This window comes from Nuphar pumila, chromosome 3, assembly GCF_984573655.1.
Source record: "Nuphar pumila chromosome 3, dmNupPumi1.hap1.1, whole genome shotgun sequence".
Classification (NCBI taxonomy): domain Eukaryota; kingdom Viridiplantae; phylum Streptophyta; class Magnoliopsida; order Nymphaeales; family Nymphaeaceae; genus Nuphar; species Nuphar pumila.
Window position 1 is genome coordinate 20,481,590 of NC_143251.1, and position 144,179 is coordinate 20,625,768.

The window sequence follows — 144,179 nt, forward strand, 5'->3', positions numbered from 1 at the left end:
CTGGGCGCTCCCCAACCGGAAAATGAGCATATTTATTGTTTTCCGGCGAGATTACACTCCCTTTTGCACTACTTTTTACTGTTCGCTCTTGACAGATGAGAGAATGGTGCTTCTGCATCTTTGAGACTTGATTTTGCTTCAATAGTTTTGGCAACTGTTTCATTTTATTTTTTTAACTTGAGACAGTGATTTCTTACTCGGCTTTTCGACTTAGAATACTCATTTTTTATGCTAGTGGTTCTGTTTTATTAGCAGTTTCTTTCTGTCTGGATTTCTTTGTTTCTCATAAGACAGCTTTCTGCGTGTTTGTCTAGAGAACAAAGTTTGCTTGCTTTTTTTAGGTATAGAGAAAAGCATCCTAGTTGATATTTTTTTTCTCTCGACTTTCCGAGTGTTTCTTCTTCTAATGTTTGTTAATGTGCTCCAGTCTCTGGGTACATGTAATTATTTTTAGATTGAGAAGACGGGTTGAATTCAAAACTAGACCCATAATGGGGAGAAGACTGGATCATTTTCTTGAATATTCCGTCTTCTTTTGAATCGCGTCTCTGAACCGACTGTATACCAAAAAGCCCTTACCTTGGCCCTTTGCTCTGTTTCAGTACTTATATTGCTCGGTGACTTAAACGATTATTTCCACATTACTGATTCACTAGTTAGATGAGTAAACGAAGCCCTCTTCTTCTTTCCCACCGGTCCAGCGATACCCACATCTATAAATGGTTCAGTCATGTTTTGTCGGGTTAGTTTTCAATCATTTCCCCGCTTCAATAAATTACCACCACCTGCAAATAGGCAAAAACTCAGTTTTCATACCCTCTCTCTCTCTCTCTCACGCACACACACACTACGAAAACGACCAAGCTAAACTTTCCTTTCTTTCTTCTCTTCATTTCCTCCGCTTCAAAAATAGTAGAAACAAAAATCCTCGTTTCAGATGTTCCCCTTGAATCTTCTCTATTTCCCAAATACAGAACAATAATCCATACCCACTCCTCGATTTCCCAAATTTACATGAAATTTTACAAAGAAAAAAATAAAGAACCATTGTTTTCACCACCAAACTAATCAAACCCCACTTCAAAATTCCTAATCTTCACCAAAAAAAGAACAAAAAACCCGTACTTTTTCTGTATATTTTTTTTGTTAGGCATTCTGGCACATATTCACCTTCCCCATTGGCTGTTGGTTTTCAGACGGAAGGGTATCGGCCTGAAGCTGGTGACGCAGCTCGAGTCGTGGTTCCGCGACAACGGCGCCGAGTACGCCTACATGGCCACGGACCGCGCCAACGAGGCGTCCCTCGGCCTCTTCATCCGCCGCCTCGACTACGCGAAGTTCCGCACCCCGGCGGTGCTGGTCCAGCCCGTCCACGCCCACCGCGCCCGCCTCCCTCGCGGCGCCCGAGTCCTCCGCCTCTCCCCCTCCGAGGCCGCCTCCTTCTACCGCTCCCGCCTCTCCACCGTCGAGTTCTTCCCCCACGACATCGACGCCATCCTCTCCAACCGCCTCACCCTCGGCACCTTCCTCGCCGTCCCTTTTTCCTCTGCCGCCGTCGACTTCACCTCCTTCTCCGTCGCCCCGCCGCCGTCCTGGGCGGCGCTCTCCGTCTGGAACTCCGGCGACGTCTTCAAGCTGCAGGTTAAGGGCCTCCCACGCGCCAAGCTCGCCGTCGCGCGGGCCAGCCGGGTCCTGGATCGGGTTCTACCCTGGCTTCGGATTCCCTCGCTTCCGGAGATCGACCGGCCGTTCGGCTGCCTCTTCCTGTACGGTCTGGCCGGAGAGGGGCCCGAGGCAGCGGGGCTGACCAGGGGGCTTTGCGGGTGGGCTCACAACCTGGGAAGGGATTGTGGGGCCGGGGTGGTGATCGCCGAACTTGGGTGCTGCGAGCCGCTGAGGGAGGGGGTCCCACACTGGGCTCGGCTGTCTTTCGAGGACCTTTGGTGCATCAAGAGGCTGGATGGTGGGGAGGGCTACTCTGACGGGGAAGTCGGCGACTGGACCAAGTCCCTCCCGGAGAGCTCCATCTTTGTGGACCCCAGGGAGGTTTGATGGTTTTTTTTATGGTGGTGTTTGTGGTGGTGGGTCCGAGAAGGGGGGGGGGGGGGTTGGTTTTAGGGTTTGGGTCCGGTGGTGCGGGTGCTGGTGCTCTTTTTGACTTTTTCTTTTTATTTTCGAGGGTTTTGTATGATGGAGAAAAGTGGTAAAGTGCATATGTTGATATATAGATATATATATATATATATATACACGTGTAGTTTTATAATTTTGTAAGGTTTAAAGAATGAATGAAAGGGTCTAAAACAAGGTTTCACACATTTGATGCTACATTCGGCGTGTTTGTTTCTCATCATTGGTTTGTGCAAATGATTGTGGGAAGTCCAGCATGGTTCTACGTGCTGCCGCTGCTGAATGGAAATAGGTCGGATCTAAGATTTAAGTTTTTATAATTTTTGGCTGTTTCATATCCAAGTCTTATTCAAATCTTCATGTATTTAAATATTTTGGATCCCAACTGTTTGCCTCTCTAGCTTCAGCTGAAATCTAGATATGAGAGAAAGAGAGAGTGTGTGGCTACTCTTAGCTTGGACAAAGTAGTATTGAGTCTATTGACAATGACCAAGTCTTGCCAAATTTTTTCCATCCAAATCAACCTCTTGCTTTTGGCCGTCGGTTTTGAAAATGATTTTAATTCGACCAAGAATTGGATTGATTGATTGATGCATGAAACACTTACTCGTCCATATGTGCACATGTGACTTCAGTTGATTCTACTCTGCCACAAGCTCCGTATTCTTACATATATATTCCCATTTAAAGAGCGTTCCTAAATTACATTTCTTAAGTCTTGGCGGCACATTTCCCATCAAAACTAGAAATCCTTGCCTTTTTGGTGGCAGTATAACAATCACGGATACTGAAGAAAAAGAGCCAACTTACTTCCCTACTAGCTTCTTGATCTGCCTGCTGGCTAGTAGTAGTAGTATAAAATCAGAAAGTGCAAGAAATGCTAGATTTGGGCTCCGGGATTTTCTAAATAAAATAAACCATCTGATCCTTTTCAGTTTTCACACCTGACTAATCCCCAAACAGGTGATTTTGTTATTGGCTTTGCAGTGACCAAGAAAAAGGCTGGTCCGACTCAAGCAACCGGCAGAAGACCCCCACTTGGTCACCTTTCACATCTAACAGGAACCAAAGTATGTGATTTGACAAGTGAGCTTCTCCCAAGTTGGTTAATTTTTTCCACCTGGTGGTGGTGGTGGTGGTGGTAGGGTCCCTCTGATCGCTCCTGTCCACAAGAGTCGCGTAGTGGTAGAACCACTTTTGGACACGTTTATTGGTCAAAATTATTTTATTCTCTTGATCAGATCATTATTTAAGACAAAACCATGGAAGTCACCTGTCTACTATCTAACCTTTATTAACGTTTGGAATCAGGATAAGGATCAGGATTGTTCGAGATGTGATCTCCTTTTTACCTAGGGATGACAATGTCCCAGGACCGGAGCGGGGGACAAGGTCTCCACCCCCACCCCGTCTCAAAATCCGAACCTCAATCCCTGCACGGGGATGGATTTTAACTTCCGCCCCTGCCTCCATCTCCGTTTTATGTCCTTCATCCTCGGTTCAAACGGGGGTGAGGCGGGGCGAGGCCCCATTTTCCCTTGGTCTAGTGTCATCCCTTGGAAGGATTGGGAATGGGGCAGGGCATGTGAAAGCATAAGTCCATCCCCGCCTTCATTTTCACACATGGATGGATTTTAACCTCCATCCCCGCCTCCATTCCCGTTTCATGCCCCAGTCCAAACGGAGCAAGGCGGGGCTCCACCTTTCCCCGGTCCACTGCCATCCCTATTTTTATCCCATATTTTTGAGATATACACAACTCAAATGTTTGTATGAGTTATAATCGGAAGTTTAGAGTTTCTGCGGAGAAATGGTCACAGATCAAGAATTTGGTCATGGCTGTCATGAAAAAAGAGAGCTTGGATGAAAATTCAACACTTCGTTTCGTTTTACTAGGAAGTAAGATTAGTCTCATCTTTATTTACTATTTTTGCAGTCTTATATGGCTAAGTACTGTGTCAATTTTGGTGGCTCTTCAAAATTCTATGCATAGTTTTAAAATTCAGTGACTCGTCATTGATTGGGGGCGTGGTTGTGTTCAGGTCTGAAGACTTATATAAGTGTTCTACCTTTTAAGAGGGAGGGAGTGGCAGTACATTGGGTCCTGCCTGTTTAATAGGAGGGGCAGCCACTACATTGCCCACACACACACACACACCGTTTGATAGAACACTTATATAAGTGTTCTGCTCAGATCATTGGATCTACTGAATACTGACTTGGCAACCCATTAACTCTTCATGATAACTTTATAATTTATAAAGATATATAAATATATTTATATAATATCTATATTTTTAATATATTATATATAATTTACATTATATGATATTTTATTAGTATATTATATATAAACTCAGTGAATTCAACCTATGACTTGGTCGAGTCATGCCAAAACTCGGCTGGCCTGCCATTATCATGTAAAACATGGCCAAGTTGATTAACATTTCAATTGGGATGAGGAAAATGCCATTTAGGATATCTTTTCTGGAGGACACGACATGACACAACACAAACACATGGGACACACCATGGGGTATATGAATATTATTTTATAAATATTTGATGCATTTTAATAATATCTAAAGTACCTTCTTATAAATTAAATAATACAAAACCAGTGCCATGTCCTAGTTTTCAAAAGAATTAGGTATCCATGTCTCGCGCGTCTTTGTATTAAGTCTATGTCCATGTGACAGTGTTTGCATCTTGGTGTATCATGAGATACTTTATGCATCCGGTCGTATCATGAACTCAGCAGTCCCTTGAAAATACTAAAATCAGGATCTTGGTCAATATTAGACAATCTTAGCAACTCTTTTCCACCCCCATAAAGACGGTTGGAAAAAGCTTTTTGAATTTTTAAACTTGAAACCATGTAGAAACATCACTAGGGAGAAAAGAAAAGCGTCAAACACTTTGTTTCATGCTGGATTATTTTTTTGGGAATCCAGTTTAATTATGTGCACCCAACTAATGATTCCAATGGGAAGCTTGAACAAGATGATGTGGATAGACAACTTGGTTGGCCACTTGTCCAGTGCAAAATGCTTATTGCTTTTCATTTTTTTTCTCACTGATGTAATATTTTTCTCTCGGTTGGTCGACTGCATGTTTTCTTTTATTGAATTAATTTCGAGAGCACCTTGTCTTTGTTTTCTCTTGAGTACGTGCACATAATATGGTTGTTTGTATACAACAAATTAAGGGGTGAGTCAAGCTATTACAAAATATTGATGGTTTCCTGTGACTTTTGAAATGTTTTTAACATTTTAGAGAGAGAGAGAGAGAGAGAGAGAGAGAGAGAGAGAGAGAGAGAGAGAGAGCAGAGATGTTGGTGTTTTTTTTCCCAAATAAATCGAGGACAAACCCACCATGAGCCAAGAGGTGTCATGTTGATCGTGGATGTGTTTAGGCATCCTCAATGTAAAACTCTATGAGTACTCCCCTAGCTGCTCACCCAAATCGGTTTCACTCATCTCCTATGTCTTCCCTATCTTCCTACCCTTTCTTTGAATTTCATTAACGAGATGAGATCTACATTATTCATTTAGTGAAAATAGACATTTAAATTTCCAAAATCCCACTTGTGTGCAGGGATTTTTAGTAATTAAAAAAATCAATGGTCGACAAAACACAAAATTTTGTGATTTGAAAAATCATATATTTTTTGTTCAAAAAATATGATCCAAATGTCTATTCTTACCAACTCGACCATGCTGAATCATCTATAAAGTCAAATTTGATCAAAACAACTTGCATCATAAGATTTAAGAGAGGCATAAAGATAGGGGGTGACATAGGGGATGAATGAAACAGAACTGCTGCTCACCGGGATAGTTTTACATTGGCTCAATGATGTTGATTGTGAATAAAGTAGGCAGTAAAAAATTCAAGGTTATATAATGACCATTTTTTGTTACACAAGTGATATGGTTGACTGAACATATATAGAATCCTTCTTGCTGCATGGGTCACTGCCCCGAGTCTTTCAGGCGTACCCTCTTAGTAGACATCTTCCACCTGATTAGGATCCCATGGGAATCCAAGAATGTGAACTCATTACGATCTCTGTTTCCAGCTTATTCTTCTTCTTCTTTTCAAGCTTTTATTGGTTGAGTCCTCCTCATTTGTTCTCGAACATAATTTTTTTTTAAAGTCAAGCTGGGGTTAGGCAGACGCCACCAGTTATTATTCAACATATATACCACTGGGTTTTGAACCTGCAACATCCCACCACGACAGCTCCTACCAACCACGCGGAGTCCCCGTCAATAAATCCAGCCATTTTTCATTGTTTTTAAAGCACAATACCACAGTTTCATGAAAAATGGCCGCCTTGACATCAGAGTTGGATTGAAAAAAGAAGTTGCAATGCTTTATGCTGCCACCTGTAAAGTAGTATTAGCTTCTTACCAAATTCACCTTTTTTATATGAGAATATCGCTGGGAGATCTTCTTTCCGTTAATGGAAAAAATGTATGCACAAACCAAAAACTGTATATAAATTCACCTTAATTTTGTTAATTTTTCGACTACCCCTGACATTATATCGCATCAAAATCCAGCCTTTGCTCTCTTCCCGATCCTTTTCCTAGCAATTAGCATGAAAAATAGCAGGAGTTGCAGGCTGATAAGTAGCTGTTCGAAACCACCGATCATGAGAAGAAAATGCAATTTCAGTAAAAATTTGATCTGACGTATTTCAGATTCAAGTCAGTTCATAGTTCAGATTCATACGGTTCAGTGAGGGGGTAAAAAAAGTTATTGAATGGTCTGTTCTCCAATGAGTCTTACAGAAGAAGGCATTCATTTGAATCTGAATTGCATACTCTCTCTCTCTCTCTCTCTCTCTCTCTCTCTCTCTCTCTCTCTCTCTCTCTCTATATATATATATATATATATATATATATATATATATATATATATATATATATATATATATATAAAGTGGAGAAAACATGCTAAATAAGCTTTGAGGGTTTTTCATTTTATTTTTAAATTCTGACAATACAAATGTGATCAACATATTCAATTGTATACGGATCAGCTCTTGGAGCATTCAAAGTTTTGATAAGGTTCGGGAAATCAATAGTCCAAAGTCTTCATAATTTTTTTGAGGCTCCAAACAGGGGCGGAGACACGTTTCGGGTAAAACCCAAGGGGTAATGAGTCAGGGTGGACCATGCCCACCCTGACCGTAGGTAGGCAGTGCCCGCCCTAAACTGGACTGCAGGTGGATAGTGCCCTGGGTCAGGGTGGGTACCACTCATGCCAAACCCCCAAGCCGAGTGGCAAGTACATACCTACCTCTCTGTCTCTCTCTGATTTTGGTTAGACAAATAGTTTTTTTGTTTTGTTTTCAGTTAGCATAAATTTATGATTTTTTAGAAATTAAGGTATTGATTTGGACTTTTCCAAATGACATGAATGTTTAATTAAGGTTTAAGTTTGTTTGTGTTCTTTTTCTTTGGATTTATCTGAAAATAGCATGGATGTTTTGATTTTAAGGGTTTTATTTGCTTTTTTTAGCATAATGTATGATAGAGTTTTTATTTTTTTTATTTAATTTAGTTTTTAATAGCATAAATGTTTAATTATAATTTTAACTTTTTGTATGTTTTTTAATTAGCATTAGGTATATACTAAGTGCCTGATTTTAGTTAGAATATTAGTATGTTTTTCTAATGAATGTAAATCCATGGTTTTTTAGAGATTAGGGTAGTTTGTATTTTTTCAAATGGTGCAAATGTTTAAATATAATTTTTAGATTTTTTAGGTTTTTTTTATATATCATTAAGCGAGATTCCATTAATGAATGCTTGAATTTGCTTATTACATACCAAACCCTTAAATATTTGATTTTTGTTCAAATTTAAGTTTTTTATGTGGTTTCTTAAATGCCATAAATATTTGATTAGGCATTTTTGTGTCTTTTTTCAATAAACATTAAACAAGATTCCATGAATGTGTGTTTGATTTTGGTTAGAATTGTAGAGGCTTTATATTTTTTTTCAATTAACATATCTATATCTATGAATCATGTTGTTACAATTTGTGGTTTTGATTTTTTTTACTGTGCATTTGTGCATACTCTAGTTTAGATTCTTGGCTTCTCTCCCAGCTCAAAATATTATTTTTTTGTTAAAAACACATAGCTAGGGCATTGATTCTTAGTAAATCGACCTTGTCGAACACATCTATGGGGTCGAACGAAACACCAAAAAATAAAAAAAATCCATTTAGCATGTTTCCCTCACTCTCTACACACATAGAGGTGAGTGATGCAAACATGCTAAATGAAATATGTTAAACGAAATGTGTTAAATAGGTCTTTTGGCTTTCTTGGTGTTTTTTTGTGTGATTTTGATCCCATATGTGTGTTTGGTATAATCAATTTGCTAGACATTGTTCCCGGATCATGTGTTTTTATGAAAAAAAAAGATATTTGAACTTTTGAAATTCTACAAACACTTTCAACAGTTGATTTTCTTAAAACTTATAAAAACCCACTCATGTGCGACTTGAATGCTCTAAGAGTTGATCCCTAAAAAATCAAACATGTACACCTATATGGTCATAATTTAAAAATTAATCAAAAAATCTCAAAATGCTTATTTAATATATTTTATTTAACACATTTCATTTAGCATGATTATACAGGGTAATACATCCGTGATAAATGAAACATGCTAATTGGGTTTTCTAGTTTTTTGTTTTGTTTTGTTTTTTTAATTCTAGCCATACAAGTGTGATCTATGTACTTGATTTTATAGGGATCAACAATTGAATCATTTGATTTTGACACAAGTGGGTTTTTATAATGTTTAAAACATCAATGATCTAAAATCTTTATAATTTTTTTTAGACTTCAAATACTATTTTCATAAAAAACATGATCCAAGTGTAAATTTGGAGTAAATCGACCATGCTCAACATATTTATGAGATTACAACCGTAAAAGAATACCCAAAAACCCGTATAGCATGTTTCATTTAGCACCGATGTATTGTTCTCTCTCTCTCTCTCTCTCTCTATATATATATATATGTATATATATATATATATATATATATATATATATATATATATATATATATATATATATTAGTAAGGATAAGGTGCTCTAGAAGTACCTACTCCCACCTAATAGAAACTTTAGATTTTCAAATTTCTTAAACTTTTTTTGTTGATCAGACCTTTTATATATATATAAGCATTATTTAGTAAAAATCAATTGCTCATGATGTATAAAAATTTCATGTTTTATATAAAAAAACATTATCCAAAGCATAATTCATAATAAATAAACTATGTTTAATACACCCATAAGGTTTAAATGAGAAGATACAACTTACAACCATGATTTATAGTATGTGGGAGTAGGATGGTAGTCGACCCGGAGAAAATGGGGCCCCACCCTACCTCGCCTTGTTTAGATAGGGGATAGAGGACATGAAACAGGGATGGAGGCAGGGCTAAATTTACGTGTTCCCTGACCCGCCCTGCCCTATCCCCGATCTCCATTAGTAAAATAATTAAATTACTCTTTGACGGTTCAACCTCCTTCTTTAGGGATGGCAGTGAACCGGGGTGAAACAGGTGCCCGTTTGGCCTTTCTCCGTTTATACCAAAGATGAAGGCGGGGATAGAGGTTAAAATCAAAACCCATGTGAGGACGAAGGCAGAGATGGAGGGCAGAATTTTGAGACAAGGCCGGGGTGGAGACCATGTCCCTCACATTCACCCTGATCCAATGCCATCCCTATGTAAGAGTAGGTACTTCCGAAGAGATCCGTCCGTGCCAAACCCATTTGGTGCTAAACCGCGTGCTAAATGGTTTTTTAGCTTCTCGGTGCTTTTTATGCTGTTTAGGCCCTTTAAATGTGTTGGGCATGGTCGATTTACTAAGAATCCACACCTGGTTGCCTCAAAAATTTAAAAAGATTTTGGACCCTTACTTTTTTGAACTTTATAAAAAACTCACCCATGTGTTGTCATCAAACGCTTCTAAGAGCTTATCCCTATAAAATCAAGTACATATATCACATCTGTACGGTAAGAATTTAATTGATTTATTATCTTAAATATTTTGAAAGATACAAACTTTGGTGGTATGTTTGGATCACTCGGCCTTCAGTTTTTTTTAAAAAAAATTTGCATTGTTATTTTTTAACAAATATTGTACCATTATTTAATAGCTTAAGCTGGTCTTTGTCAAATATGCAGAAGCCTCAAAAGAGTTTTTTCAACAAAATGTTGATCCCACGGGAAGGCCTAGCAATTTATCTTTGGCTTTTGAGAAAATTTGGCCCAACTGATTTGCCAATAGATTTTTCCCTTTTAACTTTTATTTGTTTTTCATTGAATTGCAAATATGTACTTATATTTATAAATGGGCTTACATCATGCATTTATTCAAAGCATATTCGAGTTGTTCCGGACCGCCATGTTTTTCACCTTTTGCTTTGATGTATACACCTCTTTGGCACTCTAGAGTGCCCCACAAGGCCTTACGGCCTAAGAACCCCGTGTATTCGGACCCTCTCTTCCCCTCTTGATGTACTTTGCTTTCAAGTATCTATAAAGAAGCTTTTTGCATCTCTCTCTCTCTTTGTGCTTGTGCATATGTGTACTCTTGCTTCCGCTCGTGCGCGTGTGTTGTACATTGCTTGTGTGCTTAAAAGTCCTGCCTTCGGTGTGTGTGATTGCCCGAAGCTATGTCACAGGGGCCTTCGCTTCCCAGCTCGTGACAAGTTGGTACCAGAGCCTTGTCGACATTGGGAGTGACAATGGCGCCAAAGAAGATTGTCATGACTCCTTCAAGCAGCATGGTTCCTGCTGAAGAGGACTTCATGGCCGATGATCGGTTGTCAGCCATCTCGCGTGATGTGGCGGAGCTGACTGGGTCAGTAACCAACATGGAGAAGTTGGTTAATGGAACTTGTGTCGCTTTTAGAGATCTTAATGCAGAGATCAAGACAACAGTAGAGGGAGTGGAAGACTCGGTGGAAAGTCTTGCCACTAAACTTAACTACTTGGTGAAGGACTTTTCCACCAGATTTGATGATTTGTTGGGTCGGTTCAACATCATGGCTGCTGAATTGGATGTTGTTCGACGAAAGAATGAACAGTTAGAGCGGCAGTTGAGAACTACCCCGGTTGGCGGTGTTGCGACATATATGGATAGACCACGTTACAGGCTACCTGAGCCCGCAAAGTATAAAGGCACGCGGGACTCAAAGGATCTCAAGAATTTTATCTACGAGATGGACCAATTTCTAGAAGCTGCGAGGATAGAAGAGGACGCAGAAAGGTTGCGCACCGCAACAATGTACTTTGCGGATGAAGCGACCCTTTGGTGGAGACGTCGCTTAGGTGATGTTCGACGGGGATTGGTTGCTATAGTCTCATGGGAAGACCTCCAGAAGGAAATGCGAGACTACTTTCTACCTAAAAATCAAGAGAAAATGGCCCGAAAAAGATTATTGGCATTGAAACAGACAGGGTCAGTACATGACTATGTCAAGGCATTCTCTTCGATAATGTTGGAAGTGGAGAGAATGGATGATGAGGATCGGTTGTTTTACTTTAGCAACGGGTTGCAAGGATGGGCAAACCAAGAACTTATCCGGCATGACCCCACAACACTAGCTGAGGCGCTTGCGGTTGCAAAGAAACTTGCCGAGCTGGATAGGAATGACCCTGCATTTCAAGGCAGACAGCAAGGAAATGATCGCAACAACCGAAGGGACAATCGAAGAAACGACCAAGGACAAAATGTTGGTCGGGGAAACCAACAGAATCATGGCCGTCAAGATAGCCAAAATAATAATCAGAATTGGAATAACTTTCAGGGTGGTAATTATCATCGTCGTGACTGCCGCATCTGCCATGGGGATCATTGGCATGATACATGTCCCAATAGAAACCGCAGTCAAGGGAATGGAGATAACCGTGCACCCCGAGTTGCGAATGCTGTTCAGGGTGAGGAAGAGGATCAACTTGCAGAGGCGCCAACAATTGGCGCAATGCAGATGATGAATGCAGTAAAGGTCACAACCAGTGTGGAACCGACGGTATGCAAAGAACTGATGTATTTAGAAATTTTGCTCAACGGAAGACTTACCAAGGCATTGGTAGACACGGGTGCCACACACAATTTCATCTCGCGTGAAGAAGCAGAACGGTTGGGATTACAGTGGGAACAAAAAGAGAGTCGCATGAAAGCGGTTAATTCAGAGGCTAAAGCCATCTATGGCGTTGCTCGGGATGTACCAGTGCGGATCCACAACTGGTCAGGAAGGATCGCGTTATCAGTCGCACCCATGGATGATTTTAAAGTCATCCTCAGGATGGAATTCTTGAGAAGCAACAGGGCAGTGCCGATGCCCCACCTCAACGTTGTCAGCTTTGAGAGTGAGAGTCAGCCCTGCATGGTTACTGCGATGACAGGAAAGCCTTGTGAGCGTTTGGTGTCTGCGCTCCAGTTGAAGAGAGGCATAAAAAGTGGTGACAAAACTTTTCTTGTCACAATCCATGCTACAGATGAGGTAGAAAAAGTCGTGAATGTCCCAGAGGCCTTAGCGCCAGTATTAAAGGAGTTTGGTGATGTTATGCCCGCTGAGATGCCGAAGAAGCTACCTCCGAGGCGTGAGGTAGATCATCAGATTGAATTAATACCGGGTGCACGACCACCCGCAATGGCTCCTTATCGCATGGCGATTCCTAAGCTGCAGGAATTACGCAGACAATTGGATAGTATGCTCGAAGCAGGAATCATCCAACCATCCAAAGCTCCTTTTGGAGCGCCCGTGCTCTTTCAAGCAAAGCACGATGGGTCGAAGCGGTTGTGCGTCAACTATAGGGCACTGAACAAAATGGCGGTGAAGAACAAGTACCCGCTTCCTTTGATCGCAGACTTGTTTGATCAACTTGGGAAGGCGAAGGTCTTCTCTAAGTTGGATTTGAGATCGGACTACTGGCAAGTGAGAGTTGCAGAAAGGGATGAGGCAAAGACTACTTGTGTAACGTGATATGGAGCGTTCGAATTCCTTGTCATGCCCTTTGGCTTGACGAACGTGCATGCTACATTTTCGACCCTAATGAATAAGATCTTCTACCCGCACCTCAACAAGTTTGTCGTCGTCTATTTGGATGACATAGTGGTGTATAGCGACTCGATGGAGCAGTATGTTCAGCACCTTCAGATTGTGTTTCAGACTTTAAAGGACCACGAATTGTATGTCAAGCCAAAGAAGTGCCTATTCGGCCAAAAGAAAGTTCATTTTCTGGGGCATATTGTGGGAGGTGGCACTCTCAAAATGGACCACAAGAAGATTGAAGCTATTCAAGCATGGGAGCTGCCCTCTAAGGTTTCTGAGTTGCGCTCTTTCTTGGGGCTTGCAAATTATTACCGACGCTTCATCAAGGGATACTCGCAGATTGCGGCTGCGTTCACAGATCTGTTGAAGAAAGACAGGCCATGGCTATGGTGTGATGCATGCCAGAAGGCTTTTGATGGGTTAAAACATGCCTTGACAGAGGAGCCAGTGTTGAAGTTGTCTGACTGTCGGCAACCCTTTGAAGTGCAGACCGATGCGTCTGACTTTGCTATTGGTGGGGTGTTGCTCCAAGAAGAACATCCCATCGCATTTGAAAGCAGGAAGTTGAACGACGCTGAACGTCGATACACGGTGCACGAGCACGAGATATTGGCGGTCGTGCATTGTCTCCGCACATGGAGACACTATCTCTTGGGTTCACAATTCGTTGTGCGCACTGACAATGTTGCGACAAGCTACTTCCAAACTCAGAAGAAGCTGAGTTTAAGACAAGCACGTTGGCAGGATTTCTTGGCAGAATTCGATATGGTCCTTGAGTATAAACCAGGCAGGACCAATGTTGTGGCCGATGCCTTGAGTCGAAAGGCGGAACTTGCAGCTTTGCTCACCTGGGATGACAGTGTGAGCCAACCGACGAGCGATCTTCTTGAACAAGTGCGTGAAGCTTCAAAAAGTGACCCAATAGCTCAACAATTGATCACATTGGTGAAGGAAGGAAAGACGCAGAGATTCTGGCTAGAGGATGGTTTGCTCCGCGCCGTGGGTGATCGTCTATATATTCCGCGACAGGATACCTTGAGGAGGCGCTTGATGCACGAGTGCCATGATACTACTTGGGCGGGTCACCCAGGACAACAAAGGACCTTGGCATTGTTGGAACGTGCATTCTACTGGCCGCAGATGCGCGGTGACGTAGATGCCTATGTGCGGACTTGCTTGATTTGCCAACAAGACAAGCCCATCAATCAGAGACTCGGTGGACTACTGGAGCCCCTACCTGTGCCTAGTCGCCCGTGTGAGTGCATAACCATGGACTTCATTGTAAGCTTGCCGAAAGCACAAGGTTGCATTTCGATTTATGTGGTTGTGGATAGGTTCTCGAAGTATGCTATCTTCGTGCCTGCCCCTGCCACCTGCTCAGTCGCGGATACTGCAAAGTTATTCGTGCGGAACGTAATTAAGCATTGGGGAATTCCAGAGAGCATCGTCAATGATCGTGATGCATGCTTCACTGACAAGTTTTGGCGAGAAGTGTTTCTCTTAATGGGGATGAACTTGCATTTCAGCACAAGTTTCCACCCCCAAACCGACGGACAGACAGAGAGAATAAATGGCATGCTGGAGGAATACCTGTGGCACTTTGTCAGTACTAACCAAAGGGATTGGGTTGATTTACTTGATGCGGCTCAATTCTGCTACAACCTTCAAAAGAGTGAGTCATCCGGCCATAGTCCATTTGAAGTCGCAACTAGACAACAGTCGCAGACTCCGCACTCCCTTGCTGCGCGAGGACGTGGAAAAGCACCTTATGTATACCAGTTTGTCAGGAACTCGCAAGATCAGACAGAGTTGGCGAAGGCATAACTAAACAAGGCAACCAAGCGCATGAAGAAATGGGCAGATGAGAAGCGTCGCCCAGCAGAATTTCGAGTTGGAGACAAAGTGTTGGCCAAGCTCTTTCCTGACCGCACAACTATCTTTCAGGGCCACCACCGAGGCCTTATTCACAAGTATGATGGCCCCTTCACCATTATCAAACGTGTGGGAAACTTGGCGTACCGGCTGGACTTGCCAACAAACTTTCAAGTGCACCCGGTATTCCATATATGTAACCTGAAGCCATTCTACGAAGATGAAGGAGATCCTCAATGGAGCAGGCCTCAACGTGCTCCGATCCCGCAGCGAGCTCCTTCAGCAGTTAGTGTACCAGGCAGAGATCCAGATATCATCATCAACCATTCCAACAACTATCTAGGGGAAGTCAAAAAGTACTTAGTGCAGTGGAAATGATTGCCAGAATGTGAAGCCACTTGGGAGAAAGCCAACAACATGTTTCAGCATCGACAACTTGTAGAAGGTTACCATGAACAATTGGCGTCGAGGACGGCGCCAACTTAGGCAGGGGAGCGTGTTCCGGACCGCCATGTTTTTCACCTTTTGCTCTGATGTATACACCCCTTTGGCACTCTAGAGTGCCCCACAAGGCCTTACGGCCTAAGAACCTCGTGTATTCGGACCTTCTCTTTCCCTCTTGATGTACTTTGCTTTCAAGTATCTATAAAGAAGCTTTTTGCATCTCTCTCTCTTTGTGCTTGTGCATACGCGTACTCTTACTTCCGCTCGTGCGCGTGTGTTGTGCATTGCTTGTGCGCTTAAAAGGCATGCCTTCGGTGTGTGTGATTGCCCGAAGCTACGTCACAGGGACCTTCGCTTCCCAGCCCGTGACACGAGTAAGGGACTGAAAATTCTCCGAAGGTTCAAGACTTTCAGTCTACAAAATCACGTATAAATGGAGTGTCAAAACACCATAAATTTATTCTGCAACCATGCTTGTACAATTACTGCTTCTCATACACATTGCATTAGAGTTTAATTGCCAACTTTTCTTATTTACTCAAGTGGTACAACATTTTTTTGAGCTGCAGAGTTTTCCGAGTCCTTCACCCTCCCTTTCATATCAACCTCAAATGACCACCTTATTATTTGATGCTGAGACCTCAACAGAACTGATAAATCTCTTGTGGTGTGCTGGTCCATCCTCTCCAACAAGTCTGCAGTTCAAAAATTAGTAATAGTCAATAGGATCTCTCGTGTCCAGAAGGTGAAACAAGCTTGGCAAAATTTATATGGGCAGCAATAAGTACATGGGCGTATGTCAATATATAAAATGCAATCACAACAGGCTTCCAATTTTCACAAGTAATGATCCCTGTCTGTTTTAATTTCAAAACAAGGATTTCCCTTGTGTACAGTTAAATCGAGGAGACAATCTGTTTCCAAGCATAGATGGAATAAGAAGTGATAAAAGAATGACAATATAAGCAATTGTTAGGCTTCTTAAAACTTCATATATGGCAATATATAACTGAGATATGTGGTGTTAAGATGAATATGCACAATGACAAAGAATAGGACTAGATGAATATATGAAGACATGTTTACTAGTATTGCTAATAAATTAAAAATTAAATATTGTCACCTTAGATGTAAAGCCAAGTGTTAGGTTTTAAAGCACGTACAAGCAATCTTAAGATCAACAACAAACAAGAAAGTTCAAGCACACAAGCTTGTATTGCTTCAACTCAGAAAGATAATTAAAGTTAAAACATATTACATGTGTATTCCAATAAGGTTTGTTTGACCTAAATAAAGGATAAATGGTGTAAGTCCCTAACATAGAAACAATATTTACAGTAACAGTTGCATAGCATCTCTCTTTTTTCTCTTGTTCCAATTCTAAGATCCGACTTAATTACAAAACTCAATTGTAAGTAAACTCCAAAACTAAGCTCCAGAAAACTATGAGGACATGAACGAAAGAACAACCTAATATTCCAAGTCAAAATTATAAACTATGTCAAGCTCTTGCAAAAATCCTGTAGTTACAGGGATTTCTTAGTTTAGATACTCACTAAATGATAGTCCTAATACATAGAACTTGAGCGCAAAATTACTAGGATAAAAAAACAGTACAATCCTGGAATTTAAAAACCTCAAATTCTTAGGAGTACATGATAAAAAATTGTCTTCTAAAATGTCACTTCCATCAAACAAGAAATACATTCTCAACAGGGTTTCGGACTCGCAGGTGTTTGACTATTTTTTCCTGCAATGTTAGAGCTATTGAGCTAAGCTGAAGCTTATTTATAAAAAAAATATATTCTTTTGAAGTTGGAAACATTAGAATTCTGCTCAAAACAAATATGTGACTATTTGGTAGCATCAGGCGATGAGCAAGAGAGCGAAAGAACGAGAGAAATGGGGTCGAGTTGCTTCAGGCGATGAGCAAGATAGGGAAAGAGCGAGACAAATGGGGGTCTAGAGAGGGAAAGAGCGAGAGAGATGGGGGTCGAGCTGCGTCGGGCTTGGTGGCGACTGGGGTTCCGGTGCTGCGAGAGAGAGAGAGAATGAAAGAGAGACTTAGCTGAGGGTTTGGGGAGCCGTGTTCTGAAGAGAGAGAGAGAGAGAGAGAGAGAGAGAGAGCAGAGGGTTTGGCGAGCAGGTGGGGAGGCGAGATGGGTTTCGGGGAACTGTGATCTAGAGAGAGAGACCGGGGTGATCCGGGACGACGATCGTGGGAGGGGATCCAACGGTGCTTGGCTCAGGGGAGGTTCAGGCCGCCGATGATGATGGTCCGACGCTGAGGGGGCTCCGGCATGGTGGGAGGGAAGGAGAGGGAGAGAGAGGGGGGAGCATGCGGGAATGGGGGACAAAGGGTAAAAAGTAGGTTTAAGTAAGGTTATTGCTGGCCATTGGATCTGAATGAGATCCAACGGCCAAAAGGGTTAGGTCGTGGTCATTCTCAAAATGATCATGCTCCTGCCACTTAATCGGGGTCTCTCTCCCTATATATATATATACCACCTACTGCGTGCCTATCGAGCGTTGGAAAGATTTTGTGAGAATCTACTTTTAAATCTAACACCAAGTTAGATTTTCATAAGATTAAAAAATCAACGATTTATAATATAAAAAATATTCAATACTTAAAAATATTATTTTTCCTCTAAAAAACATGATTCAAGTGTAATTTTTTAGTCAATCGATTATATGCTAGGGTCAGAATTTTTGAAAACAATTTGAAAACCCTTATCCAAGCTCGATAGTTACTAATAAGCACAAAAAGTATTAGACACCTATATATATAAAGGTATAAGACCTTTAGCGACGATAAAAGTCGTTGCTAAAGGTTGCATACCTTTTATCGCCACTAAAGGTGCTATTTGATGTTGAGTGTTTATCGTGTTCGCGATAGACGCTCAAAGCGAGTTCATTCTGATCATGTTCAAAAGTCAAAAGTGAACATGCACCTGCACATTTTTGTATAATGTTATAATATTCCAAAGACTTTTAGATTCTCAGTGCAAGTTTGCATCAAATAACACCTTTAGCAGCCATAAAAAGTCATTTCTAAAGGTTCATACTTTTAGTGTCTACTTTTTGTTGTTAAAGGTATTATGCAAAAATCATGATGCTAGCCCGAGTTCGTTTTAGTCATATTCAAGAGTATTTATACATCTACGCACTACTCTCTCTCTCTCTATAGAGAGAGAGAGTAATGAGTCTGTGCTAAATCGTGTGCTAAATGAGTTTTTTTAGCTTCTTTGATGGTTTTTATGCGGTTTCAACCCAATAAGTGTGTTGGGCATGATTGATTTATTAGGAATCCACACCTGGATCATGTGTTTTCAATGAAAAAAAAATGATGTTTAGAGCTTTAAAAGTTTATAAAGATTTTGGATGGTTGATCTTGAACTTTATAAAAACCCACTGATGTGTTGAAATCAAACGCTTCAAGAGCTGAAAATAAAATCAATTACATAGATCACATCTATACGGTTAAAATTTAAAAATAAAATCAATTACATAGATCACATCTATACGGTTAAAATTTAAAAATAAAATGAAAAAAACCCTGAAAACCTGTTTAACATCAAATGGGTTTACCACCAACCCATTTCTCTCTCTCTCTCTCTCTCTCTATATATATATATATATATATATATATATATATATATATATATATATATATATATATATATATACAGCCCTTCACAACGTTATACCGTTTGTGGAAGACATCTTTTTCGTAAAAAAAGGTTTGTTTGATATTAATAAATGGGACATGTCAGAACAGGGTTTTGTCTCACTTGATAAAAGGCGTTTAAGAACGCTCTACGTGGGACTTTGTCATCTAGTGGGTACAGGTGGGAGTTGAGGTGGAGTTTTCCGTACTGGCGATTATTGATTGTGATTAATTCGCCTTTGAGAGAGCTTTATTCAGCAGTGGGGGCCCGACGTTTCAGATATTGGTATCGTACGACCTATTTATTGTCCAACCCCATTATTAAAAGCTAAAGTCTCTCTTTTTTATATATATATATATATATCACTTCAGAAAATAACCAGAGCAAACTTGCACAGAAGCCTGAGATTCTGCACATAGCACCTTTAGCAACACTTTTAGCTGTGATAAAACCGAAAGCAGAAACACTATCACTGAGCGTCCATCGCCCTCAACGAAAGTTCGAAAGATTATGCACCAACACACTACTCATATTATATATATATATATATATATATATATATATATATATATATATATATATATATATATATATATATATATATATATATATATATATATGTGATTTTGTATGCTTGAATATTTACTAAACTTTTGAGCCATTGGTTTTCAAGCCTTAAAACACCTTTCTTATACATCCTAATTGGATGATCTAAGAGTCTGTTTTTAAAATTTAAAATAAAAATAAAAAACTGTAAAAATCTCAGTGCATACTAGTTTACATGTTTTGATGGTTTACATGTTTCAGTTACCTTATACACATGTATATATATAAGTTAACATTTGCTCATGTTGACATTACCTATAAATGAGTTTTTCTTCTTTTTTTTTTCATGAAACTGAACCTTTCAGATGTGATCCACATGTTTTAGGTTAGTGGAGGTCAGCTCTTAGATCGTCCAATTATGATGTTGCATTTTCTTGCAAGGCATTTTAATTTTTATGTTGATGGGAAAGGATGTCATTTCATGTGAAAATGGCTCCATTTTCCATGGGGCAAATGGGCCCTAAATGAAGATTAACTATGGTTTTCAAAAGATAGAGCAAAACCAACTTATTAGGAATATTTGTCTAAGAAATGAGTGCTAGTTTTTTTTTTTAAGTCAAGTTGGGGTTAGGCAGACCCCTACAAGTTATATAACCATACCATTTGGTTTTGAACCTACAACGTCCCAACACAAGGTGATATGCACTAGCTGCTCCTACCTGACAAGCAGAGCTCCATATCAGTAACGAGTGATACTTCATTATACCTGGTGTGTGACATGAGTAGGCATAAATTGTTGGCTTAAAATGGATCAAGAAAGAGCCACTTACCTGATGCGGTTATGGACGATTCCAATGACACTTCGGTGGAGGTGGGTGATTGACATTCTCCTTAACCAATCAACACCTTTAATGAGTTGAGACTAGAATGTTGAGAGGTGAGCAGGACCCTTGAACCCTAGAAACAGTGAGAGGCTGATAACACGTAGGTAGTACCTATCACGCTACTATGGGCCTCCTATTTATAAGGAAATCTAGAGGGAGGTTCATAATGAGAGATCCATAATGGGCATACATGAACAATTATAAGGCCTCATAACTATTTTGTAAACCCCCTAAACCCAAGAGTCTCTCCCATGCATGTCCCTTGATGTGCCCATGTCAATATGGGTCATATCCAGGTTGTCGATCCGATCAAAAATTCAATATTCTCACTTGACCCATTGACACATGAAAAAATACTTCATCGAGGTTCATTACTGTTATCTTGATTCAATTTTTATGTTGGTTCACATATTATCCTGTAACACAAGAATGAATCATACGAGTCGTGAAAATGAATACCTCTATATGATATGTCATATTTTCATGTACTACAATATTATTCATTTTAAGTGTTTAGCATGTTAAGAATATCTTTATGAATAGGTTGGTCTCTAACTCATTCTATTGATCTTTTTTAATATTGTTATTTTGTTATTCTCTCTTCAAAATGAGTGACACTTTACACAAAATCAACAATGCACAAAAATCATAGAAAATTAATTTAGTTTCATAATGTATTGTCATACATAAGAAGGAATCAAATAGACCCATTCTCATTGCATGTTGAGAATATAACTTTGGTGCTAGTCCTTTAGTAAGAAGATCTGCAGTCATTTTCTTTATACCAATTGTGTTAATATACATTAAATGGTTCTCATTCATTTATTTAACAATAAAGTAATTTAACTCTATATGTCGACATGAGGTGAAGCTCTTGTTTTTATTCAAGAAAGATACAACAACTTTATTATCACAAAAGATCTTCATTGGCCTTTCAATAGAGTCCACAACACCAAGACCCATAATAAAGTTTCTGATCCATATGGCCTGAGACAAAGTCTTGTATCGAGCAATAAATTCCGCCTCTATGGTGTGAGCTACAATTGTAGACTATTTTCGTTTCTCTATGAGATGACAACACCTACCAATAGAAAGACATATCCAATAGTAGACTTTCTACTATCGAGACATCCTTCTAAGTCTGCATCAGAGTATCTAACGACCTCCAGGTGGTCAACCTTTTTGTAGGTCAACATATAATCTTTCGTTCTTAGTAAATAGCGCATGACCTTTTTCGCAACCTTCCAGTATGCAATGTTTGGATTGGACTGATATCTACCAAGCATCCAAATAGCAAAAGCGATGTTTGGTTATGTCCAAGTCTTCTCATATTGCAAACTCTCAACCGTCGAAGCATACAAGATGCTTGCCTTCTGAGCTTTTTTATTATCATCATGAGGATAGTCATTTAGGCTTAATTTATTTCCTTTTACTATGGGTGTCAAACCAAGAGAGCAATTCTTTATCTCTTATCTTTTAAGAACTTTAAGAATATAAGATTTATGAGAGAGGCCAAGTACACCCTTAGTTCTATTACGACATATCTTAATTCCAATGACATAAGTGGCCTCACCCATGTCATTTATATCGAAATGAGAAGAAAGAAATTCTTTTGTTTCATGTAGCATAACCAAATCATTAGTCATAAGAAGAATATCTTCAACATACCAAACTAAAATTAAGAATTTACTTCCATTAGCCTTAAGGTATATACACTGATCAATAATATTTTTAGTGAATCCAAAATTTAAAATCACTTAATTGAACTTTTTATACCACTAGATGAGGGCTTATTTAAGTCTATAAATTGATTTTTTTAATTTGCAAACTAAATTGTTTGAGTCATCTATACCGAAACTAGAAAGTTGTTGCACATATACCTCATCTTTCATATCACCATTTAGGAAGGTTGTTTCCATATCTATTTGATGTAGCTCTAAATCAAAATGAGCTACGAGGGTCATGATTATTCTCAATAATTCTTTAGTTGAGATATGAAAAAAGGTTTTATTATAATCAATGCCCTCCATTTGAGTGAATCCTTTTGCAACAAGCCCAACCTTGTACCTCTCCACTCACCCTTTTTTAATATATGCATTGTAGTCCTAAAAGCTTCACCCTATAAGGTCAAGGAAAGGTTTGAGTGATTTAACTTCGCTCAAACCATTTTTTTAAGCGTACATTTTTTTTTTGCTACATAATTTTGGTATGCACTACCAGGCATGGTGTATTGAGACAAAATGTCTTCCTCCTTTAGAAACTGAGCTAATGACCCTTTTTTTGTCTCATCTCAGTAAAATGACCATAATATTCACTACCTCTATCAAATCTAACCACTTTTATAACTTCTACCGCTATCAAAACTTTCTTGAAGTCCTTAAAAACTTGAAAGACCTAAGATTTCTCAAATAACAAGTAAAGATACATATATTGTAAGTAATCCTCTATAAAGGTGATAAAATATTTTTCACCCGTATAACACAAGAAAAATGACCCGCAAACATTCATATGCACAATCTCTAGTTTTTTATTACTGCATTTGGCATCTTTCTAATATGTGTTGGACTGCTTAACATTTATGCAGTCAATACATGGTTCTTTATTCGTGAAGTTAAGGGATCCAAAAATCCCTTCTTTCACAAGTCTTTGAATTCTCTCTGTTGAAATGTGTTCTAACCTTCAATGCCAAAGTAAATAGGATTGATCGTCCTTTAAACTACGTTTATTGTTAATCATTGTATTCTCAATGGAGTGAGATACCTAGATATGTAGTTTGGCTCTCAAATGATACAAATCATCACATACATATGTAGAACCAACAAAAATAGACTTTTTAAAATAATAAGATTTGAATTTTTAAAATTAAATATAAAACCAAACTTATCAGGTTTTGAAATAGAAATAAAGTTTCGACTATTAGGATGAAATATAAAATGTATCAACCAAATCCAAAATGAATTCAGACTCCAACACAACTATGCAGTTCTTAACGTTCTTCACATGCGAAGACATCTTGTTTTTTGAGAAGCTTCTTTCATGCTCTATTGGTTCTCTTTTATTGAAAAATACTTGCAAAAGTTGGCAATATGCATCGTAGCATCAAAATCAATCCACCAACTATGCAATGAAACATATATTAAATTGCACTCATGAAAAACAAATGACATGTTACATTTCTTCTCGAGTCATTTCTTATGGTTCAAGCTATTCACTTTCTTATATTCTTTCTTCTTAGAAAAGAAGCACATTATAGAAAAATCTCTGGACTGAGATTTGACATTCGCCTAAGACTTATAACTCTTTTTAGAATTTTTTTTTTTTTGCTTTTCTTCTTAAAAGAATCCTAAACTTATAAAATTTTCATGAATTATCTAGTAAATAAAGAAAAAAATTTACTATTGCTCCTAACCGAGCAGGAATCTGAAATATCAATTTGAGCGAAATTAAAACTTTCAAGGATTTTAAAAGTTGCAATTTAAAATCTATTTAGATTTGGACTTTTGGATCTCGATCCTATAAAGATTTGAACTCCATTATTTAAGTTAAGTGAATCTTGTATCTGAATCTGGATCTCAAGATGATCCAAAATCTATTAGAGAAAATAATTGGGTTTGGTATTTGGATCTGGATTTCAAGAGGAATCAAAATTTACTTTGGATTTGGATAGGGTATGGGTTTGATCCAAATATAATTGGTTCTAATTTAAATTCAGGATTGAATCAAAAATATAAAATTGGGTTTTAATTAAATATTTTAAAATTTAGTGTTAGATAATATATTTATTTAATATATATATATATATATCACTTAAGAGTTAACAAACTATCTTAATGGTTTTTTCTAAAATTAATCTAAGCTATGTAATAAATAAACTAAACTAAATGGTAAAATAATAAATAATAAAAAAGAGACGAGAGTGAGTCGGCCCTCACTAGTGGGCTCCACCTTAAAATTAATAAGGACCGACATATGATGAGAGGAAGAAGAAAGGGTGGGTCTACCCTCCATCTTCTCTAAAGGAGTTAAAATATCAAACAAGAAATTAATAAAGCAAATGTAATAAAGAAAATAATGAAAAGTGGCATTAAAAAGTCAATTTAATGACATGGGAAGAATAAGACACCCCAAACCTCACCCTTTTCACATTTAATGAGGCTCTATAGAGAGAGCTTCACACACGATAGGCCTCTCCCTCTCCTCTTTAAGTGATGAAAAGAAATGAAAATAATAATAATAATATAAGGTATATTTTAATGTATTGAATGTAATAATTGTATTTTAAAGTCAGTTGAATGACTTGAAAGGTGAAGAGACCCCGACATGATGAGCTCTTTCCCTCCCATCTCATTTAATGGAGGGAGTCCCATACGTTTAAGGTCTTTCTCTCTCTCTCTCTCAACCCTCTCATTTGCCTCTCATATTCTATCCCTCTTCTCTCACATATCTCCTCTCTATTTCAAACCCCTCCTTTCATAACGTAAGAGTGAGGAAAATTTTAGTTGGTTGGAACTCAGAGTGGTTCGAAACATTACACGCGATGATCATCCGATCTTTTCAACACACGAGTTAAGGATCTTCTTCCAAGAATGCGTAGGTAACGGGCCATCATGTAGGATTATGTCGGACCGTCCTCAGTTATGCTGGTCAATCGGCTTCTTGGTTGAGATGGACGACATATAAAGGATGATCGCAGCCCACCATGTGTACATGTGATTAGAACCCTGTAAATGAAATATATATACATATATATAGCCTTTATTAGTTTCACAAAAAAAAATTCTAAGCTATTCGTTTCGTGTTAATTGTGTGCTCATCTATGATCACCCTTCACCTAGGCATGCAAGGTTGCTTAGGAAGTGCCAAGGCATGCTTTTAGCTGCATAGCAATTGGGTTATATGTTTAGATTGTAAAAATGAGTAGGGACACAACGTCTTTCCTTTCCAGTTTGTTTTATACATATCTATAAGTCATAAGTATGGACATTTTAGTTGTTCTTGTTTTGCTTTGTTGTAACCCTAATAAAGGGGTATTCCTAGTGCATTCTCTATTTTGAGTTTAGTGAAGGAATAGCAAGACCTGATAGAAAACTCTTCACACCTTCCCTTCTTACTTTCTATGACTTGGCACAATTCTGAAATACCGTTTTCAAAAAAGAAAATATAAATATCGGCTGATCGGATGGGTTCACCAGCGCCGAGACGGCTGCCCATTTCATGTGTAAATTAGTGCCTGCTGCATCCCAGTAGCAGATCATGCACCAAATAAAAGAAAGTGTAATATTGACTGACTGACTGGGTTGCTGACCCAATCAGTTTGCAGCCAATCCTAGTCGAGCTCGAACAGAACAAGGGGACCAGCAGGGTACGCCATGGTTGTGACTGCAGCAGGCTGCAGTCCAAAAAAAAAAATTTATGTAGGCAGGCTGGGTCTATCAACCCCAGCCGACAAAAAATGGGAGGGCAACATGGTGTTGCTGCACTGCTGGACACAGCAGTGTCAGGCTGCTGCGTTGAGTGGTGGCAGCAGGTGTTGCACCTTCAGCAGTGCAGCAGGTTGAGTCTGCTTAGCCCTGACACAAAGAAAAAAATATATATATATATAATATATATATATTACGAATTAAGGGAAAGAAAAAAATATATAATATACATTTGTATAGGACTCAAAGAGAGAGAGAGAGAGATAAAGAAAAAAAAAGATCTTTTGGGTTGTATGTCAATGGAAACTGCTTGAATAAGCATAAGTTCAATAAGTATAGATCTTGAATGTTTGTATTGGACGATAATCCAAAGAAAATTATAAATCGAATAAGCTTGCTTGCCATTTTATGCGAAAATGTGCATGCGGGTGTAACTTCACAATCATGGCTTAATTAATGCTTTATGCTTAAATGAAAGCATTACTTACATGAAAGGTTTGTAAAATACATATTTTGATAAAATTGTGATGCTTGAATTGTTTGCAAATGCTTCATGGTTTAAAGGACATGAACGGGTTTCATTCGTGAACCTTGTCCTATAGAATGTATGATTTATAGATGTGTTGTATTGCAACAAATGTTTGTAGGGCCATGCCCAGAACCAAAGATGAGCATAAGGTTCTACAAAACCTTTGGGGTGCCACACGAGCACTCGCGATAATTTGTGTGTGCCTTGCCCAAAATTGGGTGGACGGTTGAACAAAACTAATGGGGTACGAAGCATACGCCCAAGTTATTTAATTAAATAACTATATATACACAAACCTAAGTAAATGCCTGGCTGATTTAAATGTATTGGGGCATTCTTCGTTGATAAATACACCAAAAGCTCACTTGATGGGTGATCTGAATGTATAAAAAATAAATATAATATTCCCGATTACACCCTTGGTATGTTCTACATTCTGTCATTTAATGTTGATGAGTTTGTGTACCTTAAAGCGATACTCGGGTTCTCAAAATCCTATTATGAGCGACAATAGCTCGATGGTCCTCTACCCATATAATTAGGAAACCCAGACTACTCAATCTTTGTCTTAAAGCATAAGGTAACACTTAGTTCTAAAGCTTTTAATAATGCAGAAATTCTTCTGATGTTAGATGTCATTGGAAACCCAGATGGATGTCTTGATTAAGGCCATACATGATCTCATTGGAGTAGTTCATAGTTCATTAGCAGGCTACTACCATCTGAGATCTGCAGTTGATAGTCTGAGAAAGTGTCAATCCGAGAGTTGTAGATGAATTGAGAACCCATCCGGAACTCAATTGTTGGTGGTGTCGTCACGGTTTGGAGGGACAGACTTACCCTCATAATATAGAGGGTTGTCTCACCACCCTATTTGGGACTACCAAATAAGGAAGAAGGTGGATAGGAAGCGTACTATTGTGACAACCCTCGCCAATGATGTTTCAAGTCACTCGGTGGGATGTACTCTTTACGATACTATGGTGATAAATAGTTGCATAAATATTTACACTTATTGCAGAAAACCTTGACTAATATGGCAAATGAGTCATTGTGCGAATAACAACAAAAATGATAATGTGAACACAAACACGAACCCTACTAATGACTAACAAGCACAAAGAGGCTTCGTCATAGATGCTCTTAACAACTTGGTGTAGACAATAAACACTCACATCTAGAATCAAGGTGCATAGGTCATAATGGTCCAAGTAGACCCCAACCATGGTCAGGTAACTTACGAGAAGTTCCTAAAATTGGACACACGTATATATTCAGCGAAAACTGATCCCGAGGTAGTCGAGAGTTGGGTCGAGGAGATCATGTGAGCCTTCCACGTATTGCATGTACCTGAAGTCCAAAAAACTAATTTTGACACTTATTGGTTGAAAGGAGAGGCACAAAAGTGGTGGAATATTGTCCTAACAGTTTGCTTTATTGGAGCAGGACCAATCCCTTGGGTTGAGTTGATGGTGATTTTTTTAGACACTTATTCTCTTTAACATGCGCAAGAGTGGAAGCAACAAATGTTTTTGGAGCTCACTGAGGGCAACATAAGTTTTGCGGAATATACCTCAAAGTTCAGAAGCTTGGAACGCTATTGCCTAAATTTATTCACCGACAATAAGGCTAGGGCAACTAAGTTCGTAAGAGGGCTTAAGGATACCGTAGCAACACCAAAAGCAACAACAACATCAGAACACCCAAAATAAGGTTCAAGGGTGAGTTTATGCCACTACCGCAGAACAGTTGAAGAAAGGTGACTTGGTGCAAGGTATAATTTTTGTTGTTGGTCATGCTGCACTTGCTTCTTTGATTGCGGAGCTACATACTCCTTTATATTATTCAACTTTACAAAACAACTTAGGGTATACAAAAAACCATTAAATCATGCTTTGTATGTATATAACCTTATAGGTGTCAATTCAGTGTGTATAATATATGTACCCAATATAAAATGTTGAGTTAGATGGGCATAATCTACCCCATTATTCATGTTGTGATCTTGGGTATGGACTGGTTGTATAAACACTATGCATGTGTAATGTGTCATAAAGAAAAGGTCTCGTTGACTCGACCTGAATGCCCAAAAATAGAATTTAGACTCTCAAGACCTGTTATTGAGATTCGAGTCATCTCCACATTGAAGACCCAAAAATATATATCGAAAGGATGTGTTGTTTTTCTAGTTAGTGTAACATTAGCGGACTCAAAATCAGTACCAATTGAATAGTTGAAAGTTGTTCCAGAATTTTTGGAGGTATTTTTAAAAGAATTGCTTGGACTTCTTCCATCATGGGATATGGAGTTTGTGATCAAATTAGTACCAGAAACAACTCCTATCTCCAAAGCTCCCTATCAGATGGCACTGGCAAAACTCAAGGAGTTGAATAAGCAAGTACAAGAATTGATAAATAAGGGTTTTATATGACCCAATGTGTAACACCTCAATTTTTATAACCCAAAAAATAGTGGATTTTTTTTAAATACTTTTAACTATTTAACAAATAACAACAGAAAAATACATCAGGTCAAAAATTTGGCATGCTACTTCACATAATCATTTGCAGTCATATAATTGTAGAGTTAAAATAGATTTCAAATTAAATATGACAATAAAATTTAAATAGCCACACATGTCCAGAATTAATTACATTCAACCTTAACTCAAAATATAAAATTTATCAGAGTCCAAAACATCCATAAGACAAAGAAAGGTAGGCTCGGTCCCCGTCACAACCTCCCGTCTTCGCTAATAAGTACCTACTCACTTCCTAAAAAAATTTAAAATCAGAAGGGTCAGACACAACTTGTCTCAGTAGGATAGATTATACTAAACTTGTAAAACAGAAATACAAAACAAGAAATTCATCTAATTTTTCATAGTAAATTAAATCTAAGTGACTAATCATGCATTTTAATTTAAGCAACAAGTACAGAAACTAGTAAATTTAAATAAATATATATTATTCATTTTTAACTCAAATCAAATATAATGCATGAACAGATAAAATGTATGAATTTACTATATGCAGAAATCATTGAATGCGTGTTCAAATTTTTGTCTTTAATTACATGATCTTTCTTAAATGATGCATGCAATGCCTAACTAATGCACATACATCTTATGTTTCACTTCTTAGCCCTGTGGATACAACACAGGCATAAACCTGATGCAGGGTTGTGGCTCAGACAGTGTTTTACGTACAGGGGTGACTTTAGCCTGGCTAAGCACCTTTCACCAGTTCTGGGTGCAGGACGACAAGAGAGAGAGAGACTCCTAATACCACCATCTTGATGCATCAGAATTTCATTCATGAGTTTCTTACCCTCTACACCGCAGTCTATTGCAGAGGTTTTCCCTGTCTTTATAGGTGAGGAGGAGTAACCTTCTGTACTCAAACAGAGTTTCACGAAGTCGAATGTACCACTTGCTCTCTCTTTGCAAACTCTCATTTTAATGTCGCATGTTTTAACTTGATTACTTTAATGACTTACATGCAATATTATGAATGAATCTGTTATAAGGAGTCGATCACTTCTCAAGCAATGGATGCATTTATAAAGCACAATATTTAAAAAATATTTTATTTATTCATGTTTCCAAACAGGAACATGTGCATTTGCATAAATGCAAAATTTCATTCATTACTTGGTATACATCTATTTATACATGAGAACCTCATCATCATCAATATAATCATGAGAGTTTGATACAAATCTCAGCATGGATTTCATGAACATAAACACTTTACACAGGTTTGGACTCTTCGGTCCTTTGTATGTGTATAGCCCCCTTTCGGGCAAACGTATTTATTATCCTTTTTTTTATCATGCAAACATGTCTTATCATAGGCACTTCACACCCTGCATAAAATATGATATTTACTTGCATGCACATTCTAAAATAACTTAATTTATAAAATATGCAAAGTACACAAATATTGGAGTTCGGCCCTTAGACCGATTTCGATTTGCAAAATCCTCAATTCTGACCAACTGTTATAGAATTAACAAAAAAATTTACATTCAGTGAACAAAGCTAAAATTTTCATAGATCATAGAAAATTTTGTCAACTTCCCGTAGGTGCAAATCGTTCATAAAAAATCCTTTGTATGAGGGAGTTACAAATGTTTTACTACATACATGTCAGACTATATTTCAATTGTTGCCGAACCGTGCTCAGACTATGAACAGAGCTAAAAATTTCACAGAAGATAAGAAATTTTGTTAGCTTTCCAAAGCAACAAACTGCACATTAAAAATTTTTCGGACGAGAGAGTTCTGAGTGTTTTACTGGCCGAATGTCTGGCCAAAAAAACTGTAATTTTGGGTCTATGCATTCGGGTGGGCCTAAACTGGGTTACCCGAATTCGTACACCCATAAATTTTTTGATATAATATAATTAAAAACCATAATAAAACTACACATCTAGGTCTAATCTAATATCCCTAAGACAAATCATATTTTTTCTCAGCCTTTTGGCTAGAAAAAATGACATGTCTCTCACATCCATTATTTCCTAGGAAATTAATTTAGAAAAATACATAATTAAATGAATAAATCATAGAATTTACATGCAAATAAAATTCAGAAAAATCTACAAAAATCATACAATACCCATATGCATATATTCTACTAACTACAATAAAAAAATTACATGATCTATATCACGAAATCCATGATTTCTCTGAATTACCAAAATCTTTTTTGAAAAACCTGATTTAACTAAAATTGCGATATCTCCAAATTTTGACCATATAAATTCACCAAATTTTTATAGAATGTCTATAACAATCCACTCTACTAATATAAATCAATACTTTCAAGAAAATCATAGCATAATTTGTGTATTTTTAAAATTTACAGATTTCTTTTTTGAGAAACCTGATTTTGAGCAAAAACATGTTTTTAAAAGCGTTTTTTTTCTCAAAAACCCCTTATTTTTTAATCTTTCAATAGCCCTAAGCCAAACCCATGTATAGGAGGGTTTGTTTAGGATCTATTATTATAAAAAATTAGTGGAATTAGTGTTACGAATTTTGTTTCGCAAGAAAAGTATAAATCTACCTACTTTTTTGTCAAGAATTCTAGTCCTACGAAATTCGGTTGAACTCTTTGCACAAACCAAGCGATCCACATATCTCACAACCTTGGATGTAGCCTCCTTATGCCTTCTTCAACCATGTAAAGGTCTTTGTTGTATATCCAAGGGTGAAAACACCAATAGACTTGGTGTAGGAAAAGGAGAGAGAAGAAAAAGAAGGGATTTGGGAGAGAGAAAAGAGAAGAAGCTCTAAACCATAAAGAGGCAAATATGGGGAGGGTCAGCCCCTCCTAAATATTTATAGCACTTGAGTTGGGGTCAAGGGCTGAAGCAAATTCCATCCCTTGATCTCAATCAAGGGTAACTTACCAAATCTAAAAAAAATTACTCTTTTTTTTTCTAAGCTCTCTCTCTCTCTCCCCCCCCCCCCCTTTTTTTAATCTAAGCATGGTACATGATATATTTTTGTACATACTTAATTACTTAATATACTATATATAATATAACTATATTAAAAGAGAGAGAGAGGGTTGGTCGACCCCCTTGATAGACCTCCCTTTCCATTTCCAAAATCCATATGTTTCCTTTCTTTTCTTTCCTTTTTTCCATTCTTTTTTTTTGTATTACATTTGATTTAGATAACTTAGTTTAGTATCTATGTTAGGTATTATATTATATACAATATATATACTATGTAATATGGTCTACATGGGCTGGTCAACCCATGTAGTCCAACTCTTTCCAAATTTTAAAATGCCAACTTGCTTGTTGACTATTCCATCCTTTTTTATTTATTAACTTCTCATATTTTTTTGTTACTTTCCTAATCTCTCAAGAGATGTCCCACCCTTACTGGACCCTTCTAGTTTTTTTCCAAAATGGTGCCCCCTTATAGGGCTCTTTTTAAAAAAATTGGAAAGTTTTGACTTTTTCAACCTTTATTTTTTTTTTTTTGAAACTTTGATTTTAACTTAGATTTCAAGTTTGTTTTTGTTTTAAAACAATTTAAACTTTAAATTTGGATGCCACATAGGTTGGGAGGGCCCACCTATGTACTCCTACCATTTTATAAATTCTAGTAAATTTTTGAAATCCATTTCACGAAATTCAAGCTAAATTTATTTTAAATTAAATAAAAATGCTTTAGAAATTAATTCGGAATCTATATGAAATGCTAATAAATGAAATTTAATTAAATCATGCATAAATAAATTTTATTAATATATTTTCAAAGTATTAAACATTTTAAATCATTAATTTTTTTTAGTTAATTCCATTAAGGCTAACTCTAAATTTTACAAAAAATATGATTCAAAATTTCAAATTCACCCTAAATTATACTTAAATTCTAAATGTCATTTAAGCCTAAATTAACTTTGAATTTAATTAAATTCAAATTCAAATATTTACAAATTCAAATATAAATGTTTGTTTATGTAAATTGTTTATATTACTTATGGGTTAATTTGAATTCTTCAGAAATAATTCTAAAAAATTTGAACCTCAATGTGGTTGATGAGACCCAGGGGCCTGTAGGGGTTCCTTTTACATATTAATAATAGTTTTTAAACCCTGTAAACTCTATAGTATTATCACTATATAGTTTTTCTTCTAAAAATATCATTTTCTCAATAATGCACTTTGAAAATGATTCCTACCCGAGTCAGCAGAACCTATTGTCGTAGTGATTATTTGATTTCATTTTGGTTTCATACATTAGGTTTCAAACTTGAATTAACATTCGATTAAGTCTCAAATCTAATTATAATTGAAATTCAAATTTAAATCTGATCCAAATTCAAATTTTTGAATCAGGATTCAGATTTATAAAACTTCAAAAATTGAAATCGAAATTCAATAAGATTTCAAATTAAAATAGATACTTAGTTCGAATCCTGGATAATATTAAAACTCAGATTAGATCCAACAAAAAACAAAATCCTGATTCAGAATAAATTCTCAACTTGAACTTTATTCTGAATCTCAAATAATATTTGAATTATAATTAAATTTATAGCATATTTTTTAATAATATTTTAGCCTTAATTTACTATTATTTCCCATAAAGTATCAAAAAAATTTATGGGTTTTACACAATAACCTTGGGGTGTGTCTATTTTGTTCGTAAAAAGAAGAATGGATCAGTGAGACTATGTATCAACTATAGGATGTTGAATCAGGTCGCCATCAAGAGCAAGTACCCATTGCCCTATATTGAAGTCTTGTTTGATAAATTATAGAAGGCAAAAGTGTTCTTAATGATCGATCTTATGTTAGGTTATTATCAACTCTGAGTTAAAGATAAAGATGTCCGTAAGACGACCTTTAGAATAAGATATGAACATTATAAGTTTGTGGTAATGTCATTCGAACTTACGAATACTCTAGCAGCATTCATGGATTTAATGAATTGTGTGTTTTGTCCATACTTGGATTTATTCATGATAGTATTTATTAATGATAGCTTAATATACTCTGAAGATAGGGAACAACATCGAGATCATCTATGGGTCATGTTGGAAACACTTCAAAAATACCAACTATATGTGAAGCTTTTTTAATGTGAATTTTAACTTAAACAAGTGATGTTCTTGAGTCATGTGATCTTGAAAGACAGAGTATTAGTAGACCCAGATAAGGTAAATATTAGATACAAACCTTGAAAATCTTAAAATTAGCAAATAAATTTTCCTTTAAAACCCTAATAGAATATCTTCAATCATGATATACGTAGAAGCTGTATTAAACTGGGAGAAGCCTAAGAACGTTAGTGATATAAGGAGCTTCTTGGGATTGGCAGGCTACTACAAATGTTTCATCCAGGACTCTAATGGGTAGGAAGTGAGCCGATTTGGTAACTCTAACAATGATCACCCAAATTGCATCATGCTGTCTTCGAGTCTTAGGTAAACCTATCACAATATTCATATTGATGTCTTCCCACTTTCATTATGAAATCTTTATTTGTTGCATTATACCTGCAGGTCTTTAATGCTCAATCTTGACCTGCTGACAGGTCAAATACTTTGAGACATATTTTGTTATCTCTCGCTTCATTCCCTTCCACTAATACTTCTGATGTGAATCCTTATACATCTTAGTACTATCTTAATGTATGGTGTACTTGGATCTATGAGCTTCATCCAATAGCAATTTTCTTAATTTAGGGTCATTCAGTACCCAAATCTGGTCTTTCATCCATAAGCTACCATCCTCCTTCAACCTTAAAGATGCATTCTTTTATTGCATGAGCACCTTCAGTCTTTCATACTAAGGGTCTATCTTTTGTGCATTAGCAATCTTAGTAGTGAATTCAGTTTAAATAGTCAGACTGGATATCCGAAACACACCTGAGTCATCAGAAAAAGGCTTTCAATCTATAAACTCTTCCAACATTTTTCATCCTTATCCTACTAAACTAGACAAGGTACTTCCTCTTGCTTTTCGGCAAAGTGCATTAGCTACGATGTTGGCCTTCCTAGAATGATAAGAGATGGTGAACTTGTAATCCTTTACAAACTTCAACCACCATAATTGTCTCATGTTCAACTCCTTTTGAGAGAATAGGTATTTCAGACTCTTGTGATATGTAAATACTCTGAACTGCTTTCCATATAAGTAGTGTCTTCATATTTTGAGTGTAAACATGATGGCAACTAATTTTAGATCATGGATGGGGTAGTTTCTCTCATGAGTCTTTAACTGTTTTAATGCATAAGCTATGACCTTTCTGTGTTGCATCAGGACACATCTTAATTCAGTCCCAAAGGCATCTGTATAAATCATAAAACCTTAATGTCCCGATGACAAAGTTAATATTGGGGCTGAGGTGAATCTCTGTTTTAGGATTTGAAAACTCTCCTCACACTGATCATTCCATTCAAACTTGGTTCTCTTTCTAAGTAACTTAGTCATAGGCAAGGCTATAGTACAACTACATGAGGTATCAGTCTCGATTATATCAGACCAAGATCCTCGTTTCACTTCTTTTTTAGAAAAACTACAAAAATCTTTGAGAACAAAGTTAAAGTTCAATACTGCTTTTATCCCCAAACGGATGGACAAACAGTCAAAAAAAACCATTCAAACACTCAAGGATATGTTGTGAGCTTGCGCTCTCGACTGGAAGGGTGATCGGGATACACATGTAGAATTGGTGAAGTTTGCCCATAATAACAGCTATCATGCGAGTATTTATCATGTGAGTATTGGGATGGCACCTTATAAAGCCCTATATGGATGACCACGTTGATCCTCAGTTTATTGGGATGAGGTTGGTAAGAGGACATTGGAGTCACCAATGGTGTTGCAACATTACATGTAGTAGGTAAAAATGATCCAGAATAGTCTGTGTGCCGCCCAGAGTTGACATAAGAGCTATGCGGACAAGCAACGTAGGGAATTCACTTTTGAAGTAAGAGATTCCATATTTGTTAGGGTAACTCCTACCAAAAGTATTTTTTTATTTGGAAAGAAAGGGAAGCTGAGTCGCAGATATGTCAGACCATTTTTTTATATTAGAACATATTGGTGAGACGACGTACAGAGTAGCACTACCTCCTCATTATTTGCAAATTCATAATGTCTTTCATTTATCTATGCTGTGAAATTATGTACTTGATCCATCCCACATAATCCAATATAAAGATGTAGATATGCATGAAGATCTGACCGTGAAAAAATGACCAGTGAAAATCATAGATGGAAAGGAGCAAGTCTTGAGGGTCGAGACTATACCTCTGGTCAAGGTATGATGTCAACATTATGGCATCGAAGAATGCACATGGAAACCCGAAGCAGGTATGCAGAAAAAATACCTCCACTTATTTGAGTCAAATTGTACCAAATTTTGGGGACGAAATTTCTTTAAGGGAGAAGGATGTAAAACCAGTAAAATTTTCATGAATTGTCTAGTAGATAAAAGAAGATTTTATTGTTGTTCATAATTGAATAGGAATCTGAAATATCAATTTTAGCGAAATTATAGGTTTCAAGGAATTTAAAACTTGAAATTTAAGTTCGCAATTTAAAATCCATTTAGATTTGGAGTTTTGGATATGGATCTCAAAAAGATCCGAACTCTATTATCTCAGTTAAGAGGATCCAGTATCTGAATCTAGATCTCAAGAAGATCCAAAATCCATTAGAAAAAATAATTGGGTTTGGTATTTGGATTTGGATCTCAAGAGAATCTAAAATCTACTCTAGATTTGGATAAGGTATGGGTTTGATCCAAATAGAATTGGATCCAATAAAAAATATAAAATTTGGTTTTAATTAAATATTTTAAGATTTAATGTTAGATAGTATATTTATTTAATATATATATCACTTAAGAGTTAACAAACTATTTTAATGATTTTTCCTAAAATTAATTTAAGGTATGTAATAGATAAACTAAGCTAAATGGTAAACTAATAAAGAAAGAAAACGAGACAAGATTGGGTTGCCCCTCACTAGTGGGCCCCACCTTAAAATTAATAAGGACCCATGTTTTTGGAGAATAATGATGAGAGAAAGAGGAAAGAGTGGGTGGACCCTCCCTCTTTTCTAAAGGAGTTAAAATAATAAACAAAAAAATAAATAAAGCAAATGTAATAAATAAAATAATGAAAAGGGGCATTAAAAATTAATTTGATGACTTATGAAAAGAAAAAGAGACCCCATATGTGATGGGTCTCTCCCTCTCCCTTTTCACATTTAATGAGGGTCTATAAAAAAAGCATCACGCACGATGAGCGTTTTCGCTCATGCCAACATCTTGGCCATCCGATTTGCGTTTTAAAAGGCTCAAAAGTCAACAAAACCACGTGGCATTCATCCAAAATGCAAACAGACGGCCACGATGTCGACATGAGCAAAAATGCTCATGTTCAGCATGACCTGATCTACTTCCCACACATGATAGGCCTCTCCCTCTCCTCTAAAGTATTTAAAAAAAAATGAAAAAAATAAGAGGTATTGAATGTAATAATTAGGTCTTAAAGTCACTTGAATAACTTGAAAGGTGACGAAAACCACATGTGATGGGCTCTTCCCTCCAATCTCATTTAATGGACTCCTTATGGATAGGGAAGTCCCATACCATTGAGGTCTTGCTCTCTCTCTCAACCCTTTTACTTCTCTCGCATCTCTCTCTCTATCTCAAACCCATCCTCTCATACTGTATAGCTGAGAAAAATTTTAGTTGGTTGGAACTCAGATGAGTGGTTCGGAACCATACACGCGATGAGCATCCAATCTTTTCAACACGAGGTAGGGATCTTCTTTGAAGAATGCGTAGGTAACGGGCCAGCATATAGGATCATGTTGGATTGTCCTCATTTATGCTGGTCAATCAGAATGTGTAGGTAACGGGCAGACCCAACCTGACACAATGAAAAGAATATATATATATATATATATATATATATATATATATATATATATATATATATATATATGCGAATATGAATTAAGTGAAAGAAAAAAATTTAATATAATATACATTCTTATAGGATTCAAAGAGATAAACATAAAGAAAAAAAAGGATCTTTTGGGTTGTATCTAAATGGAAACTACTTGAATAAGCATAATTTCTTTAAATATAGATCATGAATGTTTGTACTAGACAATAATCCAAAGAAAATTATAAATCGAATAAGGTTGCTCGACATTTCATGCGAAAATGTGCGTGTGGGTGTAATTTTGCAAACATGACTTAATTACAGCTTTCTGCTCAAATGAAGGCATTATTTACATGAAAGGTTTGTGAAATACATATTTTGGTAAATTGTGATGTTTGAATTGTCTGCAAATGCTTCTTGGTTTAAAGGACAGGAACGGGTTTCATTCACAGACCTTGTCCTATAGAATATATGATTTACAGATGTGTTGTATCGTCATTTCATGCAAAAATGTGCGTGTGGGTGTAATTTCGCAAACATGGCTTAATGATTGCTTTATGCTCAAATGAAAACATTATTTACATGAAAGGTTTGTGAGATACATACTTTGGTAAATTGTGATGTTTGAATTGTTTGCAAGTGCTTCTTGGTTTAAAGGACAGGAACAGGTTTCATTCACAGACCTTGTCCTATCGAATATATGATTTACAGATGTGTTGTATTGCATCAAATGTTTGTAGGGTCATGCTAAGAACCAAAGATGAGCATAAGGTTTCACAAAACATTTGGGGTGCCACATGAGCACTCACAATAATTTGTGTATTGCCCAAAATTAGGTAGATGGTTGAACAAGACCAACGGGGTACGAAGCATACACCCAAGTTATTAAATTAAATAACTACATACGCACAAACCTAAGTAAATGTTTGGCTAGTTTAAACATACTGAAGCATTCTTTCGATACTTGCTGGTAAATACACCACAGACTCACTGGATGGGTGATCGAAATGTACTAAAAACAAATGTAATATTCTCGATTACACTCTTGGTATAGTCTGCATTTTGTCATTTCATGTTGATAAGATTGTATACCTTAAAGTAGTATTCAGGTTCTTGAAACCCTGGTTTGCCCAAGAGATGCAGATAAAAAAAAATAAATGAATCAAATTAAAAAGAAAAGAAATAGATACCCATCCAACATAGAGCTACCTGAGTAGATGGTACAAACTTTGTTGGGTTATTGTTGTTGAATCATACAATGTTTGTTATTATGCTACGAATGGCAATAGCTCGATGATCATCCGTCCATAGAGTTAGGGGACACATACTACTCAATCTTTGTCCTAGGTGAGTAGGTCTTGTAACTTCCACAGAAGTTGGATGCATCCTGTTTATCTCGACTTTTAGGGGTTTTCTCTCGATCATTATATTGTCCATTTAGAAATCTGATTCAAATAGTCATTCAGGATATTACAACACTCATGCATAATAAACCCTTGGATGGTGTCATATGTTTCGACGTATTTAAACTGCGCGTACCTGCAAGGGGTTAATCAAGGAAAACATAAATTTTATTTGTAGAGTTTTATATTTTTATAATTAATTATTTATGCATGTGTTTAGTTATGTTGATTTACTGTTATTGGTTCAAATATCCTTTGAGGCATGTTTTGTATTCAACTTCAAGTATTGGTAACTACTCAATGAATAATCTTATGATATTACTTAAATGCATGCTTTATTATTACTTCTGACATGTTCTAAGGTTAACTATACTTGTATTGAATAAATGAGATGTTAAATTTCAACATGCACTTGTATGCCTGACACTTTACTTGTGTACCTTGAAAAAAAAATATCTATTGAGACTTGGAAGTCTGGCCCCCAATATTAACAATTTTACAGATCAAGATGAATGATCAATTGGAGTTGTTACGGGAAGCTTTACTGGAGTTGAGAAAATCATATCTTTCTTTGTTGATCTTGGATTTTGTCTTGCTTGTTCCAAACATTTTCACTTAGTCTTATTTCGAGAGATGCAATAACTCTTTAAATTCCAGTTGAATAATATTTATATCAGTGCTTTTGTCAAATGCAAGCTTATCTGTATTTACCCAAGATTTTTTCAACTTCACTTTAAATATTTTCATTATGTATAAAAAAAATAACAAAATTGCCTGAAAAAATGGATAACTTTTGGGGCGTTATACCTTCCCTTATGAGAAGCCATTTGTGCAGAATGCCCCTTCTCACCCTTCAATCTTTCTTCCTCTTCAACAAACTTGGTCAAGAAGACATTTTGAAGGGTCTGTATTCTATAGGCAAAGAGGTCAAAATAAGATGGTCTAAGAAGGAATTAGAAACGGAGAGCTTCATGTAATTCAGTTGAGATGCAATTTTTTTCATTTACACAATGTGTTATCGGATGTTGTTATCTCCAGAATATTTCATAGATACTAATTTGCACATGAGAGTACTCGTCCTAGCTTTATTAAAACTGATGAATTGAGCCTTAATGGCTCTGAGAAATTCTTTTATTTTTCTGCAGTGAGGGATGGTACCTCGAATATTCTTAGCCACTCGGGATTGAAAAAGTAATAAGCTAAGCCTGTGCAAGCGCTCTTACTTCTCAAAGGCAGCCTTTTGATCGATTGTACTTTACTCTGTAAGAGTGGGAGGTTCCTCAATTCTTAACGCTATATCTAGGTCCATGTATCTCAAAGTGAATAACATTATTTTTTCTTCAATCCAAAAAATTAGATTTATATAAAATGAGTTTTTGGGCTCGGATCAAGCCCCGCGGGGTCAGGTGCAGACCCAATCCACCTTCAAACCCTGAGTTTTTTAACCCGAATCAGGTCCTCCTTGAGACAGGCTCATACCTGATCCACCTGGGTCCAGGTCTGGATGGGGTCCCTCGGTTTGGGATTCAGAACTAATCCACCTGGAACCCACTTACTGGATCTGAGTTCGGATCGGGTCCCTTTAGGGTGGGCTCAGACTCGGTCGACCCGAAAACCCTAAAATGGGCCCGGGTCCTAGACTGGGTCTACGAGGACGGTGTCTAACATGATCCACCTAGAAACCATGTAATGGGTTCCGGGTCCAGGACCGAGTCACACTGATGCGGCCCGGATTTGAATCCACTCAGAACCCAATACGTGGTTCAGGTCTGGATTGGGTCCACTATCCACTGAATCGGGATTCACTATAGCTATAGTGCTACATTTTTTAAATGTATTTACACCCCCACCCCTCACAATCTTTTGTCGTCGACAGCTACCACCGGCAGTAGGCCTCAACTGGCGACAACGACAGTCGGTCGACGGCAGCCAGCTGTGGTCGGCCTCAGCCGTCCACTGATGGCTGCAGTGATGGGAATAGGAACTCGTAGAAGAGGGGAGAGTGTTCTTCCTCTGCCACCTGTAGCTACCACTGGTGACCAGAGTAAACCCAGCCACCCTGCGGCTGCAACCTCCTCAGCTGATGGTGGCGGGGGGCCCTATTGCTCGGATGATAAACAGATCTTGACAACCCTGGTCGTCGTTGGTGATCCGGGTCTTGGTGCTCTTGCTTGCCAGCGGCGACCACCACTTCCAGCCTCGACAGAACCTATATAGTGTCAGCCTTAGGTCTGCAAGCAGTGGTTTATCAGTCAAACCCTCTCCCTTGTTGTCAACTACCAAAACCAAATGGTATTCTGGCAAAGAAGAAAAAATCGGACAAGTACTGCATGATCGCTGGCACACTCACAACCCAAAAATGTGCAACAGATGCGTGGTGCAGGCCCATAACCCAATGTTGGCTTAAAATGGATCGAGGAAGAGCCAGTTACCGGATTCAACCCTGGACGATCCAAATGGCACTTCGGTGGAGGTGGGTGGTCGGCATTCTCCTCCGCCAATCGACGCTCTCAATGAGCCCAAGCTAGATGTCGAGAGGTGAGTAGGACCCTTCAACCTAAAAAATAGTTAAAGACTGATAACACGTAGGTAGTACCCATGACACTACTACGAGTCTCCTATTTATAGGAAGATCCTGAGGTACAATTATATATGGGCATACATGGACAGTCAGATGAAAAATCCAACATAAATTCCTTCAAAATACCAAATAACTTTGGTCGCTGAAGGAAAAGGGTCAGTTAGGAATCCCCCACCATTTTCTCTATCAAATGTGGCTGTGTAACCCCATTCATCTTCGGGCAAAAGAACCAAGTTGCATATTTCAATAACAAAGTCTCGAGGCTTGGCGGGTACTCTCTCTACATCAAGAACTCTACATGGACTACTAAGATAATGTCCCTGGTGTAAAGTGAAAGCAGATAGTACTTCAATGGTAGGAAATATGATCTTCGTAAGTGTTTAATTGTTAAGTTCACATTCTTAATGTGACTGGGGAGACATTGTTACAAAACTGAGTTTTGACTAAATGCTGCAAAACCAGGTTTTCTCAAACCTGGGTTTGATGTCATCCAAACATCCTGGCAGTTTTCCTGCCAGTGACTGGGAAATGGTCTTACAGAAATACCAGCCACCTTCCTGCCAAAAAATGTCTGGATGGTGGCTGATAAACGAGGGAACGGTGCTGTCCCACATTAGCTGTAATGGGTGGTCGGAAAATGGTCATACAATTTCTTTCCAGCAATACCAGCCACTGTCCGGATGGTGGCCGATAAGAGTCCGAATGACATCGTCCCAGCCATTTTTGGGTGGTGGGTTACGGGAAAATATCCAAAACTTCACATTTTTTTTTGTTTTCTCAACCATTTGTCGGCCATCTAGTCAAAAAAATGGCTGGAAAGTACCATCCATATGTCTGGTAGTACTTTCCAGTTCCAGTCAGTGGGTTGCTGGCAAAAGGCTGGAAAAAAGGAAAACTCGAAAAACTATTTTTTGGGGATTTTTGTCATTCAAACACTATAAAATCAGAGCATGTTTGATGGCTTGTCCAGGTTTGGACAAAATGAACAAAAAAGATGGACCAGAACATTGGTTATGTTTGTTCTAATAACAACTGTTCCAAGTCCAACGTTTGTTTGGATCGTACTCAAATGCTATGTTTCAAATATCTTTTGTTTGATGATGATGTGCGGACAACTTGGAGAGTCATGGATAATGGGTCGAATTACTTACTCGATCCGTTTACCATTTTACATGTTTTAACGAGTTTATTATGTTTTTTTGCTCGAATATGGATCCAATTATGAAATTACATCTAAAATCATGAATTTTTGCCCTAAATATGGATTTGAAATCGGATGTTTGCCCCAGATATGGATCTCGAATGAGATTTTTGCCCTGAATATGGATTTTTGTTCTGAATATGGATCTCAAATTAGATTTTTGCCTCAAATATGGATCTCGAATTGGATTTTTGCCCCAAATATGGATCTCGGATTTTATATTTGCCCCGAATATAGATCTCTAATTGGATTTTGCCCCGAATATGAATTTTTGACCCGAATATGGATATGAATTTAGTTTTTGCCCCAAATATGGTTTTTCAAAAACTATTTTACATTGTGCTCATTTATCAAAAAAAAAGGTGAAGAAGATTTTTATAAGGTCAACATTTTTGGATTATCTCAAAGTCTTAAAAAAGGTAAAGAAGATTGAAAGAATCTTTCAATTCATAGCATTTGTGGAGGCACCTGCAAGGTTGTTGTTAGTTGTTTTATCCTTTGTCGCAATGGGTTGACTAAAATTATCTTAAAACTCTTCATGGGATATATCTTTTATGCATATGCATTTGTCTTTATATTTTGCAGTTCAATGCATGATCTAAAAATAGAAATAGTGTGTGATCTTTGCCATCATATTCACGGAGAATTAAACATGTTGCAGTTTAGATCAACTTGGCATTGGCAATTTAAATCATTTAATGAAAGAGTATTAATAAAGATGTATGACTTCATGAAAAGGTTCAATTGGTACCTTGAGACAAGATATGTCCACATAATACAAATCATCCGTATAAGTATAATTATTGCTCACATAAGTCTATAGAGCATTCCAAAATCATTTGGTACATACTATCACAAAAGTGGCTGCACTCTTACAAGATTGGCTTAGCACTAACCTTATGGATATATGCAGAGAAGGGATTGGAGACTGAAATGCTTCATCCACCATGTCGTGTGTATACATCTGTGTCTGTGTGTTGTCTTAGAACATAACACAAGATTATCTATGCATCCAGAAGTGAAATGTTCACCATAACTTTGTTAATCCATTCCTAAACTTGGAAATTTTAGAAGAATATCATGTAGCAATGCTTCCACACATATATTAAGACATAAAGCATCAGAATGTTTAAGCAGCTTATTTCTGATTATGCCAAAGGAAACCTCTCTCTCATGCAATGATTGCATTGAGAGATATACCATGCTTCTCTGCTTCATCAACTTGTTCATTCATTATAAATAGATTTTAAAGAGTCTAGCTCTTCACCAGCTATCCCAAAGTCAAAAAGGTAAGTAAACAAGCAGATCAACAAACCATTCCACCAATTGCTTTGTGCTTGGCAGAATGTGTTATACCAACCTGGTGAAAATTGGATTTCTGAAAAGAGATTTCAAGCCTAGAGTCACGTTCTTAAGATCGCTATCTTTAGAACTTCAATCGCCCCACTCCGGAAATTACGAAGATGCGAAAAAGGGTTTTGTTACGACTGAGTTTCCAGGATACAACTAGGCTTGAACCTCAAGAGAGTCACTGCTTCGCAAGAACAGATGACCTCTCCCACACATGAACTCTGCAAGCCAAACCGAGAAGAAAGAAAGGAGAAAACTGAAGAGTCAGAGATTCTGATCTTCAAAAGACGAAAATAGAAGAATTTATAGACTTTTATAGAGGCCAAAACGTTTTGCGATAAATGAGATTAATGGCCATAAATTTGATGCCACATTGCGCCTCAAGCGCCATCAAAACGCCACATTGCGCCTCAAGCGCCCTTGCGCATGCACGCGCGCGCGCGAACGGCGCGTCCGTTGCTGCACAATGCGCAGCAACGTCCGCAAGTCACCCATGGACACAAGGCTTACCAAAGTAAAGAATAGAGAACAAAGTCTGTATTTAAACCACTAGAAAAACTGATTTCTCTTAGATATGGGACTAAACTTTTTAAAACACTTTTGGTGAAAAGAAATCATCAATTTTAAAACTTTCCTAACAGAATGTAGGTGAAACAATAACAATGTAGGCTTCAATTGAGTGGATCACAAATGGCATGTAATCTACATTTTTAATATATTGCGTGTGTGTGCCTAGTGTTTTTAACAGAACTAGCAAATTACCCTGTCCTCTCCTTTTTGAGAAGCAAAGATGCAAATACATATGCAAGACACAGGCTTGAATGAATTACATCACTTATGGCAGTGAACTGTTCAATCCTAAGCTTCAAATGCATTCTGAATGACATGTGTCTTGACTGCATTTGTGTGCATGACTCCACACATTCTCTTGCTATGCTAAATTAGGAGACATGAACTGCTTAAATACTTCTAGTCATCTTTTATTCACTCACTAAGGGACAGCCCAAGGGGATTCAAGCCTGAGACTTGTTCTAATATGGAGTAATTTTACCATCAAACTATTTCATATTCCATTATAAGCATCATTCAGTTGTAACCAAGTATTGATTATCAACGAGAAAGAATCATGCACAAATACATATATGTGCACACACACAAACTACATGACCGTAATTATGAATTCTGATTTATTGTTGTCAACAAATAAGTTCCTCTACCAATCTCAAACTGCACAGATTTACCTGAATTATGGTTAGACACATGATTTGTTAAGAAATTCATGCCAGATAAATATAAAGTTTCAGTAATACATGAGTATAGCAACATGGAAACCGCTACAACTACAGAGCTATGCTCCTATTGGAAAAACAATGTCTATAGATTGTTATGCATCATCCTGATGAAAAAACAATGCTTACAGGGTAGATGAAGTGACATGCTTTCTAAATAAGTTTGATGGAACCGAAAAATTCTCATGCAGAGTTGAAGAAAATCCAAACATGCAAGATCTTTTTGCTCTTAATAACAAAGTTGTGAATGAAAGGTTCATACAACACAATGCAAAACATGAGAACTGAGAAGCATTAAACTTGCAACACTACTGATGTATTTATGCCATCTCATCCAACAACAAAAGAGTTTAACATTATTAAAGAGAATAAAAATAGAAAGTAACAACTCACAAATATTATGCATAATTTTTCAATTTGTCAAGGAAAGCTATTTAATAAAGAAAGGCAATATGTAACTTGCATGTGCTTATGCACATTGTTCAGCCATAGCCAAAGAATGCTAAGCCACAAAATAAATGTATGTGAAGATTATAGATTTTCAGCAACTTTGCCAATTGGACCTGGTAGGCTTTCAGCCTTGCTGTCCCCAAAACAGGTCATAGTAAAGGGATAGTCTTATAGATGACTGGGTGTGCGTGCACATGCATAAACACACACAACAAACACAAAACATGTATGAGTTATGAATTCCAAATGCATGCATCTGGTGCAGTTAGCTTCATGAGTCCATTCAACTAAGCGAAGTTGTCAGCCTCATAGCTAATAGGGCAAGTACTAGAAGTCTAGAGCCCATGTTGGAGAAGTTGGTTTGATCTAATTCAAAGATACCAATGGTTCAGAGCTCATCTCAACTTTGAAAATGATATGTAGTATTAACTTAGGTTGGAGTTGATTACAAGACAACAACAATATGCCACGAAATAAGAATTATTAATAGTAAAAAAAAAAACCTCAAAGGTGTAAAACTTATTACCATGCACTTAGTTGACAGCATAATCAGTTTGTTGATCAAAATACATAACAGAAAGCAACACAGAGATGCAGTTTGTTGCAGCAGTCAACAAATATCACAATGTCAACTTTAAAATCAACAGGATATGACTATCTCCAACCTCACTTGATCAAACATAACTCTATGCTTCCAAATCATTGCGATGAGCTAGATTGAGCATCTCTGCAATTTCAGAAATGAACTGTATTTACCACTACATAACAAGATCATGAGAAGTCTAGGTTAGCTGCAGCCACCAACATCTACATTAGCACCTCATTTGCTTTTGTCTTTTCATTTTTTTTTTCATTCTCAGAAGTTTTGATTCAACTCCCCATTAATGTCTGCTCTTACAATTCTCTTACTAACTAATGTACAATCCTCAGTCTTCTATATCTGCTCAAAATACCAATATGGAGGTGTATGTTAAGGAATTTTAATAAATTCTCTTTAGAATCTTCCTGAAAGCACTAAACCAAGGATTCCATAAACATTAGGATGTTCTCATAATCATGCTCATATTCGACATACTTTTGTGGCTTAAACAGTCAGGAAAGTTTAGCTGTCTGCCTACTCTTATGAACCTTTTCTCTGGTCAATTTTCCAAGATCTTTTCACATTCTGGATACAGATTGATAAAGAAATTATAGAATTTGTGCCTACTAGGCTTCAGCAAATCCTTCAATACCACCTCAACACCAAGCCCACCTTGTGACCTCAGCCATTGAATGACCCTATATCTGGGAATAATCTGGAACTTCAATCAGGGCACTGATCGGGAATCCGATTTCATCAGTAAGAAAATCGATCTTCCTCTCCACATCTACTAAATCATAAACGAGAATTCTAGGCTCTCTCCACAACAATTTGAATGCATCTCTATGATTCAACCCGTGTCGGCAAAGGCAACATACATTTCAAATTCTTCAACAGATTCACACATCTACCCAATTCTCCCCCAGCTTCAATCCAAAAAATTCGTGGGTCGTTGACAGTCGCCTTCTTAATCTCAAGAAAACCAAACCTCTGGGAGATCGTTGACAATGCGATCAAATTTTCACTTCTAAATCCAATTCCCTTCAAATAATTGATCCTCGACGCAATCTGCCATGTACCCAATTTTGAACAATTTCTGGAAATCCATCAAAAACCTCGTTATGGCTTTGTCTCCAATGCCGGCATCCCTTGTAATCCCCACTCCCGGTTCCAATTCCAACCGCCGATCTAAGAAAACCAAATGCCCCTCCACCGGTCGTCGCCCCTTCGCCAGCTGCCGCCTAGAGAAAGCTCGTCCCTTGGCCTGGCCGCCACCCCTTTGCCAGCCGTCGCTGAGAGAGAGAGAGAGCACCGCCCCTCTGGCCGCTACACAAGAGAGGGAGAGACAACTCTGAGAGAGAGAGTGTCGGGCGTGCGAGAGATGGTCCGGCATGCCCGCTACACAAAAGAAACTCTTGCTGGAGGAGCGGCTTCCTCTGAAGACGCTCTTGCTAGAGGAGCGGGTGGTGCCGGAGGCCAAAGAGCTCGCGGGCGCACCTGTCGAGAAATTTTCGTTCTCTTCATCCATGTTACTTTTGTAACAGGGGGAAGGTGGAACGAAAAAACCACGTATATAAGGATGCTGTGGATGCACGGAACGCCGTCCGCCGCATCCAACATTTGTTAAAAATCGCCATTCTCAACAAGATTTTAGTCCAAATCATGCTGGGAACGGCGCATCAAACATACCCTCAGGTTTCGTTAAACTTGGGTTTACCAAAACCAGAGTTTGGTAACCCAGTTTTTGAAAGAAATGTAGGAATATGGGGGGAAAGATGTTCTGATTCTACCAACGGGGGCTCCAATTGTTTGGTAGGAGCTGTCAGTGCAAGTTCAAATCCCATTGGTACATTGTATAACTGGTGGGGTCTGCCTAACCCCAGTTTGCATGTCAAAAAAAAAAAAAGATGTTCTGATTCTGATTCTCGATTACCATGCCTTCTGGTTTGTCTGTTGCTCGGCCAAAGTGTCAGCCAAACGGTGCCTATGTGAGGGAGAATTCCAAAGTTTATTATGCTTACTATGGACAGATGAACGGTTTTAATATCAATTGCAGAGTCGTTACCTCCAATGCTGCCCCCAGTCCAGTCCATCATCTCAACCCTGAACAGCTCTCCTGTTATAACATCTGCAACAGGGGGTATGCTTGGGTGCCACCGGCTGTGGAATTGCAACTTCTGAACCCGTGGCTTCTTCTTAGGGTCTATGGGCACTACCAACGTTGGAATATTAGGAGCCATAATCATCCAATGAAGGGTTTGGCGTTCTGTAGTGTTTTTTTTGTAGTGTAATTGAGAGTCGCTCACTGGAAAGGGTTGTGAACATTTCAGGATTTGGTTCTTCATCTTAGTAGCCCTTGTAGAAAGTTGCAATATCTTCACTTGGGAGTAAACAATAACCTTGAATTAGAAAACTTACAGATCTGATCTCAAAGAGAAATATTGCAACTTTCTGAGACTCTTTTCTTCTAGATCTTCACAATCAATCCCTAATCCACCAAAAAAACTCCATAGATGATCATATTCTGCTGTGGAACACATGAGAGGATATGGTGGGAACCCTGACGCCTAGGTCTTGATACTTCCTGTATTTGAGGATCTATGAACCTTTTGACTTGTAGAACCGACAGCTTTGTCGTCTATACCGCAATGTACGTGCATCAAACGTGGTACAGACAGCTGTAGCTGAGCCCCAGTGATGCCTTACGCTTTCTTTATTTGTTTTATTTCATATGCAATCTGGGGATATGGCACATTATTCTTATTATTCTTATCCATATTGTTGTTATATGCCATATGTTTTTGTTCATGATAAATAGCTGGAATTTGGTTTCTAGTTTTGCATATTTTAAAGATTGTTCGTATTTGCATTGCAATGTCATTGTCAACTCTCTCTCTCTATCTCTCTATCTCTCTGCCAGGCACATGGGAAGATAGAGGAATTATTGCATCTCAAAGCTGCATACTTCCAATAATCACTTGAAATGTCATGAAAGCATTCAGATGCTGTAGCATATTTTTGACGTTTACAAGAAATTCATTGCATAAACCACAAATATCCTGGAAACTCAATAAAACGCAATGGGATAGTGAGCAAACTTTACGTCTTCTGCTGAAATCGTTGCCTCCGATGCGTTCCCCACTGAAACGACTATCTCGAACCGGAAAACCTCTCCCTCCCCAACATTCACAACAGCAGGTATATGAATACTGCCTTTCTTGCTTCCATGGCTGCCTCTTAACATTCACGGATATGACCACTCTGGGAGCATGGGGTGCCATCGGCATCGAACCTATGTCACAGGGACACTTCAATTTATTCACATGTCGTGTCCCGCTATATATTATCCTTAATTGAAAACTGCAGAAAAATCACCTATCTTGTGTCCTTCAAGTGCGAGGTCAACCATAGAATATATGGGTAAATATTCAGTATTAAGAAAGTTATGGATCTATTGAGTAGAAATGCTGGACATTTTATTTTATTTTTAGCTTTTTTAATAGATCGGACATTCGGACCCTACAGATGCATTCCAACCATCTTTATCATGGCTTTCGAGAAAGGCATTATAGGCAGCTGGTGTACCACTTTGTAGCTCTTTTATGGGTTGGTTGGTTGGTTCTCAACGACGTGGTTAACACTGACTTTAGACTTAAGAGGCAGGGTTTTCATCTTGCTAGTCGGTGTTCATTATGTTTGATCAAGAAAGAATCCACACCTCACTTATTTTGGAGATGTATCTTTATCTGCACCCTGTTACATCGAGCTTGGCATGATGTGTTTACGGATTGGGATAGCATCTCATTCCCACGAGAGATGTTGATTGCACATCACATGCACCCAATTAAAGGTTTTTGTGGATATTTGTATGGTGTGCTTGAATATTGATGGCTTGGAGACTCATTTGGCTTGAGCAGAACCAACGGATTTTCAAGGAAAAAGCAACTGATCTGGAAGCCATTCTTTATCAGCTAAGGTGGGAGTTGAAAGATCGTGTTCTCCACAAATGGCCAGACATCCAAGCGGATTAGTTTGGGGTAAATACTAAATAGGGTTGCTGCTTCATTGTCAATATATTTCTGTATCTTAAACTTTTCCTGTTTGGGATGTGATATCTTATCACTCCTAAATTTGTTTTTTCATCGTAGATGTACACTGTTTTCTCCAAATTAATGTTATTATCATTCTCTTAAAAAGAAGACAACCAGGGATGCCAACAGATCGGATGATCCGATTAGCTAAATACATAGAAAATTAAGTCAGATCCAAATCGTGTCAGCAATGTACCAAAAATCATAAAAGTGGGGTACTGGATCTGGTCCCTTTCCATCTCTATGGACAACTGACTTATGCTTGTCAGCAATGTATCCAACTCAACAAGTCGAGAGTGATCCTAATCGAATGGTAGAAATTATTGGACTACGAGAAAAGAACCGATTATAGAGCATGCAGCAACTGGTTTAGCCTTGTCACATTTATTTCTCACTTCAACATTCAACCAACGATGTAAGGCTAGTGCCACCACCAATGCCGCTTCAAGATACTTGTGAGAGTGAAGACCATAATGATTGTTCTTCTTAGGCTTGCAAGGAAAAGATCCAGGATGGTACAGGAAAGCCTCGATCCAGCACATGATTGTGGTCTTTGAACATTATGGCTACAGTGAGAAATACTGGTGTTTTCTTGAAAATAAATGGTATTTTACCAGCTCATAAAATTCTTAAATATCAGTTTGATTTTTTTTTCCTTTCTAAATTGCCACTATGACAAGCAATGTTCGAGCCTTGACTTTGTAGGTGTAACAAAACAAAGAAAAGACTCAACCAAGACTTAGTCGATTCTCCAAGCATGCAAGCTTGGTTGGAAGTGAATGAGTTAGATTTCGAACCCAGTTTGCACCTTACATTCATGTTTGAGTAGGAGCCTGTTTGGTCAAGTTTTTTCAAATATAGCATACAGAAATCTGACGTGTCATGCCATGGGAAAAGTGGTCCTTCTTGATTCAGACACGAGAGCTCTCAGTAGGGCAGTCAAATGGTCGGGTATCTGACCCGTCGGAGCATACTCAAGCTTGTCCAAATAACTAGTTGTCAAGTTTAGGTTTGATATTGGGTTTTGTTGGCTAAAGAAATAAAATAAAAAACTCAAACCTAGATTTGTATATATAATATAAAGGGCTTATATTCACTAAAAAGGCATATGAAATACTCATGTCATGCTATCTCAGGGTGGATATTTGATAAAATTGAACTTATCTAAAGCCTGCTGGATATTTTGAATGGCCTTACAAAACTTTTAATAAAATCCATGAATATTCAAATATGTCTTTGATTATGTTCATGAATTTTTGTTTTGGTAATGCAACTATAATTTATGCAAGATCTTATCTTGGTTTTACCGGTTTTGATTGTAGGATAGGCTCATTTAAAAACTTACATAAGTTGTACCAATTTAGACTAAAAAAAAAACTCTAGCTTTAGAACTTAGGATACACTGTCTTTTATCAAGCCTAAGTCTGCCCTCTTGGTTGTGCTCTTAAACATAGAGTAGACACAAAATCTTAATCTTGATTTTATTTTGTAATGGTGGCTAAAGTGTAAGTTGATGTAGCCCTGTGCTTTATTATTATTATTATTATTATTATTATTATTAATCAACATAAATTGAGAAGCTTTGGCTAATGAAAGGTACTTTTTCTCTCTCTTTTGAAGTTGTTACCAATTTATGTATACTATTTATTCAAATTTGTACTTGAGTCCTATATTTACCCATATTTGTGTTGGATCATAACTCTAAATAATATAGCATAAATTGGTAGTCAGCTTGCAAAATCGTTATTTCACAACCATATGTCAGAAGTTTATGATTTTTATGAGTTAAAAAGCTTATTTAATTCTCTAAATTCAGTCTTTTTACACCAAAGCCAAATTTCTTCTCTTTCATGTTTGAAATTGCATGATAATCAAATGTTTTTGTTTTTGAGCATATTCAGTTGCTTATTTAAATAAAATTGATCTTCTTTTTATCTTAATTAAAATCATTTCATTGATTGTTAATCATAATTGCATATTTTTTTTAATTACAAGTATAGATTATTTGAAATTTGATCAAACTAGATATGCTTAAATATTTCAATTGATTATAAACGGTCCCATATATTCACTACAAGGATATAGGTCAATAGTGGCGATATATCTCGCTGATATTGCCTTGTTTCTCGCCACTATAGGCCTATAATGACAAGAATTCTCGCTGACAAGTCACCAAAAAAAATAGTCTTTGTTAAGTAATAACAGAGATATTTATAGCGCGTTGTTAAAGGGTAAACCAACATTAGCGATGACTCTCGCTGAAACTGGAAACACCAATAGCAACATGGCAATCTTTAATGGTGAGGTTGTTTTAACGATGAGATAGGCTATAATGGCAAGATTCATGTCTCGCTGCTATAACGGTGAGATCTCTATCTTGCCATTATAGGCTATAAAAGAGATAATTGATAGGCTATAATGGTGAAGCAAAGATCTCACCGTTATAGGCTATAAACATGGAAAAGAAACAAAAAATTAACAAGTGTCGCCCAATTTGTTCTAGGCCCAATCTCGAGGGCAATAAAAATACCACTCGAGATCTGATAATACAAAAAAGTAATAAAGATTCTTTCCTCATGAGAAAAAGTAACAAGTGCAAAACAAGCATGAAAGGATTAGATAACAATTAGATAGTTAATTAAGATTCTTTCCTCATGAGAAAAATAATGAATGGTTGAGAAAAATGTTTATCAGATAAAACAAAAAATACTGCAAGAGAACATGATTACAATCCTTTTTATTGGAACAAGATGACATATAAATGGTTTGGAGAGATAGACATTGTAACAACATATGAAGATGTTGATAAAACTTGAAAGTTTGACAAAGATCAACTTACCCGGATTCACTGAAAACCCTTTTTAAAATTATGAAAATGTTGTAGGCAAGTCTTGACCGTTCTTTGCCCAAAGAAAAGGTAAAGTTAGGACAAGTTCTTGATTTTTGTAGCTCGAATTGGACCGTTGCATATTCAGGTATACAAATAAAATAAAAATGTGTATAAGTACCAATTAAATGAAATAAAAGCAAAGGAATTAATGATCTTGAAAATACATTTTTTGAACTCAAGGGTTCGTTTAGCTTTTAGGCTCCTTTTGGTTCATCAACACCTCTGCATAGGTTCAAGGGTTCTTCAATGACATTGAGATGAAGTGCTGACAGGGCTTGAGTAGGCTTGTTCTGCAGGGCCAGCACTTTGATATCTAATTTTCAGATGATTAAGTTCTAAGAGAAGGATCCTATTTATAGGTTTTTTTATGAAATATGGACTACTGAACTCTCAAATCTAGACCCAACCCAAATGGGTTCTAGCCTATCTCAAATGAGAATAAAGCTTATCCAGAACAATCTCTCATTTTTTGAAAACTCATACAAAGAAGAGAGATTGTTAGGGATAAGATAGAGATAAGTCAAATGGCTTATCCACACATTCGGTGCAGTAGATGGCACTGCCATTTTGTCGTCCCATATAGGGGAGGACGTTCCCTTTTGTCCTCTCCTAAGTTGTGAAGATACGACAAATTAGACAAGACTAGACAACAAAGACACTTTGTCATTCCCAATACCGGACGACACTCCTACCAGACAACAATCCCAAAAATTTGGAGATTTTGTTATATTTTGAGTATTTTTTATATTTTTATGAGATTTTCCTAGAATTCTAAGGGTTATACCTAACTTTTTGGGTTTTTTTCCTAAACTAGGGTTGACAATGACTCAATTTTTGGATTTGTGCCTTAGGACTTGAAAAAACACTTTTCAGCAATGTTATCATTTATACATCTTATAAAAATTTTGGTGTCTATTGATACTCTTCATTGTCATTAATCGATGTGATGTGATTTATGAAAAAAAATACACACCTAAATTTTGAAATACAACTAGGTTGTTGAGACCGTGATTAATTTTGTTGAATGTGGCCGGTGCTAGTTTTTGAAAACCACTAGGTTTTGGAGATCGTTTGGGTCCTATCGAATGAGGTTAGGCTAGAGTTTTTGAAGAAAAACTAGGTTTCTAAGACCGTGATTGGTCTTGCCGAACGAGGTCGGGCCAATTTGAAAACCACTGGGTTTTGAGAACCGTTTGAGTCCTGTCGAACAAGGTCGGGCCAATGTTTTTTAAGAAAAACTGAGTTATCAAGACCGTGCTTGGTCTCGCCGAATGAGATCAATGCCATTTTTTTGAAAACCACTGGGTTTTAGGAACCGTTTAGGTCGCGTCGAACAAAATTGGGCCAGTGTTTTTGGAGAAAAACTAGGTTGTCGAGATCATGCTTGGTTCCGCCAAACGAGATGGGTGCCAGCTTCCAAAGGGATGAGTTGGACTATCAAGACTGTTATAGGTATCACCGAGCGAGGTCGGATTAGTTCGAGAACAACTGATTGCCAAGACCATTTGGTGATCTTGCCGAGTGAGGTCGGTGCTAGTGCCAAAAATAGAGAAGAATTGGGATGTGGAGATCGTTATAAGTCTTGCCAAACGAGGACGGGTCAGTTTAGGAACCACTTTATTTATGGTAGAGGGAGAAAATATTGGGTTTTAGACGGGGATAACAGAAGAAGAATGTATCTCTCTTTCATTCTTTTTAGGCCCATTTTGATTTTTGATGCCTTTTAGTGATTTTTTTTTTAAAAATTTGTTGGAGCAAACATCAGGAGTCATACACCTCTTATGGGTTCATGGATAAGATAGAGTTACCCCAGTAAGACCTTAGGGTGGAGATACCCTTCCTAACATGATTAATTTATATATGAGGCTTTATTTTCCTAGTGAAGAGAGTCATACATATTTCGGTCAGGTAACACCGAAGATATGACAAATCTTTTTGTGTACTTCTTAGACTCAGGATCCTTATTGCTAGACTCTTTGATGCATGCAAAAAACTTTTATGATATGCAGTGGGACTCGTGCATCTGTAATAGAGTGTGTAGCCTATAACAACTATGAATGATTAATCTTACAAGGTCACATATTTTGTTTTTTTCTTCAAAAGTTAGAACCTTCCTAACAAGTTGATTTTTGCACTTAAAGATTCACACTTTAGACTTTTTCCTCTCAAGTTGGTCTAAGATAGTGACACTTGGCTTCACTGGTACTTTTCTCCTCTAATTTTGCTTTAATTTTTAAGTGACTAGTTATAGAGATATGAGATTAAGTTTCAATGCATTTTTGTTAGCTTTGATGGTCTCCACAAGGCTCGAACTTTGAAGCATTAGAGCTTGATGAGAATGCATTCAAGTGCACCTCTCTCCATTAGGTAAATTTTTTTGAGTATTTGTTTTTAACTCAAAGAACTTTATTTCTCACTTTTGCCATCCTTTTGACTTGAGGCCTCGCTACCATGGGTCTTATAGCTTCTCGGTTTAAGAGGAATGCCCCTAGCTATCTAACCTCTACCTTTGTAGGCTATATGACTGGAGTCTGCCACCTTGTCATAGGTCTAAAGGTAGGTATTGACTTTTTTCTAGCACACATTTTATATTCTAACCTTTACTCCTAAGGAAACCTCATGATCGGAGCCTGCCACCTCACCATGGGCTCAGAGTAGGAGTTAGTATAAATGCACTGATCTTTTTTATATATTTTTTTTGGCATTTTCCGTTTTGTATTTTTTCCTTTGGCTTTTTTCATGTTTTTCCTATTGAGGTAAAAGAAAAAGGCTCCTCTGGGGGTTAACCTATGAAACAGAGTAGCACCAAAAGTATTCAACTTCGCACTCTTTTCTTAGAGAGTTGATTGCCTAGGTGGGTTCTACAGACTTGATAGTTATGCATTGATAATGATCTTAAGCTCCTATAATTCATTCTTGTAGACTCATGGGCTATAATCATTGGATTAAAATACCTTAGCCTCACAGTATCATCGTCCTATCTTACCCTAAGAATTTGATGTCTTATGTGGCAGACTCTTGGGTGTAGGGACATACTTGAAGGAATGACCATTTTGAAGATAGTTGGATCAATTTTGTGAGAAGATTTATGACCTTTAATAATCTTTCAATGATAAGCCTAGCATCATGATAAAGCGCTATCCTCTTTCTATGACTGTTGGAGTCAGGGTGAGCTGGACAATCAAGACTGTTTTGGGTCTTGCATAACAAGGTTGGACCAGTTCAAGGACAATTGAGATGCAAAGACCATTTGTGGTCTCACCAGATGAGGTCATGCCAGTGTCTAGGACAACTGAGATACAGAGTCCATTATGGGGTCTTGCCGAACAAGGTTGGGCCAATGTCCAAAGGTAAACTCGACTTCCAATACCACTTGGGTCTCGTCAAACAAGTTCGAGCCAATTTAGAATTTGTATGCTTGGTTATTAGAGATTCCTTATTGCCTAAAAGATTTGGACTTTGGATGACTTTACAATGTTCTATCCCTGGGTTTGAGATAGGTTCAGACTCTTTTGACATGCTCACACATAATTTTGATTGAAAGTCATCATTGAGAATAATCAGAGAAAACAAAAGAAAGGTTTGACAAAAGCTTCCTTAGTTTTGTCGACAAGAATAGTATGATCTTGCAACGAAGAAGATAGCTTAGAAATAATTTTTTCCTTGGCTTTTCTTTTTTTCGATTTTTTAGAATATTTGAATTTTTTTTTCAAATTTTTTTAATTTTTTTGGAATTTTTTTATTTTTTTTTATTTTTTGGTTTTTGGAATATTTCAATTTTTGTAGATCTTCAAAACTTTTCCATTTTTGAGAATTTTTGGTTTTTTGATTTTTTTTGATTTTTTTTGTTTTTTTGATTTTTTTTGTTTTTTTGCTTTTTCAAAAGACTATTTTACAAAATCTAGGTTTTAAAGGCTAAACTACGATCGTGGGATCGTGACACGTGCAAGATGTCATTTTTTTCATACCAGTGTAACCCTACCTTGACCTATGATTGCCTTTTTTTTTAGCATACTAACATTTTTTAGGAGGGATAGAAGGGCCTAAATTGTTGTTGGACCTTCGTGAGCCTAGGTTGAGTTGATGCAAAGGAAATGTCAATCCTGTGTTCTCAGACACAATCAGACTCTCCATTGAGTTGATGATGGTTAGCCTCTTTCTGAAATAATCTTTTAGGACCAATGTGAGATTTTCCCTTTTGCCTCTTTTTTGTTCAAGTCCTTCGTAACCTAGACCTTAGGTCTCTGCATTTGGCACTGCTAGAAGAGGCTCTCTTATACCCTATTGACTTTTTTTTAATCCCTTGAATGGTTGATAACCCATGCACAAGGCAATTCTCTATCTATTTCTATATTTTCCTACATGTTGGTACATGAGATGACCATTGAGGTGAGAGTCATCAATCCTTCCTTTGGGTCTGAAAACCTTGGGCTTTTTGGAGAGGTCTCTAACTGACACTTGACCTGAACTGGATGATAAACTCACGACTAAGCTTGATGATGTGATCTTTTTTTTCTGTGACCAAGCAGTCGGTCTGTCAATTTGCCCCTTAGGTCAGGACCACATGGGTTTTATGGAGAGGTCATTTTTTTTGTGATGAACTTTTTATGCTAAGATGCTAGGAGAGAAATCTTGGTGTAATTGACGTCTGGTGAACTTAGATGAATCGCATTTATTTGATTAATTTTCTAAGAGGTTTCTTGATTCTCTCATGAAATTTATCTTCCTTGTACTCACATTCCTCCTTTGTAGTAGACCCAACGAGCAGCAGATATTTCATAAGCACTGACATTACTCACAAACACTCAATGAACGCATGTCACTGAGTTAGCAAACAGTTCTTGCTGTATAGCCTTTTCTGAAAACCAATTCTCTCTCGGTTTGCAGGATTTGAACCCCTTTTCCATATTATGATTTGAGAAAAGCTCTTGAAAAATATTGAAGTCATTGTTGCCCTGGTTCTATGGTTCCTCATCAATCAGGAGCTCATCGCTTTCAATATTGTCCTATATGATATGTCTAAGGACAACACATTCCTCAGTGTCATGGCCCATTGTTTGATGATATCAACAGTACTTGGATGGGTCTTTCCCCTTTATCTGTGGTGGATTTGATACTTCTAGTAACTTCACTAGGTCATCCTGGAGTAGAAGATCAAGGATCTGTGATTGAGCCTGTTTAAACTTTATGAATCTCTTATCTATGGTCTATTTTGGATTGCCCCTATATTCGTTCTCGTTCAGCTTCTTTGTGGATTTCTTATGGTTGTTTACATTATGTCCCTAACTATCATTTTTCTTGGCCTTTTATCGTGTGGCCCACACTATATTATTGACCTGGCCTTTAGATGGGTCGGACCTCTTGTATATATTGTTGTTTTTTCTGCTTTTCAAGAACCCATCATATACTCTTCTCTTGATTCATGCCTTTAAGGCGATATCCTTTTTTATGAGTTCGACATAGGTTTCAATCTGAGGCATATTGATCAGGCTCCTCAGAAGTTGAGAGAAGTGGTTCATGACAATCATTAGGGCATGAGAGTCTGATATCGGTTCCTTCATCCGATTGGCCATGGACCGCCATTAGTTTATAAATTTATAAGCAGTTTTATCTCTCTTTTGCTTTTAAGACATACAATTGACTGATGATCAAGAGGGCCTCCAAGTTGAAGCAAAAATGATCCATGAATAGATTTATGATTTACTTAAATTATTTGACTTGTTATAGGTTCAGGATAGAGAACCATTTCAGCGCCTATCCTTCCATACTCCTAGGGAACCAATTGATCAACCTCCTATCATTGTTTCGATATTTGGCTACACTTCCCATGAATAGGGCTATATGAGTCATTGGGTCTCCATTCTCACTAAATTTAAAAAACTTGAGGGTTTTTCTTCTTTTACAGTGATCTATAGACTCATCAAGATTGTCAATATGCATCTTTTCTTCAGGATTCTCGTCAAATATATTGTTTTACATCATATGAGGTGGCATCCTGTACGTGAGATTCTCTAGAGGTGGTTCCTCTGGGATGGATTGAACTTAGAGTCTTCAAGCTTTTAATTGGGTATTCATCATACCCCAAACAATGGTTTAGATCAGCCCAAACAAGTAAGAGAGATTTTAAAAAATAATAGGTACCCTAGTTCTCCTTGAAAGATGTATTCATGAATCTGCGAGGTCTCTCGGGTATTCATCATACCCCAAACAATGGTTTAGATCAGCCCAAACAAGTAAGAGAGATTTTAAAAAATAATAGGTACCCTAGTTCTCCTTGAAAGATGTATCCATAGATCTGTGAGGTCTCTCGGGTTCTAAAATTTAGGGTTTTCTTTCTGATCCACAATGATATACTCAAGCAAACAACTTAAGGGTATTGATGTCGATAATTTGGCTCTATTAGTAGTGTCACTGATATACCTAAGCTAATAATTTAAAGGTATTGGTAGAGGGATCTAAAGACCCAAATTATAGGAGAGAAGATCATGAAAAATCCAAATAAAAGAGGGGCTCTTTTCTAGAAGACAGGAAGATAAAAAGTGAGGAGCATATAAAAGAGATCCAGATAAGGTCTCAAACAAATCCTAACTTGTTGAGGGTTGTATTTTTCCTATTTTCTATGTAGCATAAAAATCTCCAGCAAGGGTTTCTAAGGTGTGACAAGACATAAGCCTAATATTTATGCATGTATCTAATGCAGGACAATCTATATGCGGGATTAAAACCTAATGAAAATAAAAAAAAATAAGTAGAAGATCTATCAAAGAAAAGCAAAAGAAAGCAACAGTGAGATCTACACCGCACTATACAAACGATAGTCATTCAGAAGAAGAAAGCTACTGGACGACCAGTCTATCAGACAACAAAAGCTACCAGATGGTTGGTTTGTCAAACAAATGAAGCTTGCAAACAACAGAAGCTATCAGACAACAAATTTGCAAGATGACAAAATTATGTCGATGCTGCAGACAGAGTGGACAACACTGTCAACCTCACAATGGTCTACCAAATGGCAGAAGCCTGGTGGACGACGAACCTGCAGACATGCGAGTCTGCGGATGGCAGATCTACAGACACGTGAGTATGCGAACGGTAGAACCTTGTTGAATGACATAAGGTCGAACAACAGAATGTCAACGAATGACAAAACTAGAAAAAAAGTTGTAGACTTTGAGTCTATGGATGCCAAAAACTTACCAAACGGCACAACGTTGGACGATAGAAGGTTAGCGGGCGACGAAAGCCAAAAAAAACTACAGACTTCGGGTCTGTGGAAGACAAAACCTTGTCGGACAACAGAAGGTTAGCGAACAGTGAAACTAGAAAAAAAGATGCAGAATTCGGATCTACAGACGACAAAACCTTACCAAATGACAAAATGTCGAACGGCAGAAGGTCAACAGATGGTGAAACTAGAAAAAAAATTATAGACTTCGGGTCAATGGGCGGCAAAAACTTACTGGACGGCATAACGTCGGACAACAGAAGGTTAGTGGATGGAAAAATAGGATTTGTCATCCGAACAAAAACATAAACCCAAAAATGGAGATTTTAGGCTCGTTGAGGCTCAAAATCTTCCTACAATGCAATTCTAGCTATACAAAATAAAATAAAAAATATGGCATCCCATCATGATCGACAAAAACTATTGATAAAAATTTGAATGTTTGAGAAAGATCAACTTAACCGGATTCACTGAAAATCTTTTTTTAAATTGTGGGGACATTGTTTCCAAATCTTGACCATTCATTGCCCAAAGGAAAGTTAAAGTCAGGACAAGTTCTTGATTTTCGTAGCTCGAATCAGAACGTCGCAGATTCAAATATGCACATAAAATAAAAATGTGTATAAGTACCAATTAAAAGATTAAATGAAATAAAAGTAAAGAAATTAATGATTTGAAAAATACTTTTTTTGGACTTGAGAACCCGTTTATCTTTTAGGCTCCTTTTAGTCTGTCAATACCACCACGCAGGTTCGAGTGTTCATCAATGGCATTGAGACAGAGTGTTGGCAGGGCTTAACTAGGTTTGTTCTACAAGGCCAATACTTTGGTATCTAATTTTCAAATAACCAAGCTCTAGAAGAAGGGTCTTATTTATAGGTTGCTTGGACGGGATATAGACTACTGGATTCTCGAATCTCAATCCAACCCAAATGGGTTCAAGCCTATCCCAAATGGGGATAAGGCCTATTCAGAAATTCAGAAGTCTTCTATTTTTTGAAAAACTTGCAAAAAATGGAGGAGAATCCATCAATGATGCAACCTTTAGTGACACTTTTTTGTGATGCTCATAACACGTCACTGAAAACTTCTGATGTTTTTTGTGTGATGTTGTTCAACTACGTTCAATTTTCTAAGTTTGCTCAATTGCAACGTGCAATTCTTGGTAGCTAGTTGTGCAGTTAAAGAAGTTGAAAATCTTTGGCAAATTTAATTAGTAGTCTTGACTTAATAATGGGGATAAGCAAGCATGCAAAATACTCAAGGGCTTGTCAGCAAAGCCTTGAAAGGTTGAGATGAAAAACAGGAATCTGCAAAATATGTTGTTTTATGCTACAAGTCGAGCAATTAAGAAACCAAGAGTACATCTGAACACACACAGAGAGAGATCACTACAATCAAGCAAATTACCATATAGAGAGCACTACATTCATGCAAACCACCGTCTCATTGGATAAAAGAAGGCAAAAGAAGCAAACAAAAAATGAAATTTCCTTGGTTTCCTCTGCAAAAGCCCAAGTCTTGGTTTAGAAGGTCACACTCTGTCTGGCCGAAAAGAACCATTTTCTTTTTTCCATCTCCTTTTTCAAGTTATTGCCCTCCCGGTCGCATGAAAAATCATGCACAAAAAAACAGAAAAAAAATTTGCGAAATTGAACTTCAGAAACACTCTTAAAAACACCCACAATCCTGTGATGGTTTAGATTAGATAAAGCCAAGATCCAAATTAGAAAACGATGGTTCTAAACAAAAACAAGCAGGAAAAAGTGAAAAATCAATATCATAAATCCTAATCTCAGTGAATTTGGACTAGAAAATGCAAATATCCTGATCGAAATAAAGAAAAAAAAAAAATCAGCTCCCAAGAACCAATCCACCCAACTGAATAAAAGAAAGTTAACAATCCGATTTGAAAAACCAAAGCATATAAAACGGGAAAAAAAAGACACAAAGAACGTAATTTTAGACACTATATAGACCTTATGCCTGTGAATCCCCACCAGAGAAACCCAATATCTGGCTCAATCGAAATGCATTAGAAAAGAGAAGAAATAAACAAAACATAAAGCAAACAAAAAATCCAATCCGGCAAACTACTCTGAGTGGTGCAAAGCCAGGATCTCATTCCCCAAAAGCATGGACCCATTAAAGAAAAAAAATCTATCCCTTTGAATCATATCGTTAATGGCCGGAGAGAGAGAGAGGACGACATCTCGAGATCCGGCAAGGATGACCTCTCGATGCTGGTTCCATCCTGCCGTTAATAGCGAGCGAGAGGCAGAGGACGACAACTAGAGATCTTAGCGGGAGGGAGAGAGTCACAAATACGATGTTGGTTCTCTCCTGCCATTAATGGCGGGTGCGTGTTTTTTGTTTTGAACCAGCATATTGAGAGAGAGCCGAAAGTAATTCAACATTACCACTCATGAAAATCAACAAAATGTTGAACCCATGAACTGAACAAGAGCTAAAGCCAAAACAAGTAAAGAAAGCACAAGAGAAAAGAACATCAGACAGATAAAATGGGCTCATGTCGGAGCCGCTTGCCCAGATTGCGACAAAGGATAGGTAACATCAGCAGGAGGGAGTGGAAGATCACTAAGATGCATACGCAAGATCACATAAACATCTACCAAGATTTTATGCACCAGGTTTTGAATGTTAACTGGAATATGACGAAAATGAGCATTGTTTCGCGCCATCCAAACAAACCACCAAGAAGTAAGCAACCACGTCCGCCAGATGAACCTCCACCTCTTGTTGCGCCTAATACAAACCGGCCCCAAGATCGGATCTAGCGCAAAGGACTCCTCCTTAACAAATACTTCTAGATGCCTCCAGGTCCTGCTAAAGATTTCCACAAATATTGGGCAAGACCAAAACAAGTGAAACGTAGATTCTTCAGCAGCTTGACAAAGCACGCACCAACTCGAGAGCTGAATGCCCCACTTCTTTAAATTACTGTGGGTCTGGATCCTATCGTGCAAAATTAACCAAGCTAGGACTCGAGAACGTGGGAAAGGACCCTTCGCTCAAAGCACATCCTCGGGCAACCAATCAGCCCCCGACGGGAGCAACGATCTATAGACTTTTTTGGTGAGAAACTCTCCGCTTCGCGCCAACGCCCACTGCAACCACTGACCAAAATTTCTGGAGTCCTCAAAATGGTCTCTAAAGCAGGCTAAAGCCCTCAACCATGATTTACACAAGTGCGAGAGCGCCAAACCTCGAGTTTCCAGACGAACCGGGATAAGAGTTGGATCCCCATATTTAGCAAGAAGCAAACTAGCACAAGGGTTATCTGGTTGGTGGGCCAACCAACATTGCTTGGCGACAAGAACAATGCTTCGCAGTCTGGGCGTAGGAATGCCTAAACCAACCATACGTCGAGGTAAGACCATCGAACGCCAACCAATCAAGTGACGCTTACCCTTGAGTTGACACCCAGACCATAGAAAGCCTGTCAACAAGCGCGTCAGCTGCTTCTCTACTCCCACAGGCATCACAAACATAGACATAAAAAATTCTGGAATAGTTGAAAGAACATGTCTGACTAAGGTTAGACGGTCAGCGCTGGAGAGATAAGACGACTACCACGAAAGCAATTTGTGCTTCACTTTTTGAAGTGTCGAAGCCCAAGCAGCTGAAGAGAGGTGCTTCACTTGTAACGGCAAGCCAAGGTACATAATAGACAAGTCGGAAATAGTGCAATTAAAAATTTTCTTTCCAGCTGCAAGCATATTGGCATTAACATTGAACATGATAATAAAGCATTTGGTCTTATTTAGAGAAAACCCAGATAGGAAGAGAAAGAACTTAATGATAAGCTTGAACCTAAGCATCTGTTGAACATTTGCACGACCAAAAATGATCATATCATTAGCATAAGTAAGAATATGACCCGGAAAGTCAAAAACCTGCAAAGGATCAATGAAACCCGATACAACAGTCCGCTTAAGCAAGACCACAAGACCCTCAGCAACTGCATTGAACAACAAATGTGATAGGGGGCACCCTTGTCGCAAACCCCGCCCCAGCTTGAACCGGTCTCATCTAATACCATTGATATTTAGCATGGCATAGGCATTTGAGACCAACTCTCTCACCCAACCAGAAAAACGACGACCAATACCGAAATTTGCTAACATTTGAAATAAGAATGGCCAATGCACAGAGTCAAAAGCTTTATGAAAGTCTAATTTAAGGACAAAGTAAGATTGACCGCTATGCTGCAAGGAATGGACAACCTCAGACGCCATGATGAACGAGTGTTGGACCCTCTTATTACGGATAAAGGCGAACTAAGAGTCTGAAAAAATCTGGTTAGCCACTGATTTCAGCCTATTCGCCAAAACCTTGGCAAACATCTGATAGAGAGCACTTATAACTGAGATTGGTCGGAATCGAGAAATATCAGTGGTCTCGTCATCTTTCGGAATGAGCGAAATAATAGCAATATGCAAATGATAAGACAGTCTGGAGTTACGATGAAACTCATCAAACATGCTCACCATGTCTGACTTAACACAGTCCCAAAAGATTCTAAAAAAGTCGACATGAAACCCGTCAATGTCAGGCGCTTTCTAACCCGACAAATCCTTAATGGCCAAAAAAATCTCATCGTCAGAGAACCTTCTTTGCATAGATCTGACTTGCTCAGGCTGAATTGAGCCAACTAGAATATTACCAAAGGCACCCTCTGTAGTTAACGAAGCAGAATATAAGTCCTTAAAGTATAGCGAGACTGTCAGATTAGTGTTGATTGAGATAAGAAACACCCTCAATGGAGATAGAAGGAACAACCTTCCTCCTATGACGATGGGAAGCATATGAGTGAAAAAATTTAGTGTTGCCATCATCAGCCGCAAGTCATTTCACCATAGACATTTGCTTTCAACGAATTTCCTCTTTGATCCTCCAGCTTTTCAAGAGCATAGTTAATTCTAAGGACCTGCCCTAGAGACTGAGAAGTTGCAAATCAAAAAGAGAGTCAGGAGAAGACATAGACTGATACAACGCAAAAATCTCTTGATCCGATGCGGCTATTTGTTGAAAATTCTCTACCTTACGACTATGAAGTCAAGTTTTGATATCCTTAGCTAGACGAAAAAGCTTATTTTGAACACGTAGCGCAGCCCAATGCTCATCAACAGTTTTGTTCCAAGAATTAGTAATAACCGAGAGAAAATCTGGCTCCTGAAGCCACCATTCTTCAAACGCAAAGCTCCTAGTAGGTTGAAAGTCATCCCCCAATGAGTGATGATTTGCCCATGATCCGAGATAGTGGGAGGAAACAACACACACTTAACGTCGGGAATGAGGTCTAATAAATTAGGGGTGACAAAGACCCTATCAAGGACCCTACAGCACGGACGAGACCGCATATTCGACCAAGAGAAGCACTCTCCGGTTAAAGGAATAGGGTAGAGAAAATGACGATGAACAAAGTCTTGGAAACCTCGCATAGAGGGATTAAAAATTACGAGGTTATTAGAGTCACGGATAGATAACAAACAATTGAAATCCCCCATAAGAAGGTGGCAATCCGCGCTGGAAACGACAACCCTATCCAAATCTTCCCAAAAAGCGAGCCTCATGGCAGCGAGATTAGGTCCATAAACAACAGAAACCACTATTCTTCTATTAACTGTCTGCAAATTGAAAGCAACAGACAGAGAGAAAAGACCCATATCCAGCTGAGATAAATTTAAAGACTGTTTTCCCAAGATAAGGATACCTCTTGCATGATTTACCGTTGGCTTAAAGAAATAGTCAGCTCCCTGCCATATGCTAGAGACGACCACGAGTGAAATGACATCATTTTAGTTCCACATAAAGCAAGAAGGTTGAGCTTTTGCTCCCTAACCCAATTAGCCAGAAACAGGCGTTTAGTGGGACAATTTAAGCCCCTAACATTCCAACAAATAGTCTTCATGGAACAAAATCTGAAAAAACCCATGGTTGGTGGCACCGAGATGACCTTCTTGGGGACCTAGCATCAGTAGCCGAAACAATTGACGAAGGCCTCCTTCTTCTTCGCTGACCACCAGCACTGACAGACGACCTCAAGTGACCATCGAAAATGCCCAACTGCTCGCAGTCTGCTCTATCGAAGTTGCTGAGAGAGTCCCCAATAATCGCAGAAATAGCTGAAATCGTAGAATCCATATCAACAGCTATAGCTTGCAATTGCGAAGAGGAGAGAGAGATATCCAACAACTTAACTGCATCGACAACCATGACACCCAGGGGTTGTGAACTAGGATGTTGCTGAATCAAAGGCATAAGCAAGCGGTTGCCCTGACCCTGTGCTGGACTAAAGGAAGAGACCTTGTTTGGAGGAATACCAAAAGATTTGGTAGAAGAAATAACCTCAGAGACATAATGCGATACAACGAGAGGACGAGGAACCGAGGAGCCAAGCACCATGAATCTGATTGCCAGGTTGGTTCTAACATTAAACGCAATAAGATTGATAACCAAATAGTCAGAGCGTCTGGAGGGAAAAATAATAAAAGATGATTGCATATTCATCCTTTGTCCATCATGTGCAAGTCTGCCCAACCGCGCCTCCAAGCTGAAATGGCAATTGGTACAAAGAGAAGCAGATACCAGGCCCCGAGCTTGAGAAAAAGCTAACGACTGAACTCCATTAGAGAAAGCATTGCTATCATGGTCAAATGTTTGTGGGCCCACCCTAGACAAATCTCGTGATGGCGAGGATGGCAAAAATTTTCTCTGCTTCCCACGAGCATGCCTACCCAACCGTGCCACCAGTCCGCCATGAGAATTATAGCAAAAAGAATTAGACGTCGAGCTCCGTGCATTATAAATAATGAGCGGCAAATCTCCAAGAGAGTAAGCATTGATGGCAGAGCCAAATTTATTGGGGCCCACCCCTGGCAGAACTTGCAACGATTGGGAGATGCCATCAAAAGATGACGAAGAGTCTAACATAGCTGGAGCAATTGACGGAAAAGAAAGTCCAAAGTGTTGTGGCCAGACCGGGACCCAGATAGACCCAATATTGACAGCACTGAATGAAATCGCCGGGTTATGGAGATTGCCAATCTGCACTCATGGCGAGAAGGATAATTTTTGGGAAGGTCATTCAGGATTTCGACTTGCTCGATGACGCACCACCCAGAAAAATCTTTAGAGATTAGATTCATCCCTGACAAATGGGAATGTAAGGGGTTAGATCGTCTTTGCTTTCAGACTGGGTGCCAACGAGAGAGAAAAGATAAGCCACACTTATGACAATCACAGCGTTTGTGAAAGTTCAAAGAAAAACAATTAGCACACCACCAATCCCCCGGCCTGGCATGACTCAACTGAGATATATAGTGAATAGCATGAAAGGAACTTTGCCAAGTAGATGGGACCTGCTTCCATCCTCGATCAGCAACTCATTCTGGAAGCTCACGAATGAAGAAAGGAGAAACAAGCAAAGCCTTAACAGAGCACGCTTCTAGAGGCTCCCGTCTTATAGCTCGCAGGAAAAATCTAATGTCCGAAATACGAAGATAGCCCACTTCTAGGCATGATCGGAGGGACTCCAAAAGCTTAGAGAAGAACCAACGATTGAGTCTGAAAGGCAGGACAACATTCAATCCCCATCGGCGAAGCACAAAGGTTGCACCCCAGTCATTCACAGCTTCCTTGATGAAATGTAGGACTCACAGGTTGACCCTCAATGGGAGATCGGGAGCAAGCCCCCAAAAACAGCTAGACGAGAGGCGCATAACCAAATGACGAAAGGCACCGATGAAGGAGCCTACGAAACTCTGAAAAAGGAAATAAACAAGATAGAGGCACACCTGCGAGGGTCGGGGACTCCGGCGGTGATCGGCCCGACCAACCAACGCAGCACAAGCTAGGGCAACCTCCGTTCGAGCATGCCGCTTGAAATGCAGACTTTGACGCCTTCGTCAGACATCGACCGAGAGAGAGAGAGATGACCCTAAAAGGCACCTCGTCTTTTGGGGTCCGTATTTTTTTTTTAAAACATTCAAAATGCATTAACAGCGTCAGTTAACGAAAAAGGTAAAACAAAAAAAACACATGGCACTCATCGGCAATTCGTAACCCAAGGGTCACGATACTTGGATGAGCTCTAAAGTCATTTTAGAAATGACCTTAGCTGCACCCAACAATTCAGCCATAGCTCATTTGAGCCCTCTTAGTTAAAGGTTTTGCTAGAGATTTAAAGGAAAAAGAAAGAGCTTTTGAGAAAGAAAAAAATCTTGACATTTTTAATGAATAGGGAGACAAGAATAACATAAAAATAAATAGTCTTATCCTTTCTAAAATGTAAACCAATTAATATTCATTTTAAAAAATAAAAACAAAGAACGAAAAATACGTACGTAAAATATATAATAAAAAAAAAGTAACAAATGTCTGAAGATATCATGGTATCGGTATCACAATATTTTTATTTACCATTTGAAAATATCGTAAAGATTTTGAAAACATCGCTGATATTGTTGACCATGTTTTTAGAACACGTGATCACCCAAACACCGATGCATTTCGGTCTCAGGTTGAGTGCAGCTGACTCAACCAATGTCCACTTTGTATCAGGTGCAATCACATATTCACATTGCACACTTCGAGTATGCTGCTGCATCTGTTCGCCTTCCATCTCAGTGGTAGGGGGGCCCACGTGGGTTTTTTTTTCTCAGCGAGTATTTATAAAAAAAGATACAGCCGGTCAGCTGTGGGGCTCAACAGAAGAAGGAGTGGGGAGCAGGTACAGTGGCATACTAAAATGTGCAATGTGATTGCACCTGATTTGCCTTCCACTCATATGGGTTTATATCGGTAATCGTTTCCACTATTCAGCTCCATAATTCTTTAAAAAAATATAGATGTCTTGTATGCAGAAAATATAAAGGGGACAGTTGGACCAGTCACAGATCTTACCCCATTATGAGCCCTCGGCGTCAGTCAAAAGTTTACAGTCTCATTGGCCAGATCAGACCCACTCATCACTCTGATTCGAATTCACCCGAGGCGCCAACCACCTCAGGTGTTGGATCAAGCATCAAAAAACATACGGGTATCAACGGATCGGCTTTACCTGGATCCGATCCAAACCAAACCCTATATGGTCCAGGTATTAGAACCCGAGTCCAGACCCGAAGGTTATACATGGATTCGGGTATAGTTTGTGAAATTTTATACCAGACTCAGACCGGACCCGAGTTTCGATTATAACCCACAATTTTTCAATGTAAAAATGATTAAAAAAAATGGTTTTATCAGGTATGGTACGGGTCTGGTTCATGTAGTTCTTATTGGGTTGGGATATAGTTTTTACAGTAGACTCAAGTCTGGGGTCTGGTTCATGTAGTTCTTATTGGGTTGGGATATAGTTTTTACAGTAGACTCAAGTCTGGATCCAATACCATACACAAAAATCGAATCCAAGTTTGGTTCTAACCGAGTCCGGACCAAACCCAACCTGTTGACACACCAAATCATAACAGGGCTGTATTCTCCCAACCGTGTCCCATATACCTACTACGCCTGTATCACGGAACACGAATATCCCGATGGAATCCAACGATGGGGAGAAAAAGCCAAAGCCGCGGTGACCCGGGTGAAGAGATCAGGTGCAAATATTATTTTACAAATATTTGCGCATGTGCATTAAGCACCTGATCACCCTCCATCTTGAGGACAGAGACTGTCAGTTGTGAGGCTCAAGGCCTGGAGGGCAATAAAGTGCTTAATGCACAACTTTCTGCAATCATATTGCACCCGATTCGGACTCGTGACCCGGAGTCGCACCCCAGGAGTTGGGAACCTTAACCCTGGTTACGAGTCCCCACCAATCCTGGTTAAAGGAACCCCACCCCTCCCTCCCTCCCTCCCTAGTCCCTACTACTTGAAAGAGAAGACGTACGCTCGCCTGCAACAGCTCTCTCTCTCTCTCTCGTCGGAAGGAAGAAGAGCGGGGTGTGTCGTCGCATGACCTTTTTCCGAAGAGAAGACGCCGGAATTCCGAACTATGAGTTGCAACGGGTGCCGAGTGTTGCGAAAGGGGTGCAGCGACACCTGCATCCTCCGGCCGTGCCTCCAGTGGATCGAGACGCCGGAGGCCCAGGGCCACGCCACCGTCTTCGTCGCAAAGTTCTTCGGCCGCTCCGGACTCATGTCCTTCATATCCGCCGTGCCGGAGATCCAGAGACATGGTAGGGTTTGCACACAGGAAACCAGACGATAGATTCGGTTTTTCTTCTTCTCCTGTTTTGGTTCTAATTTTCTTTTTCTTTTGTTTTTCCGGCGGCTTTCTGAAGCTGTGTTCCGGTCGCTACTGTACGAGGCGGCCGGCCGGACGGTGAACCCGGTGAACGGAGCTGTGGGGCTGCTGTGGAGCGGGAACTGGCACCTCTGCCAGGCGGCCGTGGAGACGGTGCTCCGCGGCGGAGCCCTGAAGCCCTTGCCTGAGATCCCTCTAGCCTTTCCGGTGAAGCCGCAGGGCTACGCCCCTGCGGATGACGACTACGACGGTTCGATCTCGCCGATCAAGTGGCGCCTCGCGGCATCGACCGTCTTGGAGGAGGAGGATCTCTGGAGGCGCAGGGGCAAGCTCGATCTGTGCTTGAATTCTTGCTCTCCGGCGATTCCTCTGCCGGAGAAGCGACGCGCTGTGAGTCCGTCGTTGAACTCGGAGGGGTCGATCACAAGCCAGGAGAGCTCCGACCCGCTGCTGGTCTCCGACCGGAAAATTCTTAACCTGTTCGTCTAAGATGTCGTCGATTTCTCCTTCCTTCTTAATCTCTTCTTTTTCTCCTTGATCTGCCGGATTTCTCAACGCTTGTTGAGATTCCGGCGAGTTTTTTTGGTCGTCTAGAGCTGGCGGAGGATCTCCGGTCGGTCAAGAGATGATTCCGCCGGATTGTTTTGGCCGGTGTACTTTTACGAGAGAATAATCAATTGTAATTTTCGCTTCTGATTTTGCGTAATTTTTTTGGAGACTTATTGGTTTTGTGTACTCGAGTGTTAGCCAGGAACGCTCTTCGTCTTGCTTCTCTTTCCTTTTTCTTTTTCCTTTATATTATGCTTTTATTTATTTATGAGGCTTAATTCTTTGCCAATTTTGTGAAGAGACATACCAATAAATGCTCCACGCTGCGTGCGCAGTCTGCTCTTCTTCCGTCGGGAAAGGGTCTCTTGCACGTTTAGACTTTTAAAAATGCCAAATATATCCCCTTCCTCAAACCAGACATGAGAAGAGAGAGAGAGAGAGAGAGAGGAATCGGTGGGCGGTGGGGCCCATGAAAGTGTGGTTTGGCGGTTTCTAGTCTGCAGGGTACAGTGCGGCCCGTGCAGTCCGGGTTTTTTTATTTCGAGGATCGCCGCATTCCCCAGCTTTCTCATCTATACGTCCTTGCCTCCTTCCTTTCCCTAAAAAATACCAAAAAAAGTCCCGCGGCTGCCCCCCCCCCATCACAAATTCTTTGCTCCTTCGCGCTCTACCTCGAAGCTTACCCAACTGAACCACACTGGCATGGCCCCCAAGTACGAGGACAGGTACAGCTGATCTATCTAATGATCGGGTTACAGGACTTTACAAGATGCTCGAACCACACAAAACACGAACAATTGTTACGAGTGTATAGCGATTTTTTTGTGGTTTATTAGACAAAAAAAAATGTTTGTATTTTGTGGTTTACAGTACACACAAAAATCACTGCACGCGATAGTTGCATGTATAAAATGCTTGGACGCGGTCACCTAACCCTGCCTCGGTTGTCAACCCGTATCACAGTGTTAATGTCTGTAAACAGACATCGGATGCCGCTTCTGAGCGTTCAGAAGTGCAGGGTATGGGAGGAAGTGACCATCGGCGCCTTGCATCGGGAGGCTTGATTCCACCGCCTCTTTGTGTTGGAATCTATTGATGGTGAACAAATTTATGCGTTCTTGGTTGTCCAGTATATATATATATATATATATATATATAGAGAGAGAGAGAGAGAGAGATGGGTAGGTGTGAAATTGATACTTGGTAAAATGGGTTTTTTTTGTTATTCCAGTTTTTTTTTTCAGTTCTAACCTCATAAATTTGTTGGGAAGGTCAATTTACCAGGAATCCACACCTAGATCATGTGTTTTTTTACGAAAAAAGTGAAATTTAATCTTCTAAAATTTACAAAGATTTTGAATCTTTGATTTTTTTACCTTATAAAAACTCATCTATTTGGCAGAGATCCCTATAAAATAAAATAAAGTACATAAATCACATCTGTATGGTCAGAATTTAAAAATAAAATAAAACACTCTGAAAAACTCATTTAGCACCTCTCTCTCTCTCTCTCTCTCTCTCTATATATATATATATATATATATATATAGTTTTGTATCTTCATTAGTAGCCAATATTTGCCCTATATATAGAGTAATGGGTCGGTGCTAAATGAGTTTTTCATATATTTTGTTTTATTTTTAAATTCTGACCGTATTGTTGTGATCTATTTACTTGATTTTATAGGAAACAGCTCTTAAAGTTAAGATACATTGGTGGGTCTTTATAATGTTCAAAAAATCAACGGTCTAAAATCTTTGTAAATTTTTTAAGCTTTAAATATTATTTTTCATTGAAAACACATGATCCAGGTGTAGACTCCTGGTAAATCGACCATGACCAACACATTTATGGCGATGAAATTGCAAAAAAAAAATATAGAAAAAGCAGAAAACCCCATTTAACATGTTTCATTTATCTTAGACTCAGTTATGTTTTTCTCTATATATATATATATATAGTGATAGTTGTCTACCACTTTTTTTGCTTACCATGATCTTATTACGGGCGAACAGGTGTTTTCAGATTATTTTTTGCATATATGATCAGCAATGTTTAATAAGAAATTATATTTTTTTTAATAAAAAAATATTATTTTTACAGTCCAAGAATCGATTGCATTTTGAACAGGCCTGTGATCAAATTTAAAGAAAAATATGAAAAAAAAAAAAACACTTATAAAACCTGATAGGCTAGCGGTAAGCTAGGTAGCTACTTGAGAGAGAGAGAGAGAGATTTTTTCTATAGTTGAGGATGATGTGTAGCCTACTCATGGAATGTCAAGTTGAGAGAATCTTGCGTTTTCGTTTCTAGCGTATGGGTTTCACTCCCTTTTTTATAAAGAAAAAAAGATAGGGTGGTTCCATCAATCTGACCCTTTTTTCTAATGCCATGTTGATTGGAATCAATGAATTGTATAATAGTGGCGACGTATTTACTGTTTATTATAATATCCACTCTCTGTCATCAGCCAATTGAAGATTGGATGGCTGGATCAGCCTTTGGGTAGTGTAGTCTAATTGGAGACAAATGGGACGTAGTACACCTGTCTTACACATTACCAATCTTGGCGAATCTGTCACTGAGGAGGATACGGGTACGGTCGATTTTTTGTAGTGTTGTATTCTATTCGGCAGTATAATCACGGCATTCTGGTGTCTTTGATATGAGGCTCCTTCCAGTCAAGAGGGGCACCCATTGTTCATATTCAGCTTACATATATACCTGTTGTTCATGGTCAGCTTGTCGAGCTTATTTTACGAGTTTGAATTAATTTATAAGAATTAGAAAGATAATTAGATGAGTGCATTAATCTTTCATTTAATTCATTGCTTGGTATTATAAAAATTAATTTATAAACTTCATTAAAAAATAACCTACAAATGGGTTTGGGCCAAGATGCACAGACTCGATGGGTCATGGGCTGCGCTTCAAATCCGAGCCTGTTAAAAACCGAGACAAAACCAGTCCCATTAATAAATGAGTCCGACCATCTTCGGGTTACCTAACCCAGGAATCACCCCCATCGCACTCAAGTTACACCAGATGGATGAGTGGTTTCAATCACCTAGGGTAACCTAACCCTAGGCGAACCGTGGATCGACTCAGTATGGGGCGGATCTTGGATAATACCTCTGCTTTCATCTTCACGAGGCATCATGATGTTTTGATTAGTTGGCAAGTTCTAAATATTGGTGATTCTTTGGTCAAACTCGATATCTTTCACCTATTATGATCAAGAGCCTTATGTGTTTCTTGTTGATCAATCTCGAGACTATCCAAATGTGCTTTGATGTTATTTCATGAATGTTTTCTTGATCTTCACAACAAAAATCTGTCGGGATTGTTTTCTTGAATCATCGGATGAATCGAATCAAGGGGAACCGTCTCTTTTATCTAACAGGATCTTTCCTCAAACTTTACAATAAATTGATGACTGAGGATATCAAATTGATTCAATGAACAAGAAGATCATTTTTAAACCCAGTACGAATAGACATCCTAGCATAATTAGGAAACTAGAAAAGTAAAAAAAACAAAGAAAATATTAGAAATTTCAAGAAAAACAATTAAAATCACTCATAATTCATTCATCTATGTTTTTTGTCTCTCTACCATGAATACTTAATAAAGAAGAAAGGGAAACCCTAAAAACCCTAATCCTAATTTGGATCTAAGAAAGATTCAATCTAAAAACTATGATTCAAACATGACACAAGAACCAATATAGACCTGAGATAGATCTGATATGAAGTAAAATCCAAAACAAGATCCGAATGAATCTTATGAACCTGATAGTGTCTCGCTCTCGCTCCTGCACCAAAATATGTTTTTACAAAATATAAAATTTCTTTTTAAATATTAGGGAATAATTAAGATGGGTTTTTTTAATGAAGAGTTTTGGAAACTAGCTAACCAAATTGGGTCATTTAACAAAAGTCACGCAACCCGTCTATAACTCACAGTTGGCAAACTTCGTCTCCCATCAGCCAAGCTTGACTCTATAACTTGTGTGGGATGACTTGCTGACTCAAATGAGTGGTCTTCACCAAGTTTACATGCACATATAACTATAAAAAATACCTAATTTAATACATTAAGAAATAATTAAAGAATACATCTAAAATTTGCAACTATGCAAAAACAAAAACAAAAAATTGTCCTTAGAAGCCGTTTAAGACAGTTTAGAAGATAAGCATAAGACTAGTTAAGAGTTACTCAGTACAAGAATGCACGTTCATATTCATAAACCCTACTTAATGATACTTGAACAAGAGAAGATTATCTTGGTCTGTACCATAGCCCACTAGCGTCCAAGGTGAAATACTTTTCTTGTTTTGTCTTTCAATAGCCAAGTAACTTAAGTGTTGCATTAACCTTCTTCTAGAAATAGGTATCTTGGAATAGATTGGACAAAAAGGATAAAAAGAGAGATTTGCTTGGATATGATAACCTTCACTCTTTCTTCCTTTTCTTTTCAAACACCACGAGGATTGAAACTTTATTTGATCCCCTACTATATACTTTGTACCTCCAAACAGTACTGGTAGATGAAGGAAGCTGCTCTCGTGATTCAGCTCGCCAATGAGTTCATTAGGCCCTTTCAAAAATTGTAGTTTTAAGTATTTTTTTCTCACGTCTAACACAGTAGATGTGATCTATAGGTTTTGTTTAGTGGGAACCAACTTTTGGATCGCCGGAATTTGGCATGTATACAGATTTTTTCGGTGATCCAAAATCAATGGCTATGAAGGTACCAGTTTTTTCCGACTCAGAAAAATATGTTTTTTAACATGATCTAAGAGTCCATTCCCACTAAATCGAGCATGTTAAACACATCTTACGGTTCAAATCTGTTATAAAACACTTAAAACCTATGGGGCAGAACGAGAAATTATTGGGGACTAATATGTTTAGGTCTCATATGTAAAATGAGATGAGCTTGAACAAGGGCTGTGATCAGCTGTGGTGGGGACCAAGAGTGGACATTTTTTTAGTTTTGATCAATTATTTTTTCAAGAAAACATAAGCTTTTATTGTACATTTTAGGTGCAACCTGAACAATTCAATTTTAGATTATTTTATTAACATGTAAAAAAATAAATATTTCTTATTTAATATATGGTTTTCAATAAATAAAGTAACGAGATCCTATTTGTAAGGATTGATTTGCAAAACATGCAACAAAATATTGAAAACTTAGACCATCTATTGTCCAAACCAGCCAATTACTCTCTCTCTCTAAGAGAATAAAAAAGAACAATTCATAGCAATGGTCACCCTGCCTCTAAGGAGAGTTTGTATTTATTTTTTGAAAATGTTTTTGTGTGCCCACACCTAACCTATGGCATTTGTATCTGCACTTTGTATATATATACACACACACACACTGAGTAATTAACAATGGACGCCAATGCAGGACGAGCACGATAGATTGATTGTGCACAATCAACAACAAATGCTATTTTTTGCTACCTTCGGAGGTCACGACCGCCTTTAAAAGCCTTTTGGGCGAACGTGTGATGTGCCCATTCGACCTTTGTAAGTCGTCCACCATTACTCACTTGTATATACATACATACATACATACATACATACATATATATATATATATATATATATATATATATATACCGGAATATGAGAACTACTCTGTGAACAACAATTTTCATGGATTTTTTGTTCTTTTCTCTTGAATCAAACTGTGTGTGGATGTGATTAAGGACCAGCTCTTAAATCATCCCATTATGATGCATAAACAAGATTTATTTAAGGCTTTAAAATCAACGGCTCATAATCTTCACAAATATTCAAGCACCCAAAAATCATATTTTTTTTATCGAAAATTCATATTCCAACAGCTGATTCCTAGAAAACTCATCATGCCTAACACATCTACATGGTTGGATTTCCACAAAAAAAATGTTGTAAATGCTTGAAAATGGCCTGTTCACATGGCAGTTCTTATATTTCCAGTTCTCATATTCTAGTTAATATATATAGGGTTAATATTTTATGCCTGGCAAGCTGGGGTTAGGCAGACCCCTACCGGATATCTCATAAGTCCCAAAGTGGCAGGGGCACTTGAACCTGGGCCTTAAGCTTGGCACAGGACCCCTCTTACCACATGGGATATCACCTCCACGCCAATATTTGATGCCTTTGAAGGTACTAAATTATATAAAACTATTGAGCTGAAAATCATATGTTTTAGTTTTTTTTTTTAAATTAGATCTTATAATGTTTGATTAGTGAAAATTGAGTTTTGAATAATATGATTGTGGTACATAAGTAGGTTTTTTAAGGGCTTAAAAAATGAACGGTCAACAATACACTAAAATTTTAGGATGGAAAAAATTTATTTTTTGGATCCAAACAATACGATCCAAAGCTTGATCCTTAGCAAACAAACCTTATTGAACACATCTAAGTGGTCAAATTGAGTTGATAAAGCTTTAGCCTAAGATTTTTAGCTCAATAGTTCTATATAATTTGGTGCCTTCAAAGCACCAAATATATATATATATATATATAAACCTAACTTTGCATTAAAATAAAATGACCCAAGAAGTTATTTCTATAAAAAAAAACATATAGATCAAATGATCCAAGAAGTGTATAGTCAAAATTTTTAAAAATTACTGAAAATCCAATAGCATATTTCATTTAGCATTGTATCAATTTTGTATGTTTTCATTTATATATATATATATATATATATATATATATATATATATATATATATATATATATATATATACTAGAATATGAAAATTAGAGTGTGAACTAGTCATTTTTATACTGTTTTTGCAAATCCAACCTTGCGGATGTGTTAAAATGGTTCAATTCCTAGGAATCAATTGTTGAATCTTGCATAAAACATGTTTTTTTATGCTTAAATGTTTTTAAAAAATTACGACATTGATTTTCAAGCCTTTAAAATCCTGCTTATACATCACAATTATATGATTCAAGAGCCGGTCTCTTTAAAAGTAAATATGTAGATTCATCTATACAATTAGATTTGAGAAAAAAAAACTTATGAAAATATTGATTCTTACTCTAGTATCTCATATATATATATATATATATATATATATATATATATATATATATATGAGAGAGAGTTGGTTTTTGCGAACAAACATCATTAAGGAAGATTAGACTCTTGAGAGAAAGATAGAGATATTGGAAAATGTGGTAGGTCATGAAACTAAAAAAAACTATAAAATTTATAAAATTTAAATACTACAATGAATATTATCAATCAGAGTATGACATATCTATATATAATTGCAACTAAATATAAAATTTAATTATTTGATTTTATGAGAAACATTCATTCTCTTTTTTACTTGAAATAATCATAGTAATTAGAGAAGCTATACACTTCTATATATGATCCATATGACATATCAATTTAAATATGCAAATAAAATTTCTATAACCAAATAAATATTCTAAATTAATATTAAAGATCATAAACAATCAATTAAAATATTTAAGCATATCTAAATGGATCAAATTTCAAATAATTTATATTTAGAATTAGAAATAAATATATAATTATAATCAACAATCATCAATATGATTTTAGTTAAGATCAAGCTTATTTAAATAAATAATTGAATCTACCAAAACATAAACCATTCAATTATCATGCAATTTCAAACATAAAATATCACTAAATTATGATATATGATTGTGAAGTTATGGCTTCTGCAAGTTGACTCTGTCAAGTGCTACCTCATATCATATTATGATCCAACCCGAACATATGCACAGGATTCAAACATGAATTTGAATAAATAATATACATAAATCAATAATAAAGTCAAGAAAGAGAGAAAAAGAAAGTATACCTTTCACCAGTGAAAGCTCCCAAATCTATGTTGATTAAAAAAAACACAAGATTAGATTAACTTACTTTAACTTGACCACCATCAAAAGAGAATTGAGCTTCAACTTTTGTCTATTATAGGTTTAGGAGCACGCCTAATGAGATGTGCTTAAGCTTGTCTCTTGGCTACATGGCATAAGGCTATTTAGATGGATTTCTTCAATGTTCCTCCCTAGGGCGAGACCTTTTATTTATAGATTATTGAGACGTTAATTTTTCATTAACAAAATAAGTCTCAATTGATGCCAACCTCCAATCACACTTTCTTAATTGGCAAAGGTCGTCTCTCAATAAGTAATATTTTAAATTAAAATAAGATTTTAGTAGTGCCGAAAATAAAATTTAACAAACACAATAGTTATAAACATATCTCAAAAACAATATTGCAAAAAAACTTGTTCGATAAATCACGACTTTCACTCAATATATGCATATTTACTAATATATTAACCAGGACTACATTGAAAGATGTATTAGAGGCCAGGCTATATTATAATGTGCTTATGTTAGTTACTATTACAAGCATCAGAAAAGTTGTGTTCATTTAATACAAAGATATATGATACTAAAATAGGATACAGTGATTGTTTAGGGCCAAAGTTCGCATAGCAAATCATATCTCGAAAGCTACTAACAAGTGTGATTATTAACTATTGTTTCTCAGTAGGTTTTCATATCCTTGCACATATCAAATTGCTTGACTGATAGAGAGAGAATGTTGGTCCTAGTGCATGCATGTGTGTTGCATGCTCCACAGTCATGAGGTGATTTTCTCGTACTAACACCATGATTAGGTCTATCTATTGAAAGCCTCATTTTTAAGAGACCATTGTCGAATAAGAATAAGATACATTGCATTACCCCCAACTCATTCAAGTTTACACCTCTAACTTGATTTGTGAGACATTAAAATTAGTGTATCCAAAGTTTTGAAGTTAAGGCTTTTTTTCATATTTAAAATGATGCAACTTATATAAGTTTTTCAAATGACATCATCCTACAACCAAAAGTGGTAAAACCAAGATAAGATCTTGCATAATCCATAGTTGCATGCAATGCTAAAATAACAATTCATGGATTTTATCAAAAGTTATGCAAGGTCATATAAAATATTTATAGAGAGAGACAAAGGCAGGCAGGTGAAGGCCACCATAGGACGATCATATGACAACTTGAGCAGGGCTGGCAAATAAGTCAAATGAACTAAGCTTGAAGTGTTCAAGCTTGGCACATTTCCATCATGAACCAAGCCGAGTTCTAACTCATAATAACCCAAACTAAACAAGTTGAACTCTATATGGTTTGTTTACAGGAAAATACATTGTTTTGAAACAGTAAGAAAATTTTCTTCTGAAAGAGAAATTGGATTGCAAATAAATACATTATTTTAGTTATAGAAACAATAAGATTCTAGCGCTAAGCCTATCTTGGCAAACCAATTGGTTCAATCATATATTCTTTCTTATATTAATATATTTCTTACTACTTAATGAGATTTTACAAATTGAGCTTAACTGAGTACTTACAAACACGAACACACACCAACGAGGGCTCTGCTTGTTTGGTAGGAGCTATTAGTGCATGTCACCATGTGGGGAGGCGTTGCAAGTTCTAAACCCAATGGCACTTTGTATAACTGGTGGGGGTCTGCCTCACTTATATATATATATATATATATATATATATATATATATATATATATATATATATATATATATATATATATATATATATATATATATGGCCCGGTTCAAATGGGTCGAGTTTGGGCTTAGTTTTTGGAAGAAGGCTCAATCCCAAAGGCGTAACTAGGGGAGGCAGGACTGGGCTGTAGCCCAGCCCTGCCTCCCGAAACAGTTAAAAAAAAATTAAAAGCCCAGTCCTGATTCCATATGAAATAGATTTTTATCCATTTTTGTAGCCCAGCCCAGTTCTTGCCCAGCCCTGACTGCAGCAAATAGTTTGATTCGTCCATATGAAATAGATTTTTATTAATAATTATAGTCATTTTTTATTTTATCTCAAAAAAAAAATCGGGGACGCTGCCCCCGAACCCCTGACTATCACACAAAAGCTACACTCCTGTTTGCCCCCCTCCCCCCCTCACATGAATCCTAGCCACGCCACTGCTCAACCCCAACAGAGTTTATACCCATCCGGACAAAATCACGGGTTGGGTTGGGCCAGCCCACATGCTAATAGGCTTACCTGCAGGCTTTATACACACACCAATGGGTGCTTGGTACCTTGTATAATTGGTGGGGGTTTGCCTAACCCTGGCTTATATATATATATATATATATATATATATATATATATATATATATATATATATATATATATATATATATATATATATATATATATATATATATATATATTGAGAGAGAGAGAGAGATGCAGGTACTTTAACATTATGTGCTTGATGGATTTTTTCGCTCTTTCTGTATTTTTTCACAATTTTGACCACATAAATGTGTTGAGCATGGTCGCTTTACGAGGAATCCACACCTGAATCATGTGTTTTCAATGAAAAAAATGATAATTGAAGCCTCAAAAATTTACAAAGATTTTGGACTGTTGATTTTTCGAACCTTATAAAAACCCATCATGTGTCAAAATCGAACACTTTAAGAGCTGATCCCTATAAAATCAAGTTACGGTCAGAATTTAAAAATAAAACAAAAAAAAACTAAAAAATCCAATGTGGCCCCTTCATCCCAGGTTAGTCTGTTTGGGAGACCGAGATAAGAAGGGAGATTGTATTTAATGAGAACTTAATAAATATCACCTGCCCCACATCTGCTTGGGATTGTTTTTTTTTTGTATAATTCAAAAAAAAAAGGTGTGGATTCTGCACATGCACATGCACAAAGCACCTCTATCACCCTGCCGATATGTTTTTTTTAACGGTATCTTTCACAAAAATTGTTAAACAGTTCAGTATTTATCTGGAGAAAATTCTACCTGATAAAAATCTTTATACAGAAAACTGTTTTTTTTACGATATTGAACATAACGGCTATTTTCTTTTAAAATCACTAACTAAATTATAGCGATCGTTAAAAAAAAAAACTTTAAAAATGAAAGTAAATATGAACACGTATTGCAGTTTTGAGTGGCGGTGGTGGCCGGGTCAGCAACTTTTCAATGTTTGTCTGGAAAGGAAGGGATGAGAAACACAGGCCAAATGATTTGATTGGCATTTCTCTGAGTATGAAGCTTAGTGAAGGGCGCAAGCAAGTGGAAAAATTGCATTAAGAAGTCCAGGCAAGATTTTTCTCAGAAGCCTTTAAAAAAAAAAAGATTTTAATGTCAGAAGAAATGATCTTTTGGAGCATTCAACACCTTGAATAGACGAGGAATTGTCACCCTATAGTTGTCTTCTGGGAGGCTGATTGAAAAGTTTGGTTTCAAGATCTTGTAGGCTGGCACCAACAGGTGAGGATGGGAAATGGGGAATTAGACAAAAGTAGGGATACTGGGGAGGGCGCGGGTGACAAGGTCTTCACTCTCGCCCCGCCCTGTCTCAAAACTCGAACCTTCATCCCCACATTTTAACCTCCACTCACACCTTCATATCTCTGTTTTCGTCTAAAAACCCCAACCTTCATCCCAGCATTTTAACCTTCATCCCTGTTTCATGCCCTTCATCCCCGGTTCAAACGGGGGCAAGGCGGGGCGGGGGCACATTTTCTCTCGGTCTATTGTCATCCTTTAAAAGGATTGGGGATAGGGCAGGACAGGGTGGGGTGGGGAGGGGGAAAGTGTAAGTTCATCTCCTCCTCCATCCCCATTTCATCCCTGGTCCAAACGGGGTGAGGCCGGGGCATGGCCCCGTTTTCCCCCGGTCCACTGCCATCCCTAGACAAAAGTGAAGTTTTTTTTTTCCTTCTTTTATCAGAGAGAAAAAAAAAATAGATGCCAAGTTGACCACGATCTTGTTTCTGTGTCTGCAATGTACAATTTCACGTGTAATCTTCCCACTAAGAATAGTTTCTTGTTGGATTCGTTATTTCCGAAAAGCAATGTTGTCAGTATCAGTAAGTACCCGCCACCAGTATAAGCAGAAAAATGTTGTCAGTATTGGTGCTTATCGGCCTGTATAGACAGCATATCGATAAGCTTCACCTTTGAATCGGCCATTTTTTAATAAATATAAAAAAAAATACTTATAAATATTTTTAATATTATTTTAATATCTTTAACACATGCGAATGTTCTGATTGACATGTAATATTTTTTAAATATTTTTTTTAGCCGAATACAGAATGATACACTTGAGTATCAACATCGACCGATTCACCTGAATCGCTGGTCAAACGATACAGAACCGATACCAAAATTGCCGAAAGAAATGAACACCTCAAAATATCAAACTCTTGACATCCTTCAACTTGAATGCATTAAGACAACCCAATTAACCAGAAGTGTGAAGCCCTTGGGAGCCAGAGGTCTTCATCTTGCTGTTGGTAAAGAATCTATGCTATTTTCATGCCCGCAATGCTGAGTCCATGGGAAGCAGATCAGATCATGCTGAACATGAGCGTTTTTGCTCATGCCGACATCGTGGCCATTCGATTTGTATTTTAAAAAGCTAAAGGGTCAACAAAACCACATCGCATTCATCCAAAATGCAGACGGCCACGATGTCGGCATGAGCAAAAACGCTCATGTTCAGCATGACCTGATCTGCTTCAGAGTCCCCGGTCCACAGGGACATAAGCCTGTAATTCTTTGATTACTTGTGATGCACTAGCTCCCAAAGCTGTGTTTAAGTTAATTCTAGAATTTTGGGTTTGCAGGTTCAAAACCCAGTTGTACGTTGAATAATAACTGATGGGGTCTGCCTAACCCAGCTTGCCTTTCAAAAATAAGAATCTTGGGTTGAATGCTCAATTTGCTAACGTGTTTTATTCTGTTGTACCATATCAAAACCCATTAAACGCAGTAGGAAAGACAATGAACAAGTGGGTGGTAAAAATTTTCAATCGATTTCAGAGAGAGAGAGATTTCTCATTAATTGACGTCTACTGCCGTGACATGAAATCACAATAGCTTGTGAATGTGTGTTCACACAAAAAGTTCAAACCGAGAGCCTTCTTGGAAAAGTTCTCGGAAAAATATCGCCATATATATAATATAAAGCATACAAATTATAAATAAAACATAAAAAGAGCAGGAAAATGTTTTATTATCACGTTAAAATCTGAAATATTTAATATTTTGAAATCGCCACATATTTTGTATTATATTAGCTTCAAAAATATCACAATGAAAAATATAATATTGTTTTTTGACTAATCTTTATCATGTGAATAGTAAAAAAAATTATTTAAATGTGGAAGAGTAGAGCAACATTAACTGATGCAAGTTAAACATTATGTTTTCACATACAGAGTGCCTTGATTTCAACTTATGAAAATGTGATTATCTGATTGCATATTAAACCGTCATTTAGATCATGCTTTGCAGTCAAACTGCTAGTTCTTATAGCACTGTATATGAGAAATGCTTCATTTTAACCATGATTAAACTGCTGATTTTTAAATGGGCCCATGACTTGCTGGAAACTATAACTCGAGAAATAGATGAGGAATGATCACATTTACATCAAATTTTGTTACAGAGAATGTGTATACACCAAAAGGAAAGCAGTAGACTAAAAATACATGACTCCGAGGACTAGGCCTTCAAGGGAGGGAGGGTTGGCAACTGAAAACACCAAATCCAAACACTGGTACAATTTTCTACACCAAACAAATCGACTAAACCTCCCTTATTTCTACCTTTGCTTCCCTCGGATCAAAAGAAACTTTAGGTTGATGTTAGCGTTCAGTGAATCCTCACAAAAAATTCTCATATGTTATGTGAGGCTTCATGAACTTGTTTTAGTTGTAATAGATGCGTTCTTAGACTACACTCTTCCACCTATTCAATGAATTGGCATAAATAAGAGTTCACGTAACAAAGCAGAATAAATTTAGAGGAAAGACACTTACTTGTAAGGCCACTACCGTTGATAGAAGATCTCTGCATTCATGAAGAAAAAAACGCTCTTGAGAAGTTACATCAGCTAATTCAGAAACCACAGTGTTCATCCCTTCTACCTGAAAGATCAGATTGATGTTAAAAAAGTGACAACCATATCAGAGATGCAGCACCTTCATCAAATGATGAAAGATATATTTTGAGATGCATTCATTCTGCATAAGAAATCTGCTAAAGCAGGCCAACTATATTAGCTAGGGCTGTCAACTGGTAGGGTTTGTCTCGGATACCTGACCCGGTCTGGTTCTGTGTTACCGGTTTGGCCAAAAATCTAAGTACCCGTATTAAATTTTACCGGGTCTGGGTGTTCTTGTTAAAACCGGACTGGGTTAGGTTCGGATACAGGCTCTGTTGTTAAAGCATGGATCGGGTACATGATCCGGTGAAAGAAACAGCAAATCAGGTATCTAACCCAATTATGTAATGTATTTCCTTATAAAAAGATTAATTGCCACCACGGAAACTCAAAACCCCAACCTACTTGATTGCCACACCAGCAGATAGCCAGTAACCACAACAGCTTTTGTTGATAAGATGTGAAAAAATAAACATATTTGTACTATATCTAACATAGAATCCAATAGGCTAACCTAACCCGATGATAAGCCATCCAAGTTCTGGTTTGGGAATGTAAAAAGTTATCTGGTCAGATATGGGTTATTCCATGTGTGACCCGATAACTACCCGAATCCGGCTATCACTTGTATGGACAGATCAGGGCCAACCCCGACGATCCGACCTGTTGACAGTATTAATATTAGTTCAAGAATTGGTATCAAAAAGCATATTGGGCATCCAGGCAAGCACTTGCATTGTGGATCATTACCAAGTACGCTGCAGATTGTAGAGTTGTAATCCAGCTACTATATATTAGTTTGGGTCTAATTCCCAATGACAATGCTTTATTGTGTCATAAGACCCAACCAATGTAGAAAAGTGAGTACCAAGGGAAAGGGATGAAGCAATATATTAATCATCCAACGCATAACATCATATAAGTTGAAATGGAATGCTCGTCAGGCATTTAACCACATGAAACCATCATACTTACATGTCTACAACTAAAAGACTAGGAAGACAAGTTGATAAAGTAAAGAAATGCAAAAAAAGCAACTACTGGCGAATAGTAATACACCAGGAGATTAAGATTATCTATTAAGGAGGCAATGTTGACCTTTTTTTTTCTCTGCTCTTTCTTCATCTTTTTTCCTTCTTTTCTTCTTCTTTTTTTCTTTTTTTTTCTTTCTTCTCCTTATGTTATGTTGTATGCACATGCTCTTTCCTCTGTTTTTTTTTTTACTTTGTTGCATTCAATTAATTGAATCTGGTTCTACCTAGATCCAAACCAAATATCAGTCATTATCCTACCTCACATAGGTGCAGGTGCGGATGCAAGTTCAACGATGTGGCACTTTCAAAAAACTTGAGTAAGGAGCTGCGGAGAGTGTGTGTGTGTGTGTGTGTGTGTGTGTGTGTGTGTGTGTGGTATGACCCGGAACCAACATTATAAGGATGCTAGAATCCCTTTTAATCCAAATGAACCAACCACAACATGATGGGGCCATGGTGATTCATGACCCCCAAATAGAGGACCTGGTGAATTAAGGGAACTGGGCTTCTATTCCAAATTTTGTATACTCTTTATAAAGATTTTATTAATATTTTCTTTCTTAAAAAAAACTATCATGAATTGCATTCATAGAAAAATATCACACACTAATGTTGTAAAGAATGGGAATTCCCTCTTTGGAGTTCTGTTTTAACTATTTTTGTTGGGTTGAAAAGCTTTTTGAGGCCCCCACAGTTTTTCCTTTTAACACCATCCTCACCATATTCATGGCCACATTTTGGTTTCCATCTAATGAATAAGAGCAGTGTAAGGATGTAAAGTTTTATCTTGGGCATTTTTCCCTAAAGTTTATGCATACAAGGACCATAATAGATAATTACAAAAAAACATTGATTTATGTAGCTAAAGTCATCGTGAAGAGGATGTAAGATTGATTTATGCAGAAAGAACATTGTGAAGTTTAAACATCTTGGATGAAAGACATCTCCTAAAGACATTATCATGTTGCCTTAAATCTCACACACAAGCATGTACATACGTGTGTAATTGCAGAACCATTGACCATACCCACTAAGTTAGCAACTATTCTACAGGCAATTGACAAAAGTGAACACATGACCATGGCTAGTGTTATTGTGTACCACCTACAAGGTATTCCAACATTCTTCATTGTTTATCTTATTGAAGACAAACTTTCAATGATTCATGTGATGTACACTTTGTATCTTTCATGTTCAATAAAAACACTTAGTAGAGATCAAATCTTTTATTTTTAAAAGGAAACATCTATACAAGGTCAGCTTGAAGTCCGAGTAAATAAAAAACAAAATGAACACACCCTTTAAAAGAATTAGCCAATAAATGTGCACAAATGAATTTTAATCTGGAGAATCACGAAGAGTTCACCTTGGAAAGCATATAACAGATGGAAGATCCCATGGTCTGCATCATGTCAACAGCTGAACCAACAGCTTCCTTCACGTTCTGAATATCAGCCTATCAAGAACCAGTGCAGTAGAAGCAATGCATTGGTATTAGGTGGTCCAGTAAAGTAATAATTGAAGTATGAGAGCTGTAAGACAAAGAAACAAGTTATAACAAACCCTTGCACCACCAATGATGGGAAGGCGGAGAGTGCTACCCTTCAATGCTTCAGTAGCACCAGATAAAGAGGAGGAATGATCTCTATCCAGCATAGCCCACTCTTCAAGGAAGGATATCTGTATCAATCACAGAATATCATTTAACGTCAAGAATACAATAAAATCCACTGATAAATGGCGTCCCAAAATTCCAAATAATACCAAAAGGTTATTGAATTGATGATTTCACACAAAAGGAGAAAGTAAACCTCTCTCTCTCAGGGAAACAAGTGTGTGTGCACACGCACACACACTATAAAAGTTCATGGCCACTAAATGGGCATTAACAAGTCCAACAAATTCTTCAGTCCCTGATAAAATTTGGAAAACCATGGAGACTCTTTGTATTAGTTATAACCAGAAATGGCAATTCAGTAAGCTTATAAAGAATACATGCCTAAAAAGATGCCCTGCATCTCAAAGTACAACTAAGAAATCTGTTTGTTACTTATTGTGAAATTACTTGATTAACTCTGTTGTTGACCATCAACCTCAGGAATGCAAAATTTGCTAAGGGCACAAAAATGTGATGAAGCATACATTGAAGGTCATGGTTATGAACAGAAATCTAAAGGGAGAGAAAGAGAGAGGTTTGCTAGGCAAAAAATGTGGTGAAGCATCCATTGAAGACCATGGCTATGAACAGAAATTTTTGAGAGAGAGAGAGACCTATCATCAAAATAATGTTTGGAAAGGAATCATTTGGGGCTGGCAGAGTGCTAAGGATTTTGTTTCATGTGTGGTTAGGGAAGGCAAGGATACAAAATTCTGGATGGATCCTTGGATTGGTGCTTCTTTTGTTTATATTATTAAAGACTATGAGAAGAGATGTATTAGTCGGTCCAAAAGCTTGATGGTGGCAGAAGGTATGTCTATATTTGGTACTTGTTATGATCCTCCTTTCCTATCTTTGCAACATATATGGAGTTGGGTTTTATCTGTCTTTGTTTCTGTTGGCAAGGACCAGATGTGGTGGAAAGGTAGTTCTAATGTAGATTTGAGTGGTTCAAATTTATTTGAGTGAAAGATGTTATCATAGGGCTTCTTGGATTGTATATTTGGATGCAGAAGTTTGGTGTATCTTTGCCTAATAGGTGCTATCTTTGTGGCAAAGCAGAGGAGAGCCATTGCCATTTATTTTTTACTTGTCATGTTGCTGAATTTATTTGGAGATTTGTTTGAGACAAATCTGATGTAGTTAGTGAACTTAAATGGTGGTTATCTATTAAGTTTCATAAGTCATGGCTCCAGAAATGTTGGAATTCCATATTTCATACTATTCTATGGAAAATTTGAAAATTCAGTAATGTTGTTATTCACCAGGAGTCGGTTTCAAAGGATACGCTTGTGAGAAGCATTTGGTCTGCTTGCGTTGAAAGTTTCATTCTTGGTCTGATGAGTTGGTTCCTGTCATCAAACTGTTTTCGTTAGGAGGACCTGTGATTGAAGCTCCTATGCAGCCGCAGGAAGGGCAGGTTGTGTTCAGTTTTGCAGTTTCATCATTTAGACAACATGGTCTAGTTGTTTATGCAGCGTACAATATGCAGCAAATCTTCTTCATAGGCAGCATGAGCTGTCCTGCTAATTGTCGTCAATTAGAAGTTGAATGTTGTCATGTCTTTAGGGAGAGCATTGTGCTTGGGACGCAGGTTGTTATTGCATCTAATAATGGGAGGTGGTGTGCCCTCGTTAAGAAACTATAGAGGACAGAGTGAATTCTTTAGCTGCTAGAGTGTTATCTTCTTCCTTTGATATTAGATCCATCTGCTCTAAGGGGCCATTTATGGCCATGGGCTATATTTTCTTTGTATTTGAAAGATAAGCTGCCGGATTGGCTCCCCCCTTTGGGATGATTGATGGTATCTTGTGATTCTTTATTAATAGAATTTGGAGCATAGTCTCCAGCGTTTGCATTTAAAAAAAAATGTGAGCTGCTTGAACCAATGTTGTCAGAATCATATTAGACCCTCAATTTTCAAATCAATTCAAGGAATCGACTGATTCTGCTTCTGATTCTGAACTGAATCGAGCTGAATCAGCCTGTTTTTAACCAATAGATGACACGTGTCAGGAAATATTAAAAAACCTATTTTACACCATTTTTTAAATGTATTTAAAAATAAGCCGAAACAACTCAGTTTGTAAATTTTTTGCTGATACAATACGAATCAGCTGATTCAAGCCAATTCTCAATGATACTGACAACATTGGCTTGCACAACCCTAAACTAATTTGTTGTTAATTAAAAGGATAGCAGATAACTAGGATAACCGATGTGTCATGCAAATTGGGTTTACATTGATAAAATCCACAATCAAGGAAGATAAATTTTTACTTCTAATGTGAAAAGATTTCATGGATATAGAGGGCTGAAGTCATATATGATGACCCAGATATAGGTATCCAATTGATTGGCAATGGAGCCGGTCTTGACTCCTATGAGACATTTGGCACCAAACAACCAAACACAATAGGGTCTTCCAATGTTGTGAAAAGTGTTGAGGCGTAGCGCTCTACCAAAAACCGAAGCAAGGTGTAAGCCTCGAGGCATAAAGCGTAAGCCTCAAAATTCTTTTTAAAAACTTAAAAAAATCTTTTAAAAAATATCTAAAAATAAAAATAAAATTAATAAATAAAAGAAATACAACATAAACTTTAGTCAACAAATATCATGCAACAGATCATTTTATCATAGAAGTGCTTCAATCACTAATAATTATCATAATCAACGTAATCAAGCAATATGCACCAAAGAGAAAATGTAATGACTACATTGGCACATGAACCTTGTCGCTCTCAAGAAGATCGGTGATCGAAGACAGAGAGAAGGAGACCGAGAGAGGGAGAGACAGAGAGGGAGAGGGAGAGGGAGAGCGAGAGAACGTGAGACCAGGGTTACCAAAAATGCTATAGCACCGGGGGAAGTGCGCTTCCTCGAAACACGTTTTGGAAGTGCGAAACGTGTCATTTCCAAAATGCTTAGGGAAGCGACCCTTTTAAATGGGAAGAGTGCTTCCCATTTCACTTCCCACTCGCTTCCTATTCGCTTCCCACCCGAATCCTAAGTTGTTTTCCTCTTCGTTTTACTTCGCTTCTGGTTCGCTTCCCTTCTCGCTTCCGAGACAATTTCTAATTCGCTTTGAAGTCGTCCTGCGCTTCCCACTTCCTAAAATTTTAGAAGTACCTCGCTTCCCGCTTCCTGAATCGCTACTTGCTCCTGCTTCCTCGACTGGCAACTTTGGGTGAGACAGAGAGAGAGGAAGAGACAACGAAAGAGGGGGAGACAAAGAGAGGGAGTAGCGAGAGAGGGAGAGACAGAGTGGGGGGGGGGGGGGGGGGACAGAGATAGAGGGGAAAATGAGAGGGAGAGAGACACCTTCTTCTTCTTATTCTTCTTCTTCTTCTTCTTTTGGTAGAGAGAGAGAGAGGGAGACAACGAGAGGGAGGAGGGCGAACAACGAGAGGGGGAGCGAGAGATGAGAGTGAGAAACGAGAAGGGAGAGGCCCTAATTAGTCGAGCCTCTCCCTTTTTGGGGTCAAATGGGGGCTTTGACCCCCCATTTGACTCGTAAAAAATGAAGTGCACGCCTCAGGCCGAGGTGCGCCTCGCCATGAGGCGTGTGTCTCATAGCTTACGAGTTGTGCGCCTTAGTAAGCTTATGCTTTATATATGCGCCTCAAGGCCAAAAGGCCCTCACCTTGTGGCAAGCCACGCTTTTAACAACATTGGGGTTTCCAAAACCATGGTTCAACGGATCAATGAACAACCCAATGGCAGACCTAAAGACTGGGCTTTGTGCAAAGATCAGTTCAAAAGTTGTTAAAAGAGTTTTATAATTTTGTTTTACAAATCAGGCTCCTACAAACATCCAAAATATTGTTTTATAATTTTCATTTTGAAATGAAAAAAAATGTCAAACAGATATGAAGAATAAACATCATCAAAATCAACAAAAGAAGACAAATAAGAGAAGAAAGAAAGTTGCTCCAAGACATATGGTCCCTGTCAGACCATCCATACAAGGACTCAAGCATGCCTGCAAACCTTGTTATAGCTTACATAGAGTATAACTACAGATACCAACCACTGCTTGAGGTGAGATATTAAGGATGTAAGCTCGTATTAATAGCAAAGTCATTTTTCATAACAGCTTATCAGGGGAAAAAAAGAAGTCATTTTTCATAACTGTTATTTGTTAGATAAATGTTGCAATGAAAACATTTTTTGATTTTCTTAATTTTAGAGTTTTGATGCTATATGCATCTCTCTTTCACCTTCTTATTTGTCTACCTTGTCCTTCTCCTCTCCCACCTTATTTCAGTTAGAAGTATAATCTGAAGTAAGCTCCGAGCAGCTTGGTAGGCTGGGAAAGAAGATGAACCCCTCATGGTTCAGCTCGTAAAAAGCTTATTCAAACTCATAAAATAGGCTTGCTAGGCCAAACGCAAACTAGGTGTTTGGCTCGGTTCAGTTTATACAGACTGATTAAGTAGCAATAAATATATATTAGATATATTCTATATCATATAATGTACTGTAAAATGAATAGTCGAAGTGTTTGGCTTGCAAGCAATGGGTTTAGAGTTCAAACTTCAAATCCTATTGCTTCCAACTCTGACATGGTGTATTTTTTCTATAAACAAGTCAACTTCAGCTTGGCTCAATTGGTCAATCGCTCAAATCCTATTACTTCCAGCTTTGAAACAATGTATCCTTTTTTCCAATTAAGCCAGCTCAAACTCTGCTCATTTAGTTGAATCTGGTCATAAGCTCGAGCCTAGTGCAACCCACCCAAAAAAGGAGCCAATCTTCAACACCTCATGTTTGGTTACCAGCCCTACAGCTTGGAGATGGCTATATGGGGAATACTGAAATTCAAATATATAAACACACCCTTATTTACCGGTCTTTAGTAGAAAGCTAACTACTTCTGGTCATCTTTTCCTTATTCAGTTATTTGTTATTTGTCCTCTATTGATTCCAAAGAAACCCATGGCCTTTATCTTATCTAAAGAAAGAGAATGGAGAAACTCAAAACCCATAATAAATAATAAAAAAGTGATGATAAAGCCGTAAGGTAGAAAATGGGCAATAACGATAATCATTACTATTATCAAACAAGCTGTAAAACTCACTTGTCCTTGAAGTATGGCACTTAGTTTAGTTTGCTGCGCCAGTTGTTGTAGCTTTATCCTTTTATACATCACAGAATCCCGCAATTCAGATGTGGTTACCCACGCATTTCGTAATATTTTCTGATCCAAGCACAAGAATTACAGAAAACAATATAAGCATCATGCTCACTGAAAAGGAACAAGGAAGACATAAAACATACGGTTCCTACACCGAATTGAGAGAGAACCACTATAGCAAAAAACATTCCCTGATCCCAGATTTTCAGAGAATTTTTAATTTATACAAACCAACACATAAATTTACCATATCTAGTGATACTCCAGATTCCAAGAGACAAAAAGTGCGTGTATGACATAATGTAATATGAAACATTGAGACATTCGTAATCCTGAAACCATGGGGCATCGTACCTCTGCATTCGACTTTTGTGTGGCAAGCGCGACACCTGCTCTTGCATTCACAAACCTCCATTGTAGGTGCCTATTGTAAAGCAGCCTCAACAGATGGGCATCCTCGATATGGTGCGCACCCTTCTTCGCCTTCCGAACATCGGCCAAGCTGAGGATGGAAGAGAACGAATCGCTCGAACGACTGCTAATCGAGCTCGTTGACAACGACGCCGGCGTTGATAATGCTCGACTCCGCAAGGGGCTCGGCATTCCTCTGGCTGGTGGACAGGACGAGATCCCCAACTTACTTGGAGAAGAGGGGCGGATCGACCCTCTAAGCGGAGAAGAAACAGACCGCGGAGAAGACGAAGGACTATCAGAAGAGTTTTTCGCAGAAGAGGGCCTAAGCTTCGCCAGATTGAAATCCAACCTAGACGAGGCCAAGACGCGCGGATGCGGCAACCGGCCGCCTGCTTGCTCCTGCAAGAACCTCGCGGGGGCGTAGCGGGGGCGGAGAGTCCCACTCGGCTCGCGACCAACCGAATTGCTGCCCGAAGAGACGCTATCTGTATCGGAAGCGAGATCCAACGGTACGGAGTTATCAGACGTCTCCGCGGTGCCCGAATCGTCGGAGCTCCCCCTCCCGTCGAACGACGCCCGCCTAACCACCGAGCTCTCGTCCACCGATTGCTGCGAAACCCTAGCCAACGAATCCCGCCCAAGCCTCTCCGTTAAGTCGAGGCTCCTCGTAAGGATGCCCTTCCCCGACGAAACGCCCGGCCACCGGTGCTGCTGCTGCTCGACCCTAACCCTTGAATTCTCCGTCCGCTTCGAATTCTCCGTCCGCTTCGAATTCTCCGCCGGCTGCCTCCGTTCCGGCGTCGGACCGTTCTTCCGCAGCGAGCTAGTCACGGCGGGAGAAGGGACACGGGCAGCCGCAGGCGGCCGCTCGCGGCGGCTGATCGGGAGGGAGAACGACTCCCCCTGGAAGGAGACCGACAAGCTCCGCGTCGAGGACCAGAGGACCTCCGGTGCCCGCTTCATGGAATCGACTGCCGGCGAAGGAGTGGACGCGCGGGAGGGGGTAGAGGGGCGGCGTCGGTCGGCCGACTGCGACCTCTTCGGGGTCGCTGTGGAAACGGGATCCGGCGAGGGAGAGGCGAGACGGGCGACAGGCGAGGAGCACAGCCGGGAGGAGGACGACGGCGCGGGGGAGAGGTAGCGGGAGTTGATCTCTCGGGCCTTGGGCCTCCGGAGGGCGACGCCATTGTCGCGCTCGGAGGTGGCGAGAGGTGGCCGCTGCGCGTCGTCAGAGGAGGACCGGGGCTTCTGGCGTCCTGAACAGCGCGTGGTGGTGGTGGTGGTGGTGGTGGTGGTGGTGGTGGTAGAGACCGCAGCCACCATTATCAGCAAATCATGGCCGTAGGGATTTTCGATCCAAGGGTTGGAGATCGAAAACCCTACTGAGCCATCTCCATGACCAATAAAACCTGCAATTCCACCACCAAAAAAACAAACGGAGGGGAGAGAAGGAGGAGATCAACAACAGGAGGAGGAAGGAGAGAGTTGCGTCCTGGGAACTCTGGCGTGCGGAAGCCGCGGACTTCTCTCTCGCTGCGAGTGTGCGGGAGAAGAAGTATATCGCAGGGAGGAGACGCAGTGAGCCGTTATGTGGCAAAAAGCGAACAAAACAAATAAATTATAACAAAATTTTAAAATGGGGAATGATCGCCTTATGTTTGCAAAACTAAGGACATAACTGGTGGGCTTCGCAGATTACTTGCTTCGGCAGGAACTTAGTCATAATAAATAAATAAATAAAAGGAAAAAATCATGGGTGCCCAAAGGGATTTGGCGTAGTGGGATGGTCCGAGGCAGCTATTCCAGCGATCTGCGTTCAAATATCATGGGTGACACCCCCCTTAGATTCCATTAGAGTATATGTCCTAATTGGATCCAGACCCGTAGAGGTTCTATACATCTGAATCCGAATACGCTTGCATCCAATTATAACCCACCCGAATCTGGCTTGTTTACATCCTTATCCAAGATTTTATGCAATCAAATGCTCTACCATAAAGGCCTAGTTCTTATTATTATCTGGTTTTTAACAATGTAAAAGGGGGTTAAATACAATAGGGAAATTATGAACTTTGAAAAGAATATGTCAATGCATAATTAGAAACGAAAACACCGTTCAAACTTCAAACTCAATTTGAAACGGTTAACTTGTTTTCATTCAACACGTTATTTTCAAAGAATTTTCTTGTAGGGAAAAAGCAAAATTATCAATTGGTCCGATTTGATGTCTTGACCATAAACCGGGTCATGCATATGCCAATCTTGACCGGGTTCCGTGTAAGGCACATCCACACAAAGTAGGGATGTCAAGCGATCGGATATGCGACCTGAACTTCAGTAGCCAAATTCGGATCTGATTAAAAATCAGATTTGGATTCGGAATTAATTTTTCAATAAGTTCCAAATCTGAATCGGATTAAATTGTGTAAATATCGGGCTTTAGACTAGTCGGATCCAGATTCTGTTCTATATTTTCCATCTGGCTCGGAATCTGATTAGGTCAGATTCAATCCAACCCCAATCCTACCAGTTGACATCCATACACCAAAGCCAGGTCAAACAAACCTTCATAGGAATATCAATGTCATAAATTTGGATTCTATTGGATGGGAAAAACTTAAAGTAAATTATAAAATTATTTCTTTCAAGCCAGGTCAAACAAATCTCTCTCTTTTGCTATATATATATATATATATTATTTATTTTCAACCGTCGTTCGTACATATAACCTAACTAAAGACACACCGTTTTCTTTAACTTGTTAATTTTTTTATCTGACTTTACAATCATGATCTACCTAGTTTGTCTAGTAGACAACAGGTTTTGTATCATTTATTTGCAAAATATATGTAGTTTTTTCACTGCTTTTAAAATTCATTGGCTTACAATGTGTCAAAATTTTATAAATCAAAAACATCATACTCTTACATCTAAAAGATATGATCCAAAATGTATCATTTAGCAAACAAAACATGTTAAACATATTATAATGTCAAGACCGATATATATATATATATGTGTATGTATAGTCACTAGAATTAGTCACTAGAATATATGAAAACTGAAAATATGAGAACTAATGTGTGAACAACTATTTTCGAGAGTTTTTGTTCTTTTCTCTTGAATCTAACGGTGCATATATGAACTACATGCTTGGTTTTATAAGAACCCGCTATTGAATCATCAGAGATTTTGATGCATAAACAAGATTTTTTTAAGGCTTTAAAATCAATAGCTCGTAATCTTCATAAATATTCAAGTATTCAAAAATCACATTTTTTCATCGAAAATACATGATCCAATGGTTGATTCCTAGAAAATCCAATGGCATCCACATGGATGGATTTACAAAAAAAAAAAGTGTTGGAAATGCCCATATTTCTAGTTCTAATATTCAAGTTCTCATATTTCAGTTCCCATATATATGGAAGATTTTGCTCAATATCTAATGCTACAAAATTCAAGAATCTGCAGACAACCATCGCGGAGTTCAGCAACTTGGTCTTGTAACCCAAGTGGGGGCACATAAGATGGTAGAACCATATGTTGGCTAGGTTCGGTAAGGTTGGGCGGTGCACTCTTACGGTCTGCCCTATTCCAAGCTTTGAGTTGGCATGGTGCACCCAATCGAAAGGCGGGTGTGCTCTACCCTAGAGGGGAGGGAAATGTGTGAGACTGGTTTCACAAAGCAACGAGCACCTCCCGCTCTTGACAGTGGAAGGATAACAAGATCTTTGCCCTTCTATATGTGAACTACTATCTTCAATCTCTTTTTTTTTTCATGTAGATCACATTTGTACTATTAGATTTAAGAGAAAAGAACAAAAACTCCATGAAAATTAATAGTGGTTTACACGACAGTTCTCATATTTTAGTGATATATATATATATATATATATATATATATATATATATATATATATATATATATATATATATATATATATATATATTAAACAATTTTAGAAGAGCATATATAGTTTTACGTAGGAGTGTGAACGGGTTGGGTTTGGTTCAGACCGAGACCTGATTTGAGATGCTTGTACCATATCTATTTGGACCCACCATAAGAAAAACCATACCCAAATCCTATGAGGATTACCAAACCTAAACCATACCCAGTAATTTTTTTTGTATCTTTTTACTTTGAAAAATAGCGGATCTTTGTCGGAACTCGGGTTGGTTCTTGGTATAGTATGAAATTTTACAAAACATACCTGGCTCCATATATTAATGAGACCTTTCAGGTATGACCCAAATTCTAATGGACCTTCTTATTTATCACCAAAGCCTGACCCTACAAGGTTTGGTACAGATCGGGTCCGGGTCAAACCCGACTCATTAACACCCCTAGTTTTACGTGCTTCCTTAGTTTGAACTCAATAAGTGTATTTTAAATTGTTTATCTATCACATGCATTAGATAAGGCATTTTTCATGACAAAAAAATCAATAACTTACATTGGATTAATAGTTGTTAATAAAAGAACCAATTTTTAACTTAAAATAATTTTCAAAGTATTTACTTTAGTAAATAATCAAAGAAATATATACATGAGAATTAAATTTTCATTTCTTAAACCTGACTGTATGGACGTGATCTACATAGTTGGTTTTAAAGGGATCGGGTCTTAAATTATCTGATTGTGATTAGGGGTGTCAACGGGTTGAACCCCTGCTAAAATGGGTGGGTCCAAACCTAGATCCAAGTAAGTAATGCAGGTATCAAGAAAGCAACTGATATCTTAAAACTCCAATTAACTGATTAACTATGATGATTCTCATGTCACATATCGTAACGCCATTGGAATTTCAATTCCGAGTCGAGACGATTGTCGTCCCTGGGGATCATTTTTTGTCCTTCACCAAGAACTTCCTGACGAAAATTTTGCCATTTCGCTGGGAAACAGATTTCCTATATCTCCGAAAATTTGCCCATAACTTTCCGTCGTATCGGACGATGCACCAAGTGACTAAAGAACCCCTAGTCTTTTCGTCAAAGTACGACCCCTAGGGCACCCACTGAAAGAATTAAAAGAGGTATTTAGGTCATTTTTTGGAAAATCTTCAGGAAAAAGTTAATCCATCGGTTAAAACCTAGTGACCTGGCACGTCGTCCCTGCTACTCAAGAGTGTCGGTCCAATACTGTAAAAAAAAAATCACACGTACAAAAAAACCCAACATTTAAAAATCACGTGTGAACATGTGCTCAATTTCTCTCTCTCTCTCTCTTACACATCATGGTGGTTCACCATATCTGGATCCGGACCCACCAAGTACGGAATTTACGTGCTCCAACATAAAGGACAAAACCGGACCCATGTTTTGCAGTTAGATCCATATTCAATGACGAAACCTACTTCTTCGAAAGTTTTTTTTTTTTTTTACAAAAAAATTTCATTCAGTGGCCCACCTTTTTGACTAATATTTTAAAAAGAGTTCCGTATTTTCTGAAAAGGTATTTCGTGAGGCAAGTTTTCACTAGAACCGTCAAATAGAGACTTAGAAGGTGGTTTAATGGTTAAGATTCATATAAAATATCATTTTTAACCTTTATGTTTAGGCTTGCATAAAGCTTGGGCTCAAGTTCTTTAAGCTCGGCCTGGGCTCGCCCGTGAGTGTAAACGAGCCAAGTTTAAGCACTAAACCCAAGCATGACCATTTAAAAGAGCTGAGTATGATCAATCAAGCAAGTTCGATTAAGCTGGTTAAGCCTTATTAAGCTAGGTGCATAATAGAGAGAGAGAGAGTTGCAATAAAGAAAGAAAAAAGTCTAGCCGGTAGGGCGTTTGGCTTTTACACAAGAGGTGGTGGGTTCAACATGCACAAAATTTATTTTAGTTAAACTAATGGGCTTCAGCTGAGCCAAGCTTGGCTTAAGCTTAGCTCGAACTTCACCCAAGCCTAGCTAGCTTGAACAAGGGTGTTCAAGGTGACTCAAGCTCGAGCTTTCTGCTTTTAGTAAGAGTCGTGCTCATCAAGCCTAGGTTAAGGCTTGGCTCAGCACATGTGCAGCCCTAGGTGTGTTTTGCCTATTTTGTATGTAATTGAGGCAATGAACTAATTTAATATACATAATTCAAAGTTAACCTTATTTAATCCAACTGAGATCTCTATTGGACAGGTGGTGTGAAAAGTGAAAACTTGACTTTTTTTTAAGATTAGGTAAAATGTTGGACTGTATGTGAAAATTCCCTTTATTGTAGAAGAAAGGTAAGACGCATTGCAGGTTGGGAACTGGTACAGAGTTTTAGTGGGAACTTTGGATTACATCCGTACTTACGCCGTGCAAACACTAGAGTCTAGAACCTACGTGCCAATGAATGATGTATGCTAAAGGTATATTGTGGGTGTGGGAGCAAGCGCGCCCACGTAATTGTAAAAATGTTGAAAAATAAATTTTAAATATAAAAGTAAAAAATAAATAGAAATAATAGTTAAAACTCAATGAAGCGTTTTTTTCTTTTTTACCATGGAAATTGAAAAGAAATATCAAACAATTGTATCGTTTGTTTCAAATGGAAAGGGACAGGAGACCGAGCCAAAATCTAAACTAGGGTGGGCACAAATGCACATTAAAAAACAAATTAAAACCTTAAATTCTAACATACATTATTCATATACATGATAATTAAAAAAAACTAAAATTTTAACCAAAATTGAGCATGCATTTATGGAATAAGTGGAAATCGCATTAAGGCCATGGTGGGCACTGAGGCAAAAAATCCTCTTATAGGGTTGCCCACCCTAACCCAAAAAAAAACAATATTGGGTTTAGGGGTGGCAAAACCTGACCCGCCAACCCGCCTCTTAGGCGGGTTCGGGTTGGGCTTAAGCCAACCCGTTTAATAAACAGGTCGACCTGCCTAAACCGTTTAATTAAACAGGTCGGGTTCAGGTTGGGGGTATGCCAACCTGCCAACCCGACTGACCTGTTTAATAAACGGGTTAGGCGGGCGGGTCAACCCGCCAACCTATCTGCCAACCCGCCAACCTGACCCGTCAACCCGCTAACCCGACCTGCCAACCTCACCCGCGAACCTGAGAACCCATTTACCCGACCCAACCCATTTATTAAATGGGTTGGCGGGTCATGTCGGGTTACCCGTTTATTAAATGGGCCGGGTTCGTTTTTGCCACAATCGACCTGTTTAATAAACGGGTCGGGTTCGGGTTGAGGTATGCTGACCCGCCAGCCCGACACGATTGCCACCCCTAAGTGGGTTAGGGTGGGCACCACCCTAAACATCCTTCACCTCCATTTCTCTTTTCATCTTCTTCTTTTACTTGTGTTTTTTTAGAGTTTAGGGTTTTTTGTTTGTTTTTTCAATTAGCATTTAAGTTTTTATTTTATTTTTCAAATAAGATGAATGTTTATTTTTATATAATTTTTTTATTTTCAATCAATTAGCATAAAGAAAGAAATTCTTATTGCTTGCCCACTTGATTCTGTTTGTCTATGGTTGTTATCCTAACAGCTTTAAGCTACGTGGGCATACCCCTTTACCCCAAGGAGTCACCATCTCCATGCTTTGGCTTGAGCAAAGGGTGACACTCATGAAATTTGAACTTAGAGTGACTGCCTAGCGGCTTAGGCCCCATCCCACTATGCCAAACCCCTTTGGGGGTGTTTGTTAGGACTTAGAATTTAGTGCTTTGCTTTATTTTTATTTTAAAATAACATAAATACTTAATTAAGTTTTAAGGATTTTAGGTTTTTTTTTAATTAACCACAATTGGAGGCCTCATTGGTTCCTAAGGGTCAAATTGGCCCGTAGAAATGAAAGGCTCTAAAATTTGGGCCGTTATAAAAAAATAGAGAGCAAAGACATCCCCTTGGAGATATCATGCAACCATTTTTTTTTTTTTAGAAAAGCAAGCTGGGTTAGGCAGACCCCTACCAGTTATACAACTATATTCATTGGGTTTTGAACCTGCAACCAAACAAGCGGAGCTCCCGTTGGTATCATGCATCAGCTTTGATTAAATAAAATACATGCAATTTTTTTTTACTTGAGTGAAAAATAGTGGAGATGCCTCCTACTACCTTCTTTTTTTCCATAAGAGCCTCATTCTACATTAGGCTTAGGGCTGTCAATGGGTCAGGTCAGGGTTAACTTGGACCCACCCATATAATTAATGATCGGGTTTTGCCGGGTTATGAAAATAAATCCCAAACCAGACCCGAATAATTTCAAAATTTATTTTTATTGAAAAAATATATATATAATACTTGGGTCGAACAGGTGGGGTACTTGGCAAAAATCATAACCCAAACCCGGCCTGCATATTGTTCGGGTCGATCTGCATATTATTCAGGTCAGTACTTTTCATGCCCTTGTTTGAAAATTTGGGTTTGGATCGGGTCAAGTACTCGGTACAAACCCAACCCATTGACAACCCTACCTCGAGAATAGACAATGCCATAACAATTAATGCGCTCAAGAAATGAAGGGCATGAACGCAGATCTATAACATTGAAAAACAAGGGAAGCACTAACTTGGAGAAGAGTAAATATACATTATTATTATTAATCTCATAAAGTACAAACCCCCAACTCGCCATGATTTGCACGGTAATCATTCCTTTGCCTACCTTTGAGTGGGGGCTTCCTCCTAGAAAACATTATTATTATTATTATTATTATTATTATTATTATTATTATTATTATTAAGGCCACACTAGTATTACTACTTTTGAATTTTTCATTGGCCCACTCACCAAGGGCATCTAGGCAGGATCTACCTGAGTGATGTGCCTGATTGATTCAAATTCATCAATTTGGCTTTTGACCAATGAGGCAAGCTGACATGGCCTAGATGTAGTTCATCATTCCCTTTGTGCCAACACACATGAGAAAGCAAATTTTTGACAGGTTGGAGTGGCAGCGGGTATGGAGAGAAGGTGCTGACCCTTTTGTTTCAGGTTCGACTCTCACCGGGTATGTGGGTGCCTTTAATTGGTGTACGGGCTTGGGTGTGATCCCATCCGGGGTTTACCTTAGAGGGAGTGAGCTCATTAAGTGACCCGGTTCTTGGTGAGGGTTTACCTTGTAGGGAGTGAGCTCATTAAGTGACCCGGTTCCTGGTGAGGGTTCGTTAGTTGCTTAAAAAACCAAGCAATTTTGTACATCAAATGTATCCTTAGTTGCTTAAAAATCCAAAATTAAGCTTTTACATCTTGGCGATTTTAATTTATCAGGATAATTGAAAATGCTGTTCTTTTTGTTGGGATGTAACCAATAGACAAGAGTCATATGTAAGGGAAGCAAAATGAAGGCTGCCTTCCAAGGTTTGTTCTTACAGTTTCAAAAACAAGTGGCTCCATTCCTCTGCTAAAACTAAGAGGGGTTACTCTCTCTCTCTCTCTCTCTCTCTCTCTCTCTCTCTCTCTCTCTTTCTCTCTCTCTCTCTACTGTTTTGTATAAATTGATAGCATTTTAGCTAATTGATTGATTGGAAACTAAAGAAGCCCGCTGCTGCATCCTCTCATCAACTGTATAAATAAATATAAAGAAAAAAGTATAAAGAAATATGGCCCAACCTAGATACATATACTAGATCTATAGTGCTGGATCCTGTAGATGATAGCCACCCTAGGTATGAAAGTCGTCTCTGTTTATGGTTCATGAACATTTTCCTAAATTTCATGATTTTTGTCTACTTTTTGCTGTGTGAGTAATGTCAGGAGGCCTTGGGTTTAAACTTTTGAATAATAAATGAAAACTTTTGTAACCCACTTTTTTTTTTTTATACCCGGGCCAATAAAGGATCAACACTTTGGTGATGGTTAGAAATATTAATCGGTCCATGGCCTACAATTCATCAACACTTTGGGTTTTCATCTTAAAGCAGCACGCCCACTAAGTAATGTTTATTAACTATATGCCAACTAACCCCATTGAAAGTATGATAAAATAAGCTCGAACCAGGTTTATGTTGCTCTATATGTTTGCAAATCTCCCTGCCACTCTTTCCCTCTCTTTAATTTTGCAGTGACGAAACCAACAGGATGACGGGGATTAACAGTTTTAATACCATCTATGACCCAACTGTGTTCAGCAGATAAGAAAGAACAGTAAGTGGCTAATCTTTTATTATTTTTACTGAAAGAATGTTCAGCTTTTGCAATCCAAGGCACATGTCCGAATCGATCCGTCAACATTAGTCACACCTCATTACTTTGGAGCCATTCAAACTTTACTAATATGGATATTTTTCTCTATTCATCAAAAGTTAAGCATTTGAGTCCCACTAGTCGTAGGCTGCCCGAATTCATTATTTTACAAAAGAATGATTATGCCTTTTTCATTGGCAAAAGTTATGGTTGTGAGCGTTTAACAATAGTTAATCAAAGTGTTAGTTATTTTGAGAGAGAAAGGGGGGAGGGGTGGTTTGCTAGAAGAACCCAATATATACATAGAGAGAAAAAAAGTGCTTTTTGGAAAGATGGGAAAACAATTCATTAATAACTATCCAAAACTAGGGGTTGGCAATGGGCTGGGTTGCTCGATGGGCCAAGCCGACCCGGCCCACCATGGACAGGGTTTGGGCCATGATTTTAAGCTCGGGCCCATTAGGTACTGGGCTCAAACCCAACCCGCTACATACGTGAGAAGGACCAGGGCCACGGCTGGCCCTCAAGCTACCAAGTCCGGCTCGATGGGCGTGAGTTATTTATTAAATTTTTAATAATATAATTTTTTTTCAAATTAACTATTATATAGTAACTTGGATAACTATTACTATTTACCTAATTAGTTGCATGGAAACTTGCTATTTCTTAATTATTACTATTTACCTAATTAGTTACACTAATTAAGAATTAGGTTTTGGTGTCGTATCACGAAAATAAAGGAAAACAAATGGGTTTGGGCCAAGCCGGGCCGAACCCAGCCTGCTTCACATTGGCCCGTTAGTAAATGGGCCGGCCCGATGCCCATCCCTACCCAAAATGTGAGCAAACATGCTTCATAGGAATGATAGTGGGTTGGATCCTCATTTTAGCCCCACCATACAGCAAATGTCTGTTAGAACGAGTTTAAGAATTGCCTAAGGATCATGATGATCTCCCTTATGAAGGTGGGAGTTCTCTTCATCCAAATAGCCCAACCATAAAGTGATAATCCAACACCTCCAAAGTATGGCTCCGTTACTTAATTTTATCACACAAAGATGTCCACGCAGCAGATCATGGACCCATGAGTCCATTCGGACCCTAATAGAGACTTTCTTCCAGGATGATTTGAACAACCTTTGCATTGAAAGAGAATATTCAACAATCACACAAGAGAAGATTTTAACGTGGTTCGATCCAGGAAGGATCTACATCCACCACAGAACGAGATTTCTCTCTCTCTTTTTACACAACTGAGATGAGGGGCTTCATTACACCATTATTTATAACAGAGTTACATGCCCCTCGGGAGGAGTCTCACATGCCCCTGTGTCTCTTGATTTATATTAACAGTCCCTCTCAATTACAAGTACATCTTGCTTAATTACAAGACTCTAAGTCCTCTCTAGCTTACTTGAGTTTAATTGATCTCTAGGAATCTCATCTTCTTGAAGTGTAGTCTAGATTGGACTCTCTAAGAGGCTGGCGTGTTTACCATCTGAAGTTGAACTCTCCTTCTTGTTGTCTGTCCTTGCAGAGCTCTTATTTAATATAAGTCCTGAACAACCTGAGTGGTGTCCTTGGGTTTGGATCTAGGTCTGGTGGATATGGTTGAACCTAATCCACTAATTCCTTAACAGCCCCCACCAAAATGAGCAACAGTTGATTGCTTTTGGGCTGACCAGGAAATAAGAGAACCTCCCAAGAACACTGTAAATCCTTGGGTCGACTTATGATCATCAACACTACCAGCCTAATCTGCATATGAAAACTCAGAGATGTGAAATTGAACACACTTAGGAAGGACCAATAAAGATGGATTTAGAGCTCTTAGAATGTGACAATTACAAAAAAAATTGGTGAAGAGGGACCAAAGATCTTCCTTGGCTGTGTGCCAGAATCAGCTGAAAAAATTCCACAGGGTACCCATCAACCTTAGGGGCCTTGAGCTTGGAGGGGTCTCTGGTTGCATTCTGAATCTCGTCCAGTGTGAAGGGGAGCTGCAAAGAACATCTCACTTGATCAAGCAACTTTGGTAGAATGGCCTCAGATATCCAGCCTTTGTCAATGAGTTGCACAACATATAGTGATTTGAAATGCGTTATAGCAGCCTGAATGATTTGATCCTCTTTAAAGTGTAAAGTTACCAGTGACCGACTGTACACTATAGGAAGTCAACATGCAATACATGTACATAAACAAATTTAGGTGGTTTGGCTATATCTGGTCTAAGTCCATGGTACGAAGGTCTCTCTCTCTCTCTCTCTCTCTCTCTCTCTCTCTCTCTCTCTCTCTCTCTCTCTCTCTCTCTGCGTTACTTTGAGAGAGAAGGATTGATATTTATGCTCGTAGGGGTCATTGCAACTTGAGGAGACGTTGGTTGGGACTCCATGTTTTACAAGAATTTGAATTACACATGGTCTCCTTGTTACACATGACTTTCATAAAATTGGACTCTTTACATTTGAGTTTCTTGTGTCCTTCATATTGGACTTCCTTGATCTTGTCATTGTGATTTTGGACTCTTTGATAGGCACGTTGAACATGGGCTCTAGCACAAAGAAGAGTCAAGTTTCTTCCACATGCCCCCTCAAGCCAATCTCCTTGAGATTGAGCTTGTCTCTTAGCTGACAGAAGTGTGACTATGCCAATACTTTATTCAAGATGTCTGCCAACCGTTAACAAGATGAAATGAACTTGATTTCAATTTTTTTTTCTTGCCACCTTCTCTATAACAAAATGAAAATCAATCTCCATGTGTTTGATTCGAGCATGAAACTTCGAATTAGCAGCCAAGTAGGTTGCTCCCAGATTATCACACTATAATGTAAGAGATCCATGAGTGCTAACCCCGAGTTCTTTCACCAGTTGCTTTAGCCACAGCAACTCTGAGGCTCCTTTTGCTAGAGCCTTGTACTCAGCTTCAGTGTTGGATTTCTCTACAGAGTGTTGCTTGGCTGAGATCCATGACAGCAGATATGGCCCCATGAATGTGAGTTAGCCGCCTATAGACCTTATGTCATCTGGGCATCTAGCTCAGTCACCATCAGTATATACCTCAAACCTAAGAGACTTTGAACACGTCATATATAGACTCATATTCACGGTGCCTTTAAGATATCTAAGAATTGGCTTGACATGTGCCCAATGTTCATTAGCGGGTTGATGCAGAAATTGGCATGCTTTATTAACTAAATATGAGATATATGTCCTTGTAAAAGTTTTATATTATAGAGCCCCCACAACACTTCGATATTTTGTTGAATCGTCCAATGTTTGTTCTTCAAATTTAGATAGCTTAATGCTTGTTGCCGCTAGAGTTGCAAGAGGTTTTGATTTCTTCATTACAGTTTTGTCAAGAAGATCATAGATGTATTTTCGTTGAGTAAAAAATTATTCCATTGTCCGTGGGTATGACTTCTATTCTAAAAAAATAATGCATTTTTTCAAGATCTTTTATAGAAAATTCCTTGCCAAAGCTTTGAATGAGTTGTTGGACTTTACTGTTAGAGTTACCTATGATAATTATATCATCAACATAAACCAACACATATAACGTTACTTCCTGGGATATTTTAATAAAAAAGGATGTGTCCACACTTGAGCCTACAAAACTCAACTGAAGTAAATATTGTCTCAACTTGTCAAACCAGGCTCTTGGGGTCTGTTTCATACCATACATAGCACTATTGAGCTTATATACATAATGAGAAAATTTTTTGTCTTCAAACTCAATTGGTTGGTTCATATACACCTCTTCGTTGAGATAACCATGCAAGAATGCATTATTAACATCTAGTTGGTGCATAATTCAACCTTGACTAATGGCTACAAACAACATAGTCTGAATATTTGTGGGTTTTATAACATGGCTGAAAGTCTCAAAATAATCAATACCTTCTTATTGGCTATACCCCTTAGCCATTGGTTGAACTTTGTATCATACTATTGACCCATCAACATATTGTTTTATGCATTATATACATTTCCAATCAATGATATTATGAGCCTCATAAGGAGGGACAAGTGTCGAAGTGATCATTAATCAGGGCATCATATTCACATCTCATAGCTTCTTGCCACTTGGCATGACTCGTAGCCTGTATAAAAAAGTAGATCATTGATTTTTCTGGACAAGCTCGCTTAGGAGTCCCACACTAAACACATGTCTTGTGGCCATAACGATTTTGGGTTTTAGAGTATCATTTTGTGACTTGGTCACCATGTGATGAATTCTGCTGGATGGTAAGGAAGGTTCTACTGGTCAAGTTACTTCATGTCCAATGATTTGGGTTGACTCTTCTTGTAGAGACAACTCAGTTAGTTGAGGATAGTGTAAAACCTAAGATTTTCTTGATGATTAAAATGAATAAATGATAGATTTTTGATGTGATTATGACTATTCTTGATCTTCTTGAAATTCTTAATTTTGTGATATTCTTGATTATCTTGACTTTCTTGATTTTCTTGATTTTAATTAATTGTGAATCTTTTTCTTAAGCTATGAATAATATTTCAAGAATAATAAAAATAAATAAATTACGAAGATCATATATGAGTTGGAGTGGCTTGGATCTTAAAACTTTGGTTCTGGATCCAAAGTCACCATTTGAATTCAAGATGGATCTGGGGGGCAGTTTGGTTTGGATCCAATCTAAATATTAATTGGATCCAATGGTTATGGATTGGACCCTCATAGGAGACATCCTACATGGACCCCATTTGAATCTAGGACTCCATATGGATTAAATTATCATCTAGTTTTAAATTCATAACAATAATTAAATAAAAATAAAAAAGGGATAATTAAGACTTTTAATTTAAGCATATTTTTAAGCAATAAATAAAGGGGATTTAGAGGGTGGAACGTCCCACACCTCTAGAAAAGTCCACACAAGTTGGATAGGCTAGAGTTAGTTATTGAATAGTCAAACCTAATTATCTCACTAAAATAAAATTGAAAAAAATCAAATTAGTTAAAGAATTAGGAGTCTAGAAGTTATAATTTTCTCTAGAATGGACTCTTCCACCCCTCCACACGATTTTGGAGAGGGAAAGTTCAGATTTAATTGGCTTAGGGTTAGGAAGGAAATATAAATACCCCCCTCCCACACGCCCCTCACATCTTTTGAGAAAAAAAAATCTCTTCTCTCTATCTTCTTCTTCTGCTCTCTTTTTCTCCTTTTTGGTTTTGCTTTCTCTCTCCTCCAAAATGTCTAGGAGGTTTGAAAAAGAGTTGTGCAGCCATTAAACCTAAACATACCTCATTGGTGGTGATGGTGTAGAGATCAGATTATCCGATTCTCTCATTCTACCGTAAAGATCTATCAATTTTCATGTAAGATTTACGTAGCTGATGTTCCTTATGTACATGAAGCATGCATATCTAAATTATTTTAGTTTTCAGCAGCATATTTATATGTTTTGATCTGTTTTACATATTTTTTTTATTGAAGAAATTATTTCTTTGATTTAAAAAAGATAAATAATAAGTTTTTCATCAAAAGGATTTTGAGAAACATGCATAATTAAAGTTTTGTTGTTGTTTCATATTAGATTCAATCATAACATAATTTTGATGGTGTTATTCATGAGTTAATTTATATTATGTTAGATCAAACTAAAATAATAAGATTTTAAAGGTTTTATGATCTTAAAAAGAATTCTTATAAAAATGTTTTCTAAAAAACCAAAATCTGTGATGTATGATATATTATTCCTGACCTGAATTTAGAATTTTGTTTTATCTATTTTGGATTTGTATTGATGAAGATACACCCATTTTAATAGAGCCCTAGTTTCTGGCTCTGGTTACAGGATTGTTTTGACTCATCTCTGGTAAAAGATGCAAACGCCCTGAAAAAATGACTCCAAATATTTTATAAAAATTTTGGGTAAATCTCAATACATAATAAAAAGCTGTGTAAAAAGGGTTTTATCAAAAACATTTTATATAAATTTCAAGAAATACAGTAATCTGGTAAAAATCTTGCAGATTACATATTCTAGACCAAAACTCTGTCAGAATAGGGTTCTGTAAAAGATTTTTAATTATTTTTGTATTTATTATTTTTGAGATCTATCTATTGGGTTGTGTTCTTGACGGATACAGGTAACCACAGTAAAACTATCATGATTTTATGTGTTCTGTTGTTCCCAGCATATTTTATAAAAATGGGTCAATAGGGATCCAAATTTCCTTGAAGACTTATGCTAGTGTTTAAGTAGTAACGTATTTGAACCTTATAGTTTTAAATATATTTCTGACATGTATTGCATATTATCAGTGTTTATAGACCCTATTAAATAAAAAAATAATGTGTTAGGCATGTAAGAAAATCTAAATGAAGGTTTATGTGAATTGTATGTGAAGATATGACTCGATTTGTATTGTCTTGTAAATTAATTATTTTGATTGATTTCAAAGGTAAGTACTTTTTGTTATATGATTATATTCAGCATGTTAGTTCGTTAAATCTCTGGATTCATGCTTGATTTAATGAATATCTGATGGGTTCTCAAAAATTGATTCAAGGTTTTTTAGCTTTTTATTAGATTTTGATTCTTCCAAAGGCATATGTTGATGAGATATGAATGTTTACATGTTTGTATAGTATGAATTGATTTAAGTTATATGTATTCATCTTGTTTGAGCATGTTTATAACTGAACGTAATTAGAAATATGTAAGCCTTTCTGATTTGGGCTTATGAGGGCCAAGATCTGGGGAAAATACTTATGTGTTTTTTTTTACGGGCCAATTGTAGTGAGTTTTTTAAATTGTATGCTAGCATGAATATTTTAATTAAGTCTGATATGGTTTGAGAATTAAAAAGTCAAGATATTAATTGAAGCCATATCGATTTGCTCGGTGAGGGTTTATGGGAGCTTTTATCGAGAAAGTCAGGTTTATGACTTTAATTATGTTTTGATATTTTTTCTAAACTTTTCATAAATTCAGTTTTTGAATCACATTAGATTTAATACAAATGTTATTATAGAGATAAATGTGAGATTAATGACTATGCTTATGGTGTAGGGATGCCATGTTTCTGAAGAAAAAGACTCATACACATATTGTGATTGAGATGGGTCAATTTGTTCAATTATGGCAGTTTAATTATGTCATTTTATGATAAAGTGATTATGAGCATGTTTGTAAATGCAAAGCATGTAAAAAATGAATATGAGCATGTTGATTTTATCGCATATTAGCCATATGTGCGGATGTAGAATGATATATATTTGTGATAATATTTCATGTTTGTTCCTAAATATTTGAAATGTTGTAATACTGCATGAATGAATTGCTAAACAGCATGTTGACATTACACTTTATTATAAGAATGCAGGTTATGCTTTGAGATGCAGTATTTGGAAATGCATACAACATTGATAGAAATCCCACAGGATTGTATGAGCACTTTGCATGCTTGATAAATTAAAAAATTTATGGTTCCAAAAGAGAGAACAGAAAGATGGCAATGCACTAGCCTCAATGATAGTTGCATTTACCTATGACCTAATTAATAAAGATAACCCTGAGTAAGATTTTGTGTATGCCTTTACCGAGGTATACTAAACCGAAATGATCCTTTAGTCTACCTTAGAGAGGATAGGCGGTATGAAACTCTATGGACCTTTATTTCTATTGAATTGTGAGGGGCAATACCTCGATGGTCTCCCAGCCCAGAGAATTTAGAGGGACCAAGATTGCTACTTTTATCCTAAGTGGGCATATCCTTAGGACTTCTTCCGAAGTGAGTGGTCATGATCATCATGGTGGCCTGAGGTCGTAGCCCCCAAGTATATTCTCTCGAAGCACGCCACTACCTCTCACGGTCTGACTCCGCTCTTGGAGAAGTATGCGACTCAGTAGCTATGTAGAGAAATTAAAATACTTAGCATAATAAACACCCCGAGTAGTTTGGGTTATGTTCGTGTTGGTCCTACGCATACCCGATAGGCATAAATAATCAAGTGAAATATAATATACTTGCTCACTTTACTATACTGTATTTTATTTTAGTTCTTGAAATTTTATGGATTTATGCTCATTGATAAATATATTGATCTCATTTATAATTGATATTATAGATGCTTGAGATTGTTATTTCATACTTGTTTATGAATTATAGATGCATAAATATCTTGGGAAAATCTCGTATCTGCCTTTTTTATAGTTGATACAGTTCTTTAGTTATCGATGTATATTATGCAAGCTTTATGTATTGTATCTTGTATTAGCTGTGTGAATTTTAGTGAGACTTTTTAAAGTCTCATGCTTTCAAAACAAAATATTTTTCAGGTGATATATGATGGTTAAAGCGAGTGCAGGATGTTTGAAGGGGTTGTGCATGCTGATATTTTCAATGATCCCAAGGGCTCTTTGTTTCTTTTAAATTTAATAATTATTGATTATTTGAATGACTATTTAATTGAATAATTGCTTTAATGGTTTAATACTGAAATAAGATTATTTAATGTTCAGTAAATTACTATTCATGGTACGTGATGGTAGTAATTTTTGAAATGTAATGTGCCTATGAGATTTAACCAAGAAACCATTTTATGAAATTGATTTCTAAAAATTAATATATTTTCGCTTCACATAAGAAATAACTTAAAGATTTTGTCATTTGGATGCTTTACTCTTGAACTTTATTCTACGGGGTTATTAAACACAAGTGCATGCACAGGCTGACTCCCTAGAACTTATTTTGGTTAAGTCAATGCCAATGATGAAAGACTTGGTTTAATAATTTTTTTATGTAATGATTCAATCAAATTCGTTGACGGTGGTTCTGTACTGAATCTGGTACTAGGAGGCTAAAACATGCTCATGCTTGCACTCAGGTGGGACATCTAGTTCTTGGTACGGTTGGAATGTGTCTGTTGATGAGATTGTTGCATTATTATATTTAAAAAAAATAAAAATAAAATCAATATTTTGAAAACTTGAAAAAACAAATCCTGGTATTTTGGGGTTAAAATATGTCGGGCCCTTACACACATATTCGGTTTTTTGCGTGGACTCACTCATTTGATCGAACTCAGTGAGAGGGGCGATGCTAGGCTGATTGGAAAGGATGTTCATAAGTTAAACCGGTTTCCTATTAAAAAAAAAAAGTTTGTAGGCTAGATTGCATGTCTGGGTGACTGGGCAGTTTGTTGGTTTTCTTTAACCAGCATGGCATTTGGTGACTGGTGACTAAGTTTTTCATACCATTATACAAAAAATCCTTTTAATTGAAAACAACGTCTAGAGATATAGACCCTTTGAGCAACATGATCGAAACACAAATAACCTTTGTAATTGGGTCCATATCCAATAAACACACATGCAGGATCCAAGTATGGACCTAACGCACTCTTCTAATATGTTGGATCAAGTGAGTGGATCCAAGTATGGACCTAGTATTTTTTTGCACAGGCAGAGCCATAAACAGGTCGGCCATAGGAGGATGCTGCAGGCTGAATCCTGAAAAGAAACCCACAGGGATTGATCCAGGCTTAGACCCATATATGGCCCATCAGATTTGGAGCTAGACCTCTGAAGAGCTGGTGGAGGTTGGACCAGGACCAGGAAACGCCTGAGTCCAACTTGGACACAACCAGTTTACAGCACTAATATTGGTGTTAAATGTAAAAGGTGCCACATAAAAAACAAAGCTAACTTGCAAATTGCAAGCAAAAGAAACCCCACCAATCATTACCAAGAAGTACAAAGCAAGTGTAAAGACGGAAGCCACAATGCATTGATGGAAACGGGCACCTTTTTGCCTTTTCTTTTGAGGGTAATTCAAGGGAAAACTCCCTCACCACCGAGGGCACATTGGCTGGCCTCCCGTTGGCAAAACCCTTGAGGTTCCCCTACCTTTTTGTCCAAGATCAAGTGCAGTTTCAACTCAGTGGTATAACCAATATTTCAATGATTGGGACAACCATGGGGTCGCCTGTGTGGCCAGCAGGGTGGTTGTGAGGTAATGAGATCAAAGCACCAGATCAAACTGCACTGGTGAACGAGTAGCTTTGAGAGGTAGGCCACGTAAGGCACATTGCATGCTTAGCATGCAGCTGCATTACTGCTGACCATCCATCTCAACATTTCTCCATATGAACCACACATCCCGAGAAATGGCAAGATGGGATGGTTGTCAGGCAGGCCGCTGCACGACACTGCATATAATTGCATATAATGTGAAGTCTATTCCAATTGCAACCATTTCTTAAAAGTACCCGACGAAAACTTTTAGTGCACCATATTCTAGACAAATATAGCTTCAAATAGGTACTTCTATGGATCTACGGTCATCAATGGGTCGGATTTGTACTGGACCTAGTTGGGTGCAGGCACATATTCGTCTTTGGGTCACCTCAGATTAACTAGACCTAGACTATGCTGGTTCACCTATATAGAGCAACTGGTCTGTCTTGTCCAATTTGATTTGATTATGGACTTAGCATTGACCATATCAAATATTTGATGTTTTATTACATGGTTTGTAAATCAAACTGTACAGATGTGATTTCTATAATTTAATTAGTGGAAAACATCTATTAGATAAGGAATTCCTTATTTTAATACAAGTTTTTAAAGAAATCTAAAAATTTCCAGTGTATATTGCACCAAAACTATGTAAGAAAAATCTAGTTCTTACAGCAAACAATTTGATTCATAGCTTATTTTTTACTGGAAAAACAAACACACCTACAACCGACACACCAACATTGAAACCTTTGGGTGGGTAGTTAGCTGGGACCATAGAACGTGGTGAAGAGCAAGCGAAGCATAAAGGACTAGAAAGTAAGGTCAAGCTCTTTCTTTGCACACACACACACATAGAGCTTGTGGAAAACTTGTAAAAAATGCATAACAAACACATTTCCTGCCGAGTAAGACTCGTTTCTGATCACTCGAAAACTTTTACATAGAAAAGTTGTTCTTTTTTGAGAAACATGTTTTCAATGTGGTCCATACATGTTTCCCTTCGATATTTTTTCTAAGAAAAAGTTGAGATACATATGTTATTTCAAAATTTTAATTATTTATTTTTTGAAAAGAAACTCATACTTTTTCTTTTTACATAGAAGCAGAAAATTGGGATAAGATGAGAGAGAGAGAACGCAGGTTGTAAGCCTCCTCGAGCTCGATTGTCCTAGAGCATGCTGAGAAATCCTCTGCTCCGCACAAATGGGTTTGCAGGGTCTCTCTGAACCGAGGTTTCATCAAGGTGCACCTATCTATCAGGACTGGGTTCTCAAGGGCGCGAGGATCAGAACTTCAGAACTTATGCTGGTGGTCAAGACAGCAGAAGAATTGAAGGAAGATAATCGGGAAGACGGGGCAAGGATGGTGTGGAGGACGAAGGACAGAGGTAAGAAGTTGCAGTTGCGGCACTTTCAAGGAAGAAACCACAAAAGAGATTGAAGCAAAAGTGTGGGGACTTCACTGGCAACAAACCAGGGACGTTAATCTATCAGCTATTAACGATCTCATGACCACCATACCACAAATGAAGCCCAGAGAATTCATGAGGACTTCGGTCCCGGCCATTGTGCATTGTGTTCAGGCTGGCGGACTCGAATGGTTGGACGTGCATCACATTTTTACAAAGATGGGCATTGACTACGTTTACCAACAACATCGGAACGATGTTAGTCAGGACGGGGCGATGGTGATTAGACTCATGAAGACAACACATAGACTACGATATGGGGTCCAAGGTTGGTGGTGCCAGGGATGTGCGACCTTTAACGGGTTGCACTCAAAATCATGCCTCAGATGCAGATTTGATAGAGACTACTGTCATCCACACCTGTTTACAACTCCTTGAACAGGAATGAATGTTGCACAACATGAGAAAGGTTGGATACGGTCTCGTTGAAGAAAAAAGAAAATCACATTTGCACATCGGACGGAGACTAAAACGCCACCCCCGCCCCGTCTCTAAAATGTAACCTTCATCCCCGGTCCACTCCTCTGGCGGGGGAGACTTTGGACCTCCACCCCCGCTCCGTCTCAAAATTCTAATCCCCGTCCCCGTCCCCGTCCCTGTCCCCGTCCACCTCCATCTTCACAACCACCACCACCACCATACTCTCCCTGAAAGCTCCTGACATACTCGACAGCATAAGCATTGACGACAAATGGGTCACCTGGGGTCCCTGAAAATATTGACATTGGGCACCCAGTAGGTGACTCCCGCCTGACCCACGTTGTACATCGCTCTCACTTCCCCCCCCCCCCCAATTGACTTAGCGATCATATTCCACTCCATAGGGTTCTGTTGAAGGAGGTCGTGGTGAGGATCACTTGCGGGAAGACGGTAGCGGAAGCGATGGCACCACCGAAATCGTCGACGTCGAGGCAGTCGGTGGCGATCCTGTGGAGGGATTCTGACCACCATTGTAAGGCGGGGATGCCGAGCCTTGGGACGGAAGAGGCATTGTTGGAGAGCTGCTGAATCTTCTGAGGGAGGGTGAGGAGGGAGACGAGAGACCGGGCTCGAGTTGCAGAAGGGGTAGGAGTGGTGGTGTGGAGGCTGGCAAGGGAAGTTGGGAAGTGGGTGTTGATGGGTGGAGATGAAGGGGAGGAAGACGATAATGGTGGTGGTGATGAAGACGAAGACGGTGGTGCGAGGCAGAGAGATGGCACCGCAGACGAGGCTCACAGCAGTGGCACAGGGCGGCGACAGAGATGGAGTGAGGGAAGAAGAAAGGAAGGAGGGAGAAATGGCGTCTGCCAACGGTGGTCGGCGACGGCCCGGCTCCAGCGATAATGCAAATGGGAAAGGGAAAGAGGCGACGACTCCAAGGTTAGGAACTTAGGGTTAGTAAATAGTAAAAGAAAATATAAAGGGGCAGGGGTGGGGGAAAGTGTCAAGTCCATCCCCTCCTCCGTCCCGGCTCGGGGATGAATTTTAACCTTCATCCCCGTTTCATGCCCTCCATCCCCGGTCCAAACTGGGCGAGGCGGGGCGAGGCCCCGCTTTCCTCCGGTCCACTGCCATCCCTATGGCCTCAAATGTGGATGTTGCCTGCCTGAAAAAGAAAGCAGATGCAAATCAACCAACGTCGTCACCTTTACTGATCAAAACAACGTTGGCAATGGTGAGATCCTATACTTGGGAGCTTGGGAACGTCAATCACGTTCGTCACTTCACTATCATGGTGCCATCAGCCTCCTCAGGCCACCAAGTTGTCCTTCAGAGCTCCACCAGCCAAAAATCCGCTCTGGTTGCCAGTCCAGCCATGGGAGGGCCAACTCACCTGGTGAGTGAGCCGAGGAGATATAATTGGGAGGGGTGGTTCAGCCTTCCCAATGACCAGCAATTGGTTAGTCCTCCGCAAGGAAGAAACGTATACAAGCAAATTTTTTTTCTGAGAACCAATCAGGTTCAAAGTAATCCCTTGAAAGGTGAAGCATTTATTTGAAAATCTTGGGATTGAGCGATTTGGGGAGACCGACCACAGAACCGTTTTCTTCCAGCCCTCCCTTCCCAACGACGGTAAGCAGCCCCTCCTTTTCAAACGACCCTCCTTTTGTTGACGGGTGGACCAGAACTCGGACCGAACGATGCTGATCGGGATTCAAAACCCCAAACGGCACTAGTTTTGGATTTATGGGTGGAACTTGGTCAGCTCCACTGTCTTGACTCAGTACCACCGAGCGGAGCAGACCAGTATCTTCTGCTGGACGCTGAACCGATCCAACCCCATGGTAATGGCGTTGTTGAGGGTCCACCACCTCCTGTCCTGCCGGACGTTGCCGACCAATGGGAGTGTCCGGTTGATGAATGTAGACTCAAGGAAGTCCCAGATGCCATCAAGCTGAAGTTGATGTCGTCCTCATGTTTGTTGATTTTAACAGATATGCTAAAAACAAGGAGAGTGCTTAAGATGGGGCGTATTTTCATGAGTGGAAGGTAAGGATGAAGTGTTTGTCACGAAGATCTTCAGGTTGGGCATGAAAAATAATTATTCATCTTCAGGATCAATGCTCACAAGAAATCAGATATGATTTGCATCCAAGAAACAAAAATGTCGAAAGTGGATAAATCATTTATGGGTGACTTGTGGAGAGGTTGATCCTATGTTAGACTCTAGTCCATTGGGTGGTCCGAGGGTTTCTTCATGGCTTGGACAGTACCATATGGGTGCTCTTCTCTCTAGGGAGTGAGGATACAACATTTCTCTTAACTATGGTTTCTGAACCATGCACAAATGCACAAAAAAAAAAAGAATTTTGAAAAGAATTGCATAAAATTAAGGGAGACTTGGGCCCATCGATGATGAAGGATTGGTACATTGGCAGTAACTTCAACTCCATTCGTTTGGAAGACTCAAACCAGTATACTAGAAATATGCAAAGGTTTGCCACTTTTTTTGGACTAGGCTCAATGATCGAACCTTTCCATGAGAGGGTCATGATTCACATGATCAAACAAGAAGGCATCATAGAATATGAGAAAGTGTGATAGATTTTTGGTTTCTATAAATATGCTCCAACAACTTGACAACATTGTGGGTGGAGGCAGACCCCATCTTTGTGTAGGACCACTCTATTTTTTGGTTATCTTGGGTCGAGGGGGTGAATGCTGAAATCAAGGATTCAGAATGGAGCTTTAGTGGTTGAGAGAACTGGGCATCTTGGATCTCTTATATGAATGGCATAATTTGGCTCCTTGTGTGGTTGAATGGGCTGCCCAAAGAATTAATATAAAACATGGGTATCTTAAAAATAGACTTATCAAATGTAGCAAAACAAAGTGCTTCGCTAAGTGTAAGGATCTAAATAAATGGGAGACTCAATTGAAGATCCTTCAAAATCATGAAGAAGAAACAATGGATGTAGTGGAGGCCTTAAATTTGAAAAATCGAATGACAAAACATTGTTAACCATATTAGAGAGTGGAGGATGCATGAATGAATACTGTGGAAACAAAGAGCGAAGGCTCATTGGCTCAAATCGAAAGAGATGAATACTCATTTCTTTCACCTATGTGCCTCCATAAGATAAGTGTAAATTGCATCTCATCCTTATTGATTGATGGGATAAGAGGGCTCTCATATCCTGCCTAGTGCCATCGAATTTTTCAAACCACACTTCTCTAATGTGATAGTTACTGATTATGGTATTTCTAACATGACTTTCAAATCCCTAAGCAAAGAGGGAAGGAGGGGCATCTCTAGTGCTTTCACGTTGGGCACATGGATGAGTGACTTCGAACGTCCATCAATACGCTCAATCATGTATATACGTGTACAAAAGAGACTAACTCTATCCTGAGTTTAGGGACATTAGTTGTATAGAAACTGTATTTTGCCCTATGTATCCTATTTTAGGGGTACAAAAATGGTTTAAAAAACATTGAAACTAGTTTCAGAAACACCAAAAAACTCGATTCTAAATGCATATGAAACTCGTTCTTGAAAATATAAGAAACCAACTTCTTATATAAGTGAAACTAGTACCAAACTTGGTTTTATTTACAAATGCATATCAAACTCATCCTTGAAATATAAGAAACCAGATTCTTATACAAGTGAAACTACTACCAAACTTTGTTTCATCTATGGTAGTGGCAATAATTGTAACCCTCTCAAACAAGGTAAAACATAGAATAATAGGACCTCTATAACCGCCTCTCACACCTTTCTTATGTGTGTATACTCCTTGGTTGTCCATGGGAAAGAGTTTTTACACCAATGAGCTTGTCAGTTAGTGAGATGGTTTTTCTTGATATATATATATATATATATATATATATATATATATATATATATATATATATATATATATATATATATATATATAGAGAGAGAGAGAGAGAGAGAGAGAGAGAGAGGGGGGGGGAGTAATTCGTTCCTTAGGCCCCTTATTTTGTTAGGTCTCGTTAGGCCTTTTCAAAAATCATAGTTTTAAGTATTTTTTTTCTCATGTCTAACAACATAGAGGTGATCTATAGGTTTTGTTTAGTGTGGATCAGCTTTTGGATTTTTGGAATCTGACCTGTATACAGGTTTGTTCGGTGATATCAATGGCTATGAAGGTACTAGTTTTTCTCGGCTAATAAAAATAATTTTGTTTCAAAAAAAACATTATTCAAGAGTTGATTCCCATTAAATTGAGCATGCAAAACACATCTAATGAATCATATCTATCATAAAACACTTAAAACCTACCGGGCAAAATGAAAAATGGGGCCTAATATGTTCATTCTACCCCATAGGTTTTAAGTGTTTTATGACAGATAGGAACTGTTAGATGTGTTTAGCATGCTCGATTTAGTGAAAATCAACTTTTGGATCATGTTTTTTGACGAAAAAACATTTTTTTTAGCCAGAAAAAATGGGCACCTTCATAGCCACTGATTTTGGATTACTAAAAAAACTTGAATACATGTCAAATTTAGGCGATCCAAAAGTCGGTTCCCACTAAACAAAACCTATAGATCACATCTACAGTGTTGGATATGAGAAAAAATAACTAACTATAATTTTTGAAGGGGCCTAACAAGAACTAACGAAAAAAGGGGCCTAAGGAACTAATTACTCATATATATATATATATATATCATCTCTCTATCTCAAATGTCTATAGTAGGGCCAACTATAAATACACTGGTGGACTTAAATTGAGTATGAGGCATGGTAGGATCACTATTGTTTACATCAGTTGATAATGTAGACATGCTCATGTTGATGCATGCCTTATAGGAAGAAGTATCTACTTGTTTGCAAATCCAAAGAGCTTTAGGAAAATATTTTAAATAGAAAGGCTCTCATGATATTGAGATCTTTTAACCCTAGTTAGAAATTAAAGACAACATATATAATCATATGGTAGTCAGGGAAACTTAAATAAGCAAATAGTAATTTACAATAATAAATCATTTTGAATACAAATAATTACATATTCGAGTTGGTGGAAGGTGATGCAAAAACTGTCAAAACTTAGTAGTGTAAATGTTGCATATTCACATTCTTTAAATGAAAAATGATTGTATTATACGACAAAAATGATGTGTTTTCTTAAATGCATTATAATTTTTAAAATTTACCCCATATCCAAATTCATGAATTTTTGGCTTTAAAAAGACCTTTTTACTCTTCACATATGTGAATTTTCTCTTAAATATGTAAATTTCTTATTAAATATGAGAATTTTCTCACCTAAATATGTGAATTTTTTCCTAAATACGCAAATTTTCTCTCAAATATATCAATATACAATTTATTTTCTTAAATACATGATTTTTCTCTTAAATGTGAGAATTTATTGATAAATATGCAACTTAGGAGAAAAATTGCATATCTAGGAAGTCAAATATTTAGGAGAAAAATCACATATTCTTATATTTGAGAGAAAATTCACATATTTAAGAAAAAACTGACATATTTGGGAGGAAATTCACATATTTGAGAAAAAATTGAATATTTTAGAAAAAAAATCACATATTTGAGAAAGAAATTTGCATATTTTGGAAGAAAGTTGCATATTTAAGAGAAAAATCACATATTTGCATATCATGAGAGGTTTTCAAAATTTGTAGGACATTTTAAGAAATGCATCATTTTTTTCATAATCATATCCCGTTCTTTAAAAAACCACATCAGATTTTTTCCATTTTTCCATCCCCCCACAAGCCTGTTTTGTGCCTTAACCCACATAGCCTTTTGTTGCTTCTCTCCTCCTTTTCCTTGAAGACTGATAGTCTCCTACTTAGACAAAATCTGAACTTGTTGGGTTGGTTCTCTACCACATGATTCAATCTCAAAGTTTCTGTGGGGAGTTTTTATGTTTCTTGACTGACATTGAAATTAATTGAACCCAATTTGTTGGGTCTTTCCAAAAGCTGAAGGATCCTTCCCATCAAAATTTAGTGTGGGGTCTGGTTGTTCTCTTTAGTAACATAAGCATTTTTTGCTTATTAATATATTTTGTTTATTTCTGAATCCTTTTTTTATATAAAACTCAATTCTTGTCTACATGAAAATTGAACTTTTGTGTTTTTCTTTCCCATAGTTTCAGTTGAACAGTAGGTAGTGGTCTCTCTCTCTCTCTCTCTCTCTCTCTCTCTCTCTCTCTCTCTCTCTCTCTATCTATATATATATATATATATATATATATATATATATATATATATATATATATATATATATATATATATATATATATATATATATATAACCTAGCAACAACACCATTTTTCCATAAAAAACTAACCCAGACTCTCCTCATTTTCCAACCCCAAATCACTACCCCAATTCAGATCATCAAAAAATCAAATTCATATTTCTCCACTCACTCTTTCTAACACAACAGAAACTTTAAAAAAATCTATCTTTTACCCCATTGCCACTCTCCAACAAACTCCAATTCAAATAGCAGACAAGACATGATCACAAAGTCCTCATCTTCTTCCTTTTAAATGAAAAGCACCAAAGAATAGCCTAGTATATATATATATATATATATATATATATATATATATGGGTGATACAGTGGATGAAGTGCCCACTGTTAGTGGATGCTTTTCTACCTTTGATTTTGTGCAGATTAGTGGCTACAAAAAATTTTCATATTTTAAAGAATTAGCTATGTTCATGACCGCACTAATTTGTCATTTTCCACCCAGACCTTTAGTGGCGGTCGAGACCGCCACTAAAGGTAAAAAAATCACAAAAAAAAGAGAAATCTGATGAGTTGGGCACGTCCGGCCCCCTGTTGGCAGATTGGGTGTCCATTAATATACCCAATCATATATATATATAGTGTAACAGTGGACGACATAAGCCGTCAACTATTAGTGGGTGTGCTTTTGATACTTAAAATGTTTTTAACAGCGGTGTAGGACTGTCGTTAAATGTCAAAAACAAAAAAAAATTACATCAGACACGTTGGGCACATGGATGAGTGAGTTCGACGATTAGGTGTCCATCAATACGTTCAATCATGTATATACGTGTGTCTACAAAAGAGACTAACATCTATCATGTGTTTAAGCACATTAGTTGCACAGAAACTATATTTTGCCCTATGTATCCTATTTCAAGGGTATAAAATTGGTTTCCAAGACGCCAAAAAACTCGATTCCAAATGCATATGAAACTTGTCCCTAAGAATATATGAAACCAGTTTCTTATATGAGTGAAACTAGTATCAAACTTGGTTTCATTTACAAATACATATCAAACTCAGTTTCTTATATAAGTAAAACTAGTACCAGACTTGGTATCATGTGGCAACCCCCTCTTACACCTTTCTTATATGTGTGGACCTAGCTTTCTTTCAGTGAAACCATCATCAGATTTCTCTCACTTTCATTAAGGCTGGCACGGTTATTTTTTTTCTTTAATCTAAATATGATTTTTGTACTTTTTATATCAATTTAATGATTGAGATTCAAAAAGCTCATAATTGCATATATTTTTCATAAATTCTTGCAAGAAGCAGCCCTTATATCATTAGCTTGAGATTGTATTATGTTTTTTCTTTATTTAGTTATTATCTTAAAACATATTGCTTTCAATATTTTGCTATTACATGTTGCTTGAAACATTGGCCCATTGCTATAGCTATACACAGTGAAATAAGGTGATATTTTGATTTTTAGTGTTTTTGTTTTTCTTATCATTTTTTTTGTCATAATATATATAATGGATATTATTCTTATAATATAAATGATGAGATGTAATTCCTAGAAACTCATACATCATCATCAAGGAAACCACGTACCAATGCTTATAAAAATTTGTACCAACATTTTTTAGAAAACATACCTGAAACTTTTGAGAGCTTCATGTACCTGTACCCGGCTTTGCAACTATGGCGTGAACAACAACTTTTATGGGTCGTTGTTGTCCACACCCCATGCTTCTGGCACAAACGGTGGACACAATGAGATACCTTTTAGGTGTCTTGCAATGTTCTACCTAGGGGTGGCAATCGGGTTGGCGGGTTGGTGGGTCGACCCGACGGGTTGGCGGGTCAGAATACCTCAACCCGAACCCGACTCGTTTATTAAACGGGGCGGCTGTGGCAAACACGAACCCGGCCCGTTTAATAAATGGGTAACCCGACACGACCCGCAAACCCATTTAATAAATGGGTTGGGTCGGGTAAACGGGTTCTCAGGTTCACGGGTCGGGTTGATGGGTTGGCAAGTCGGGTTGGCGGGTTGGCAGACGGGTTGGCGGATTGACCCGCCCGCCTAACCCGTTTATTAAACAGGTCAGACGGGTTGGCAAGTTGGCATACCCCCAACCCGAACCCGACCCGTTTAATAAACGTGTTACGCGGGTCGACCCGTTTATTAAACGGGTTGGCTTAAGCCCAACCCGAACCCGCCTAAGAGGCGGGTTGTGTCAGGTTTTGCCACCCCTAGTTCTACCTAAGGGTGTCAATGGGCCAAGTTTACCCGAAACCGACCCGGACCAAACCTTACAGGGTCCGAGTATGGTGACAAATAAGGAAACCCAATTAAGACCGATGTCCAGACCCGAAGGTCCGATTAATACATGGACCCGGGTATAGTTTGTGAAATTTTATACCAGACTCAGGCCAGGCCCGAGTTTTGATTAAGACTCACAATTTTTCAATGTAAAAATGATAAAAAAATATTATTTTACAAAGTATGGTTGGGGTTTGGTTCATGTAGTTCTTATCGTTTTCAGGTAGGGTTTCTCTTATAGTAGACCTGATTAGACCCGGTTCTAAACTCGATACCATACCCAAAAAATTTGTCCAAGTCTAGTTCCACTTCAGTCCGAACCAGTATTGTGAAAAGCGTTGAGGCGTAGCGAGGCGCTCCACCAAAATCTGAGGCGAGGCGTAAGCCTCAGGGCGTAAAGCGTAAGCCTCAAAGTTTTTTTAAAAAAAACTTAAAAAAATTTAAAAAAACTATAAAAAATATCTAAAATTATAAAAAAATAAAAAAATCTTTATTGATGAAGCAACAACCAACAAGAAATAAAAAATCTCAAAAAATAGTGAGTTCATAAAAAATAATAGTGTGTGAGTTCATCAAAAATAAAACTTTAAGCCTTAGGATTTTTCTTCATAAGCTTGAAGATACAACACACATATCTCCAATATTTAAGCCCAAACAAGAATAGTGAGTTCATCAAAAATAAAACTTTAATCCTTAGGATTTTTCTTCATAAGCTTGAAAATACAACACACATATCTCCAATATTTTCAAACTATCACAATGTTTTAGCAGTATTTTCATGAAACATTATTAAAGTATTTTGTCATCATTTTTTCAAAATAATGAAAATTTGAAGCATGCAATGATATTATCATGAAACATTGTGATATTTCCCCTTCCTAGATTTCTGATTTAACATCTTTTTCTCAATTTCATATTATTTCTATCTATTATCTTTTTTCTATTTTCCATAGTTTGGCATGAAAGACTGCCTATTTCTATTCTGTTTCCTGACTTTTCCATTTTTTCTCTCTATCCACAATTGCTAAGCTTTTCTCATGGAAAATAGGTGTGCTTGAGTTATCTCATCTAATCGACTCACTGAACATTGATAGTGATATCATGACTAGCTCAAAAATTATATCTTAGTCAGTAGGTTATGTATCCCCTTCACTTAAATGTTAAAGTTTAGCATAAACATGCTACAAGATCAACAATAGCACCTCAACCAAGGTGACTGCAGTCAATCATGTGAAAAGGCTCATCAGAAGCAGAAGAGTTGTGGCACTCCACAATCATCATCATGATTGATTGGTGACTATGCCCTTAAGTAGCAGAGGCTCTAAAATGAACAAAGTCCTTCACACTGTTAAAAGCTGATAATCCAAAAGCCATTGAAGGAAGGCAAAATGTCATCCAGCCCTTTCTTTTTAATTTTCCTTTTTTTTTATGATATGCAGGCTGGGGTTAGCCTCTCACGTCTTGAACATGAGACTCTTTGTTGTGACAGTGCTACTTTACAATCCAGCTATCTCATTCTTTTAGGCTTGTCAACATGTCACCTAGCCCATGTCGACAGACCTAAACAGAAATTCCACAGGTTCCCATGTTGATCATCTATGTCACATAGGTGTGGGTGCGTGGTTGCTGCACTTTAAAAAAATTGGGGTGCGTGGTTGCAAGAGGGTATAAATTTGCGCGATGCAGCACCTTTACTAAGGGGCTTATGGTTTTCCACATTAACTGAAAACAAAAAGAATAAATTAGAATAGTTGAATGCATTTTCTGTGCATGAACTACAGCAAAAAGAGGCGTGTACGCCTCAGTCCGAGGCGCGCCTCGCCTCAAGGCGTGCGCCTCAAGGCCTATGAGGCGCACGCCTCATGGGTGTTGCGCTTTATACCTATGCCTCAAGGCACAAAGGCCCTAGCCTTGAGGCGAGGCGCGCTTTTTGCGCCTTGAGGCGCGTTTTTAATAACACTGGTCCGAACCAAACCCGACCTGTTGCACCCCTAGTTCTACCTCTATCCATGGAGTAGTGGTATCCAGGACACTTGAGGCTAGGGGTGGACAATGGCCGGGGGGCTCAATGGGTCAAGCCGACCCAGCCCACCATGGGTCGGGTTTGGGTAAAAGCTTTAGGCCTTGACCCGTTTGCTACCAGTCTGAAACCTAGCCCGTTATATACATGGGATGGGGCCGGGATGGCCCATGGGCTACCTGGCCGACCCTATGGGCTTGAGCTACCTAATTAATTTATTAGTAATTTGAAAAATGAAGAAATTAGCTACCTGCATAGTAACTTGGTAACTATTATCATTTACCTAATTAGTTACATTAATTTTATGGAAACTAGAAACATAATTAGTTGAGTACATGGAGAGTTGTTGATTATTACTATTTACTTAATTAATTGCATTAATTTTGTGTGAAATAGAAAGATAATTGGCTGGATGCATGGGACTATTGGTTTATTTAAAATTTAGGGTTGCTGACATTTGAAACTAACGTACAAATGAGTTTGGGTCAGGCTGGACTGACCTGCTAAACATTGGCCCATTGAGCCAATGAGCCAGGTCATGGGCTGCTCTTCAAACCCGAGCCCATTAAAATTCAGGCCAAAACTCGGCCCATTAGTAAATGGGCACCGCCATCTTTGGGACGGGCCACACTTAAAATCCGATGGGCCTAGCTCTAAATGGGCCTGCTAACATGCAAACTTACTCTGCAGTTTTATTGACTGCAAGGACCACGATGATGATGCCTCGAGGCGAGTATTACATTGTCTTCGAGGGGAGCTGGGAAGAGACGAACTTCTTTTGATATTGCATCCATTGTTATTTGCTTCTTCATTTTGTTATGGCATGTGTCTGTAGATTGAGAATGTTTTGTACTGAGCCATCGATATGTAACTGTATTTGAGGTGGTAGTAGTTATTGTTTTTTGTGGTTAAGGGCATTATGCACTTGACTTGGTGTTGGTAGTGGGTTGAACTTGACTTTTTGGTGGTGGTAGTCATGATTATCATGGTTGTGATGAACTTTTATAGCTTGCAGAAAAATTTTATTTTATGGAATTGAACTCTTGCGATGGTTATTTTGCTTGGTTTTCTTATTGATTTGTTTTTATTACATATGAACTGGGATGTTACTTGTAAAACCCGAAAATTTTATAAAATTATGCAAATTGGGCCTAGATCCAAATTACAGATTCAGGACCCATAAAGGGGTTTTCCGCATACATTTACCTCGTAAATTTGAGATGTAATTTTTAATTAATTAAATAATTCGGAGAATAATCATTCAATAGGGGTGCGTAGATGGGTATGGGATCCATATACCGGATCCATATACATATGTATATATTTATATATATCTAAATATATATATATATGTGTATACTCATAAATAAATAATATTAATATTATTAATAAAATAGAAATATACATATGTATATATATATATTAAGCGAATTCGAGGATCCATAGTTGGATCCATTTGGATCCAACTTACGAATCCATATTGATGGGGGTTAAATTATATGTATAATGTTAAATTCCAAATTTAATAAATAATTAATAGTAATTAAAAAGAAGAAAAAAATAAATAAAGTTAGTATGGAGGGTCGGACCCACAATTGGATCCACGAATCCAACTGAGGATCTGGCACTCATGGGCGAACCGGGTCCATTATTAAAATGGACCCAGCATTGCGGGTCACGGGTTCGGACCCGGACCCGAGTTCTTTTTAAAAGGGGCAACCCGATAAGGGTTGCCCGATAAACCCTAACAGGAAAAAGGAAAGGGGGGAAGGGGGGGTTACGGAGGGCGTAACCGACCTCCCCCTCCCATCTCGGCAAGGAAGGAGGGGGCCTGGGGCCGATAAAAGGGGAGTGAAGAGAGGGTTATGCCCTCTTCACTCGGGCTCTCTCTCTTCCCCATCTCTCCCCGTTCCTCTCGCTCGCTCGGTGCGCACACGCCTGAGGAAAGGAGGTTGCCGGCGAGCTGCGGTCAGCCACACCCAGCAAAGCCCCTAGCGAACATCTTTCTTCACGGCAGCAGTGAGGAGCGTCAGCCTCCAGCCTTCGATCGCCGGGAAACCCATCGGAAAGACAGGTACAGGTCTTCTTGGAATCGGGGTGAGGGATCGAGCAGGGGTTCGACTCCATGTGTGGGTTTGAGGGGAGATTCCACTGGAACTCTGTAGTTGGAGATTTTGAGATTTTGAAAGGAGGAAAGGGATGGGGTTTGCTGATTTTAAGTATCGGGTATTGCAAAAAAAAAAAAATGGGGGTTTTTGACTCTTAGTGTCGGTTAACCCCAGATTTGGGGATTTTTGACTCTGGCCATCGAAATCGGGAGGTTCCCGACTGTAATATCGGGTAAACCCAGTTTGGGTTTCGGTTATCGTGTTTGAATAACCCGATTGGGTTTTCTTTTTTCGATTTCTACTGTTGGTTACATGTGTTAATATATGTGGGCCGATTTCATCTATTTGAAAGAAAAAAAAAGGGGAATCTGAATGTGAAGGTTCTTAAATGATATTTTTCTTATATAACCCTAACCTGTCGAGTTCCCAAATCAACCAGATTTGGGGTTTTCTTGATTGGGAATGGAGGTATGATGCATTGTTAAATCCTGTTTTGGGGATCCCGTTTGGGTGGAATCCCAAACCCAGAATCACTATAGTACATTACTGCCAGTTTGTCACTGTGCCTGATTATTTGCTAAGTATATTAACTCGGGTGTGAATGTCTACTGTTAGTCTATTTTTGAATTTTTGTTTTCCTGTCATGCTTATTCCTATCAGTAATCATCTGAATAACAAATATCTGATTGTGCTTGAGTTGTTTTCTTTTTCCTTGATGTTAAAACTGAATATGCACCTATATAGTTTAGCCCAACAGTATGAATCAAACCAGAATGGGCACTGAAATGTTTGTTGGGTTGTACATGCTGCGGATGTTGGGTTTCGGATCTTTCCAGGTGAGGGGTAATTTTTGGGTTTCTACTTGAATCAGATATGTGGGTCTCCACTTATTCAAGGTTTACATGAATTTAATGTTCATATGAATCAAATAGTTAATAAGGATCTAATATGTAACAAAGGCAAAATATTTTTGTTAGCATAAATGTTATTTTAAATTGTTGATTTGCTTAAGCATTGATTAAATGTGTTGTTGAGAGCTGGAACACGCATATGTTTTCCTGTGTGTGTGTCGACATATACCACACTCAAACCCGTCATCTTTTTCTGTGTGAACAGGAACCACACATAAATCTGTATTTTTCTGTGCGCGAAATTGTCAAAAGAAAATTTGTTTTAGCGCGTGTTGTTTTGAGAAATATGTAGATGCACAAGTTCAGATGCATGTGATTAGTTAAGACAATATGGTTTTGGTTCCTTGACCTAGAGTTTGATAAGTTTTAGCAGTAATATTGACCGATTTTGGGGCTGACCGATTCGAGATAGATTCTTGAATTAGCCAATATATATATATATATATATATATATATATATATATATATATATATATATATATATATATATATATATATATATATATATATATATATATATATATATATATATATATATATATATATATATATCAGTATATAAACATATGAGTATAACCACTGGATCAGATTTTCAAAGGGAGGTTTGAACATATTGAAATTTATGTATGATGTCCCAAATGTTAACTTCTTTTGGAACCACAAAATTTACCAGTCTTGAATAATCAACTAACACTAAACTGAATGATTGTTGCAATTTGTTTTGTTGTAGATATTTAATTCAATCTGTTTTCTTTATACTGCAATCTTGTGCATGAAATATCATATTTCTCTTAAATTCCACCGAAGTGTGTTTTAAAATGGATTCTATGTTTAGCTCCATTTTATATTGGACAGTTGTCTGCAAAGAAAGTTAGTTTACCACAATTTCAGGATAGTTTAATTTCTATTTTCGAAAAGACATTTAGCTGGAAATAAATCGGCTAGGACAAACTCTTAAGTTATATGATACTTGTATTAACAGGGGCTGGTTTATGTTAAATTTTGGTTTAGGCATGTTGTGTTCTATAGACATAATTGAGTTTCATCAGTCTGTGATCTGAAAGTTTATGTCGAATTGAGTTTTGGTCTGAGAATGTGCAATTTGCTGAATTGAAGTAAATTGAATTGTTCTAAAGTAGCTCAAGCTGGTTCTTGAGTGTGGGTAAGCTCAAAATTTATAAGATGCATCGTGGGATCATTGAAACATAACCTGAAAATTTTCAGTTGTGTATAATAGTGTTCATGTTACACTGTTTAGGGAGGATGGACACATAAAACCGAAATTTTGTATGTAATGTATCTTGCTTTGTTGTCTCTAGCTGAACATTTTTGTCTAGAGTCCATGTGTTATTTAAAAGCTTGTGTATTGGATTGTATGGAAACACTTGTCGTGGATGTTTATGCTTTCACTTGACTGTTATGATTGTGGTACGCATGAGTGTGAGCATGATTCAATTATTAGTAATTCTTCTTGAACATGTACGCTTGATTTGTATGTGAAATGGTACATGTACACTCACACACTTAAAGAAACCATGGATTGGTTAAGACCCATATGTGATGTAGGTAACACACACATATTGAAAATGCATATGAATGAATTATGACATGCATATGTTTGGGTTTATATTTGCATGAATATATATGCTTTTGGCATTTTGGACTAGTGTTATAAATGAAACACTACTTGGTTTTATTATGTGATGCACCGATGACCTATGGGACCATCACCGGCCTGGAGAGCCGTGGGTTTGGTTTTCTTTTATATATGTTTTTAAAAGCATCACTTAAACCACATAAGATGGTTTGGCACTTTACTACACTGTTCTTTGTGTTTACACGGGCTGGAGTCCCGAATGGGTCCCTGCAAGGAAGGATGCGGGTTTTCACATTACTTTTGCATATTGTGTTGCAAACTTAAGGAATGAAATTAAATAAAAATATAATGAATAAGAACAGTGTAATATACCTTCTAGGATATCTCATCTGGAGTATGAAAATCTTAGTTATCCGGTCTTGGGGAGACTGTGAGGATACAAAAACTCTGTGTGCGTTGTTGCCCCTGAACCCGATATTGAGGTTCTTCTCCTGGCCACGGTTTTAGGGAGAGCCGTCACTTTACCCGGGAGTGGTGTGTTAGTCACAGCTGTGAGTTTATGGTACCAAGGAAGTGGCACTTGCGGGCGTGGGGTGTCCCTTGTGTCCCCGACATTAGATGTGGAGGTCTAATGTTCCGATGGATGGTGTTGTTTCCTGATATCGGTCGAGGGCTAAGTTGGAACTCAGTAATAAAATACAAATTTTATGTTAAGCTACCCTGAGAACCTACTTGACCTCGGGGTTTGTACCCGTTTGGTGTATCCGCGGGCAACTGTAATTAAAAAGAGGAACTTAAGGTTGTGTGCATCTAATAGGGCATGCATATGGAAAGATGAAACTTAAATGAAAGATAACAGAAGAAATCATGCATTGCACATAATCATGCATTTTTCTGTTATGCATTAGATCATGCATGTTTGAATCATTCTTGATATCATGACATGATTTGGTATTAGCATATGATTTACTTCTTGAAATCATGCTGCAAGGTTTAATTATTTAGTTCATGATATATGTACTGATTTACTATTCTTGACCGGTGAGCACATGCAATTATTGGTAATTATGAATATTTAAATGTTGCAAATTTTATATCTGTACTCACTCAAATCACTGCATGAAATCTTATCCATGTTCTTTCTCTCACCTGGTTTCTTTAGAAGTAGCTGTGCTCAGAATTTCGGTTCTGACACCCTACTTTGTTGGTTTTTCACAGGAAATGGTGAACAGTGAAGTTGGATATGCGTCTGGGGATGGATGAGTTATACTTGGGCTTGTCAGCTTCAGTAGAGGACATAATGGCTCTTTCTTTTGTCTTTCAGTTCTTTTAATTTCTGCAAGTGTTACTTTACTTTCAGTTGAAGAAAACCTTGTCTTTGAAATTTACTTACTTATTAATAAAAGAGTTTTAGTTGGTTGATTTGGATGATAATTGCAACTTCGTTTGTGGTGGATGGGCTATCCAATGTAAAGTGGAACTGTGAGGACCCCAGATCTCTGGGAAGGTTTCCGCAACTCTTAAAAAAAAAATATTCCGCATTTTTAAAAGGGTCTGGAATGGGGTCGTTACATTACTTGTGATCATCTATATATGAAACAGGGCAAGTGATTTTGAATCATTGAATTTGAAATGAGCAATCAAACTTGTGCTCATTTGTGTATATGATATGAGCAGGTGATTTGTCATCATTGTATTGGAAATGAGCAATTAAATTTGTGTTCATTTTTTTTTATATGATATGGGCAAGTGATTTGCCATTATCGTATTTGAAATAAGCAATCAAAATCATGTTCATTTGTGTATATGTTATGGGCAGGTGATTTCCCATCATTGTATTTGAAATGAGCAATGAAAATTGTGCTCAATTGTATAAATATGATAATGGCAGGTGATTTGTCATCATTGTATTTGAAATGAGCTATCAAAATTGTGATCAATTGTGTATTTTCTCATACACATACATTAGGGCTTTAATAATGTTAAACGAGCAAAACTTTATGTATTTTCGATGAATTTTGCATTTTGCTGTTTAGATTTGTATCTAGATCCAAAATCTGAATTTATTACATAGGCCCCAACATGGGGGACCGTGCTTCACCCAAGTATTGGCTCATATATTACGGCTAATTAATGTTAAACAAGCAAAACTTTTAAGTATTTTCTATGAATTTTGCATTTTGAACATTTAAATTTGATACGTGGGGCCCAACATGAGACAGTGCTTCACTGGTGTATTGGCTCATATATTACATGAACAAGTCACCAAGATAGGGAAACAACTCCAGCCCCAGGTCGATAAAAGGGCTCTCTCATTCTCAAGGAAGAATCGGTGAAAAAACTAAAACTATTGTGTGAGAGAAAAAAACCCTTTACCTAAAGAAGTTGTGTCACGTTTCTTGGAGATCACGAGCATCACAACATGCTTTTTGATTCGTCCTCATCTCCGTCATCGATAGAGCGCATCCTTACATTGGTATCAGAGACCAGATTGTCGTTGTTGTCATGACTCATGCTGCCCATCGCGCACAAGGAATGCTCCTCCGGTGATCTTAGTACTCGCATGTCTGCACTTGTCTCGGGTGCAGGTACACAAAGATCTAATTAAAAAATAAAATAAACAAATAAGAGGGAATTCACGAGATCAGATCTGGCTGCTATGAAAAATCTCCTTTGAAGGATAAGAGGGCCAGCAGAGGAAGGAGCAATCGATCAGAGATCAGATTCAGCCTGCTAAGGATCAGATCTGTCAATCGGAGGACAGATCCAACCTTCTAAGGCTCAAATCTATTGATTGGAAGCCAAATTCGGTCGATCAGGGTGTGGATCTAACGATCATAGGCCAGATCCAATCGATCAGAGAGCAGATCTAATGATCATAGGCTAGAACAGATCTGTCAGGACGTGGATCTGCTGACCACAGGCCAGGTCTGACCGATTAGGGTGTGGATCATCCGATCAAAAGGCAGATTTGACCGGTGTGGGTGCAGAACCCTTCGAGTGTGGGTAAGGGACACCGACCGACGATCGATTGCCCCCTTAAACCACCTTGTATGATAGAGAAGGGCCACTCCTCTGTCGGCAAAAAGAGATGAGGAACAGAGACAAAGCAGAGAGGAAGTCGTTGTTCACGGCTCCCTCTCTTTGTTCTGGTCTCAGGCTGCAGAACCAGCAGAAGGTTTCGACCATCTGCTCTCTCTCTCTAGCCATTCCCAAACAGAGGAGACGTTGCAGAGAGCGCAATGACCCTCTGTCATTGGCGTCAACCTTCATCGTCTGCCACCGTGACCCTTCGACGTCCCTTTTATTCCTTGTCGTTGATGCTCCTTTTGAACCAGAGAGAAGAGTCACCAACTGTCCGAGGCGTCAGCCCGTCGTGAGATTTGGAAAAAACCAGAATAGACCCTCTTATTTTCTATTTTATAAAAACAATCCCCTGGTTTTTTTATTTCACAAAAATAGTTTCTGGTTATTCTAGAAAGGATATTTTGGTTTCTATTTTTTACATAAACTCCTGCCTCTGTCATTTGATATTTATCGTTGCAGTACATAATTATCAGTTATTTCTTACAGGATACTTGGTTTTTCTTGTTATTTTGTAATGCCCCAATTTTTGAAATTGAAAAATTTAAATTTTTTTTTAATTTATTTTTCACGATTTTTAAAAAAATAACAAAAACTCTTTTTAAGTACAGTTAAAGTCTTGAGCGGGTTACAATTTACAACTCACACATATAAGACTAGAATAATTGAATCAAACCATCACTTAAATTATAATAAATCAAATACTAGTCTTCCAAATATCAGAGTCTACAGGACTAAAAGAAAATAATAAAATAAATAAAATAATTTAGTCCATCTAACAACCTAAAAGAATATAACCCTCTTGATGCCACCACGAGCCTCCTATTATCACTCTCTAGCTTATTTATTACCTAAAATATTAAAATGTATGAGCATTAGCCACATCCCCAGTAAAAAAATATCATACACATAGTCATGGAAAGAACACAAATACATAAATCATACATATTTGTCAATACAAACAAATCATAGCATGTCATAGCATATAAACTCAACAAAGTTAATTATCACAATAATAATAATTTAATCATGAAAAATTACACAATAATTCATTCTTACCATCAAGTAATGTACCTACATCATATCATTAGTAATCAAGATCATAATCAAACAGAACAATATATGCCAACATATGCATGAACTAAAAATTATACATGACATGCATCGAATTTTAAACCAACATTCAATGAATCATTTAACCACTTGTAAACCTAATTTAATACATTGTTTCTCTTTCTTTTCCTGAAGGGTACACTCTCAGGACCTAATCCTGACTCAGCAATCATATGAGAGTTTATTATGTTATGTATTTTAATTAATATATCAATTCGAAAAGTCAAGTCAAACATCCATTGAAGTGGTCTTTAACCGAAAGACTCAACAATGGTCCAGTGAATAGATTCTTACTCTGTAGAGCCTGACTGCCTACATAGGATAAATTGACAGCTCCAGCTCCCTACACAAACGATTGGGGGCTCAAGAGGTGTCTATGCCCTCAAAACATGTCAGTCGGTGTGTATACCTTCAAACATCTCCAAAGTATGTCACTGAAACAAATGAGCTATCAGGTATTATTTACAATATGTCAAACTACAACATTGGGTGCACTCAGCACCAGGCTCAACATCCCCAAGTTTCACTATGGACAGCTCAAACCACGGCCTCACAAGGCAAGAACTCACACCCTCACTGAGGTGTCCTAACATAGCTCATTTGAACCCAACTCAAGGTATGTGCTCTCTTGTAAGGAGAGCCCAAGAATTCAGTTAAAGTGTGTATATGAGCATGTTTACCATAGCCAAACTAGGTACTTACAAATACCTCATTGGTTCCACCGACCCTAACTCACATTTGAGCCCCATGTATGTATGATTTGCATGACTTACAACACATCATATGCCACATACTACAACCCATGATGCATGAGACTCATTTCAATTTAGCATGAATCATGAATTTCATAAAATAATGCATGCATGTTTATGCATATCCCTTAGCCTAATTATCATATTTAACATGTAGTCTCACATATCATTATACACAAATAATTCACATGCTCACATATAGCATATTCATGACAAATATCACATCAACATATACATGATTAACATCTCATATCATAATCAAACATATCGTTTTGCCAAAATAGATTCACAAATCAAGTTATTATAAAAAAACAAGAATTGTATAACATCAGAATTTACATATTGTTCACGAGTCTTACAGACCATCAAAACGAACAAATATATCCTCATGAAAATTTACAGTAGTACCAGAAGCCATTAACTTTCAAATCTAAGTGATAGATCTCAGAAAAATGATTTCATTTGCCTGTATAATTCATGGACCTGAGATTGTTTTTTTGTTCTGACAGAACCTTCCAGAAACTTGCTTCCCAAAGAAGCAGTCACTAGACCTAATCCGAGAGGAATTTTGTCCTCCCAAATTTTCTGATGAAAGGTATGCATGTTATCTTTTAGAATTATATGAGTTTACCGATAAAGTCCATCATATGAACTTTCTAGATTTTTTGCCCTATCTGTGATAGTTTCAAATCTATATTTTTTGCAGAATTTTGAGTTTTACACGATTTATGTAAGTTCTCAAGATTTACAGAAAATGAAACATTTTTTTCTGAGATATATTTATATGATATGCATAACATATCTAAAAAATCAGTCATAAACTCAAAACCATTGATTTATTAGATTTTTTGCAAGACCGACTATCAAGAATCGCTCTACACACAGGACATAATTTATGTCTTGGGTTACAACAGTCATAACCTTCACTTTTGTACCACCATTGAGGCCCAATTTTTTTCAGAGGCACCTCCCAGTTGTCTGGAAGGTCTCCATAAAAGGGTTTGGTCATTGGTGATCCGATTTGAGAGTTATATTTATTTTACCAAAATGAGTCGGTCAAGAAAATCAAGACAGTATGAAAAATACAATACAAATCATGATAAAAACAAGAAAACTAAAGCATAAATATAGAATATTTATTTTTAATCATGCATCAACATAAGGAAAGTATCTAAACATCATCTACACTCATAAAGAGACGTCATATGATCATAATACACGATTTAGAATCTAAACTATCAACATAAATCATGATTTTTGCACAGAATAACTAGTTTAAGATGCTAGTATTAGGAAACACCATAAAACGCATGAAATAAATTTGCAAAAACATGATTCATACTGTAAACACATGCAAAAAAGCAAATATACATCCAATCATGCTAGAAATAAAGATATAACCATCCAAAATTACATAGGAACACGAAACTATGTGTTTTGCGTTACACGATTTTTTGGTTTAATCGTCTGGGCATAGATTTATCAAAAATAATTTGGTAAATTTATTTTAAAGCATAATATTAACTCCGCCTGTGTATAACTGTTTAGTTATACACTGCCGGTCCCAAGCCCGGATAAAGGAGGAGGGTTGCGGTAGGCCTGTGACAGCCAGCATAAAAACTTTGTCATATCCTATGAAAATGAACCAATATGCGAATTTCGTTGGGGCGTTCCCTACTGAGCGACGCGTTGTACTCTCTAGGCCCGGAGGCAGTGATAAATGGGCAAGGGTTGCTAGGTCGTCGCCCAGAAGCGACGCGTCACACCGGCGCCCGGGTGTGGTGTCAAATAGGCAAGGGTTCCCTCACTTTGTTGGACGGGTGGGGGTAAAGAAGTTAGTCCAAGACCATAAAATTAGGTTAGCCACTTGGAACATAAGGTCTTTAACTGGTAAGTTGGTAGAGTTAGTAGATGTTATGTGTAGGAGAAAGATTGATATTTTATGTCTTCAAGAGACCAAATGGGTAGGTGAGAAAGCTAAAGTGATAGAACCTTGGGGATATAAGATTTGGTATACAGGAATAAATAGGAATAGGAATGGTGTAGGGATTGTTATGAGTCGTCAGTTTATAGATAACGTAGTTGAGGTCCATAGGAAGGGTGATAGAATTTTACTTATTAAATTAGTATTAGGTACGGATATTATTAATATTATTAGTGTTTATGCACCTCAAGTAGGTTTAGATGATCCCATTAAGCATCAATTTTGGGAAGATTTAGATGGAGTAGTACAAGGGATATCCTATGGAGAAAAGCTTTTCATCGGCGGTGACCTTAATGGACATGTAGGCATTAGTAGGGATGGATTTGAGAGTATCCATGGAGGATATGGTATAGGAGAAAGAAATGAAAGTGGAGAAAGGATTTTAGATTTTTGTTTGTCCTATGATATGATCTTAGCAAACACTTGGTTTAAGAAGAGGGAGTCTCACCTAGTAACATTTAAAAGTGGGGTTAATACGAGTCAGATAGATTTTTTCCTACTTAGAAAGAGAGATAGGGGTTGTTGCATCGATTGTAAGGTTATACCGGGAGAAAGTGTAGCTACACAACATAGAGTCTTAATTTTAGATCTTAGAACTAGACAATGCCGCAAAAGGGATAGACATAGGATAGATCCTAGAATTAAGTGGTGGGCACTGAAAGGAGCTAAACAAGGAATGTTTGTAGAGCAGGTAGTTAAGGAAGTTGATTGGTGTCTCGAGGAGGATTCAGAATCAATGTGGAATAAGATAGCGGGTGGCATGAGAAAAGTAGCTAAGGAGGTATTGGGTGAGTCTAAAGGCGGTGCACCACTAGGTAAGGATACATCATGGTGGAACGAGGATGTCAAATTAGCTATTAAGGTTAAAAGAGAGTGTTATAGAAATCTAAGTAAGAGTCGTGATAATGAGAATTTGGAGAAGTATATGATAGCAAAGAAGGAAGCTAAAAAAGTTGTTCGAAACGCGAGGGCTAAGGTATATAAGGAGGTTTATGACAAGTTGGATACCAAAGAAGGCGAGAAGGATATTTATAGGCTTGCAAAGATGAGAGATAGGAAATCGAAGGATTTAGGTAAGGTTAGATGTATCAAAGATGAAACACAAAGGGTTTTAGTCAAAGATGAGGAGATTAAGGAGAGATGGAAAGATTATTTTGATAAGCTATTTAATGATAGTCATGCTCAAGATCTTGGAGACTTCTCCATTCCTTTTCATGAGATAAATCGTGACTTCATGCGCAAGATTCAAAAGAAAGAAATTGCAGAGGCTTTGAAGAAAATGAAATCAAGAAGGGCAGTTGGCCCAGATGGTATACCTATCGAGGCTTGGAAATGCTTGGGAGAGAAAGGTTTAGAATGGTTGACAAATCTTTTTAACTTGATTTGGCGAACAAATAAGATGCCTAATGAGTGGAGGAAGAGTACTTTGGTGCCTTTATATAAGAATAAGGGTGATATACAAGATTGCACAAACTATCGTGGTATAAAACTCATGAGTCATACTATGAAACTTTGGGAGAGGGTGATTGAGTCTAGGTTGAGGAAGGTTGTCATGATATTGGAGAATCAATTTGGTTTTATGCCTGGAAGATCAACTATGGAAGCTATACATCTTCTTAGACAACTTATTGAAAGATATAGAGAGAGGAACAAAGATTTGCATATGGTTTTTATTGATTTAGAGAAGGCATACGATAGAGTACCTAGGGACGTTCTCTGGTGGACGATGATGAAGAAAGGTGTTTCTCTCAAGTACATTAGTATAATTAAAGATATGTATGAAGGAGTAGTAACCAATGTCTGCACTTGTGGAGGGGTGACAACCAATTTTCCGATAACGGTTGGGTTACATCAAGGATCTGCTTTAAGCCCTTTCCTATTTGCGATAGTGATGGATGAGCTTACGAGATCAATTCAAGAAAATGTACTGTGGTGTATGTTGTTTGCTGATGATATTGTTTTGATTGATGAGTCTAGAGCTGGGGTTAATGCTAAGTTAGAATTATGGAGACAGACATTGGAAGCTAGAGGTTTTAAGTTGAGTAAGAGTAAGACTGAATATATGGAATGTCGGTTTAGTAAGCAACGAAGTAGTGATGGGAGTGTAGTGAAGCTTGGTGAGCAAGAAATACCGGTGAATGATTATTTCAAATATTTGGGATCCATCATTCAAAAGTATGGAGAAATTGATGGAGATGTAAATCATAGGATAAAGGTTGGGTGGATGAAATGGAAAAGTGCAACTGGAGTGTTGTGCGATCGTAGAATGCCATTGTGGTTGAAGGGAAAGTTTTATAGGACGACTATTAGACCCGCTTTACTATATGGTACGGAATGTTGGGCTGCCAAGAGACATCCTATTCAAAAAATGAGTGTAGCTGAGATGCGGATGCTTAGATGGATGTGTGGAAATACAATAAAGGATAAGATTCGGAACGAGGAGATACGTAAGAAGGTAGGTGTTGCACCCATTGAAAATAAGATGAGAGAGAATCGTTTACGGTGGTTTGGACATATTCGGCGAAGGCCTAATGTTGCTCCAGTTAGAAGGTTGGAGAAATGGGAAAACATATTAGTTAAAAGAGGTCGGGGTAGGCCTAGGAAGACTTGGATGGAGATGATAGGAAAGGATATGAATGCTTTGAACCTCACCGAGGACATGGCATTGGATAGAAATGATTGGAGGAAAAGGATTCATATGGAAGACCCAAAATGAATTTCTTTTTTGGTTCATATCGCTGACCCCAATTGTTTTGGGATGAAGGCGTAGTTGTTGTTGTTGTTTGTATTTTAAAGCATAATATTGAATTAAAAACACTTTTAAAACCTTTTTCAAACATATTCTAGATATGACTCACCAAGGATCAGCTCGTAGAATCAGCAAGATGCATGATTTATGTGTTTGCATCTGATCTATGCTATGAGTAGGATGAATCCTATCTAAAACGTGTTTTCGAAATTACTAACACCTTTGTCTCCCGTCTTAGTACCTTGGAGCAGCTTCAATGGCTGCTAGAAAAACTCAACAAGAAGGAAGAAGAAGATGAAAAAAGAATAACAGAGAAAGAAGTGGAGGAGATTTGGATAAGTCTTACTTTTTTTATAATAAAGTAAAATAGGGGGGTGTCCCCTCCTTTTTAGGCCTCCTAAGCCTACCAAAAACCTTAACTAACCTCTAGCTAGGTTTCCTAATAGACTTTTATCTAAAAACAAACTCTTCTTTTAGAAGAGTTTAAACAAACTAAGGACTCTTCAGAGTCTTGTTTGGAAAAAAACTCAACCCTTAATACCTAACGTGGGGTCTACAAGAGGGGGACGTTCCACCCTCTCTAGAACCCTCTCATTTGGTATAAAATAATTAATTTATTAATTAAATTACCTCTAGAAAAAACAAAGTGAGTCCCACTTGGGTCCAAATTCAAGTGATCTGGATCTAGATTCTTAATCTGAATCCAAACCCAGTTGGGTTGGATCAAGGAACCAAAAGAGAATCCAAATCCAAAGCTTGAATTTAAAGATCCATATCCTAACATGAGATTCAAATCCATACTAGATCCAAAACTTAGGTCTGGATCTCAACATAACTCATCGAAGATCTATAAAACCCTGAGTCACCCCTGTGGGCCACCCTAGCAGCACCTGCCACCCCACTCGGCTGGGTGTGACCCCCTGGGCCTCTCTTGGAATCTGAATAGAGTCCAAAACACATTTTAGTCAATTTAAAACAACTAATTCAAAATCTGATCCAAGTTGAAAATTTCAAAATAAAAGCCGATCAATTTTAAAAATTGCATTTTTTTTAAACCAGTTGTTAACCCAATTTGAGAGTTTAAGTTGAATGGTTTGATCTCCTATGAGATCTACAGCTCGTGACAGACCCAAGCAGAGTCCTAGTTCAACTTAAACTCTCAAATTTTGCTTAAATTTAATTTAAATTTATCTTGAATTTTGCTCACATTTAAAAGTTAAAATAAATTAATTTCACAAGTATTACATATTTACTGGTCAGTACTTAGAATTTATGTTTAACCTAGTAGTTCTGTAACATAAATTTATTGATTGGTACTTGAAACTCTGATGAAATTGTTGAAAAGTAGTTCTGTTAAAAAAATATTAATTACAAACCAGGGAGAAAACTTTTTTGAAATTACAAAAAGAGATTTGAAACTTCTAAAAGTATAGTTCTTGCATAATTTAAAATTTTAAAAAATAATACTAATAGAATAATTTTAATTTAATCATAGTATTGTCCTTTTTTAAAGGTCAAAAAAGGACAAACCACATTATTATGGTTGAGCTTTCCAAAATTGAGAAACTTAATGGTATAAACTTTGGATGTGACAATGCAAGATGGAGTCCCACCTTATTCATGATAAAACGTTGTATGTCTTGCATAGTATGAAACCAACGTTTGAAGAAAATGCTAGTGAAAAAAAAAAAGAATCTAGCTAAATTTGTTGAGGATGATATACTGGCAAAGACTACTCTCCTCACCACCTAGGTCACCTAGGTAGTGCCACATGGGGCTTAAGAAATATTTGGTACCTAACCCTAGCTTGCCTATCAAAAATAAGAATATTCTCCTCACTTTCATGCAAGACAATCTCATTAGTGTTTCCAAGGACTATAATTCGGTTAAAACCATGATGAAAGTGTTGAAAAAGAAATACGACACAACTTCTAAGACTCGTATCCAGCTACTTCTAGAGCAATACAACTACAATAAGATGGAGTCAGATGATGTTGTGAAACATGTTAATCACATGCATGTTATGGCCAAAAATCTGGTTGTGGCAAAAAATATCATCCATATGCAGATGCCCATTGCTTTGTCCAGCCTCCCTCCATTGTGGAGAATGGTAGCAATTGCTATGAGGCTGAATCAGAAAATTCTAACTTTTGCTGAACTTTATGAGCATCTTGCCTTGAAGCAAGAGTATATGAACAAAGATAAGAAGAGTGAGATGATGACAATTCATCCTGAAAACTCTGGACCATCAATATTCTGAGGAACCAGACTCAAGGTCCTTGATTTTAAAAAAACCAATAAATTTAAAAATAATAACAATAAAGAATGATTTGTGCAAAAAAAATTGACAACCTTCAGCAAAAGAAATTGTTTTCATTGAGGAAACCGTGAGCATTTCAAGAATAATTTCCCAAATCTGCCAAAGAATGAAATAACGGCTAAGGAGATAGTCATAAGATTGTTGGCATTGTTTCTGAATCGTTGGTGAGTGACAGAGACCTGCCTAAGAGAACCATCACCCTTCCCTGAGAGAAGAGCGGTATGGTATGCAGTAAAAAATGAAAACCATCAACATGAAGGTCTTTAGTGTATATACAAAAACGTGTTTTTATTTGTTTAGCTACGGTAACAATTGAAAACTATAAAAAAAACGTAAACACGAGGAAACATGTGGGTTACCTATTTATTTATTATTATGTATGATGTCTTTATGATCATCTATGGTTTCTTGTTCTTTTATCAGCTATGGGAGAACGAATATAAAAACACCAATTCGTTATTATGCTTTCCAGTTAACAAACAGGTCTTCTAGAAAGTGGAGCAAAGCTCTCAATCCAGCAAAGAAAAACATAAGAGAATAAACACTGACAGCACAATTCAGTGAGGAAAATAAAAAGGAAATACATATTAGGACTAGGGTGCAGGGTACCAAAATGCACACAACCACTGAAATAACCTGAAGAAAACAACCAAAGCCCATCACTCTGAATTTTTAATCGCGTCTGATTTGAAACAAAACCGTTGCTTTCGGGTATTACACACTGTATCTACCTCTTGAAGATTTTTCCCTTCTGGAATCATCCTGCAAAAGTATCCGTAAA

At 37.9% G+C, this 144,179-nt stretch overlaps 3 protein-coding genes, 1 non-coding gene and 1 pseudogene across 8 annotated transcripts in view; 3 read left to right on the plus strand and 2 right to left on the minus strand.

The window, feature by feature from the left end:
* Positions 1-2,052, plus strand: part of LOC149842218 (putative N-acetyltransferase HLS1 pseudogene) — a 2,804-nt pseudogene extending 752 nt beyond the window's left edge.
* Positions 2,053-15,969: 13,917 nt separating this feature from the next.
* LOC149842219 (QWRF motif-containing protein 2-like) lies at positions 15,970-95,903 on the minus strand. Of its 5 annotated transcripts, none has more exons than XM_089999006.1 (7): positions 94,126-95,901; positions 93,715-93,834; positions 88,540-88,656; positions 88,343-88,432; positions 85,818-85,925; positions 79,778-79,802; positions 15,970-16,246 (listed from the first exon to the last, which is right to left on the minus strand). In XM_089999006.1, exons 1-7 carry the CDS (start codon positions 95,506-95,508, stop codon positions 16,086-16,088), a joined length of 2,004 nt encoding a protein of 667 aa, XP_089855132.1. In that variant the 5' UTR covers positions 95,509-95,901; the 3' UTR covers positions 15,970-16,085. The 5 variants fall into 5 exon arrangements, with proteins under 5 accessions (XP_089855132.1, XP_089855131.1, XP_089855133.1 ...); XM_089999005.1 differs by lacking the exon at positions 15,970-16,246 and adding an exon at positions 49,837-50,182 and having other exon boundaries at positions 94,126-95,903; XM_089999007.1 differs by lacking the exon at positions 15,970-16,246 and adding an exon at positions 75,470-75,729 and having other exon boundaries at positions 94,126-95,900.
* Positions 71,037-72,072, plus strand: LOC149842220 (LOB domain-containing protein 37-like). Its single transcript, XM_090001318.1, has 2 exons — positions 71,037-71,298; positions 71,404-72,072. The coding sequence occupies exons 1-2, from the start codon at positions 71,115-71,117 to the stop codon at positions 71,853-71,855; spliced, it is 636 nt and encodes a 211-aa protein (XP_089857444.1). The 5' UTR covers positions 71,037-71,114; the 3' UTR covers positions 71,856-72,072.
* A 1,765-nt stretch (positions 95,904-97,668) lies between the features above and the next one.
* On the plus strand, positions 97,669-97,962 carry LOC149842221 (signal recognition particle RNA). Its single transcript, XR_016431263.1, has one exon.
* Positions 97,963-143,836: 45,874 nt separating this feature from the next.
* Positions 143,837-144,179, minus strand: part of LOC149842222 (eukaryotic translation initiation factor-like) — a 6,085-nt gene continuing 5,742 nt past the window's right edge. The window contains exon 5 of the mRNA XM_089999010.1: positions 143,837-144,160. Within this exon, the coding sequence (XP_089855136.1) occupies positions 144,113-144,160 (48 nt within the window). The 3' untranslated portion in view covers positions 143,837-144,112. The remainder of the gene's footprint in view (positions 144,161-144,179) is intronic.

Excerpts from the sequence above, each read along its gene's own strand:
- LOC149842219 (XM_089999005.1), bottom strand. The coding sequence starts at position 95,508 with ATGGTGGCTGCGGTCTCTACCACCACCACCACCACCACCACCACCACC. Across the intron at positions 79,803-85,817 it reads CAACGGTAGTGGCCTTACAA|ATTTGGGAGCTTTCACTGGT; the intron begins GTAAGTGTCTTT and ends TAATCAACATAG. Across the intron at positions 50,183-79,777 it reads GGAGCTTTCACTGGTGAAAG|GTTCGATGCCGATGGCACCC; the intron begins GTATACTTTCTT and ends CCTGTGACATAG.
- LOC149842220 (XM_090001318.1), top strand. The coding sequence starts at position 71,115 with ATGAGTTGCAACGGGTGCCGAGTGTTGCGAAAGGGGTGCAGCGACACC. Across the intron at positions 71,299-71,403 it reads GCCGGAGATCCAGAGACATG|CTGTGTTCCGGTCGCTACTG; the intron begins GTAGGGTTTGCA and ends GGCTTTCTGAAG.